The 144,179-nt window shown below is 40.6% G+C and overlaps 6 protein-coding genes and 1 long non-coding RNA gene across 14 annotated transcripts; 4 read left to right on the top strand and 3 right to left on the bottom strand.

Annotated features, from left to right (window-relative positions):
• Positions 1-7,436: 7,436 nt before the first annotated feature.
• Positions 7,437-21,061, bottom strand: tbx18 (T-box transcription factor 18). 3 transcript variants are annotated; one of them, XM_044169869.1, is made up of 9 exons: positions 20,949-21,061; positions 16,467-16,713; positions 14,927-15,089; positions 14,334-14,435; positions 12,873-13,044; positions 12,288-12,455; positions 11,037-11,101; positions 9,585-9,679; positions 7,437-9,010 (listed from the first exon to the last, which is right to left on the bottom strand). In XM_044169869.1, exons 2-9 carry the CDS (start codon positions 16,699-16,701, stop codon positions 8,469-8,471), a joined length of 1,542 nt encoding a protein of 513 aa, XP_044025804.1. In that variant the 5' UTR covers positions 16,702-16,713; positions 20,949-21,061; the 3' UTR covers positions 7,437-8,468. The 3 variants fall into 3 exon arrangements, with proteins under 3 accessions (XP_044025804.1, XP_044025805.1, XP_044025803.1); XM_044169870.1 differs by having other exon boundaries at positions 14,927-15,086; positions 16,467-16,947; positions 20,949-21,029; XM_044169868.1 differs by having other exon boundaries at positions 16,467-16,947; positions 20,949-21,022.
• Positions 21,062-24,169: 3,108 nt separating this feature from the next.
• On the top strand, positions 24,170-27,047 carry LOC122863396. The gene is made up of 3 exons (XR_006375001.1): positions 24,170-24,226; positions 26,764-26,844; positions 27,026-27,047. It is a non-coding gene; the product is annotated as an uncharacterized LOC122863396 (long non-coding RNA).
• Positions 27,048-51,529: 24,482 nt separating this feature from the next.
• On the top strand, positions 51,530-64,226 carry LOC122863523 (hormonally up-regulated neu tumor-associated kinase). Its single transcript, XM_044170095.1, has 11 exons — positions 51,530-52,238; positions 54,075-54,197; positions 54,436-54,605; positions 57,560-57,615; positions 57,773-57,911; positions 58,136-58,263; positions 60,427-60,562; positions 61,331-61,508; positions 61,712-61,795; positions 62,214-62,511; positions 62,608-64,226. The coding sequence occupies exons 1-11, from the start codon at positions 51,978-51,980 to the stop codon at positions 63,384-63,386; spliced, it is 2,352 nt and encodes a 783-aa protein (XP_044026030.1). The 5' UTR covers positions 51,530-51,977; the 3' UTR covers positions 63,387-64,226.
• Positions 64,227-73,183: 8,957 nt separating this feature from the next.
• On the bottom strand, positions 73,184-88,189 carry selenoi (selenoprotein I). Its single transcript, XM_044168389.1, has 10 exons — positions 87,954-88,189; positions 85,209-85,277; positions 84,509-84,617; positions 83,741-83,815; positions 79,226-79,488; positions 77,730-77,838; positions 77,601-77,649; positions 77,330-77,510; positions 77,004-77,183; positions 73,184-76,705 (listed from the first exon to the last, which is right to left on the bottom strand). The coding sequence occupies exons 1-10, from the start codon at positions 88,008-88,010 to the stop codon at positions 76,598-76,600; spliced, it is 1,200 nt and encodes a 399-aa protein (XP_044024324.1). The 5' UTR covers positions 88,011-88,189; the 3' UTR covers positions 73,184-76,597.
• A 185-nt stretch (positions 88,190-88,374) lies between these two features.
• On the top strand, positions 88,375-90,037 carry ost4 (oligosaccharyltransferase complex subunit 4 (non-catalytic)). 2 transcript variants are annotated; one of them, XR_006374840.1, is made up of 3 exons: positions 88,375-88,528; positions 89,359-89,496; positions 89,908-90,037. XR_006374840.1 is itself a non-coding variant. In XM_044168390.1 (2 exons), exon 1 carries the CDS (start codon positions 89,360-89,362, stop codon positions 89,471-89,473), a length of 114 nt encoding a protein of 37 aa, XP_044024325.1. In that variant the 5' UTR covers position 89,359; the 3' UTR covers positions 89,474-89,496; positions 89,908-90,037. The 2 variants fall into 2 exon arrangements, 1 of the variants encoding a protein (XP_044024325.1); XM_044168390.1 differs by lacking the exon at positions 88,375-88,528.
• A 75-nt stretch (positions 90,038-90,112) lies between these two features.
• agbl5 (AGBL carboxypeptidase 5) lies at positions 90,113-103,933 on the bottom strand. Of its 5 annotated transcripts, none has more exons than XM_044168382.1 (17): positions 103,776-103,933; positions 102,010-102,288; positions 101,705-101,876; positions 101,429-101,595; positions 101,065-101,242; positions 100,758-100,936; positions 99,549-100,080; positions 99,226-99,395; positions 98,841-98,976; positions 98,350-98,567; positions 98,037-98,239; positions 97,248-97,427; positions 93,664-93,794; positions 93,466-93,518; positions 92,995-93,188; positions 91,822-91,937; positions 90,113-91,716 (listed from the first exon to the last, which is right to left on the bottom strand). In XM_044168382.1, the coding sequence occupies exons 2-17, from the start codon at positions 102,222-102,224 to the stop codon at positions 91,639-91,641; spliced, it is 2,922 nt and encodes a 973-aa protein (XP_044024317.1). In that variant the 5' UTR covers positions 102,225-102,288; positions 103,776-103,933; the 3' UTR covers positions 90,113-91,638. The 5 variants fall into 5 exon arrangements, 4 of the variants coding, with proteins under 4 accessions (XP_044024317.1, XP_044024318.1, XP_044024321.1 ...); XM_044168383.1 differs by lacking the exon at positions 103,776-103,933 and adding an exon at positions 102,439-102,453; XR_006374839.1 differs by having other exon boundaries at positions 91,576-91,716; positions 93,044-93,188.
• A 4,464-nt stretch (positions 103,934-108,397) lies between these two features.
• Positions 108,398-121,325, top strand: LOC122862752 (poly(A) polymerase type 3-like). The gene is made up of 19 exons (XM_044168388.1): positions 108,398-108,836; positions 109,175-109,345; positions 109,651-109,717; positions 109,828-109,909; positions 110,221-110,330; positions 110,416-110,469; positions 110,581-110,692; positions 110,873-110,962; positions 112,152-112,290; positions 112,939-113,011; positions 113,140-113,260; positions 113,573-113,657; positions 115,279-115,332; positions 115,557-115,676; positions 115,932-116,032; positions 116,125-116,393; positions 117,014-117,301; positions 117,412-117,503; positions 120,838-121,325. Exons 1-19 carry the CDS (start codon positions 108,829-108,831, stop codon positions 120,848-120,850), a joined length of 2,049 nt encoding a protein of 682 aa, XP_044024323.1. The 5' UTR covers positions 108,398-108,828; the 3' UTR covers positions 120,851-121,325.
• Positions 121,326-144,179: the final 22,854 nt, after the last annotated feature.

Raw genomic sequence — 144,179 nt, 5'->3', positions numbered from 1 at the left:
TCCCATGAAATTGAACTCATTGGAACTGCTGGTTTCTTACTTTTCCCTGAAATGTCATCTTTCCAACTTTTTAGCTGTAATCTCCATTGTCCAAAAAGGTCTGTGCTGTTCAGCTCTCCTTGTCCTGCTATTGTTACAGCCATGTCTGGACTAGCAGTGGCCACTGGACTCGCCTCATTCTGTCAAGCTGGTGATGCTTATCCTGCAAAGGACCAACCCCATCACCAGACAACAATGTCCATATTGGACGATTCTGCAAAACCCTGGATAATGTTCATTGACAATGGTTTTACGTCCAGCTACAATTACACCACAATTCAGTACATTTGTTTTTTTCTTTCTACAAACCCGATTCCAAAAAAGTTGGGACACTGTACAAATTGTGAATAAAAAAGGAATGCAATAATTTACAAATCTCATAAACTCATATTTTATTCACAATAGAATATAGATAACGTATCAAATGTTGAAAGTGAGACATTTTGAAATGTCATGCCAAATATTGGCTCATTTTGGATTTCATGAGAGCTACACATTCCACAAAAGTTGGGACAGGTAGCAATAAGAGGCCGGAAAAGTTAAATGTACATATAAGGAACAGCTGGAGGACCGATTTGCAACTTATTAGGTCAAATGGCAACATGATTGGGTATAAAAAGAGCCTCTCAGAGTGGCAGTGTCTCTCAGAAGTCAAGATGGGCAGAGGATCACCAATTCCCCTAATGCTGCGGCGAAACATAGTGGAGCAATATCAGAAAGGAGTTTCTCAGAGAAAAATTGCAAAGAGTTTGAAGTTATCATCATCCACAGTGCATAATATCATCCAAAGATTCAGAGAATCTGGAACAATCTCTGTGCGTAAGGGTCAAGGCCGGAAAACCATACTGGATGCCCGTGATCTTCGGGTCCTTAGACGGCACTGCATCACATACAGGAATGCTACTGTAATGTAAATCACAACATGGGCTCAGGAATACTTCCAGAAAACATTGTCGGTGAACACAATCCACCGTGCCATTCGCCGTTGCCGGCTAAAACTCTATAGGTCAAAAAAGAAGCCATATCTAAACATGATCCAGAAGCGCAGGCGTTTTCTCTGGGCCAAGGCTCATTTAAAATGGGCTGTGGCAAAGTGGAAAACTGTTCTGTGGTCTTTTTGGAAGTTCTTTTTGGAAAACTGGGACGCCATGTCATCCGGACTAAGGAGGACAAGGACAACCCAAGTTGTTAGCAGCGCTCAGTTCAGAAGCCTGCATCTCTGATGGTATGGAGTTGCATGAGTGCGTGTGGAATGGGCAGCTTACACATCTGGAAAGGCACCATCAATGCTGAAAGGTATATCCAAGTTCTAGAACAACATATGCTCCCATCCAGACGTCGTCTCTTTCAGGGAAGACCTTGCATTTTCCAACATGACAATGCCAGGCCACATACTGCATCAATTACAACATCATGGCTGCGTAGAAGAAGGATCCGGGTACTTAAATTGCCAGCCTGCAGTCCAGATCTTTCACCCTTAGAAAACATTTGGCACATCATAAAGAGGAAGATGCGACAAAGAAGACCTAAGACAGTTGGGCAACTAGAAGCATGTATTAGACAAGAATGGGACAAGATTCCTATTCCTAAACTTGAGCAACTTGTCTCCTCAGTCCTCAGACGTTTGCAGACTGTTATAAAAAGAAGAGGGGATGCCACACAGTAGTAAACATGGCCTTGTCCCAACTTTTTTGAGATGTGTTGATGCCATGAAATTTAAAATCAACTTATTTTTCCCTTAAAATTATACATTTTCTCAGTTTAAACATTTGATGTGTCATTTATGTTGTATTCTGAATAAAATATTGAAATTTGAAACTTCCACATCATTGCATTCTGTTTTTATTCACAATTTGTACAGTGTCCCAACTTTTTTGGAATCGGGTTTGTACAATAACTGTGTGTGGCAACTATGGTATGGTTAAGGTTAGGGAAAGATTGTGGTTATGGCAAATAAACTATTGTTTAGGTATGTTAGGGTGAGGCAACTAAAACACTTGGTTTAAGTTAAGGAAAGGTTGTGGTGACAGGTAATAAAAAGATTAACAGGTCTGTAACCGGACACAAAGTCTGGTCTGAGCCCATCCACCACCTCCACACCCTTACTTTCTGCTCTGCTACATATAGGGCACACTACTTCCTGTATTGGCTCTGAATGTTGTCATTGTATGTAAATCGTGACATGCAGAATCATCCAGTATGAATGCAAATCCAAGGTATTTTGGGCTGAGGGCCTGGTGGGGAAATAGAGTTTAAGAGCAGCTAAAAACAGACATATCAAATAAATAAAGATATTACATTGTTTTGTCTAAAAAAGTACTACCCCTGTCTAGAGAAGTTGATTGAACTGCATAACATACAAGCCAGGGCTGTCACTATGATTTTGATTTAGGTTCACTTACGTCTAGAAAAGAACCTGGAAGTTTTGGTTTCACTTTGGCCCTCTATATGAAAATGCTTCCCAGTAAACCCACCATGGGTGCCGTCACAGTGCCTTGAAGGAGTTATTCCATTATTCAGGGTCTATTTAGCAGCTTTTAATGACATAATCATTCAGTTTAATGTCACACTGGCTCAGTTTCACACTTTATAGAATTGTTTAGTGTTAACATACTATTTGTGCATTCTAGTTTGGGTGTTTTCCCTCTTTTCTTTGGGGCCACTGTTCAGCAGGTGCTTAGGTCAAGTTCCCAAAAAGTCCTCAGCCCTTAAAACTGTCCGCCTAAGGCAGCTGTGAATAACTGTCCTGCATTTGGTTATGTGTCGGCCAGAGGGCTCTTAAGGGACACAGCCACAGAGCCTGTCCTTTCATTTTGGCTCGACATTGTCAGTGTCTCACATAAGCACGTGGCGTTATATACTAACTATGAAGTGTACATGTGTATTCACAAGTGTGTTTCTGTGTGTCTGCATATCACTGCAGAACTGGAGAGAGAGTCGTTGGAGGTGCTCATGTCCTTTTTGTTGACATGGAAAGATTACAGGAAAATATTGTGTCATAATTATTTCTCCCACCCCCCTCATAGATCAGAGTTCATGGGGTGTCTAATAGTGGGGGTACTGAGAAACATGCCCTGTGGAGCTGAACATAAATCAGGGGGGAGATTTGATGACAAAGATTTAACGGCTGTAAAGGACACCCTGAGCCTCAGATTCTTGCAACTGTCATCAAATACCCACTAGGCCATTAACAGGTCACGCAGGCCCTGCTGAGCTGAGCCTGCAACATCATCAGCACAGCCACCCTCCTCTTGTCACCAGCTGAAGCCCCCCCAGAGCACAGGTGCCCTTCCTGAAACAGCAGCAGGGGCACAAGAGCCTCTTTGCTCCAATATTCAGTTCTGCCCTCTCTCCTCCATAAATCTTTGGCTCCTTAAATTGAGAAACTCTGCTATGTGCAAGCTTGACATGACCCCTGAAATGAATCCTGAATTCTCATTGGACATCTTTCACTGAAATCCAACTGACTCAAGTGTTGACACATATTTTAAGATCGTTACAAAATTCCTGTTTGGGAAACCTTTGAGAGTCCTTGAGGCTTTTCCTCTATTTCAAGATAAGTTTGTCTAAACCGCCATTTGTAATTCTAATATGCTGCTCATCAGACACAAACAGGCCTCTTTTTTTTTGCCTCTGACAGTTGCGAGTTTCTGTGCCAAACCTTATTCTGTGCTCCAGGGAACTTTCCTGTCACTGCCCAACATGACCTCACCTGTGGACTCCCCAGTTCATATGCTTGGTCACGTACTGCAGGCCGCAACTCCCCTCTGAGCACGCTCAACCACGTGGTCACGTCGTCGGCCTGTATGTTAATGCACACTTCAATCACACAGGACGCTAAAACCACATAACTGGCCTCTATGCTAATGCTAACTTCTGTGTTGAGTGCTCAGGGTAGCCAATATCCTGAGGGAAGAAAGGCAGAGGAAAGATATGGTAAATAGGTTTATTCCACTTTTGCCAATGCTCCATCATACTGCAAGCAGGCATATTTTAGCAATGCAAGCAGGCAAAACACTCTCATTCACGCTTCACTTTTATAGTGTATGTCTATATTAGTATGCCTGAGCTGGCATGAATGCATGCCCATACATGCAAACACACTCTAAAATGAAGACTGATGTCTCTCAGCTTTGATTTGATGCCTCAGAGCTTTGGGGATATTCAGTGTCATGATGAGATGCTTTGGCAGCACTGCAAAGTGTGTATTTATGTGCGGCTAATGTTAACAGTAAATCAAAGTAGCCTACTTTAGGTAATAATAGATATTACAAGTAAAGATGATACATTAAACAGAGTGATTTGTATAACTGTGAAATTTGTTGTGATGACACATTAAAATACCAGATGAAAAAGGCTTTCGGGGTTACAAGCTAAATCCAGCTTCCTTCTCTAAAACAATCTACGTCTACCGACAACATTTAGTTCCACTACAGGAAGAAGTCTGATGTTCATTTAGTGCAGACTTCAACATTGGAGGCCCACTCAGTGCTGACCTTTTCAGTACCATGATGATACCAAGATATTTCTCTAAACCAACTGTTTTAGTTGCCTACCTTTAGTATGCAATAAACCATACTGTGGCTGCCATGTCAGTGATGTTTCTCTAACCCTAACCCAATGATTTTAGTTCCCCAATAACAAGTAACCATACCTTGATAATACTTTAGTTGACACAAGGGGATATTGCAATATATCCCTTTCCTACATGCAGGAAAATAAAAATAAAAACATGAATGGTAAACATTTTGCACATATTTTAATTATAAATGTTTTGGCTCCTATATTGATTAAAAATAATATTTTATCTCAGTGCCATTACATTGCCCACAAAATGGGCGGCTGTGGCTTAGAGGGAGAGCAGGTTGTTCACTAATCGGAAGATTGGCGGTCCGAAGTTCCAAGTGACCTTGGGCAAGATGTTGAACCCCAAATCGCTCCTGAGGGCTGTGCCTTTGGTGTGTGAGTGTGTGTGAATGAGTTTTTAGACTGATGAGCAGTTGGCACCTGCCATCAGTGTGTGAATGGGCTGAATGTGATATGAACATAACAATGACATCTATGCAGCAATGCCAGTCTGGATGAGACATATGAAGATCATCTTGTCCCTTTGCCTTTGTTGTATTTCAGGCATATTTTATTTCTGAATCAAGTTTGGATGTCTTCCTTGTGAGGATTTCACCCCCAAAAAAGTCCTGAGCTACTGATAAATGGACATGCTTGCTTCAACTTCACACAAATTTTGAACACACACACACACACACACACACACACACACACACACACACACACACACACACACACACATACATACATACTGCTCCTGCTCTCTGCCTCCCCGTCCTTCTTTCCTCCTCTGTCCTCCCCTCCTGTCCTCCTCCTCCAGTCGGATTGCGTGACAGATCTGTCACGTCGGCACCTGGTCGTACACAAGTGTTAATGTCCCCACCTCGGCCGAGAATCACTAGACCACTGACACCATCCAGAAGTATGTCTGTGTGAATATATGAGTGTGTGTGCTCAAGACGTTCTGTAGCTTTAAACTGATTTTATCTATCCTCCCCAAATCAGAATTCCTAGAGTAAGGACTTTACAGGGTGAAGGAGATTTAGCTAGCATTGTGTATAAATGCGCAAATTTCTCTCTGTGTTTGCCATGTGTGCTTCTGTGTGTGTGGTACGGATGCACCGGGCAGGGGTCCCGTCCCCTGTCACTCAGAAACAACAAGCCAATCATTCCTGGGTTCTAAAATAAGCTCTCCTCCCCCCCTTCCGTCCTCTCCCCACTCCTCTCCCCCCTCACATGTGCTCCTCTCGTCAGCACCTCTCACCTTCAGAGTGACAGGAGACAACTGAGGGGGGGACAGACGGACAGCAGGAGAGAGTCAGCAACTTTTGGGATGAATAGTTGGGAAAGGTGAAAAATCAAGTTGAGTAAATCAGTTAAGAACTGCAAAACTAAATCAGCTGATCGACTTTTCACATAATCATACCTGGAGGGGAACTTTAAGAACAAGTGCCACAGTTGTGACCTATCAGACGATTTTAATTTCAGATTCCCCACTTAAGCATCTCAGAAACCCAAAGTATATGGGGTCACACTTGAGATCATGAGAGCTACCTGCAGTATCAGGATCTAGTCTACAGTAACCAGTATTATTTGATTGTTTTGAGCTCATTTGTATTGAGATAATAGGATTTGTAAACTCACACATACAGTAAATGCCCGTATGCTGGGTTCCCAGTGCAGTGCAAGTTCAAAATGGCCAACTTGAGAGTTCAGTCTGTGCAGACAAAGAGAGTGTTTTCAGGAGAATTCATTCTCGAACATATCCGCAATTCCAGCTGTAGTTTTCAATTGTCTTTTTACTGCACAGCCATGATACAAAGATAAAATACAGTATAGTTTTGGGTAGCTGCTAAAGTTAATGTTGTCTTCTGTTTCAAATGATTCTTTTTGTGTTCTTACTGACAAAGGCTCTTTAGTTCTAGCCATTACAAGAGATGTATGGAAGCAAATTAGTCATTATTATTTTGAGCTTGTGAAATAATGTTCACAAATAATTTCACAGCCTGCGGTTGTATATTACCTTTTTTGTGCATGTGAAAAAAAATGTGCATGCACGTATCTGAATGTGTGACTTTGTAAAAAAGTTTTGCTATTAAAAGTGTGGAGCACTCATCTTGTTCTCTTTTCAAAATGTATTTTGGGTACAAGGTACAGAAGAAATATGTCTCTGTGTTTTCCCTTGGTTTCTTGGAGTCTTTAGTTGGTGTGCTTGTTCAGGTGTTAAAATGGGTTAAAATTACAAAACTTCAGTGACAGCAAACAGCTTTCTGAAAAATCTTGGCTTATGCTTTCAGCAGAGTAGTATGACTTGGGGGGTGGGGGGTGGAATTCTCAAGGATCTACATGAACTTTCAGACTGTGAGGTCACACACTGGCTGACAAGTCAACCACCTGTTGCCACACACACACAAATGTGTACACACACATATCCGCACCCTAACACCCACATCCACATTCACTGCACATCCTTCCTCATGTGACTAGTCAATTCAGCAGAGTTGTAGGTATTAGTTTGCATAGCCATTACACAATAAAGATGATGTGTTATTTGCTTGTGCGTGCGTGCGTGTGTGTGTGTGTGTGCGCCTGAGAATTGTTCTTTCTCCCTGTGTCCTTTGGTATTTTTCATTTGTCTGGCATCCAAAGTCTGCTGACTTGACTGCTTTATCACACACAGACATACACGCATACACAATACCACTAGCATACAGTGAGAATACATAAGCATACAGTCCTCCATTCTTTGTTTTCACAAGGAAATATTATATTGTAAGCATTGTAATTGTTTTAGTTTAAGAAAATGTGGAAAGAAAACCCTCAGACAAATGTACGCTCACAATTACCTTAATAAACAATACAAAATCAGTTAAATTAGTAAGATATTGATTACATATTAACATTGTGACATGAATAGATATATTTTATTTGGCTCAAAAAGGTCACAGAACATGTTAATGTCCTTGGCCAAAGGGCGTGCTGATATAGCGCGTGTTTGCAAAGAAAAGCTTTTCGGTCAAGTTCAGGGTTGGCTGTTGCGTACCTAACCCTAAAGAGCAGAAGCAGGTGCATTGGGGTTTTTAAGTGCGAAGGGTCACACAGCCCTTTATATACACATCTCTCCTCCCTCCTGCCTTCCCTCGCTATATACAAAGTCATCATGTGCAGTTACGTCTGTGTCACACAAGGACAGATGTACTTCAGCCTGATGTCCAAACAGCTGCATCAAGTAAATGTGTGTCAAATCAGACGTAGAATATGTAGATCAGTCCGTCATCCATCATTCTCCCACAGCTTTAACCTTGTCAGTCCATAGCTGTCACTGGGATATCTCCCATGACCCTCATCATGGCCATGATGTCATCATGTAAATATGTGACAGGCTCCTGGTGTTGTGTGTAAAAGTTTAAAAAAAAAGTCTGAGTGGTGAAAAGGCCCTGCCTGTAGTGCATATTACTAGATGGACATTAGCTATATGCTTGTTATTCCAAAGACTTGATCGAGAACACCACCAGGCATGTAATGACAAACAATTTAATTGACAAAATGAATTTAGTCAATATATCCCATAAAAACAAGTTTAAAAGTGGTGTTCAGTAACTCCATCCAAAGTAGGAAAGATCAAGGAGGCAATGTAGAATGCTGTGTGAGTATAATAGTTACTGCTTCAGGGCCTCCTGCCAGGGGTTGAAGTGCTTGCTTTGAGTGCCTGGGCCAGCCCAGTTTCTGCCCAATCCATATACAGTTCCAGTACAGTCACTGGGTTTCATCGTTTGGACTCCTTATCCAAAGCCGCAGGAAGTTTCTCCCATTCCAGGGCGTCAGTTTGTGTTCATGACAACCCCAGATGTCCGGAGTCAAATTCAGCCCATGTGGGCAGTGACCTGTGAGGACCCACCTCCCGGTTGGCTTCCTGCCAGTCCTAAAGTCCGAGAGTCAAACAAGAAGCCCTGCTGTCCTCCACTGAGCACACCCAGACTGTCCGTTAGAGTCCCACTGGGAGAGGAGCCAAGGAAGGGACTCTGATGATTGGCAGTGACAGCGGCGGCCATTTTATCAGGGCTGGCAGCGAGGCGTGGTGAGGGAGGGAATGTGTAACCGTACAGGCTGTAGGGCGGTGTGTGAAGGCGAAGCCCAGTGTAACCCTGAGGGGTGGGGTTGGATAGATAGCCAAGCTGAGAAGCAGGGAGAGGCAGGGAACAGAATCCTTCGCTTTCATATGCCGATGGACCTCTGGGAGGGGGGAACGGCTCTGGGGGGTTGCTATAACGATGGAGAGGGTGTGTGGGTCGGCTGCAGGTGTAGTCAGGTGGGCTGAGAGGGCAAACCTGGAAAGGTGAGGAGCATGGGGATGTGGAGAGCAGGTGAGGTGATGCTCCAACCCCTCCATGAGCTCCAGGGATACCTACAGAAAGAGAGCCAGAAAAACAGAAAAATTAAACCTAAAGTTACTTAAATTATAGCATTGGTTGTTGGTTCAAATGCCTAAAACAACTGGCAATCTGATAAACTGGATTGGTATTAACTTTATTAGGCAAATCGTGTATTGGCCCTGACATGATTGATCCATGTTAAATACTGTTTTTTTGTCAATGCCATAATAAAATTTGGTGTTTACGCTATCAGTTACGTTCATAAAAGACTGTGACTTTGACAGGGGAGACTGCCTTTTGCATAACACTAACTACCAACAGTCATCGTTGGTTTCTTGTAACCATGACCACGATGTTTTCCTAACCTTTACCAAGTACTTTTGTGCCTAAACCTAACCATACCTTAACCCTAGTGGTGGCAGATCAGAAAACAGTAATATAAATCATTTTGTAATGGTTATATACATTTTGGAAGGCACTGACAAATGATGTCATCCTGTAAATAGGGGCATCAGATCATCAAAGACAAATGACTGACTTTGTCATTTAGGTTGGATGACTTGACTTATTCTCAGTATCCAGAAAACTTCTGTTAGTTAACTCTACCTTGCTTGGCCATGCCAGGGATGTCCTCAAATGTGAGTGTTCGTAGAGATGGACGCCAGAATGCATAAGATTCAACCAAAGCCTCCAGACCCATCCTGTAAAACGCACAGAAATGTACACATTAACACACATACATCAGCATCACTGATAAATCCTCACAAAATCACTCAGTGCAGAACGTCCTTGTCTTGCTCTGTCTTTAGTCATTTGTGCAGTTGCAGCTGCTCTCTCCCAGCATGCCTCACTGGGTTGTACATTACGCCAACCACCTGGCGGCCATCTTAGTCGACCGTGGGGCCTCTCTTGCTGTCTCCATGGAGACCGCAGGTAATGAGGGGCATAAACGCCAAGTTGTGATTGGCTGCTGCCAGCCGGGTGCTCAGAGGTAATTGCTTTCACACGGCTTTTACGGGCGAATCAGGACGCAGGAGCAGGAAGCCGCAGCAAGGATTTATGAGGTGGGACTCCCCTTCCCCCCAATCTGCGTCTCCCTCCTCCTCTAGGTGGGGCAGAGGGTTGCTGTGGCGGGGTAATGCGAGTGCTCTGTTACCCCTCGTTAGCGTGAGGATAAAAGTCCTCCCCCCCGCGGGGTTGTAGCCACGGTGATAATTTAGACAAGCTGCCCGGAGCGGTTCTGTGTGCTCCAAAGCAGCCTATCAGAGCAGAAGTTTATTTAGCAAACTGCTTAACGCTTCCTGTAATATTTAAGGGGAGGTTTTTTTTCGGCCTTCCTGAGTTTAACTTTTATAGGGTCAGCTGCCAGGGTTATCCAGTTTGCCGTTCTCTACCTTCCTCCCTCTCAAATTTTCTGTCTCACACGTTCCTTCACCTCCTCTTTCTCTTGTTCTCCCCCTTTCTCTCCCCTCCTGTCTAATGATTTCTGTGAGGCCTCAGGGGAGTGGCTGTTTGGAGGCTGTTGGCATTTTACTGCTATGTTGTTTTAATGCTGTGTTTATATATGTTTAGAAATGTGTTTATACAGATTTTTTTCAGGACACTCTTGACTTTTATTATTTTGCTGTTGATGTTTATGTTCCAGAGGCTGGCTGGAATCTGACGCTCCATTTAGGTTTGCAGCCAAGGTTAGATTTTTCCCTCTCAAAGCATGTGCCCGTAACTATACAATTGGGGGAATTAATGTGCCTTTAAAATTAGCACATTTAAATTAAAATGCATCACTGATTAATTTGGTGAAATCATATTAATATATGCCACGTTTGTTCAGTTTAGTCAATTTCTTTTCTGCCATTTAGGACAGATTTAATGAGAGGCTGTTGCACATTTTCCATTAGAAAAAAATAAATAAATACATAGCTTTGCTCCCCATAAAATCGGACTGAAATAGCCATTACAAAAACCACAACCAAGCCAGAATATAATGCAGTCATGCATCCCACATTACCCCTAATGCACTAGATAATGTGAAAATCTCTGTGGTTGAAATGAACTCACCGGTTTCTGCCAGAGTCTCTGAAACCTTTGGCAAATGGGTTTCTGTCAATTTTCAGCCTTGTAATCTGAAAAGTAAAATAAGACTCTAATTATTTCCAAAAATTGAGTTATTATGAAGTCCATGATAACATATACTGTATAATGGAAGATTTTTTCCAGCCAAAATAATTTTCTTTCTCTGTAATCTTTCAGTCAAATCTATAAATAAATATATTCATGTGCATAGTTAGCTGCCAATTATGCTGCTTGTATGTGCTGAATATATGTGGGAATGTATGTACTTGTGTGTCTCCTTGCAAATATATGGGAATTTGTGTATGTGTGCGTGTGTGCGCATGTTCGTTAATGTCTGCGGGGCTGCCATGGGGCTGCCCAGGCAGTGGGTGGTGTTTAAGGACCAGCTCTGTGACCCACATCCAAAGGGACTTTTATAGGCATCGCCACCATGTTCTAACTTCAGCCATCATGCGCTGTGGGCCAGCCAACCCCAGCTAACATCGTACTTCAAAGCTCACATTGACTGGTCCAGTGCAAAAATCCAGAAAAACCAGTAGCTTTCCTTCATTGAAGACACTGGCTTTGAAATTTGGTGGGCAAAATCCAGTAAATATGGGACACTAAAGCAATATAGAAATGTACAAGTACTTAAAAAAACAACTTCATGAGTAGCACCGTCATTTCTTAATTATCAGTCCAATAAACGTTTCCTTGGTAGAACTGGTTAAACACTCTGGGAAAACCGCAGTACCTTTCTCTCACTCTCTTTCTCTCTCTCTGTTTTTGCAAAACACACACACATGCACTCACACTCAAAGAGGAATCTGCCTTTAAAATGCAGACCAGACCGAGGTGCTAAACATAAAATTCTTATGATACAGAAATTAAAATTGTTTGTTATTTTACTTTTGTTTACATCTTATAATCCTGTTCTGACTGAAACTCATAGCTGAAGATATCATGCTCCAGCGTGACCTGCAAAAATTTGTTTTAAACCTTTATCAGTCATCGCTAGCTAGTGACTACAAACAGTACAAAACTACAAAACAAACAATAATATCTGGTGGCAACAGGGCAGTCAGTGTCGCACTTGTATGCTGGAAACATCAGAATCAGAAATACTTTATTGACCCCTGAGGGGAAACTCTTTCGTTACAGTGAGTTTCTTGGCCACATTGGCTATTTCAGCATGTTTGGTTCATCCAGTGGTGTTAGTTTTAAGAGGAAATGTGGTTATATGGAGGTCAGCTGTACCTGTTGATTCTGATATGCTGTGACGGTGGTGAACACAGTCTCAGGGAAGGAGAAGGTGCGGGTGCCTTCCCCGGCAGGGATGGCTCTCACTGGGGATAACTCCTCTCCACACTCCTTACGGATTACATGGACCCGCGGCTGGTACTTGTGCATGGAGTGCAGAATGATCTGAACAGGGAGGGAAACATTATTCTTTCAGGCTTAAATTACATAACAGAAATGGCATGTTATAATGAACATGTACACATGTGAACACAGATATGCATAAATGCACCTGCACACACAAAGAAACACACACAAATATCTGCAATATGTCATATCAGAGGCAACAATATCAGAATTGTGTTTTTTTTATATTGTAGTTGTATTTGTAATTATCACAAAATGCAGCAGAACAACTCAGTTGCAGGCTTTTTGATTGTCTTGTAAAATTTGACTTTCTAATAAGGTTGACAACAATTTAATTTAGAAAAAAAATCTAAAATCAAGTAGTCCTATTGGCTATAACGGAGATAAAATACCGTTAAAGAGGCCACAATGAGGAATAGAAATATTTTTACAGACAGTCTTTGTTGTGGCACTTACATGTCCCTGGTCATCCAGTTCGTTGTTGGTCAGTTTAAGTTTGTCGAAGCTGACCACCTGACGCATCCACGTCTCTCCTGAGGCTGGGGAGTCCGGGTGGATGTACACTCTGGGCGGCACTGGGGAGTCCGCATTCCCCGCTACCATCCACTTGGAGCTGTGGTACACGTACCTTCACAATTCACATACAAACAAATAAACACGATGTCCTGAGTTATCATTTTTTTCGTCCTGCAATGCACCCCATTTCACATAGGTCTACACAACGGCGTGAAATGGCCAGAACGTCAGGAATAATCACAAGTGAATATCATTCACGGGAATCGAAAATAATTCCATCAAAATTGTAATTAGCATTCAACTCAGAATTGTAATCTGATTGGCCTGCTTTCAAATGACTGCAGATTACCTTAGCACATTGGAGCTACTTACATCCTAAAGCAAAGTATTGTATTGTTGTATGTATTAAAGATGTTTTTTAATCAACTACAACGGATCAAACACATTTTTCTTGTGTGATTTTATATGAAGATGTTAAACAAAGCGCCTGCCAAGTCAAATGTCCGCTTTTATTTTAAAGCAGGCCTAAAGCTATTTTTTTTTTACTATTTTAAATATATACAATTAAATATGTCATATCTTAAAACGACGTAAATGCATATCGTAGGCTATAGGTCTAATGGCCTTCAGCGAGAAACACAACAACTAATTAGTTCCTCATCTGGCTGAAGGTGTGTTCATCACCTGCTGTTAAGCGTTTGGTTAAAAACCTCCAGACTCTCCTTCCTCCACGGCGCACTGTCGCCTGCAGCTCTTAACTGTGTGTGCATGTGCCCAACATTTCACTGTACTATATGCATAACTATATGTTAATATATGAATAACATGTCCTCTAGGATGTCACTCATCACTCTACCACGCCGCCAAAAATTTGTTCACATATAAACGGGTTCTGAAAGTTTGAAATGATAGACCTACAGTGTAGCGTGGAAAGACTTGGCTGCATTGACGCCGTTGCAATAACACGCTGTTTTCTTCTAGATTATAACGACATTTGTTGGTTTGACCTTCCAGGGTGGAGAGGTTAGGCATCCAAAAGGCCTTTCCAAAAGGGACGGCAAAACCGCCATGACAAAACACCGGTGCCAAGTGCCATTTGTGGAGACAGAACTGGGGCTGCACAATTGAAGAATCTTGTGTTGTCCCAGGAACAGTGTGTATGGAGTCTAAATTAAGACTACATGCTAACGAAAATGACTGTAATATTCCCGTTTCCCGTGAGGTATAGACCACTGATATAATCGTACAGCTTCGGTATTCCTATCACGAATATTTATTTTTTTACTTTTGTCAAATGTCATTTTAAATTCGAATACAGGGATCACAAGGTTTCATAGCCTCTTTCAGCCTGCCATTGGCACGTAGGCTATTGCGGAGTGTGAGTGTGCGTGTGTGTCTTACCTATATCGTTTGTTGTCCACGGGGATTATATCCATGGCAATGTAATACTGCTGATGAGGGTCCAAGCCCGTAATCTTGACGCGCATAGCGGGGAACATCCGCCTGACAGGAAAACCGAATAAATTGGAGATTTCAGCTCAACTACAGGCTACATGAATTTACAACACACAGTCATTATTACTTAATAATAATAATGATAATAATAATAATAATAATAATAATAATAATAATAATAATAATAATGATAATATCTTAATAAAAATAATAACACAACAGAAAAGGCTATTTAGGCTTGGTTAGGGATTATTTTATTAGCTATCAATTCTGCATTACTTCTATAGCTAATTATCTAGTTCAAAACCTTGTTTTTGTAGCTGATTTATCGTTATCATGACTCTTATCTCGTTATTTAATCTTTTATATATAATATTTTAAGCATGTTTCTATGTAGACATATCTTCCTTTTACCCAACATAGATTGTTGTATAAAGTAGGCTACAATCCTTTCTTCAGCAAACTGTGAGCACGTCATTCCCCCCAACCCCCACCCGTGGAGCATTAGTCTATCGATTCCCATATGAACTCTGTCTTACCGTCCAGCCTTGGTAATGATCATTTCCGTGCCAATCTCGTGGAACCGTTTCCACAGGTCTGATCCCTGCAGGTCCACGCGGGTCTCCTCTCCGGTGCCGGTTACCGGCGCCGTGCACAGAGCTGCGGGCTGCGGGCTCTCCAGCAGCGCGTCCTCGCTCTCTGCTGCACCGGAAAGCGGCGATATTAACACGTTTTAATAGTAACACACCCATCCAAGCCAAGTATTATTCACTTACAAGCTGTTACTCCTCTAGACATTTTGTCTTGTGACTCATAGAAAAGACTAAATTCTGAATACAGTACATTTTAACAGCACTCACACATTACAGCAGGACGAACTCCCCATTACATGACTAGATATAATCACCAGGCTGTAACTGTATAAGGCACGTTTTGCATTTTACAAATAGCCTATATGAATATGACTTATTATTAAGTACATTATTGCAGTTGTCCCAGTGTAGTGACTATTGTAATGATGAAAAAAAAAAAACTTGCAGCAGCCCACGAAGAGGTCACAACTTTTACTACACACTGGAAGTTATTTTTATATCTATCATTTCAAGGAGGTAAATGATACTGGTACACTGAAAGCTCGGAATTTGTATGAATATTATGGTTATATATGTCTCTTTAAACTAAGGTCACTCTTTACTCATTACACTCATTACTGAATGAATCTACACCGTAGTATATTATGATACAGAAGAAAATGGCAAGTTTATACACTCATTACTGAACTCCAATTAGGAACTGTATAATGATTTTTATTATGTGGTACTTGAGTTTAAATCTGTTTCAATATTAAGGATATGTTTAGAGGACACCCTAATAGTAGTGTTTATGTGTCTCACCGCTGTTGTTATTTTTGCTATTCAACACAGGCCTCGCCAGGTGGTGGGAATTTATGGACATTAGATATGGGCCTAACAAGCCGAACTAACACAAAGACAAATCGTCAGCCAAGTGCATTTTAAACTTGTAGCAGATAGAAATCGTAATTTGTCAGGGCCAGTCGGTTTATGCTTTCTGCAGACCTCTTAGCATCCTTTCCATGGCAGCTTCCCTGCCTTTATACGCTGCTAATTGGCGTGTTTATGATTGCTACACAACTCATAAAGCGTCTCACATTAGTCACACTCACACCGCTCATATTTACTAGACCAGGACCATGATATGATATCACATTTCCACTGTGTGGCTCTGAACAAAGCCTATCATTGTTTTGCTTTATAATCTGCATCTTTAAAATAGCTAGTAGCCTAATAGGGCATTAAATGCGTTTGACCTATGGTTGATAGATCCAATAATTTGCTGCATACCAGTAAAAACCTCTGAAAACAATTACAGCCTACAAAAAGTAAATATTTGTAAGATTCTCACCTTTATTATAGCCTTGAATCGTATCATATGCTACTACTAATTTGGTAATGTTGCCATTTCAAAAGCCTATTTTATGCAGTAATTGTTATTTATTTTACTATGTTGTTGTTATTATTATTTTGTTGTAGGCTTTATTTACTAGTACTATTTACTCACGGGATCCGTCACTTGCACATTCTGCCTCGCTGCCCCGGTCGCTGGTGCACGCTCTGTCGGCTCGCGGTCCCGGGCTCCCGGTTAGATCAGAGGCATCAGTTCCGTCCTCGTAGCCGGGGGACACGACATCCTCTCCGGCCTTCCTGCGTCTCTTTTCGGCTCCGATCAACGCCTCTACCGAGAATGCATGCGCCTTGACACTCAGCGCGCACGGGGACCGCCGCTTCTCTGCCATTTCTCTCGGTCTCTGGACAGAGGAAGGAGACGGCGTCACGAGCTTGCACGGAGCAAGAGAAGTTCAAAACACAGACGGTCCCAAAAAAAGGGAATCCACGATGACAGTCCAATGCTTTCGGTGCGACGGTTTGTCCGTCCTCGAGCCGGACAGCAGAGGAAACAGAGGGAGCCGGGACGAGCTGTGATCACGTCTCCGTTATCCGTGAGAGCCGTGCGGACTTTTGGAGAGTGTCAACAACCGGAGCTTAGAGGAGAGCCGGAGAAGGGGACATGTCAATCACAACACAGAGCAACCAATCACGAGTAATCACAGCCCCCGGAACCTTTCCCTGGTCCCGCCCGCTGTGGGGGCCGCTCGTGCCGCCTTATGTGGTAAAAAGAAAGCTGGTGATTGAATCATGTCTTCAGAAGAAGGAGCGCAAGGAGCGTCTCTCTGGGGCATTGCGCGCATTTTCACACACCGTCCCGACATGCTTTGCATATCTGGCCATTAGAACCTCTTGCACGGTGGCCACTTGTGGAAATAAGCATTTCTTACAGCATACGTGTTCCTCATAGAAAATGTCTGAAAAAGTGTTTGTGCATGTGATAATCATTACTATATAGGCCTATTTGGTTAGGCTGCCGGTACCCTATGATCACTGGTACACATAGAAAGAAAATATATGTTCAAAATTAATATTTTTTTCTTTTTGTGCCCTTCAAAGGACATCTTTAAAAAAAAATCTGAATTCAGAACTAGGTCTGAATGTGTGTGAGAGTCCTATCGGTTCTCAAAACGTTGTCTCCCATTTCATTAAGCATTCAGACTGTTTCAAACAGCAGAAACAACAACAAAAGCTCTGCATCATGACAACATAACAAGCTATATTTAATAAAATTAATTAACAATATTATGCAGCTTGACATACGTGTAGGACTTCAATGCCAAACAAATACCAGTCCTTGTTTTACTGCAACAACACAAATGTTCTATACTGATAAAGTACCATAGCCTGAGAAGCTGTAAATGCACTAAAATAAAACTGTAGTCACAGCATAACCTATAGTTGTTTATCACAACCACTTGTAGGCTAATGCAATGTTTAAATATAACCTAACTAATAATGGCTTAGTCTATATATAAATATTAGTATAAATAGGCCTACATCTATAGATTTATTTTTAAAGATGTCAATTTAATGATAATTCATTATCATTATAGGCTTACAGTGCTTGTTGTATTTTGGTTTGAAAATGTAAGTAATAACATATTCCAGCTTGAGTCAATAAATAAAGTAAATAGACTAGGCCATAGTCATGATTACGTTATGATACAGGATGTTACAGGATCATATAAGTGATTTCATATACAAGCAGCTGAAGTGAGTCGAGAGATGAGTTGGCCATGCACGTTTGGAAATAATCTTTCACACTTTCAAGGCTGCGTAAATGAGCATGTGGTCACGCGGGGAATGCGTGTTGGTGTGGAGACTATAACATACGGAGGGGGAGAACCTGGCTATAAATAAACAAGGCAGTGAGGCCGTGTGTGTGTGTGTGTGTGTGCGCGCGCGCATGTGGGTTTCTCAAACTGACAGTGGATTTCTCGATGTCCCTGTTAAGAACCAATATACACATTCCAATGAGCACACAACTAATCGCAAAACAGTTTAATATGGACCATTTCGCATATTATTGGGCCAACCGATGCCTTAAGTAACCTGCTAATTTGTTACTTAGCAACCCCTTTTTAGCTACTTATCAACAAAGTCTTGACGGGATAATTGCATTTGATTATGTGAAATGCCATTAGTGGCATCAGGATTGAATTATTTTTTACGTTTCCTATTTGCTTCAGTGATATTTCCACCGCTAAAATCACTGCAAAGCTCAAGGCCTCTTGTGGCTTGGTGGTTAAATAAACAACACGTTGTTATCGTAATCATCATGTAAATGATTGGACGTCAATCCATGCCCATATCCATGTGGGTTATCAGATCAAAAGCCTTGTGTTTCACTTCCCGTGGGCATTGAAAAATGTCACATTTCTTAATAACTCCGTGAGAATTAAATAGGCTATGCTCTGTTTGAAATAGAGTTTAGTTTCGATTCAACATACGCCTAACAACCGTACGACTTATCGTTGCATTTGCATAAATAGCCTCTAAACTTTTACAACTAAAATGTTTGCTCTCACACGTGTATAGCCTGTACAGACAATCCAAAACATAGATAATCAAAAGACAGATTTAGTAATAAAACCACATTAATGATGTATCTTAATTAAATTTGAGCTAATTCTGTTTTACAATCAGCCTATATACCAAAGACATAACATTATTTAAATAATAGGCCTGTTTTAGCTAAATAGCTTGCATTTATTTTTAGAAAGGTTCAAGCAGAATACATAACTGGTGTTACAGGCCTACTGAATAGGCTATTAAAATTTCAAAACTGGCAATTTATTGACCGTCGTTAAATAAAATTAAGAATATTCTTCATGTTCCAATTTTTATCATGGGGAAAAAAACAAAACAAAACAGACAAAAGCCCACAAGAAGTATTATATAATAAATGCTACCATCTTGGAAATAATAATAATAATAATAATGATAACAACAAAAACAACAACAAAAATAATAATAATAATAGTTCTACTTAGGACTACAGGCCTATTTCACAATGTATGCTATTACTGATATTTGATGAGATACAATAATTATATTATATTTCATAAACATGAAGCTCTCGTGCCTTTAACAGTTTGATTAAATGGTTCGTTCACCAGAGTAGGCTACCTGGACTCTGGGTCGCATAACTGTTTCATTATAATAATAAGAAACCGTTGGCTTCAATCAGTCCTCACAGAAAAATATTTTCGTTGCAACGATGTCTAGTGCAGCTTTATATGCACATGGGGTTTTATAGTAAAATCATATTGTTTTTGTAAATAATTATTTTTGTTTTTAATTCTTTATTTTTTTCGTTAGCAGGTGCACTGATCATTGCATCCTAGAGACTACTGTGCCATCTGCCGTTGGTGTACGATTCTATAATACTTTATAATATTATAATAATTTCAGACGTATTATAAAGTAACAGCACAACCGTCTAGGAATATCGCTGCAGAACATAGTGAGAAATAAAATACCACTGACTCACTAAAACTTCTAACACTTGTATTGTTCACCAGAGGTATCACTGCACATAAAGCAATTGTCGACACCCTATCGGTGGTCTAGAAACAAAGTATGTCCTGTAGGCCAAGATGACCGAAAAGCGTTTTGAGGTAATGGCATTGTTGAATAAGTTTATCTGGGCCTCTAAAAATATATGGGCTAATTTTATTTCTTTGTTGCCAGGCGACGATTTGCAGTCTTCCTCTGTAGATGCACTGGCTCTAAAAATAGTGGGAAGCTCTCTGTCGCCGACCCTTTATGTTGTATTCTACAAGGATTTACCAGTCTGGCAGCTCAATACATCCTTTGTATCAGTAACTGGAAAAACAAATATTGAGCCTTAAATGTGTTTTATTTCTTTCTTTCTATGTGTATTTATTTCTTTCAGGCTGTGTGAGTAAGACCTTCTATAGTCCTGCTGCGTCAGTTCTGTTCAGTGTCTCAATTTGTCAGCGCCTGAACTTGACTGGATAAACTATTTGAAAAACGTTGAACGCGCGTGAAGTAAGCTAAGCATTAGCCTGCAGTCTTTATCCGTGTATGGAAAATTTAAGCTAGGCTGTTTTTGTTAAACAAGTGTAAATCACCACGGCAGGCTCCCCCTCCATTCATGAAACTGAGCGTGTGCTGCTACTCCACTGTAATTGGCTCGTGCTGTTGCTTTGATTTATTACTACGTAGTTTTAAACCACCATTTTGAGGGATACTGAACAATTAAGTATGGACAATTAACGAATTTAATTAAATTAATTAAAACGAATTTACTTATTCACAGATAGCATTCGAGTTGAATAATAGGCGTAATAATATTTATTGAGTCCAATGATAATATACTAGCCTACATTTTGTCAAGCTATAGGTTGTTCTCGCGACACAATTATAAACGGTGACTGGCATTTGCTAGCGAATTAGTCTAAATTATTCGATCACCTGCAGGTGCCTAGTGCTAGTGGCTTCGGGCGTAATTCAGCCGAGCCCGGCCCATTTATTCAAGTGTCGTTTTAAAAATAAATGTTGTCACCCTGAAGACGTAACCCACTGCGCTCTGAATAGGCTGTTTATTAAAAACCTTTGACATAATTACCTGTGAGCTTTGAAGGGATGCGGGTAGGGTGGAAGTGCTGGAGCAGGGGAGTCTGGGTAATACATTGTTAACAGTTTTTTTAGCGCGTGCTAATGGGCACGTGGATCACTGCCAGGGCTTTTATGGCGGAAGTGGCATGAGCAGCGGGGAAGGTGCGTGGGTTCTCTCGCTCTGTGTGTTTGTGTGTGTGTGTGTGTGTGTGTGTGTGAGTGTGTATGAGAGAGAGAGAGAGAAAGAGACCTTCATTCAGTACAGCGATAATATAGTGCTTTTAAAAGATTTCAGGAGTGATACCTTTCCACAGATTTTGTAATGTGTCATTTTGAACTTTCCTGAGGACAGGGTGGTTTAGTGCTTCAACTGACCTGGGAAGAGGGCAAAGTCAAACAGCAGACAGAGATAGTGATATATACATAAAGAGAGAAATGCAGCATCCAGCCATCAGCCATCTGCCTCCCTCCAGACTCCAGGGTCCCCCGCCACCCTTGCTGCCCGTCCTGGGGGGGCCGAATCCCAGACAAGAACTGCTGGATCCTCTGTATGGCTCCACTGGGAAAGTCATAACTTGAACTCCATGCTATCTGCATTTGTGCCAACACTGCAAAGCAAACGGCCGGGGCCCCTGCGAGCATATCCTGCTTATGCTGGCCCAGAGTCACTCGTCATCCAAGTGAAGTGACCCCTGCTCTCTTTCATAAAGTTAACCTTCCATTGAAAACGTGGTATTTACTGACTCGCTTGATAGAAATTGATGGATGTATGACATTTATTGAATTTTTTTACGAGCCGGTTCTGGTCGTGACGCCGTTTATTCAGGCCTCTGTGCGCCTCGGATGTTATTCAAGTTGAACTCCTGCTCTGGCGGCAATAGCTTGTCTCATACACACAAGCACAAGCACAAGCACACACACAGACAGACAGACAGAAAGAGAGACACAGATGACTCATGCTCTGTGCAACTCTGAGTTACAGCCTGAAACTGCTGGACTGGCGTTGGATTCATCCTCTTATTCACAGATCAAAAATGCTTTGCTGAGCTAAGCCAGGTCTGTCACTACACAGCCTATCACATCGTTATTTTGACGAGATCAAACTTAAAATACATTTAGGACGATTCTTTCACTGTCCATAAATAAGTTTTTTCAATGCCAAAAGTATGGGTTTTACAAAATATCCTGTAAGTCAAAACTGGAACAATGGTGAGAAGTAAAGGAAAGGAGAAATTGCAATTGGTCTGTATGCAGTCCATATGTGATATATTTTATTCCATCAGATTTTAAGTCATTTTCACCTAAATATGCTGGTCATTAAGCATTTAAAATCACACTTGTGTGCTAATGTGATCTTTAATGCAGCAGCCATAGTAAAGCTACAGAGACAAATTTTCTGAGACACAAACTGACGGTTTGAAAACATTTCAGTTATTTCAAAAGACAGTAAACAGGCACATACAGTCAATCCCACATTGAGCATTGTTTTGTCATTTTTGGAGAAACATTAAATGTTTGAGAGATGTTAAAGAGAATGAAACATTATTGTTCCTCTCACCAATTAAGAAATGTAATGATTCTGGTATTTATTGTCATTTTTAACTGTTGTGAATACTGTTTTCCATTTGGAGAGGGAGAGTTATGGGTTGAGAAGGGAGGACTGGGGTTCTTTAACTTCACAGGCAGTGAACAGGCCTTCAGACTGTACTGCGGGCATGGTGTTGTTAGTGACACAGTGTGTTTGACGGGTTTTCTGAATGGCATGTCCAGTATGAGGAGAAAAGGTCTGTGTGCGTTTGAGCGTTAATGCGTTAATCATAATAGGAAGTTAAACTTTGGTGAGATGCAGCTAAGTTTTGGTATTCAGTCCTAACCTTCACAGGTCCTGACTGTCCATTTAATGACCTGCTGCACTGGCGTGGTCTGCGTTTGTATTCAAGCTAACTGTTAAGAAGCAGCGATAGTATTCACCAAAACATTGCACAATGACTGGAACTGTGTTTAATGTCTGGAAACACTAGCATATTGAACACCCTCTGCAGCACTACGCTAGACTTCAACTGGATCTTTTTCTCTTTTTAGAAAGCATTTGCCTCCACAGTGGAAATTAAATGATCTGGGTCTGAGGGCAGGCTTATCATGGGATCCAACTGACAAGCTTATTTGTTGGCTCATCATCAAGGTTCCACATTTTACATTTTCTGGTACTCAAAGACACTGTATTGTGGAGATTGACTGTAGAGTTTTTAAGATAGGTGAGATGTGATTTTTTTCAGGGCAGGGTAAAGAGGTAGCCAGAGGTGGCTTGGGTGTTATTATCAATAGAGATTAGTTTGGTATTCTGGTTTAAAAAAATGTGTGTGCCTCTGGGTGTTCACAGGAATGAGTATCTCAATAAAAAGGTAAAGGTGCTTCTGTGGGTGATTCAAGCAACGTTTCATGGATTTCTGGCAAACTAAAGAAAGTAGCACTTGCTGCCAAAGTGGGGTAGGAGGCCAAAATGACTACCCAGCTGTACTGGGTAGGTTTTTTTAGGTGCCTGAAAACTAAACTACACTATCCAGGGATGCTATGGTTTCAAAAATGTGGATACCACTGTTGTATAGTTAAAAGTGGGAGGTTAATGATGCAAGGAGTCCCTCATGATAATCTGTAGAATGGCTATGTAGCTTCGCTGAATGTAATTGACTTTGAATTTAAATCAGGTCAACAGAGGTCAGCGGCTCTGCAGAATTGGCTCCAGTCATATTTACCCAGTCAGCAGGAGACACAGTTATTTCTCTGGCTGATCTAAGGTCTGTTAATTACAAGGCTGAGTCATAATTTGTGGAAGTAAACTATAAATTTGTTGGCATTGAACACTCTGTAAAACAGGTCCATTGTGTCTGCCTGGTCCAAAATACTTTCTGCTCTCATTGCTGCCAAGGTAACCTGCTTATTTCATCACCTCATCGCCTTCTCCTGGATGATTTATACATGTGGGGGGATTGGTGGCAGGGTGGCCTACTGGTTGAAGCCGTGGCAGGTTTGACTCCAGCCCTGTATCCTTGAGCAAGGTGCCAAACCCTTAACTGCCCGATCATTTTAAGATGATTTTTGGATGAGAGTGGGCTGAAATGTAATGTGTTTTATGCTGTTACACAGCAACAAAACAACTCATCTCATTACCTCACTGCCTCTTTTTTTCTCCCCTTCAAAGACAGAGAGAGAGGAGGGCAGTCAGGATGGGGAGAGAGAACAAGCGAGCAGGTGCTGTTTTTATGGCTTTCTCCATCTAGCGAAGAAGAGGTGAAAACATTTTCTCCTCTCATAACCCATGAAACCACATGAAGATTCGATCTGAATGGTGTGTGTGTGCATGAGGTCATTACTGTAGAAGGAAGAATTGTGTATGCAGAGGATTTGATTACTCCCTATTGTTCGCTGCCAGGGAATTTTTGAATTCATAGGTGTGTGTGTGTGTCTGAGTGTGCATATGTGGGTAGTCTATCATTGTGTGTAATCACCACTATAGTTTCCTGTGATTAGGCTGCATAATGAGCTGCTAAAAAGCACACAGATTAGAACTATGGTTAATTAAGCTCAAAGTACTCCAGACTTTTTCTTTGGATATTCCTCTCTCATTTGCCCACGCATACACGCAAACACACACATGCAAACACACACACACACACACACACACACACACACTAACGAGTGCAAAGCTCATCACGGAAACGTCGCAATTTGAAAATAACAACAATCATAAAAAACCATACAAACATCTGCAGCTCGTAACTGATGTCTCAGGCCAACCCCAGCACACGTGCCTCTTAAAACTGGAGAACAACGGTTATTTTCATCTCTTAGAAGTTGGAGTTTTATTTCTTTTCTCTTTCTCTGGCTCAACTGGAACCGTTTAGGCGTTTTTTTAATCAAAGAACGAAGTCGTTAAAATTGAGAATTGGCGGTGAAGGCGTCCGGTAAGCCTGCCTCTTCTCCCTGCATGCATTCAACGTCCAGCCCAGCGCTAACTAGCATTTAGCGCAGTTTAAGGAATGCTGTTTTATTACTGTATTTAAGAAATGTCTGTGTTAAAGCATGCACAAAACATGCATAAATATATATATATATATATATATATATATATATATATATATATATATATATATATGAAATTTTATTACCTTGTTACAAAAAATGCTTCAGTGTTTTGGTGTTTTCTCGCCAGTGCCAATTACTATTTTTAAGCCTTTCAGTAGATCTAATTGGTCGCAATGACACATTTTAATTGTGGAGAGAAAGAACAAACTCTGAATGAGACTCAGGACATCAAAGCTTTTAGGAAGCATTACGCACACTGATTCACAATAACACACACACACACACACACACACACACACACACACACACAGGCATGCACAACATGAAACACCACAGGCCATTTGTCAGTGGTCGGTTGTGAGTTAGTAACTGTTCATTATTTTCATGAGTTATCTGTGTTTCTGTTGAACAGGCACACTCAGCACTGTTATACACATTGTGTGCACATTTATACACAAATGCAAAGACACCCTAACATGACTGAAGTTAATGTAGTAGTAGTAGTTATGTTGTTAATGTAGTAGTAATTGAGTTTCACGATGACTGTAAAGGTTTTAACAGGGGCCATATTTATCAAATGTCTGAGAGTTACACTTAAAAATGCATTCAAGAGCTGACTTAGGAGTAAAATACTTGTTTGCTATGTATGAGCAATTACACTAATTTATCAAGCAGCTCTCTTCTTACTGTGAGTAACCTTTAAGAGGAGCTCCCAAGTGATCATATGATTAATCACATGTATGCTCAGAGCAGGAGTAGCCAATCAGACACAAGGATTTACCCTGCCTGATTGATCATTCTGGAAAAAACATTTTACTCAGTGTCCTTGTTATGCAAAAAGAGATTTTTTATTTTTAAAAAGTACATTTTATTTTTCAAGAAATCCTTAATATTTCCACTAGCAATTAACATTTGAAATGACCAACAATCTATAATTAGTAATATATAAATATGGATTCATACATACAGATAAAATAAAGAGAAATTGCTTGAAATGGAAACAAAAACAGACTTGGAAAATCAGAGAAAACAAAATAAGAGGAATTTACCACCACATAGACATGGGGAGACAATGTACAGTAGATGCATGGAAAGTTATTGCAGACAACATTAATACCAGCTTTATTCTTGTTGTTTGCATCCCTGAAAAATACACAAAAAAGAAAAAGTGGTGTAACATCCTATCAAATGCAAATAGTAAACTAAAACTCCCCTATTCTGAGTTATACAGAATGCTTCAGCTAATGTCTTATTCATCATGAGCAATGATATTTTTTACAATCACTCCAAAACATGTCTCAGACGGTGTGTGCTTACTTCTATACTGAAGACATCTAGAATCTACTCTTAACCAGCTTCGGAGACCTCTGGTATTCTCTTAATGTCTTATGTAAGAGCGTTTTTAAGTCGTAAAACATTTTGATAGATAGCTTTTGTTTTTAAGTTTGTGAGTAGAAGTAAAAGTGAAGTGATTTTTTATTTCTTTGATCTCACTTTCATCAGAATTCCACTTTTAGCACTAGGTTTTGTACATACACACATTTGCATTCACATTTGTGCACATGTGCATGTCTGCATGTAAACGCAAACGTCTGTGCATGTGTGTATATATATATATGTATGTGCACATCTCTTTATTTGTAGCCATATAGCTGCAGTGATACAGCCTCAGGGCAAAATGTGTTTTTGATATAGAGTCTCTTCCTCTCCCGGCATGCCTCTAATACTCTCCCTCTTCCCAGGATAACAGGGTCACAGCATGGAGACCTCAACGACTCCACACCTGGAATAACACCACCCAGAATATCCGTTCCGCTCCGCTTGTAAGCTGTGTGTGTGTGTGTGTGTGTGTGCGCAAATGTGTAAGGGAGATAGGAAAAAGAAGAGAGAGGCTTTATGAATGACATGGAGAAGGAGGTCGTGTGGTGCAGTCAAGTCATCAGTCTCGCTAATTTCTTTTTCTCTTTCTCTTTCACTCTGTCTCTCTCTTTGACACATACTCAGGCACAAACTGAGCACGCTGGTGTTTTTTGTGATGGCCTGTTTTGCAGCGGAGGAAATATGAAACACCCTAAGGCATTTGTCAGCGGTCAGTTGCATGTTCTTGCTCTTTACTTGTGTGTGTGTTCACCAGGCACATTTTAAACTCACACACCCGCGTGCGTCACTCCCCCCCTCCCCAACACACTGCTGAGGTCTGATTAATAAAAGATGAGTTTAGAGGGAAGTATGACTGTTTTGATTCCCCCCACCCCCACCCCTCTCCACGGCCAAAAAAAAAAAAAAAGAAAGAAGAAAAGATAGGATGAAAGACGGGGAGAAAATGAAAGTGGAGCGAGAGAGGGCAGGGTCCACTCTGATCACCCCAGGACCACACTGTGAATGGGCCGTTCACCCGGAGAGAGAAGGAAGGATGGAGAAAGAGAGGGATGAAGTGAGGACACACATAGAGAGAAAGAGAGAAAACGCAAGAGAAAGAAAGAGAATTCATATATCCATCACTGTTTGATGCCTGTGGTGTGCCTCGGTAACTATAGCCCTCTTTCTTTAGCTTGCTCTTTCCCTCCCTCTTCCAGACTCCCCCCTCTTTCCCTCTCCCCCATCACTCCCTCATTTTTTAAATCCCTCTATTTGCCCTCTTCCTGCTGATCTGTGCCAACCACCATGAAACCACCGCCACATTAGAGCCTTTAACGGGCACTGCCTGGCATCCTTCTCTGTCCAAACATATTATAGCCTAGTCGCACACGCACATGTAAGTGTGTGTATATGCGTTTTATACAGTTTCTGAATTCAGAACTATAGGGTTTCACCATATATTAAGGGCTGGGGGATATTTTTCATCCCTGCAAAACTGCCACGTGTCATTGTGGCTCCAAATAAACTCCAAAGATGTTGACTGCTTCTAACAGATTGTGGATGGAGAAGGCGGCAAGTAAATGGTTCACATATACAGACAGAAAAATTATATTAAAGCCGAAGAATTTACTAGGAATATGGTTTGGACTGATGTTTATAGAGTGGAATATTATTATAACATTCCTACTCCATTCTGTAGTAGTACAGTATTATAGAAAAGAGCAGAGAATAAGACAGAGCTTTTGGCTTTTGTGCCTTTTTTTCAATCTGCCCATCCATCCTTTCATTATTTACCGATCTATCCCTCCATCAATCCTCTCAATGCACATATGGGCCAATACTCTGCTTATTGGCCCATTTGTGCATTCATCATTGATATATCTTAGAAAACTAGGAGTTGTTAACTTTATTTTACCCGCACACCAGCTGAGACACTGGCAGGCCTTCACTCAAACCCTCTAATTAGTCCAGAACACTACACATTTTGACACATTTGTTGGTGTGTTTGTGAGTGTAACTGTACTCACCATCAGCTGGCCAAGTCTTTCAGTCTTTCATCTTTCACATGAACTGACCATCTGAGCATTATCTCACCCACACAACAAACACAACCCACACACCACACATGCCCGTGTGAAGATTTTATGATTTGTTAATGAGGCAGGGAGGATGTTGCTCACACCCTGCAGAGGACGATGCAGCTGGATGGCACCGGCCACACCTGCTGACATCACGCCGCCACACCAAGGTGATGCTTGTTTGTTTGTCTGTTGTCTAGTTGCGTGGAGATGAGATAACGTTTTTGGAAGATGATTTTTAACATGTGGAAGCAGAGTGGCTAGTTAATAGTGAGATAGTCCTTCAGTCTTTCAGAACCCTTCCTTATATCCTCTTCCTCCCCAGCTCAAGGAGCACTGATCTGTACCTGATGCTGACCTTTGACCTCCCTGTGGAGAGGGGCAAACAAAATGAGACCTTCTGTGCAGTGATCAATAAAGAAAAATTTTTAGGTCAGAAACAAACAAACAAACAAACAACCCCCAAAATAAACCAGTCAAACATATCAGGTGCACGGGAGTAAGGCTCAGAATCAATTAGAATAATGCATCAATGAGACTTGCCTGGATAGTTGGTTTCCCAAAGCTTAAAGTTGCACTAATCAATATTTTTATGTAAACAATGGATCAAAAGACTGTGTTTGATATGAAAGATATTGCTTGTAAAGATGCACACAAACATAACCTACATGTGCAGTTCAACTGCACATGTAGTTTTAGGGTCTTTCAGCTATTAGCTGATTGCTTTTGTTTTTCAGCCAGCAAACTGCGTTCTCATCCACCGCATTTCCAGCCACAGCATGCTGATGGTTTTAAAGTGATCATATTACGCTTTTTGGCTTTTTCCCTTTTCTTAATTGTGTTATATATCTTTTTTGTGCATGTAATAGGTTTGCAAAATGAAAAAGCCCAAAGTCCACCCCAAAGGGAGTTACCCTCTCCCACAGAAAGCATTGCTCTTGAACTGCCTGAAAACAGCTCGATTGTAGTCCAGCCTTTACTTCCATAGTGTATCTACGTCACTATGTGACACGTCATAATGCACGAATTGAACAGTTTCCACAAGTACACCTATATATGAAATTAAAAAAAACATTAGATACCTTCCAGGCAGTCAATGGGCATCAAGTTTTTACTGTGATGTAGAGACAATGCTCAGATAAAATATTACGTATGAAAGATAAATTAGTTACAAATTAAAAACTTACCACTCTGAAACGTGTTTCTCCAGTCTAGTTTGGGTTCAGACTCGGTTGAACCGAAGCCATAGTTACCAGCTGAAGCGGCTTTGTTTTGGATCACACTACCTTGCTGTGCATGTGCAACTCTCAACAAAGATCGAATAGAAGTGAGATGCCTCACTTGGTAGCTAAAATTGCGTATTCAAGAAAAAGGGTGAAATAAGGTGCTGTAGCAATGTGCAGTATGAGAAAAAATATGGTGTTTTTTGAAAATTAAACCATGTAAACCTATTCTGGTACAACCCCAAAATTATAAATCTGAAAATGAGCATGACATGACCACTTTAAGCAAATATGTCTGATCTAATCTAATCTGATAAACCCACTTTTATGCTATATGCCCAGCACCAGCAAGCAGACAAGGTTAGCAACTAGCCAGTGAAAATAGTGGAGCATTTAGCAGCTAAACAGCCAGATATTTCCTTTAGGAGTTGATGGACACCAAAAATTAGCTAAACAGAGAGTGAAGTATTGGACATAAATTTGTCAGGGGGTGAGAAACACAACTTTAAACATATCCATATCTGCTGGATGTGTAGATAAGTGACTATTAGCTAACATGTTTCTTATAACAACTTTATATGGTCAATGCTGTGTTTATAACTTGTTCTGCTGCCCCCAAGTGGCCACAAACACAAAAAATGAATATAGCTTTAAGTTATGCCATACCATGATTCAAACAGCACAAAAAATACTCCAGAGATTAAAAATTTAGTCTATGAAGGTAGGTAATCCAAGAAGTTAGTTGTCACATTTTCCAAAGTTTCATGATTGAAAGAAGTGCTTTTTTTTTGCTTTTTTTTTGCTACCTTCCTACACTGTGTTTATTCCAATGATAAAATGACTCACTCACTCAATTCACTCACAGTACACGTGAGTAAACCTACATGAACAACATCAGCGTGATGCAGCGAGTTAGCTTAATGCAAAAACCAGAGATGGAAGAGTATGCTTTGACTGTACATCAACTGTTTTTCTTCTATCCACAAGTATACTACAAATACAGGGTAACACTATTTACAAATTGCAATATATGAAAAATAGTAAGAATTTATATACTCCCCAATTAATTAAGCATTTTTGCAGTAAATTCCACAATACATTCCAAATATATCTGAATTGTACTGTACAGTATGTCATTATATTAAATCATGTTAGATGCACAATAATTCCAGCCCATGACAGATGGATCTTAATAATGTTGGATGCATAATAGTTCCGGTCTATCTTGCTGTTCGGTGCTGTCTGTATATTATTCACAAATACATTTTTCTTGTACCTTACTTAAGTGATGAAGCTCAGCTGTATTCATTCTCAGCCACATTGATCAAAATGAGGTGTATAAGCTGTGTTTGATAGAATAAGGAGGCTAAGCAGTGCCTGTGTGACAAGTACACATACATATACTGTATAGACATACACACTGCATCTTTTACAAATGAATCATTACACAAAGCCACACCATAAAGCCTCAGAATCAGACGTTCTTTAGCTAAATCTGTCCTGACTGTGTGGTGCCATGAAAACCCAGTTTCAGAGGTTCCTAGCACCGAGCCAAGAAAAAGTCCTTTGGTTGGACATACACAGATTAGCAGCAGACATTACTGTCAGGGAGTATCAGTGTCCATGTCCTTTGACTCTATGGCTATGTAAACAACATTTATAGGTTTATTAGAAACACCCCTGTGTTACTGGGGGTCGTAGGAACAGTTAATGGTGTATGTGACAGTTTGTTTCCCTTTCATAATGGGCTCTGAGCAGAGTAGGTAATTACAACAGGCAGTGCACAGGAGTGAATGTTTACCAGCCTGGGCAAAAGTACAATATGAGTGTTGGAGCCTCAAAGTATAGGGGTTATTAGTGACAAATACGCCAAGCATAATTGCCAACACGCTAATGATATTCTAGCCGTACTCTTTATACTGTCTTTCTCTCTGTCTTTTCATGTCTGTCCTTCCCTACCTACATTTGTCTGTTTCACTTTTGTCTTCTCTCCCACTATCTCTTCCCCTCTGTTTAGTCTGTATTTCAAACTGTGTGGACAGAGGTGCAGTGAGGAAACAGATACTGTAATTATTTCATAAATCAAGAGTGTGGAGGACTGTTGAGGAGTCCTGTAAATACTGCGGAGGAGTAGGCATGCTTTTTGTGGTTGTTCACATGTGTTTGGGTCACAAACGAATGCGCCACACAAGCCTGTTTGACTAGACCAGTGCACAGATAGACAGACAGATAGGTAGGGCTGATATTTGCTTTTTTTGTGTTGATGCAATAAATTATATTGAACTTTCTTTTGAGGCTGGGGCCATAGTCAGACCTATGAGTTACAGCTTGGATTCTTAACTGTAGTTTACAACCTTAAATAGGTCATGCTTCTTTTCTGCTGAATTTTAATGTGTTTTCATCAGCCTTGGCCCAGCAGCACGAAACACAATTTTTTTAATATGGGTCCTGATTTGAAAATGTTTTGGAAACCTTGACTTTATGAAGCACTCAGCTCCAAAACTTAGTAACAGAGACCAGTCAGGATGTTTTCCCCTGTGGGTCAGTCTGCAACACAACTGAGCTGGTGATGAGTGAGAATAACAAATCTTTTTTGTTTTGCTGGAATATCTATAACTCATATTAAATGATATCATGAGAAACAAGTTGTAATTATTTGGTAATTTTGAAGGCAATAATGACTTGGAGAATCTCTGATGGTCACCTATCAATTTCCAAAGAAAAACGCATACGCCCCTTGAAACAAAAGCTGTAGTAATTACAGCTTGCCTACATAGTTTTTTAATGAAGATAAAATACAGGCAAATAACAACTTTTCTACCAGCCCAGTATTCCCAGGATTTCGATAGGAAAATTCACAGCACACAATTTCCATTCAATGTCATCGTTCAGTGCCAATACAGGAAGTGAGTACCCTTTATATAGCAAAGCAAAGACTGGAGTTTGTGTCCCATCACAACCCAGCAGTTAATGTTAACTTTTTGTAACCATAACCACAATCTCTCCCTAATTTTGCCTATACTGCAGAGAGAAAAAACTTTTAAAGGAATAGTTCAACATTTTGAGGGAAACGCTTATTTGCTTTCTTGCCGAGAGTTAGATCACGTCTGTAAATACAGTATGAACATACAGTCAGCAGCCGTTTAGCTTAGCTTAGCACAAAGACTTGAAACATGTGACTATTTTTTGGCTGGGCCAAGCCCCCGGGAACGGAGCTGGGCTTGGAAGCGATTTTGGTGTAGTGGCTGCACGGTGTAATGCAACTTCTGTGTTCATCATGCAACCCACACTGGCCCAAAAAAACATTTTTCCCATACACAATGGGGCACCATCTTTGAACGCAGTATCCACTTCTTTTTAATATATTCATGGGTTGCGCACAGTAACTTCCTGGAGTCTTCGCTGGTTGCCTGGCAACCTCACGGTGATGACAAGACTCCTGGTAGGTAGATTTCTTTTTTGTTACCTTTGGACAGAGCCAGGCTACCTGTTTCCTCCTGCTTCCAGTCTTTGTGCTAAGCCAAGCAAACTGGCTACTTGCAGTAGCTTCATATTTAATGTACAGACATGAAAGTGGTATTGATCTGACTATTGGCAAGAAAGCAAATAAGTATATTCCCCAAAATGTCGAACAGTTCCTTAAAAATGTTGGCACTGGACATTGAAATGTGTTCTCGTTCAAAGTAATCCAAGTTTTTGCAGAATTGTCCAACATCAATGTTCTGTCTGGCAATAGGGTTGCATGTTTCTGCCCATCATTGAAACTGGAAAATATTGAAAATAAAAATAATGAAAGTATATTTATTAAAACTGCAGATATTACCAGAAGCAGACAAAGGGAACTTGATGAAGACTCTGCTCTATAATGGGTGGACTTTGGCATTTGACTGGACCTATTTGCAAAACTTCACACATTTACTTAACATTTATGGGACGGTAGTTTTAGAAGAAGAAGCAGGATGCAAAGAAGCTAAATCCTCCTAAATACTATGAGGCGGTGAGAGAACCAAATCAAATTAGCAATCAAAACACAGTGAAAGGGGCTGAAATGGGAAAGAGAGCAACAACTCTGTGGACACAGCAAATTTACTCCTAATATACTGTGACAAGGACCCATTTTTAGTGCCGTGGTTTTGGTTTTGAGTGTGTAGACAGTCCAGGAAAAGAGATCATTGTCCTGTGATGAAAGATGGAGCCTGTGTGTGAGATGGCCACTGTTAACCTTGGTCACATGTTTCTCCATGAGTTCAAAATTTCATATGAAGGTTTTCAGCAGCTTCTTTCTTCCTCTGTCCTTTTCTTTCTTGATATCAGGGGATTTCTCAACAAGCTCCGTGGAGTTTTCTTTAAGCAGAGTTTCCGTTGTTAAACAGTCTGTTCAGAATCAGCCCTGCCTCGCAGCATTGCACTCCTCTTGCCTTCCGCCTAGTTTTCTTTCACTCCCCTTTTTGTCTTTTTTTTGTCAACAGCCCACTTAAAGAGCAGAGTAATAAAGCACAAGAATTTTAATCAGGGCTTTTAAACTGTTCTCTCTTATTTGCTCTCCAAGGAAGGTTTTTACGCCCCCCTCCATCTTTCCTCCTATCCTCCCCTCCATCCCTCTTTTCTCCTGCCCTCGGCCCTGTACCTCCCTTTGCTTGTTGAATGCGCTCATGCATGATAGTCTGAATTTGATAGACGTTCAGAGGGCATCAGCAAGAGAGCTGTTAGCATGTGCATGTATGTGAATGATGGATAGAGTGTGTGTGGTCTCCCTGATTGGGTTTCATATGTGTTTTTCATCTCTTTTTTTTAACATATTGTGTTTCTACACATATATATCAATCTAGCTCTCAGATCTTGCTCGCTTTCATCTCTAGCTCTCATTTTATTCTCATCTACGGCAAGGAATGTGTTAGTTTTATGTGAAGTCAGCACATATGCCAACAGGCCTGTGATGTGGATGCCAAGTATGACGACTCCATTCAGGCTAACTGTCAGACGTTAGCTCTAGATGGATTTGAACGAGTAATTGGAGGGAAGTAAATAGCTGCACAGAGAAAGAGTGTGAAAGGGAGACAGAGACTGAAGAGTGAAGCAGAGTTTGAGTGTCTGAGCCTGTCATTGCCTAATAAAAGCTTGCTTGGTTATCCTGGGAAAGGGGGATGGAAGGAGAGACAGGGAAGGGAGGGGCTGAGTGCGGGGTGTGTACTTTTGGCAGAGGGATTTTTAATGAAGGGAGATCTCTGCAGGTAACTTCCTTTCCTCCCTCCTCCCCACTCTCCCCCATCTTCCCCCAGTGTGTGTGTGTTGGTGGGGGTGAGGGGGGGCATCTGGTTGGACTAAACAGCAGATTAGCACATTAGCACTGGAAGACGCCACGGGAAAGATCCAAGCTAACATATGACATTGGCGCACATGGCGTACAAGTCATTAAAGGCAGACATAAAAGTTGCACTAAATTAAAGGCAAACTCCATCCGCCTTCATTAACAGATGGTAAAAGTTTGACTCATGATTACAGCTTTTATACTTGGTACACGCAGCACACATCTAAAAAGGTTGACTTTGTTCTGAAGTAGCATGAGCTTAGCCTGCTCTAATGACTTTTTTTGGAGTTTTGAGATATCCACCAGTGAGACTTCTGCCGCCATCCCAAAACAATCAAGGTGTATTGGATTTGGTTTGGGGTGTGCAATGAAAGATTATGTTGAAAATTGATCCCACACCAGGGAAATTCGCTTGTTACAGCAGCTCAAAATTCAACACATTAAAATGTTGATAGATAAAAAATACACATAAAATAAAAATAAAATAGAAATACAGAATATAAAGTAAGAGCTATAAAGACTATATACACCTGTCATTTATACAGATATATATGATGGATAATTGCCCAGAATACTTGCACAGACATTGTAATACACACATGGTTGGTGTGTAGCATTATACTATCTATCAATATATATATATATACACATGTTGCCTTGAGAGATGGATGAATTGCACAAAGATTTGATTGCACAGGATACACACACACTACCGTTCAGAAATTTGGAGTCCTCTGCCACAAAAGCTTGATTTGGTACAGTCAGATGGCTGAGAGGAATACTTTTAGGTTGTAGAAAGTCCACTTTACAAATAGATGTCATTTTTTATGAATGGTTTGCCAAAAAAGTAATGTTTTGTACATGGAGAACAAAACGCTGTGCCATTGCCGCACATGGTTTTACATTGGAGATAATTGAAAGCCTGTGCGTCTCATACGGACACTAAAGGGTACCTTGTGCGTATGTATGAGATGCCAAGGGCCATGACAAAACGTCAGTATTTGATGACCTGGGAATAAGAACGGGTTGGTGTAGCATGAAGGGGCTACAAACTCATTTTGTACAACCTTGTGTTATAAAATGATAAATAAATTACCTCATGCGTTGTATCAGACAGGAATGTAGATATTGGACTATTCAGCAAAACCCTGGATTATGTAAATCTCGGAAGACACAAAAGTCTTCTCGGGTGAGTGACCTTGAGTAACAAAAGAGTTTCCCCTCGGGGATCAATAAAGTATTTCTGATTCTGATCTGATGTAAATTTTTTAAAACGATTGTGAACTGAATGTTGGCATTGCATGTAGGCTGAATAGTGAGGTTCAAAACAGTCTAAAGCACACATACAGTAATTTATATATATACTGGCTCAAATTTCTAGCAACTGGCTCAAACCCTTTCTAACAACCCCAAAGAAGTAAAAAAAAGTCTATCAGTGCACACGGCCCACTGAAAATGACTTGACTTGGTCTACCGGCCCTGGCTGGGAGTTGAGGACGCCATCATCTTCCTGCTGAACCGCATCTACACCCACCTGGACAAGCCGGCAAGCATGGTGAGGATCATGTTTTTTGACTTCTCCAGTGCCTTTAGCACCATCTGGCCAGCCCAGCTGGGTGAGAAGATGGCAGCGATGCAGGTGGATGCTCGTGTCCTGGATTGTTGACTACCTGACTGGCAGACCACAGCATGTGCGTCTGCAGCACTGTGTGTCGGACAGTGTGGTCAGCAACTCCGGGGCCCCTCAGGGGACTGTCCTCTCTCCCTTCCTCTTCAGAGCAAGAAGAACACTCAAACCCTCTATAGGAAGGCCCAGAGCAGCCTCTATTTCCTGAGGAGGCTGAGGTCCTTCAACATCTGCCGGACAATGCTGAAGATGTTTTATGAGTCTGTGGTGGCCAGTGCTATCCCGTATGCTGTCGCATGCTGGGGCAGCAGGTTGAGGGTAGCGGAAGCGAACAGGCTCAACAAACTGATCCGTAAGACCAGTGACATTGCAGGGGTAGAGCTGGACTTTGTGTCGGTGGTGTCAGAGAGGAGGATGCTGCATGCCATCTTGGACAGTGTCTCCCACCCACTCCATGACGCGCTGGTCAAACAAAGGAATACCTTCAGCGGAAGACTCGTCCTCCCAAAATGCACCTCAGAGCGCCACAGGAAGTCATTCCTGCCTGTGGCCATCAAACTCTGTAAACTCCTCCGTCTAAGTGTCAGTCTGTATGACCCTAAGTCACTAAACTGGACATTGGATCATTGACATCACTGTAATACTTGAAATAATTGTGCGATATTCTCTGTTTAATACTCCAGTGCAATATACTCTGTTTTTAGTTTAATTTATTGATATTTATTCATACTTCTATTACTGCTGTGCAATATCCACTGTCTCATAATAATCTTAATAAGATACACTTAACTTGACAGTACATGCACTATTACTTATTACTTATATTATTACATTGTATTATTATACCGTACATTCTTATCATCAACCGGTAAATCCACTTTGTACTTTACACTTATTTTAATTTTATACTTATATCCATTTTGTACTTAATTTATCTTGCCTGTAATATAGTGTATTATATTTGATTTGCTTAGAACTTCTATTCCTGTGTGCACTGACGTGATAGTGAGCCGCTGTAACAAAAGAGTTTCTCCTCGGGGATCAATAAAGTATTTCTGATTCTGATCTGATGTAAATTTTTTAAAACGATTGTGAACTGAATGTTGGCATTGCATGTAGGCTACATAGTGAGGTTCAAAATAGTCTAAAACGCACATACAGTAATTCACATACATATACTGGCGAAAACTTCTGGCAACTGGCTCAAACCCTTTCTAACAACCCCACAGAAGTAAAAACAGTCTATCAGTGCACACCGCCCACTGAAGATGACTTGACTGGGCCTAAGCCACAGGTCACAGCTAATGGGTGACCAGCCTTTCTTTTATCGTATGTTTTTTTGTCCAGTTCTTCACAACCTGCCTCCTACTGTCATGATTGTGCCTTAAATGTACCAAGAGTTTAGCAAGTTAACTAAACAGAACAAATTATGTCAAGCTAAAGACGGTTCCCCAGAGAGCCAGGGGAAGACACAAAAGTCTTGAGTGACCTTGAGTAGCTCTGCTGGTTGTGTGTCTTCGTTCTACTGTTGAAAGGGTATTATTTGTTTCTTTGTTAAGGTCTTTAAGAAGTACTAAACTTGATTTTATGCAGCAGCCCTGTCTTCACCCTCACTCTTCTTTTTCTCCCCTTTTCTGACTTTCTTCCTGTGTCTTAATTAGCCTGCATAATGAGCTGCTAAATAGCACAGAGATTAGAGTTGGTTAAACTAAAAGTAATTGAGACTTTCTCTATTTCCACCTCCCTCTCTGTTTAAGAGGTGGAGAATGATTGAAGCATGTCACAGGTATCCAGGTTAGATTTTTTTGTCCTCATTTTTTATGATTCCAGGGAACCGAGCTGTGAGAAACTACAAAGTTGCCAGGCATGACTGAAAGGGGTGCTGTGTGCACATTCATGTGTGTGTTGTAATAAAGTGTATCCCGTTGCGAGGTGTGGAATTAGGAGCTGCTAAAACAGCTCAAAGATTGCAGCTGTGTGAACACATCATCATCCATGCTCCTGGTGATAGGCAGGATCGGAAAAAGTAGTCCCGCCCTCCAAATACCTGCTACTACGGACAGTAGTACATGTCAGACACAGTTAAAGCTGCTCTAATCAAAAAGTGGATATTAAAAGTGGGTCAAATGATAATATAATGCAAAAGGAGTCACTCATAGTGATGAACCTACAGAAAATATTCACACGTCTCTGCAGTTCCCCTCAGCTCTATGGAGCACTTTAGTGTCTTTCAGCTCATTGTTTTGGTTTTATGGCAACTTTAATCTTTTGGTTCACTCTCACCGCTCTCATCAGCATCATTTCCAGACACAGCAGGCCATATCAACTTTAGAAAGTGATAATATGTCAGTGTTTGTTGTGTTTACAGCTTGTTGTACTGCCCCCAAGTGGCCAACAAAAAACAATTTATTGCCGGTTTAACTCCTTTTGGGAAGACAGATTTGCCTCAAACTAAGTTGGATCAATATTCATGAAAACATGTTCTTTACCTTGACCTGTGGATCAGAAACTGGCTCATAACCTTATTTGCAATTCAACCAAGACTGTAACTATGGTCACTATAATTAATTGGCTGGAGTCAATCTGATTTAGCAGAGAGGAAAACAAAATGAATCATGCTAGCATCTCACATGCTACACAGCTGTGTGAAGGTGAAACAATCCTCACACAGAAACACACACGCTACTCTTGCGCTCACAAATATAGACTTGTCTTTGTTAAATCAGAGTACACAAGCATAGTTGTACACCAGTTTAACAACCTCATTTTGCCTGGCCAACGAGGTGTGCTATTAACAACATAACACATGCTTATTGAAAACGCACTCTCTCTCTCTCTCACACACACACACACACACACACACACACACACATGCACTCGAGTGATGCTGTCTAGTTAACACAGACACAGTCAAACTCTGCTACACTTAAACACACACAAACACAAACTAATTTTGCCTGGCCATTTTAACACACACTAATGAAAGGGAACAGACTTTATTAGCTCTCTTTAATGGCCAACACCCCAAATACCTAATCACATTCACACAGACACACACACACACACACACACACACACACACACACAGAAACACATGGGCATTTTCCTAAGCAAGTCAAAACAAAGATATAGACATGTAAACTGAGATTTGAAGCTGGGAGCAGCGTGAATAATTGCCCATAATTCCATTTCCTGTTGGTTGAGGTAAAGGAACTCAGTGCCATCCAAGCATCCATCTGGTTTCCGTTTGAATCCCAGGACCCCTCACTGTTCCGCCAGCACCAGCAGCACTACTATTACTACCATTACAGCCCACTAATGTTCCATTATGATGTATGAGCAGCTTTTTTAGACCATGGAAATCAATTTAAAAGTAAAGCAAAAGGAAAAGAAACATCCTGCATCCTTAATCCCGGGCTGGCAAACAAGAGCGCGCTGTGTGCAGTTTATTGATGACAATAAGCTTGCTCCAGCTTTAATACATTTATTAATAAGTGGATTTAACTAATCTCTGTTTCTTCTATTTTAATTGTATTGCGATATTTGCTTAGCGGTATTCATTTCTTTGTCTGATGCAACTGCACAATTTCCCTTCAGGAATTGTTTTAGTTCCATCAAATCATGTTTTAGCTTATCTCATCCTCAGGCAGAGTCAGAGGTGCTCGTAGCCAGCTGTCAGCTGGGACAGCAGAGGGCCTGGAGGGAGGGAGGGATGGAGAGGGAGTTAGGGAAGCAGAAAAAGTACTGATCGAATTCAAGCCCTCACAGAATAAAGGTGATTTGAACAGATGACTCAAATGACCAAAATGCATGTGTGCAGATGATGCAAAATTTAATAATACATTTGATAACCTGGCACATGCCATTAAGCATGTTGCCAGAAATGTAGTAGTTATGTTTCTTTGGATTATCGTGTTAGTAAAGTAGTACAGTCTTGTTTAAATGAACTTGATATGTTTCAATAATTCTCTGACTTTTGAAAGTTATTCATGCTTTCATCTCTTTCAGAATTGGTTACTTTCTGTTTACCTTCCAGCTCACATCTTAATGAAAACAAACTAGAGAGATCACAAAACCCCTATTTCATCCTCTTTGCATTGGCTTCCAGTTGATTTTAGAATTGATTTGAATATTTTACTCATTACTTTTAAAGCACTCAACTTCATATCCTGCAACAAAACCTTCCATGCAGTTCCTTGGTCTAAACTTAAAACTAAAGGTGCTGTCCCCAAACTCTGGAACAGTCTTCCTGTTGAAATTTGTTTTGCTACCTCAGTGATATCCTTTCATATCTCTAACTTGCATTTCTGCATTAAGCAGCCTTTCTGTGCCCTGACTTTTTAAAAACTCTTTTGATTTGGGTCATCTTTATGCATCCAACCTCTTCTTTGTATTTATTATTATATTATTATAAGGCATTTAAATAAAAATATTTAGTTTTAATAAAGTTTTCTTTAGATCACAGCACATTTTAAAATGTATGTCCAGTTCTACTGTGCCTCCATTTTGTTGCTTTATTGTTGCTAAATGCTCTCCTGGTACCAGTTTACTAGCGTCTTAAAAAAGCATCATGTAGAAACAGAGAAGAAGAAGAAGAAGGGCACAGCGTTCTGCTTTACAATGCTTTGAAAGACAGTTTGGGTAATTTTCTGCACATTATTCACACCCTTTAAACAAAGACTCCTCACTCATGACACATCACGATTTTGGAAAACAAATTATGGGCCGAGCTTTTATGGACACAATGCGATAAAACAAAGTATGTGTGTGTGTATGTGTGTGTGTGGAGCGCACAGGGTTTGTGAGTATGGGAATGGAGTTAACATTGCTAAGTGGTCACGGCATCACGGCGGGTAGAGCTGGCAGCGCCTTTACTGTCCAAATTAAAACAGCAGAAATCACCACAACAATTGAGAACAGATTTTCACCAAGGTGCCTTAATGACATTGTCAACCCTAAAAACACACACAAACACATGCTCACACACACGTACCAAAATGCAACACATATTCACAAACGCTAATGATCTACTAGCTTAAAGCTTCAGGGCCATCTCATCAGTGAACAGTTTGTAATTCATAACATATTCACTTACGCACGCGTGTGTGTGTGTATATGTATGTATATATGTGCGTGTGTGTCTAGTAGGCATCAGAAAACACACACCCGCTGTTCCAGTCTGTTTCCTCCCCATAAAAAGCAACACTTAGCACTTCATTCTCAAGCAGTTCTGACAACATTATACAGGTTAGTTTAAGAGAAGAGAGGAAAAAAACAAAGCCAGTGAAAGGGAATGGGGAGGAAAAATGAGGGAGGAAAAAAAAAAAAACGGAAGCCTGGTCACTCAGCTGGGAATATTCAGAGAATTGTTTTTAACGAGTTAAATAAATTCCCCCACAAATGAGGTGAGGGAAAGAGAGAGGTGGAGAGAGCTAGGGAGTGAGAGAGAAAGAGGGAGGTGAAATTGAAGTGAGTGTTTGGCGTGGTGTTGGGAATATTTTACAAGCTGCATTAATGGCTGTTCTTAAAACACAGCTATTAAGAAACGGCCATAATGTTGTATATCATGGGTGATTATGTTCACACACACAGGCTTACACAGCTAAACACTCTCATTACACACTCACACAGACATGCACAAGCCAAAGCAATTAAATGTTTGCTGGTCCAACACCTTTTGTGTAAATAGCAGCTTCCTCCTGCCCAAACAAACTGCACCTCTTCTTCTCCAGCACAAACAATGTGGCCATTCACACTGTCCTGCTGCAGCTGATTGTGGAACCATTTCTGGCTTAGAAAATATTACATTCTCGTGCAGTAGCTGATGACATAAGCCATCCTAGTTGTGTTGGTCCTGTTGTGGCTGAATGTCGGCACATGTGGCTGTGTTCTGGCACCAAAAGACCAAATGTGAGCTAGGTGTGGCCCTTACAGTATGTGGCTGCCAGAATCGGCTAGGTTTTGAGACTGTGGACTGCCAGTTTGGGCTGAGAATTGCTTTGGGCCAGTGTCAGCACCTGGAATTGGAGCACGGTGCTTATATCCTTTAACTACAGATTTAGGCCATTTTTGGCCAACACAATTTGGTAGTCTGGGAATTTATGAGTACATTTTAATTCTGTAATTAATAAAAATGTTAGATAATTTAAAACAGTACTTCACACACAGTATGTTATTTGCTTTCCTTACGAGAATTAGATCGCCTTCAGAACGACAGTAGCCCTATGTGAAAAACTACTTTGTAAAGTATTTCTACTGTTTACCTTACGATCATCGCGATGAAAGATAAAATAGTTGCCGTTGTGAAATCCTGTCTGTGAGTATACGTAAACAGTTGTGCAGTGTTTTGGCATCTGATAAGCCTTTAAATGCATTTATGTGTTTCTCAAACTGGACTTCCTGGATTGTATTTCATTGTCTCACTGGTACCTTAATACCATGTTCCCACCAACGCCTTTTTTAAAGACTGTTTCGGTTTGAATCCCTGCTTACATGTGAAGATGGATACCACCAATCTGCCTTCCAACACCTCTAAAGCTCACTAATTAACATGATGTATCTGAACAACAGTTCATCTGTCCGCCTAGCACTTAGCCAGGTTGCCTGGCATCCTAACTGTGACAACAAGACTCCTGGAAGTCACTGCTCCTGGCTGTTGTTGGCCAAGAACTTGTTACAGCACTTACCTCGACCGAATACCGCAAATTTTAGTTTTTACATTTCTGTTTGTTCACAGATTAAACAACCGAGATACAATATGTTAATTGTGAGCTTTAGAGGTGCAGGCTCTGCTTCTGCCCCTCCTTCCAGTCTTTATGCTAAGCTAGGCTAACCACTTCCTGGCCCCGACGCTGTACTTAACATACAGTCATGGGAGTGGTGAGGATATTCCCATCTAACTTAGCAAATAATATATTTCCCAAATTAAATATTTAACTGTTCCTTTAAATAAGCATCCATTTATCAGCTGGTTAAAAAAAACAAGATTATTATTTGCTCATATCTATGTTGGATTAATCCCTGCTCTCTGTGGAAAGTTGTTAAGTTTTTACTTAAAATACGCAAATACCAGCCGTCAGTCGTGTGGCTGTTTGAATATGCAGTTATAAAAGGATGGAATGAAAACAAAACAATAACAAAAACAAATAGTTATGTGTGTATGTGTTTTCCATCTCCTTGGAGATTCATTGTTTCATTATGCTTTTAAGACTACTTCATTCCACATCCTACTTAAATTGGGCCTTTATAGTACATTTACTGTCTGCCCATTAAATATGCTATAGTATACTGTACCAACAGAACACTGGCCTTAGCAGAATCTGCAACACCGGTGCGTAATTTCCTCCTGCAGTTACTTCTCAAAAAACTTTATTTAACCAGCAAAAGGATCAGTGGGAAAGGATCTGATTGTATTTCTAAGTTATAGTCCATGAATCATGCATATATGAGAACAGAAGGGTTGGAAATATTAAGACATCAGACAGTATGGAGCTGAATATTTTCTTTGTTATTCTAGGCGCCAGGGCTTGCTCCTGGAGGAAGTGGCGGGCATTGTGGTCAGTAGCTGAGTACAGTATATGGAATAGACCTAGTGTGTGTGTGTGTGTGTGTGTGTGTGTGTGTCCTGAGTGGTGATCGGAGGTGTGGCCATCAGTCTGTCAGGCTTCTTTCCCTGTGTCGTCTTGCTCCTCCTCTCCTTCCTTCACTTTCTGCAGCGCTGCAGTCTGAAAAAGTCCAATTAAAGTAATAAACCACACATCCCATCCAGCCCCAAAACACACACACACTCACACACAGTTCCCCAGCAAACACAAACATGTAACACACACACACATTTGTGCACACAGGTAAAAAACACACACACACACACCCACAGTTCCTGCCCCCCCATCTTTCCCCCCGGTTATTAAACAGAAATGTGCTGCAGATTTCTGAGGCTCTGTGTGCGACACATCTGGCCTGGGCCTTCAGGAAACGACTGGTTCACTTCACTCTTGTCATCACCTTCCAACACGTTTCTTTCACATTTCAATTTGGGAGCGGCGCAGCAGGCAACTCCAGCACACACACACACACACACAAACGCACATCTGCACGTACACGCGCACAGACACACGCGTGTGCACAGCCACACATTGACGCACATCTGCACACATGCACTCAGGCACACACGGTCCACATTAGCGACAGTGGGAGTGCACTTTTGGGTGTTACAACACTCTGTTTTCAACCTCTCAGCTCAAAGGGGTGGGCTCTTTTTCATCCCTTTCTTTCTGTATTGTTTTCTCTCTCTTTTTTTCTCTCTCTCTCTCTCTCTCTGTCCGTCTCTCTCTCTCGTCAGTGCTTTGTTGACAGTAGAAAACCTCTAAACCACCCGTGACACAAACTCCCATTTCAGGCTTGGTCAGGATTGTGTGGGATTAGCAGAGTGTGATGGACTGAAGCTCTGGGAAAGACATTTTATATGGACATGTATTGTGTGTGTGTGTGTGTGTTTGATCTACAATACTCTGCACACAGTGAACTTTCAGGCAGCACAAAAGGACTTTACAGCTACTGAAACTTCAAACAAAAAGTCAACTCTTTGTCAAGAACTCAACACCACCAACAGCCCAAGTTAGATAAGATGGACAATTTTAGTTTTTGCGTTTAGGTTAGCTATCTGTGTATCGTTGTGGGAATATGGAGATTTTAACTGAGTTTTTTGGAGTCTAGTGACACTCTTAGGCAGGTGGGGGGTGGGGGTTTAGATTAATGACTTCAGTATTTCTAAAATCGTAGCTACGGCCCCAATTGCAATGTTCAGTCTCAGTGCTACTGCTGTTTCAAAACTATCCGTTTGGATCTACTTTTCTAGATCTATGCTATCTCAACAAGTTTCAACAACACAGCTCTTCTGCATTTGAAACGTTGGAAAAGTGATGCTGCAGATGAGTTTATCTTTTACTGCAGCACTTAAATATCTCCACACTGTGTCTAGACTTGAGTGAAGAATTCAAGACCTTAAATCAAAGCATGCTACTGGTGTTATTGATATTTTTTTTTGCCCTTTCTTTATTTCAGTTTTTCTTGGCACATGATGTTTTCACAAAACACACTTCCCCTAACTGTTTAGAGAGGTAATTCAGCACCCTTTCTGCTTAAATTCAGTGCTGAAGCAACCTGATCTCATTGAAATGTTTCTGTGGGCAGAAGTGGTTTGGTCTGTATTCTGCTTGATGATGATGTGGAGGACACGCAGCTTAAAGTCTTAGCGTGCAGTGTGTTGTTTGTCTGTTTAGAAACCATGTAGAACCGTTTCCAATCAGCATCACTGAAGCAGAGACCGCAGAACATGAGAGGTTTAAACCACAGCAACGTGCAGGCGCTGACTGATGACATGCTAAGCATGCTATGCTGCGCTGACTGATGATGACACGGTGAAGTGGTGGCGGGTGTCACTGACAGATGATGACACGTCAAGGAGGCTGCGGCCATGGATGAAGTCATCAGGGATTGACAGCCAGCTACCCCCCTTCCAAATGACAAAACTACATGAGTGATAATGCAGGAGCAGACAGTGACATCATCACAATAAGGTCCAATCCTGGAAAGAAAAATCAGCAACATGCTTTTTTAATATCAGTTAATTAAAAGCATATGAACTGAGCACTAGCACCTTTTCCCTCCACTCTGACCTTTGGCAGTAGTCTTTGTCATTATCAGTTGTTTTCCCCACTTCCTAATTCTCCTGCAGGTCCATCCATGTATCCTCCCATGCCGTTACACAACATCAGTCTGTGCTATTTCCTCCACTGCAGGAGTTATGTTGGGATGAAGTGACTCACTTTCCCTCAAGCTGCATCGTTGACTTCAGTTAATTATTCCCCACATTTCCCCAAATCCCTTTTGACAACAACAACCCTTACACAACGAGTGTTAACGTGTTACACATTTGTTTCACTCAGCTGTGGGTTACGTATGCAGGTGGTGAGAGTGAGGCCTTGTAAAGCAAGAAAGCAAGACTTGAGAGTCTGCAAAGCGGTGGTGTTCTGGTCTATTGTGTATAAGTGTATGAGCTGATCTTTCTGCCTCATCTACTAATTGTTTCTGACTAATTGTGTGATTTCCTTGAAGTTGAACAGTGTTGAAAGAAGCCTTTATGATGTGGGACTGACACCAATCATTTAATTCACGATTTTGCTGTATAACTGGAGAGATGTGTGTTCTTCACAGAAAGAAGAAGAGAGAGCAAAGAAGGGAGAAATAGACAGACAATGACCTCTTTTCTATTCATCTGCTGATACATTCTTTCCTTTAGTCGAGATGTTGGATTTAAGTGCAGTGTCCTTGCATCAGTCTGCTATGTCCACTGGAGGGCAGACAGGGACAGCAGCTCTGATAAGCTCACAGAGGTGGACACCAGAGAGAACAACCCTGATACTAATGTTTGTCTGGGCTGGACAATGTCGTGTTGTTATGTACAGTATTATGCAGGATTTCAACTAGGTTTTCATGTTGTACAATATCTACTGTGTGGCCCCCTTCTCTTCTTATAACATGAGGAGGAATGTATTTGACAAATGAACACATTCTAATGTGCCAGATTATACACATATAATTTTAACTGTACATGTATGCATATATTAGTTCATGGTTTGCATAATGCCCAGAATCTTTCATTCTTGTCAATGACTGTCTTAAAGGCAGTATGTGGGAATTTCAGTCAGGCTATTTTTCTTTTAATGCATTCAAGGACAATGCCTCTTTACTATATATATAATAATATATATATAGTAAAGAGGCATTGCCCATATATATATATACAGTATATATTCAGGCAGTCCCATTAAAGTTGTGGTTCCCAACCCCCTGGACCACAGACTGCTACAGGGCCATGGAATATTTGCTGCTGAGCCCCAAGAAAACTATATGATTTGGCAAAAAAAGCAGAATGATAATTATTTATTATAGCTTATTTTTTTGCAGTAATTACCTCGAGTTTGCTGCATTTGTCCTCATTACTCACTGTCACGTCCCCTACTATATTATGTTGATTTTTAACTGAAGTAGGTCATCAGTACTATTGAGGTATCTAGTCTGCTATCACCACCTTTTAACATTCAGCAGCACAGTACAGTGAAATCTATGTGAGGCTACCGAGAGGTCTGTAACCACAATGAAACACAGAACAAATCCGGTCTGTGACGACATTGTCGATATAGAAATGGTTCACGGTGTGAAACCTGTATGTGAGATGCATTTTTTTGAAAATCTGTATTTGCAACAACAAAGCTCAAATGTCTACATTAAAACATCTGAAGGAGAAAGAAAGATTTTAAGAGAGTCAGTGCTGCTCATCCACTGAGACCGCCGAGAGTTCTAACTCTCATTAAACACTCTAACAGGCTACAAAGTACGACTGTGAAGTACATCATGCTGTGGCACCAAAAAGATCTTATTTTAACATTTAGCTTCTTCTTGCTCTTTTAAACGCAATAGGGTAGATGGAGAAATGAAAGAAACAGAGTAGAAGACAGAGAGAGTGAGAGAGATGGTGAGAGGGTGGGGGTCGACTGCGTCTGTTCTAGTGTGGTTTGGGGGAGTTATTTGGTGTTAAAATATGCCTTAATGGTTGCTGGGGATCCATTTATTACAGGCAGGAAGCAGAAGGGGGTTTCTCTTCTCATTTAATGTGACCGCCGAGTACGTCGCCAAGTCCTACAGGCAAGCCAGCATTCCTCTGCGGCAACGCAACACACACACACACACACACACACACACACACTCGACTATGTATACACGCATAATTATATTGTAAGGCATGTAAATGAAGCTTATGTATGCACGTGTGTAGAGGCAAAGCCTTGTAATCTGAAAAGCATACACACATCGCGGTGCTTATAGAAACAGCTTACAAATATGTGTGTATGCACAAAGCACACACACACACACACACACACACACACAAATAGACTGTGGTCTCTGGCAGTGAGAATGACCTTTTCTGAACCATGGAAACACACACATTAACACACACACACACAAACACACACAGAGAAAAGCCTCTGTAAAACATTTAAGAATGGCAGTGCCAAGGTTATATAAAAAGCCTCTTGAGGTCTTATTAATTCACATTTGTTTTTCAGTTGTGAAGCTCGGTTTCTCTCCTTCTCATTCATCCTATCTCGCTATATCTAGTTCCTGTTCCTCATCCGTCACTTTCTCAGGGACACGGAGACAGCACACCACTTCTTCTCTCTGTCACACTTTCCTCCTGTCTTTCTTTTGTCCTCTGTCTCAGTCCAGAGCCAGATACAGCTTGACACCCTTCCCTGGCATTAGGGAGGGTGTGTTAACACCTCCTCCCACACACACACCAGGGCCTTAAGACCCGTTTATGAAGTGTAGGGCTCCTGGCATATGAGCGCACATACGCACATGAAGAAGAAGAGAGAGATTAAGATGTAAGATTTGATTATTTAGGGAAATTAATGATTTTCTTGAAGGAGTTTGGTTTCATGTTTTCACAGCATTTGGGATTCAGCTGATGTGAAACCAGTGGTTTGTGGTGGACTGCTTCTGTGTTTTTTGCAGCTTATTTCAGAATGTTCTGGGAAAACTGTTGACACCACTGTACTGTATAGGTGTGGGGGGGGGTTGTGTCTCTTTTCATTATGGCTTAGACAGTTTGGACCTGAGTTGGTCAATGTTGCTGACTGTATCTCATAAAGAGTTTTTAAAACATTGGCACAGTCACCTAAAGGGAGAGAAGTGGTCAACAAAGTGTTTTGATTGTGATTACACTGAGTTGAACGGTGCCTGAGTGCGCACAAAAGGGAAGAAAACTGTCATGGCTGCAGTAACTGTGTGCATGCTCTGAATGCCAAATCAAATTATACAGTATCAATATGTTTAAAACAAAATAAGGTAACTCTAGAAGCTTCACTTGGCTACTACAGTTAAAGGTTGTGTAAGTGTGTGTGTGTGTGTGTGTGTGTGTGTGTGTGTGTGTGTGTGTGTGTGTGTGTGTGTGTGTGTGTGTGTGTGTGTGTGTTTGAGAGTGTGTGAGTATATTGGATTACATGGCGGATATAAGGCTCTCTCCCTCCTTTCATCAGCTGAGTGAGGAAGAATCGAGCAGCAACACACTGCAATCTGACCCTGACGGACACACACGCACTTTAATACACATAGTAGCAGAAAAGCAGACACACTTCAATGCTGGCCGTCACTCATCCGCACAAAACCTCACTGCTGCTTTCCATTGATCACCACTGTCATGACACATGCCTCTGTGGCTCTGATCCCTCTTTCCAGTATTATATCATATTGTCGATATCACTTGAAAACCCTAAAACTACAAAAGTTTGGTTTTTCCTTGATTGTTCGATTCCCTCTTTGCTGCATATCATCCCCTCTTCTCTCTCTCTCTCTACATATGTATACAGTATATATATATATATATATATATATATATATATATATATATATATCCCCACCTTTCCTGTCATTCTCTGCAGCTATTGGAATAAAGGTTCAAATGCCCCAAAAAATGATCTTTAAGAAATAACGGGTGTTACCATGTAAACTCACCATTCAAGTAAAATCATGGAAACCATAACAGGCTTTGAAGCAGATTTCATTGAATTAAGCCAGCAGATATCTGCCCTGTTAAGATGGGTTGTTAAGAAAGACACTGAATCCCCACCAGCTGCAGGGGTGCCAATCTGTTGTTGACCCTGACCTCTGACCTCTGACCTCTCCGGGCCAAAACAAAAGATAATTACCTTGCAGAGGTCAATAACAAAGGTAGTAGTTGTAAAGGTAGAATTAGGGAAACTGTTTGAACTATGAACTTGACTGCTCACTTGGTAAGTAAAAAATACAAAATGGAAGGGTTTTCTGTTTTTAAGGTAATGTTTATTTGTTGAAGATTATAAATGTATATCATCTCTGACCTATCCGTAGGCTAAGTAAGTATCAGCGAAGGTTAAATTTATCATGCTGGCCTATCTTTGGTGCTAGCCAGGGTAAAGTTGATGGAGACAGGGGAGGTACGATGTAATACTCTTTGCTGGTGTAACACTCTTCCCCCCGACTAACTACTACCAGTCGACTAGGAAAATCTTTGGTCGGGGGCAGTCCTATAAATTAGTGAGCTTTAGAGGTGCTGGTAGGTGGATTTTGTTACATTTGGACAGAGCTATGCTAGCTGTTTCCCCTTGTTTCCAGTCTTCATGCTAATCTTAAACTAACTGTCTGCTCGTTGTAACTTCATATTTACTTTCCAGACATTACAATGGTATCAATTTTCTCAGAGTCTCAACGTTTCAGCAAGAAAAACAAATTAAAGCTTTAAAGTTATTCCCAAAATGTAGAGCTATTCCTTTAAATCTATCATTGCATCAAAGTAAGATGGTGTTTGCCTATAATCTCATTACAGGCCTGCGACAGCCACATATCAGATTTCTTTTCTTTTTTTCCAGAACATTTGATTTATTGATTGCTGTCCATACAAAACTCAATGTGTAAAAATGACAAGGTGTGGTTTTAGAGGGATTTTGTTACATTTGGACAGAGCCAGGCTAGCTGTCTCCCCCTGTTCCCAGTCTTTGTGATAAGCTGTACTAAACCGGCTGCTGGCTGTAGCTTCATAGAGTATTTAGCATACAGATACAAGAGTGGTATAAATCTTCTCATCTAAATCTCAGCAAGAAAACAAATATACAACATATACATGATGTCTTTCAAAGTGTTCCAGTGTACACTTATCCCTGATCTGTTCCCACAGTGAGAAAATGACCTGACTGTGTCAGTGAGAAACTGAAATGGACAGAATTAGAAAATAAAATTACAAAGGGAACCCAAGGAAGTAAAGTAAAAGAGTTTGAATGGTTACTATGTAACTGTGAGTATCTGTGTGTACCTTAGTGTGTGCAAAGGGGGGGTAATTACGGTGTAGAATGTCCTCCTCATCACTGGAGCTGATCTAAGAACACAACAGTTAATCATCCACTAACCGGCAGAGAGGGACAGAGTGAGAGAAGGAGAGAGAAGCCAGTGTTGAGTGCTGCACTGTTGGATAGAAAGAGAGACACTTGTAAGGCACCTGTATTTGTAAAAAGGTAAAACAAAAAAGAAAAGAGAAGTCTTCCATCAGAGAGTCTGGAATAAAGGGCATACTTACCTGAGAGTGGAAAGATAACAAATCTACAGCCGAGGACACACACCTGCTCCCGAAGAAGGATTTTTAGCAGCATTCTCCCTTCCTCTACATCTGTGTGTGTTAGTTATGTGTGTTCTATGTGGACTGTCCAGTTTTTGGATTTGATTGTGTGTGTGTAAGAGGCGGCCACATGGGGCTCGGGCCCTGTCTGGGATGCCAGCTGCAGCAGTGAAGCCTTCTCTGGAGGACATGGTGGCGGAGGGAGGGGGCGAAGGAGAGCACGGCGTGTCCCAGTGGGAAGCATCGGGGCTGGGCCGGGAGCGGCTGCCTCTGCCCTCTCTGAAGGTCCCCAGGGAGCTGCTGCGGAGCTTCCCCCACTCTAAACGGGTGGGATCCTATCTGGTGGGGAAAATGATCAACAAGGGATCGTTTGCCAAAGTGATGGAGGGGCTACACATCGGCACAGGGGAAAAGGTTGGTGCTTTCTCCCCTGATTTGAGAATAAGAGTGAGGAGACATGACGCCTCAGACTGGAGGGGTGCACATTGGCAAAGAAAAAGATCACACACATACAAAATTATGATTACATGGTTACAACTTGTGCACTTGTAACTGATAATTATACTCACTTGGGGTTGAAGAAGGCAGTGGCCTATTATTATTCTTGTTACGTGTACAAAAAAATATTTTTTTTTATTTCATAACCATGGCTCTTAAAGGGATTTTACAGGAACAAAACTTTTCCTCACCAGATTTAAAGAGGTCTGAAGTGGATCTGTTTCTGCTCAGTATATCTGGAATTCTATTTTTTTTTAAAGCAAATTCATGTAGCACAAGTGCAGGAAAATCTAATGCCATGTAAACACGATTACAAAGTTGCAGTTATGATTTATGATCTGATTTATGTTACATATATCACGCAAATAAAACTAGTACATGTTCAGACAAAATGTATATAGTGTTGCCCTGAACATGTCCTGGTTTTAAAAAAACATCTATATCAATATTCTTCCAAGTAGGCTAAAAGACAACCATGCTTATGTTTGTAAGTATTCTATATTTTGCGTATTTTTGTTGTTGTGGCTCTAAATTGGGACTATATGGATGTGCACTTATTGTGCAGTGGAGTCACGGCATATGTGTGTGTGTGTGTGTGTGTAAATGTATGTGTAATTTCTGTCATCGGTCACTGATCCCCTGACCCTGGCTCATATGTACCTGACCTGGTTGCCATAGTAATGACCAAACTCATCCCTGGGGTTGTTTGCTTCTCTTAACCCGTGTTACCCTCCACAGGTACAAGACCTGTGGAGGTGAAGTCTGCAACTGTGCAAACACACACTGTTGTAGACCTTAGGATCTTTTTAAAGTTGGATTTTAATTTGGAATGAAATGACAGAACACCACATATTCATTATACACTTTTTTTTTTTACAAACAGTATAAATGGCATATAACATGAAAATAAACTGAGCCCTCTAGATCTTACCAATAATTTTCATTCACACCCAGGTGTTTACCTGATTAGTTATCTGAGACAAACTACAGTCAACTAAACAATCATTTTCAATAAATGTCACCTTTAGGAATTTTATTTCCTGTGCAGGCTGTGTTTTCCCCCCATCTCATTATCTTGAGGGGAAATCTGTTGAAAGAACACAAATAGTTGCCAAAGTTATCCACCAAAGACATAAAACTCTCACTACTGAGTGCAATTAAGCATGATAACAGCTGACTTCCTTATTATTTAACAGTGCAGAGAGATTTAGAAATTCTTTTTTTTCAGTTACCCAGGAAGGGTTTGCTGAATGTTATTATAATCTTATTTTTCTCCCCAGTTCCTCATCTGTGCTTGCTAACTTAACAGTAAAAATGAAGGGTTTACTATGGAGTGATATTGGTTAAAGTTACGTTCAGAGGCTTAATCGGGGCTCATGGCTGAATTGCCATTAGTTGAAATGTCTGAGTGAGTGGAGACAGAATGTAGGTGGAGACAGTGAATGAGTAATACTCTCTACTTCCTTAACAACTGCTGTTTAAGGGCCCTTGAGCAACCACAACTACTGGAACATCTAGCAGTAGTAGAACTGTGGTTATATCTCCCAGAGTTAATGTTTGGTTCTGTTCTTGTTCACATGTGAACAAGTAGATTACCACATTTGGAAGCAGACTTTTAATAAAAAGGAGAAAAGGCTTCTCATTCGACTTTCGCTTGATAAATTAAGGTTGTAAAAAAACATGTGTGCATGTGTGCACGCTTACGTTTGCGTGTGTGTGTGTGTGTGTGTGTGTGTGTGTGTGTGTGTTTAGGTGGCCATTAAGGTGATCGACAAGAAGAAAGCACGGCAGGACTCATACGTCCTGAAGAATATGAAGCGAGAACCTCGAATTCATCAGATGGTCCGACATCCTCACATCGTCGTCCTGTTGGAGGTAGAAAAATACACATAAAAAAAAACACACATATTCATAATCACACACTCACATAAAAACCACCAGAACTGCATATACAGCCCAAATAAAGTAATGATGGAGTCTTAAAACATTACACCTGCTCGAATTTGGGCCCATTAACAATGGTTTATGTTAATTGTAGACTGTAGTTAAAAGGTTATCATACAGCTGCTGCTGTTGAATAAGCCTGTCCAAGTGATAACTGTGTGTGTGTCAGACTCTGGAGACGGAGAACAGCTACTACATGGCCATGGAGCTCTGTACTGGGGGAGACCTGATGGACAGGATCTGCGAGAGGAAGAGGCTGGAGGAGAGGGAGGTGCGGCGCTACACTCGCCAGATCCTCTCTGCAGTGGAACACCTGCACAAACACGGCATCGTACACAGGTGAGACTACACCCACACAATGTGCAGTACTTCTACAGGTATCAGAGACATCTGCCTCATACTGAGGTAGTTACTCTTTGCACAGTCTCAGGAGTCTTCTAACTCTGCTGATTTTCTTTATTTAGTCTCCTCTGTGATTGATATGTGTGGAATTCTTATTATTGTATGCAATTGTATACAGAGTCCACACTTTCCACTCCACTCTTTTGAACAAACGCACCTCTCAAAATAATTCAGAAATAATTGATACAGATATAGATATATGGCATCCTACCCATGTTCAGCTTGAACAGAGTACGGTACCAAACCTTCAATAACCTGCTATATGTTGGAGCATGAAAATAACAGAATTTTAATATTTTGTTGGTTTATCATCCAGACGGTGGACTAGTTGTGTTGAAATTATTAATCAGTTAATCAACTAGTTGATCAAGTAATAGATATTAATTCAGATTTCTATGTTTTTTCATTACATATCACTGTTATTAGATCTTTTGTATTTTTCAGTGTTGGTTGGACTAAATTAGCTATTTGAAGACAACACTTTGTGCTCTGGTGCATGGTGATGCACATGGACACATTGTCATTCTTTTCTACACTAAATGAATAACTGCACAGTTGAAAAATGGTAACTAGTAAAAATAAGTAGATTAACTGATAATGATAATAATTAGTAGTTATAGTCCTGAAAAACTGAAGCAAAAGCCTACAGAAATTTAGATCAGTCTCCACCAGTGAGCATGGATTTAAAAGAGTAGTGAAACATTTTGTGAAAAAGCTATTCGCTGTTGATTCCTGGAGTCTCTGCTGGTTGCCTGGCAACCTCACAGAGATGATGTTCCAGGAAGTTGCTCCACCTGTCAAAGAAATAATCCCAATAAAAACACAAATTGCAGTTTTTACACTTTTCGTTCGGATCAAAGAAACAACACATAACCTTCAGTTATTGAGCTTTAGAGGTGCTGGTAGGTGGATTTTGTTAACTTTGGACAGAGCCAGCCTAGCTGCTTCCCCCAGTTTTGAGTCTTTATGTTAAGATATATGATAAGCTAACCATCGGCTGGCTACATATTTACCGTACAGACATGAGAGTGGTATCAATCTTCTCATCTAAGTCTCGGCAAGAAAGCTAATGTGTTTCCCAAAATATTGAACTATTCCTTTAATTATTTGCAGGTCACCAGACTTTTAAATTGAACCTGGGCTAAAATTGAAGATTAAAGTTTTTAGACATCTAGGCTACATATAATCATTGTTCCAACATCATGTAAATGGCTATATTTCAATATACTGTTGAAACAATGGTAACCTAGATATCGTATTAAAAAAAATCACCTTTCTAACAAATCTAGCACAGTTTTGACCTAAACATCTTTTGGAATCCAAATTACCAAAACAAGAGCATGTGATGTAGAAAGTGATTCTTACCTTCAGCTGCTTGGCCCAATTAGAGAGTTGGCAAAATCATCAAGTAAAAATAAGAAAGGCGCACAAATGTTATTGTTTCAAAATGTCACTGTCCAGTATGATGAGAGAGCCAAACCTACCTGCAAACAGTAGCAGTTTGTTGCATAGTGGATGTTAAGGTCAGACCTAGATTCACACACACACTTGTGAGCGCGCACGCACACACACACAGACTAGTTTGCAGGGCATTAACAGCCTACAGAGAAGGAAACGCTTCAAGAAAGGCAATATATGGCACAGTCCAGTGTGGGAGTTGATAGTGTTATTTTAGTGGCATTTTAGTATGTGTAGGTGTTAGAGAGCACACACACACACACACACACACTTACACTACAACCACACACAATATGCACAGCACTGGGCTTTGGTTTAAAACCTTGGCTCCTCTGAAGGTGGGAATGTGATTACCAGGCAATGACCTCATCATCCTGCGCCGGCGCCATGATTCACACATCATCACAACATCATGGACTTCCTCTCTAATGAAGTCCCTCAACGACGTCGCTCTCAACCCTTCAATAGCACCTCTCTCTGTCACACACACACACATTTACTTGCACTCTCCCCCACATTCCCACACAGAGATGATTAAACTGGAAATAAATGGTAAATTTGCACTTAAATGCACCTCATGCCACCCACATCCAGTAGGTTCACCGCATACATTTTCTCCTTTATGACAATGTCTGCTGTCGCTCTTTCTTTCTCTTTTTCCTTCTTTCTTCCTCTATTTGTCTTTGAACTTTACTCGGGTTGTGTGAGAAGTGTTCTCTGGATTTTCGGGACCCAGAGTGTCTGTTGGTTAGATGAAGGCAGATGAAAGGAACATGGCTGATTCCCAGGCTATAGTTTATAGGGGGATCTCTCTCTTCTAACCGCAGATTTTCATTTAGCTCTGTAGTTTTAGGGCAGGCGGCGTGGTTAGTGGTGAGGCTGGGGTACTTTCAGGGGAGTCAGGAAACTTTTCCAGGTGAACACAGAGATATTACTTTGGTGGAGAGGAGCGAGAAAGTCAAGAAGAGCTTCACTTTGGCCTGAAAATGTCAGTTTTGCTTGATCATGATGGGTGCAGGTTTTTAGGAGTCCAAAACAAACTAATCCCCTAAACTACCACTAAATGTTCATCCAGAAAAATTGCAAATAAAACTATTTTTCACCAGTGTTTTTAAAGCTTGAGCTCAACCCAAACCCAAATTTAGCTTTGGTTTTCCTTTGCTTCTGTGGGTCCAGTCTGGTCCAATCTCATCTGGTTGTCCATAAATACACAGAAAAAGCTTAGAAAGGCCAAAAACACATTGTAAGAGTTCTTAAATTGAACAACCACCATAGTGTTTGTCAAAGTGTAGTATTCCAAAACACTCATCTGTAAGGAAAAAAATCACTTCAGAAATTCCTGTAGGATTAAGGACGGAGCTCATGAAAATACTAAAGTGAACCACATTCTTCCTTTCTGATCTAACAGCCCTCTCTCTTCTTTTCTTCTGTAGAGATTTAAAGATTGAAAACTTCCTGCTGGACGAACATAACAACATAAAGATTGTGGGTATGTGGACATTCCTGCTTTCTCCAATGACATCTGACTGACACCGTACAGAGTACTGATGCAAAATGTTGGACAGATCAGCGAGGCAGAACCTGTGTTAGCTATCTAGTGCATCTGTACATGTGCTCCACTGTTAAAATGATGATGTTTCACACAGACTTTGGCCTGAGTAACACTCTGAAGGCTGAATCTTTGTCTCTGGAGCTCCTCAACACCCAGTGTGGAAGTCCGGCCTACGCGGCCCCTGAGCTGCTCGCTCACAGGAAGTACGGACCCAAAGTTGACGTCTGGTCTGTGTAAGTGAAGTCTCAGTGTGTCTGTTGAGGAGGCCTGCTGTTCCATCATAGCTTAGTGTGCATTTTTGAAAAGGCAGTTTTTCTGTGGTGGTATTTGCTGTTTGAAACAAATGACAGAATGCATTTCTGTCTATGCATCTTTTAAATGTTTACGTTTCTTGACATTTTGCTTGTGTGTGTGTGTGTGTGTGTGTGTGTGTGTGTGTGTGTGTGTGTGTGTGCAGAGGTGTGAGTATGTTTGCCATGCTGACAGGGACTCTTCCCTTCACTGTTGAGCCTTTCAACATCAAACAGCTGCACCAGAAAATGGTCAGTGGAGAGATCAGCAGCCTCCCCAGTGACGTCAGCAAAGGTAACTCCACATTTCTCCTGTCTCTCTGAGCGTCTTCTTCACTGAAAAAAGCCTGATTTTTGTTTGCACTCAGTTAAAGGAGGTAACTGTGTGCTCTTAGTCTACTGTAGATGGAAATTCAGAATACTTGCGAGAAATGACATGAAACAAAATAAAACCACAGAAAAATAATTTGTAATATGGTAGAATGCGGTTTATGTTAAATTAGCAAAAACATTTTTGTGAACCAAAAAACAAGTCTAACCTGGAAAAGATGTTCTTCACACTGATTGGATTTCCATTTGGAAAAGCCTCCCTTAGTTTCACAGTCAGCACTTGAGTAGGATCTAAACTGGATGTGATATCCTAAATATGGATTAATGTTAATCGTGAGAAATATTTGTTCAGTTTTTGTAAATTACTCTTTGCAAGCACAAACTGGGATTCAGTTTTCTTTCTACAGACCACAGGCCTGTCATGACACAGAGAACTGAAGGAAAAAATGTTTCACTTATTTCTTACTTCTTCCACTTGTTCTGTACCAAGTATAGAACAAGCCTTAGTGTCTCTGTTTCTCTCTGCTTTATTTTGGTGTCTCTCTCACACATAGTCACTCCATTACACTTGGTAATGGAGTGGCTATGGCGCCATGTCACCACAAACAAACATAGCTCCTGTTACTGTGGGCAAAACCAGTACGGCTCTGAAGCTCTGAAGCTGTGACAAGATCAGATTAGTGGCTGTATCGCTGCCACAGACGGGCATCTGAGACATCGACATTAACTTTCAGACTTTATCCTGCCTCTGAATGGGGTTGTTTTTTTCACCAGTCAGACTGGCCCATTTGAAATTCTGTTAGCTCATTAATTTGTTTTCTTTTGATTTTTTTTCCATTTTTTTATTGTCTTTCTTTTGTTTGTTTTGGTGATGTCATGTATTTTCCTATTATTTTAAATAGATTATTTTTCTCTTCTTTGTATGATTTTTTAATGCTATCTTCAACACTGTTTTTAGTCTTTTATCACTGCAAACAAACTGAGTGTCTTCAGAAACTGTTATTCCACAGGCTAATAGCTTAAAATCAACAAATGGTGCATTTGATTCTATCAGTTACAAACAAACTGAGTTGACCCTGACTTAGACAAGCTGCTTTGGCTCTGTCATTGAAAGCGAGGCAACTGATAGTAGCAAAGTGAATGGAGCAGTCTTGGCTTATATAGCTGTGAATGCGGCAGATATCCTGTTTGAATCCATGTGCTCCTCCTGACCATGGAGCTTATCAGGAATCCCCATCTGGAGTCAAACAACCAACCCCGCTTGGCTGTCACAGGACAGCTCTATGTCAAAGGCTGAAATCCTGCCTCTCTTTATGCCATTGTCTGTGATAAAGTTTTAGTAAAGTCACAATGAGTGACATCAGTCTAGGAGTCTGGAGTAGTTGTGCAACATTGGCTCTTTTAGTTTGGTCCAATTTGGCCAGGCAAAAATAGTACAAACTTAGGTGTACATCATGGATGCATGGTTGGTGGTCTGATCTTAAAGTCCACCAAGCTGCATGCCAAAGTGCACTTTTATATGGGGGTGAACTTTTATATAAATCACCCATTTAAATAAAATTATGGTGTAAAGTTATACATAATTAAGGGTGTGGCCACTTAGAGTGACAGGTGGGTGCCGTCAACCACGCTTCATTCAGCCGCCTCAGCTCCACCGATGCTTCACCTCTTTGTCCATTTTTGGATTAGCCAGGAGTTAAGCGAGTCAGGCACTGCCAAGATGGAGATGGCTGGAGCCACCACTCTGAGCTTCACAGTGGCTCTTCTGGAAACCTGTGTGACGTCACGGAGACTACGTCCATGTTTTATACAGCTTTTTTGCTGAAAACAGCTGCCTGCTGCAGACAAAAACGACGCCATAACAGTGGTGAGAGTGAACCAAAAACAGTAAAGTTGCTGGCCAGAAAACCAAAACAATGAGCTGAAAGATGCTGAAAAACTCTCTGTAGCGCTGAGGGAAACTACAGAGTCAGTTGATAATTCTCTGTGGGTTTGTCCCTATGAGCAATCACACAATTACAATCACATTTTTTACCGGGCAGTGAGAATTTACACCAAACCAAATGCAGAAATCACTGAATTTAAAATTCTGTAAATTTAAAAAAACAACGTTACACTGCTCCTTCAGGTGCGGCGGCGTTTGTGTTGTCTCTCCTGGAGCCAGACCCAGCTAAGAGACCCAGTGTCAGAGCTGCGATGGAGGAGAGATGGATCAACGAGGGATATACCAAGAAACCACTACGCTCACTCTCTCATAAAAACAGGTAGAGATCTACTGTGTGACTACATTTACACACATCGCCTACAAACACACCCTAAAACAAGTGAAACATATTTTCCTCGTATGCAGCTGTAATAAAGTGACATACTTTTAATAATATATTTTGCAGAATTTTCCAATTTTGTATACTGTAAAAAGTTCTATCTATCAAAAAGTCCTAAATACAGTATATATAAACATAAGACAAATAGGTAATGTATGCCCATTGTATTCTTGAAAAGACATCTGTTGCAAAACCATGTAATTCCCTTCTATATTTTCACATTTACTTTTTAATATGTGGCACTATATTTGTAACCTAAGTATATATGTTTGTACCATGAGAGCAAAGTGAGACACAAAGAGGGAAAGTTCTGCAGTAAACATTACAATGTGGGCAAAAGAACCAAGAAGGAAATCACTGTGAGTTTTCTAACAAAATGAAAATTTTTGTGGTCAGTAGGGTAACAGCTTTGGATATTATAGCATGACTAAAAGGCTTTTATCACTTTACGCAGTGTGGAAATGCAATCATGTATGGCTCCTTCTGGCAATAATGCATTTTCTGAAATCCACATGAATGAAGTAAGAACTGTTCCAGCTCTGTTCTGCTCACAGTTGAAAATCATCAAACCAAAATCCTTCACTTACTGGTCATTCCTTACCAACAAATCCTTAATGACCCCAAACATTTCTTTCAGCTTCACTTTTCACACTTTATCTTTGCAACTGTTTTCCCATCCCTCTCGCTCTCTCTCTCGTTATTTCCCAGGCTGTGTCCAGAGGATCTCAACTCGTCTGTGCTGGCATACATGACAGAGACGCTGGGCTACTCCCTCTCTGAAATCATACACACACTCACCACCAACCGACCCTCCGCCATCATGGCCTCCTATCACCTGCTGCTCAACAAGCTGAGCAGGAGCCAAAAAGGAGCCAAGACCAGCAAGGTTCACACCTCATTTTCACACACACACACACACACACACACACACACACACACACACACACAGGCGTGCACCTACTGAAATACTAGTAAGCACAGCTTTTCTGATGCCAGTGGGTCAGTATCAGGGTACCTTAAAAACATAATAAATATAACCATTCTCATGTTCTGCTGTGAAGTTTTAACAACTAAAAAATTATTTGGCAGAAGCTAGAGAGCAATGACTGGAGTCTTCCGAGGAAGAATACATGGAGAGAGAGGAATAACACTGAATCAAAGACTCAGCAACAGGTAATTTTTTCAATAATAGTAGTTAATAGTATTAATAGTATTATTTTAAAGGATAAGACTGTTGTTATTCTATATTTATTTTATTGTCAATAAATTCCATAAGAGACTAAAACCAACAATGATTTAGTCTGTCTGGCCCTATGAAGACATAAATATTTAAAGTGGTCATATTATGCTCCTTTTCTGGGTCATTTTTTTGAGGGGTTGTACCAAAACTGTCTGAACACTGGATCCTCTGCTGTTTTATGGCAGGGTTTGTTTTGTGCATTTGAATCTTTGCAGCTACTGCATATAAACATAGATAGATGGAAGAATGGAAGTTCAGACAGTCCATAGTCTTTGCACCCCCTTTCTACCCCTTTGTGCCAGTAGAAAATATTCTTGGGCCTCCTGAGAACTAATCACTGCTTGTTTTTAGAATGAACCGACCAATCAAAAAAGCATGAAGCAGTCCAGCAGGCCTCTGAGAGCCCAACAGACAACTGAGTGTCAGAGCAACAGGAAGCGGCCTGAGGACCTGCACAGAAAGGACCACCGAGAGGACGCGGAGAACCGTCCACCCTCTCCATCTCTACCCCAGCTTCGTCACTCTGCTTCTCCCTCAATACCCCCTCGCCCTCCCTCCCCCTTCCCCGCCCCTCTGTGTGCAGAGGATGGGGCCACTGATGAGGATATCGCCATCACCTTGGACACCAGAGAGACGCTGTTTCCTGAAGGTAAGGATTTATAGCATATACAGAAACAGAAGCTGCACACATCCTCAGTACAGTGTGTGACATACTATACTGCATCTGAATGTTTGTGTGTTCCAGTGTCTGTGTTCGGAGACAGGGAACTCGTCCATCTTTCTCCTCCTAAAAGCTCTCAACTCTGTGACTCCGCCCCTTGCCAAGTCCCCTTACCCTCTGAGCCAATCAGAGACAGCAGCACATCAAGACCGATCCAACACACACACCTGCTCAGGACAACTCAATCAGACGGGGTGGCAGACCCTGGGTCAGACTGCTTCCATGACAACCGCCACCATGACGACCGCTCTCATCACCTGAGCATCAACGAGCGTCTGGAGAAGCTGCAGACATTTTATTCCTCAGAGAAGAACGGCATCTCTCCCAGGATGCTCCTGGAGGCCGACACACAACCCACACACTCCTCAGACAGAGACCACCTGGTTACCATGGAGACGACACAGACGTCACCCTCTGCCCCACTGCCTCGCCTGCGCAATGTGGGGCTAAAAGACGGACGAGGCAGGAAGATGACATGGGTAGGGTTGACCCGACCCGGGCCCCCAGGACTGCTGGTGAACGGGTCTAAACCTCCTGCCTTCCCCTCACAGAGACAACATACTTTGGTCATTAAGAGCCTCAGGCAGGAGAGAGGCAAGAGAAGAGATCTGTCGTCGGCAGCAGCAGGGGGAGGAGAAGAGAGAGGGACGGCAGGAGGTGGGATAAATGGAGCAAAGAGGAACTCAGTTCAGTTACGTTCATCTCTCCAGCGTCGGGTGGCGGACCTGAATCTGCCGCTGCTTCCTGCAGCCCTGCAGGGGAAGACAGATAGGAAGAACCAGCTACACAGCATGGACTACTGATACATAGCTGGGAAGACACCATAGAGAGACAGTGATAGTTGCCAGAACAAGGTGCAATGGGAAGAGAAGATATAGGGCTAGAGGTTAGTGACACATTTGGAAACCAGATTAGCAATTAAGAAATACTGGCATGTATTGAAATAGGGGCAACACTAAGGTGGATGTAAGAGAAGAGGGATAATGGGTGGAAGGTATGAAATACTGACTACCGATAGGGCAGCAGTTGAGAACTGCGCATTGACGTTTTGAGGAACAGTTGTAAATGGCACCTACAAAAAAGATGCTAAAGCTGTTATTCTCTACTACGACTCCTTCCCAAACAAGCAACATACAGTATGCTTCATTTATATGCTGCAGTGCCAAAAATTCTAACTCTGACTAAGCTCATCAGTCTTAATTCGGCCTTCGGTAACTAGGCTTTGGTCTATCTACTTTTCTTCTGGACTTTCAACATGTTAATCTCCACCCATCACAATGTGAAGTGCAGAATGCACACAGACTTATGGTTCTATTTGTATTCACTGTTCTTAAATACATTTTTGTACTAACATTGAAAGTCAAAGTAAAAGTTTTAAATCTACCTTAACTTCTTGTTATGTGTCTTCGTGGCTAAGTTATTGCTCAATTAACAATATATGCTTTGACATGTTTACTTGAGTTGTCTCTCAACATATCATGCTCAGCCGTGATATCTCCACTTTAGCCAAATATGGATTTTCTGCCTACAGAAAAGTGACCAATGGCGCTAAAGGAAACTCAGGGCTTAAGGCCTTCCCTGTAAAGTATAAGGTTAATTTCACATATCATGAAATCTGTTGAAATAAAATAATACATTATTTATATTTCATTTATTTGTTTATAAGGACAACACACATTAATCAACATATAAATGTGCCAGTGTGAGCCTGTTGGCTAATTTTCAACTGCGGTCATTTAGTAATATGTTCTTCAGCCAATGGCATAACCAAATAACACGTTATGAATGGACCTTCCTACGTAACTGATTAGACTTACTGCCATGTACTGGAATGAGAAATAATCATTTTACCCCTGATGCATCAGATAGTCTCAAGATTATTTCACCTTGTTAGCGAGCAAATGTGTCACCTGCTAAAGGGGCTTGTGTTCATGTAAAAACATTTTATTTAAGCTCTAGCTCACATATTGAGAAGAAACTAACGTTAGCCTTGGCATCTTTTCTTGGCTGATGGCTAGCTAAAAATGCATCTGTACTTCAGAACTTCAGAACACAAATACAGGACAACTATGATGTATGAGTATGAGGCACCACAAAAAACAGTAACTAATATGCACATGTGATGTAAAAGTATAATAATATTGACTACATTTAATCTGGAATTATTAATTAAGAAAGTGGTCCACATGTAGATCATTAGATAGTGCTATCTAGCAGTCTGTTCTCAAGCCATAATCTTTGACTCAGAGTTATTAGGAACTGGAAAACCGTCTCTGGTTTGTTCCTTACTAGATTGATAACTACTCAGGATTTTGTTAGTGCTGCCACAACTATTTGTTTGGCAAACTGAAGAGCTGACTCTTCTCAAGTTACAGTTTGTAGTGTTTTGCGGTATGGACGAGGATCAAAATGGCTAGGTCAAATCATGGCAGTAACCTAAACTTGGAAACAATTTTGACACTTTTTAATAACTTTTTTACATTGATGAACCAACTTTTAACACAGGTTTGAAGCTCTATCTTTTACGTGACCATATCGTTATGTATTTTGCTTTTCACTGCACAAAGCCAATTCTTCACTAGACCACTGTGAGGGTGTCAGATGTGCTTGCTAAATGATTTGTCAAACTACTGCAAAGCTAATTTATACCTAAAAATTCAAGCTTAAACAATCTTTCCCCCAAATCTCTGACAAGTGTCTTCTCCTTCATACGCCCTCTGTCTCTGGACTCTTCTTTCCTCATGTCACTGTCTCTGGATCATTAATATTCAAGCGTGCTGCAAAGAGGTGGAGGAATCTGGTTGCTGCTTCATGGCGTTCATCATGGCTGCTAAATAATTGAGGGGCTGTTTACTGATACTCTGTGTGTGTTTGTGTGTGTGTGTGTGTGTGTGTGTGTGTGTGTGTGTTGGGGTATGGCGCATGTTCTGCGTGTGCCCAATGAGGACAGATTGAACCCACTGAGGTGGATACATCCCCCACTCCAGTTACATCTCTAGCTACTTAACAGTGATATGAACCAGTAAGCTCTGATACTGTATCAGACAAACAGACACATTCACACTGCACAATGGCAATACACTAAACAAGAATGGCTGGTTAACAGTCAACTTGCCAAGTTCAGTAAGCCTAAAGACGTACAAGGGCAGTTGTTTTTCCAAAGATTTAATGTTTTTCCAAAGATTTAATCCAGAAACCAATTCAGGTCATTTCAGTGCCATCCTGTGGCATAAGCTATTTAAATACATATTAGCACTCATGCAGGGGACCCACCAAAAAAAATGTAAAAAGTTTGTTTTGGATGCTGGAGATGTATCCTTGTCGAAACAAGCGTCCACTACCCTCCAGCCATTGAGAACTGAGCTTGGTCGGACTGAATCTGAATGGTGCATGTGCGTAAGAATTAGACAAACAAGGTATGGAAAATCGATTAATAACGCTTATTACATGGCTTTGTTGAATACTCGATTCTGATTGGTCAGTTACGGCATTCTACAGTCTGTTATTTCTACAGTCAGAGCAGACCACTGCTATGAATAACAGACCGTTGCTATGGACGCAGTTCTGACAGTAGACTCTCGAGTCCAATCATATCAATCCGCAGAAAAAAGTCCTGTGGCAAGAAATGTTTTTAAATCCTTTTAAAATCAATAATTTGGTATCAAATTATTGATTTCTTTAGTGAGTATCTGTGTAATAAGTGGGATAATGTAGAGCATTATCCCTTACATGTTGCACATCTGGATGTATCCATGGCTACTGGAACATTGCGTTTACATGCATGCTACAGTGAACATTGTCCCGTCAGAAGAGCACGTGCCTGTAACCGCAACATCAAACGGCGACTTAAAACATGTTTCCATGTGATCACAACCGGTTATCAATGACACATTCACTCTTGTGCTCTTTCACTCGGTGTCCTGACCAGTGAGAGAGACCACGAAATCAAAGCGAAGAGCAAAGTGAAAGTCAACCCATAGCTTACGAGTCAGTACATCGGTCTTGCAATAGCATACAGCAGTACTTGGAACCTGTTCTTTAATGAAGAGGACTGGGCAGAAGTATACCTGCCCATCAGGGTTAGAGCAAGCACAGGTTGAAATATCTACAAATCTACGTGGCTGTGAATGTGTGCTATGTGTGTTTATGTGTTATCGAGACAAAGAGAGAAGAGTTCATATATGAAAACTATATGCTGGTTTTAGCAGGTTGTCGAGGCCTTGTTTACTTCTGCAGTGGTGCGGATGCACAGAATCCTACTGTAAAGCCCATTCAGTTTCCTGTAGAGTTCATCTGTCTCTGGCTTCATCGAGGAACTGCTGTAACAAAAGAGTTTCCCCTCGGGGATCAGAAAAGAATTTCTGATTCTGATTCTGAAGCAATTCACAAAGTCTTATGGGAAATTTACTGGGTACTGGGTTGACTTTATTTCTGACTATCCAAGGATGTAGCTATAATAATGCTTTATCTTGAATATTAAAGAATAATAAAATTGCTCTCAGCTCTTTTGATGGTGAAAACTGAAGCATTTTCTCTCCATTTTCTAGGCCTCTACAAGTCATGTGTTAATTCAGTGAGAAAGCGACACCTGCACACTGACTCGGATAAAAACGTATCAGGTCAAAAACTAAGAATGATCCATCTGAGATCAACATGTTGTCTATTTAAATACATTTGTGGCTCTGATGCCATTCACTTACGCTATCTTCCTGTAACTCTACACCTACATGTGATGTGTGAAGGCCTATAATTGCACTTGTCAGGCCATTCCATTTGCATAGAATTGGAAGCTTGATATTTTTAGGACCAAAATGTTTTCATTTCTTCCCCTGGTCAGGTCAACTGACAATCAAACTTGTCAATAACTGTGTTATTCCAAAGCAGTGGCAGCAACCTTAGTGAATTCTAAACCTTCAGCGCCAGTGTTTACCTTAGCACACCTCTCCACCTACTTTCTCCTCTCCCGTCCTGAGACGCATTCTCACCTCTGACCTTCGGCTATCCTCCCGCTCTCTGTTGCTAATACGGCAGAATGCAGGTTAAGTTGCATTAAAGTTTCAGCCACTGTCATGCCCCGTTAGGTAAGACGCTATAGAGACGGCCAGTTGCGGTCACTGGGAGTAAGTCATGCATGTGTGTGTTTAATTGGGTTTGTTGGCATTATTGAAGACACAAAACATGCCTGGACATGTCTCCTTGTCTACTAGCAACTGTTTCTTCTGATGTTTGTTATTTTGGGTGGAGCTAGTTACTTGATAGAGAAGCCTCAGAACAGACAGACTTATATGCTGTTTGAAGATTTAAACAGGTCCTAAATCATCTGTCTTTCTTATTTCACCTTGACAGAGGCATGAGGTTGTAAATCCACATGATCTTCAGTCCAGTCGAGTACGGATGTGCACTCGCTGTACACCACTCGAGGTTGTAAGTGCCTAGTAACAAGGTATGTTCACACAGAAAGAGAAGCGAATTTTTAACTGTACACACGTTAGCTGTAAGTTGGCAAGCAATGGATGCACGGCCGCATGTCTGTGGGGGTGTGCCTGTGTTGTGTTCGGCTCAGACTCCAACTTAACTCAGAGCTCACCAAAAACTCCAGTTCTTTCTCTTATTTCCCTCCAGTCTCTCCTTTTTCCTCTAGTCTCCGTACGTTTATGAAACAGATTCATAAAGCCCATGTATACATGAATTTTTCTCTCAAGGTCAAACATTTTGTGTGTTCACATCAATTCACATCACCCCAGCAAATTTGTGTATAATCGTGTCTTTACTGACTTTGTATGCACTTGCGCCACCTCAATAATTCGCTTTGTGTTCTGCTGTGCTTTGAGCTACATGTTAAAATTAGGATGCTAACATGGTCGTAATGACAATGCTAACATACTGATGCTAAGCTGGTTCACCATCTTAGTTTAGCATGTTAGTTAGTTTTGCAAGTATTTAGTATTAAACCAAAGTACTGGACAAATTGAAACTTTGACTTGATGATGGTGTTAGATGAAAAGTTAAGGGGTCACCAAATTTATTACAATTAATCCTGAGGGAGACATGTATGTCTGTACAAAATTTCATGGCAATCTATTCAATAGCCTTTGAGATATTTCAGTCTGGACCAAAGTAGTGGACTTTGCCATCCCTAGAGCCACGCCGCTATCATAACAATAGAGATGTGGATGGAGTGGCAGCAAAGAAAGGCACTGAAAACTGACATACCCAGATTCCAGTCTGAAAGCTGAAACCTTCATTGGATGTGTGTGTGTGTGTGTGTGTGTGTGTGTGTGTGTGTGTGTGTGTGTGTGTGTGTGCACATTGTGGATGCATGACCATCCATGCCATCATTTGATGTATTGCATCTTAATCCCCGTGTTAATGACTGGTGAGAGATGTGTGCTTTGTGTTTGCTTTCTCGTAGAACAAATGCAGGATTAAGAGCCAAAGAGACAAAAGAACGAATGCACCTCTGCCCCCAACATCAACTTCTTTCCACATACAATGCATAGGAAAACCATGTTGTTATCGTATGATAAACCAGAACTCAGTTTCCTGAAAAAAATGCAAATGATTTTTGCCATGAAATGTAATTTGTTTGGCGTAATATCATCATTTTACACAAAGTTTCATTTGCTAATAATGATACTGATATGGAAAATGCATACTGGTGGTCACCTGGAGGCCATAGGGGTTACAGGTGCAGTGGTTATCGAATGAAACGGATGGTGTTATTCCATTAGCACTTCAATAGTCTTGGGTGTCCCTGAGAATAATTGCCGTGCCGATCACAGTGTTTGTGTGCGTGCGTGTGTGTGTGTGTGTGTCAGTCTGAGCCTGTGCTCCAGAGTGTCTGGTTTCTAATGATGGTCATCCATAATTGAGTGTCACCTTGCAGGGGGAGCGGTCCAGGGTGGCGCGGTGGTTAACTAGGCTCCGGCTGCCCGCCATGACAGTGCGTGTACATGAGTCACGGGGGTCAGCGTCGCACAAAACGTCCAGGGCCGCAGAGCAGCAACCCGAGCCGAACGCTGTTTAATTGATGCCACCTCTGATTAACTGTCAGTTCAGGATCAACACCAGCTGATTCACTAAAATACGCCCTGACCAGAGGGACACTGTGTCACTTTAACCTCAACACATGGGAGCTCAACCTTCACAGCAGGTTCAAAAAGAAGTTATCAGAAAGCGGGGGCGTTTATCTCGAGAGTGAAAGCTAGTTTTTCTATCAAGCTCCTCAAATTTTTCAAATATAAATTTTACTTTAAAGGGTCATTAGTGAATGAATTTGAGGAAAAGGTTCTTACAACTGAGTTTACCACTGAGATTGTCTCGTTTAGATCTTGCAAATGGCGTTGATGGCATAAGTCTCCTTTTTGATTGCGATTGTCTTGTGTAGAAAAATGAGACAATCCCATTGGTAGTCGCATGCATTGCTGTCCTTCACAGCTCCACTGGGGGGCGCCAAAGTCTAGCTTTGATTCTTTGACTGACGTTAGCCCAACGTTGCCTGTTGAAAGGGTTTTGGGTATCACTTTGTCATAAGCTGGCCTTTATAAAGGTATAAGTAAAGTCATTTACTAATACTTTATAGATCAGTTTTAAGCTTTTAATAACAACAACTTTTAAGTTGCCAACTTGTGAAAAATCTCTCATGCTGATGAATCATTGACATTTAAGTCATTAGTAAATGCTCATGGGTTTCTCATATAGTTTCTCATTTATAAGTGGTAATAAGTCATTTAATAAGGGTAATAACATACATGCTGCAGATACATGTTAAAAAATTCAATATTAAAGATGTTAAATACGTTTCTCACTTTTTGATAAGCCAACAGCTAAACTTAGTAAGTCCTCTGAAATTATTAATGTTAATAAGTCACTGATGAAAGGTTTTTAGACTTTGCTTAGCTGAATCTGTGTCCTCTTTTAAATCACCTCTCAAATCACACGTTTATCGTACAGCTATCCCTGACTTCATTTAGGCTCCCTCTTGTGCAATATGTTTTATTCCATAGTTTTTAGTTTCTTGTCTTGTTTTTGTCTTTCCTTTTCTTGTATTTCATTGTACTATTGTTGTTCTGTTTTGCTTCATGTCGTAAGGTAATTTGCTATTTAGTTATTTGCTTTTGTGTTCCAAAGCACTTAGTCATTTTGTTTTTGAATAGTGCATGATACTGCTATTTCTTTTCTGTTGTAAAGTATTCAACAAGTCTGCAAGTGTAAATATTGATAAATTATTAAAAACAGGATGAATACCCGCTTGATCTAAAAAGCATCAGTAACTGATTAAATAACCATTAAAAAAGTCATTAGATACAACTTATAAATCCTATATAAAGGTTGACGTATTAGAAAGTTGTTTCAGCGTTTTAAAGGAATACTGCACTAATGTGTTGAGTATCAGTTTGTGGCTTGCTCCTTTGCAGAGGAGCTAAACTTTGACGAGAATATGACTGTTTGGAGCACACTGAACATGCGGATCAACAACAGGAAAGTAGATCTGCTGCAGGATTTGTTTGAGTGGTAGATAGATAGATAGATAGATAGATAGATAGATAGATAGATAGATAGATAGATAGATAGATAGATAGATAGATAGATAGATAGATAGATAGATAGATAGATAGATAGATAGATAGATAAACTATAAAAAACTATAAAACTGGCTTTTGGAGTCTTTGGCAACTGTTCAGAATCAAAGCTGACGACAGCTTTGGTCGTCAGTGAGCGGAAAGCTATTCATATGAAGATAAAAACGTTAAACTCAAACAAATAAAATATCTCTAATGTCTGTACAATATAAAACTTGTTTGGCAATTCAGTATATGCATGTAAGTACAGGGAAATCTTAAAGTAAGGTTTCTTTAATGTGGGAAGAACAGTGGAATGACAGAAAACAAAGTGCTAAAAATGCTTAAAAAAAACCCACAATTCTCATCTACATTTATTTTAATATGTTGCATGGTGATCTTAAGTCAAAGAAAACATTTCAAACCCCGCTGCATTCGGCTGCTCCCAGACAATGAGCTGGATCACGAATTTAATGGACGAGCAAACCTCTGGCTTGCTCACAGCACATTGTTTGGATGAATCATTGCTCGATGAGAGTCATATTTCTGGATGAAAAAGATCCCGTCAAGATAAGCGACTGTCGTGATTGGCTGCCAACTGTTTTGACAGGCAGAACTCAACACCTACACTTTCACAATAGAGGGGCTGATCCAAGACAGACATGCTGGGCCTCCACGTTGAAACAGCATTGACTCAATGATATAGGCCTACAAGCCATTATAAAAGGCAAACTTGCCCTATACTTTCTTCCTTTGATGTTCTCTGGCAGTTACTCTTAAAGATTACTTGAGGATTTCTGATTTCTCTCTGTTTGAAAGTTTTCATTCGCTCTGAGTAAACACTCCCTCCTAGTGCAAAGATGATAAAAACAAACACACGCACAAGCTTTTGCTGCCAGACAAACTTGGAGGCGAGGAGACAATCAATTACTAATGAAGTCTTTAACAGAAAGCATAGCCACGTGAGTCAGAGGTGTTAAGTTCAGCACACATGTTCGCACTTGTGAAAAAGAACATAAAAATGCCAAGTATTGTTTTACCTGTTGTTTTAGAGGTGAAATGTGTGCAGAAACTTTCATCATTCCCAACCACTGCAACCATCATACATACATGTAGGCTACAACGCACTGTTCTGCAGCTCCATCTGCTGAAGGCACCATGTAGTGCAGGTTGTTTTGCTATTACAGTTATTCTCCATTTACCAAACAATGAACATAGCACCAATGTCGTCAGTAATGTACATGTTATCTTAGGAAAAATCTCAAAACAGTAACACCCCAGTGATGTGTGTGTGTCTCGTGCAGCAAAACCACAAGTCTGAAATCAATCATATTGATTCGTAGTATTCTGATGTGTCATCTGTACTATTATACAGTACAATTTACCCAGCAAGTAAGCAATATCGGGCCAGCAGCAGATTTCACCTGACTGCACAGCTGGTGTGATGGAAGCAAAGAAGTTGAAGGTTACTTTTTTTCCCCATAAAACTACATTGTTTTGTGAAACATAACAATTTTAACTTGACCAGAAGTCAGCTCCAGAGATAAACTGAACTGAAGGGGCCTTCAGATGGCTGAAGCTTAAGTACACAGTAAGTACTCGTATGATGCAGACTAAAACACACAGCATTTTTTAATTTTCGGTAGTTGGTTAACTAATAAAACAGTTGCTTAATTGTCTATGAAGGAGCCATTAGGGGAAGACTTCAGACTGAAGGCAATGACTGAGGAGAATCTACAGGAACTTCCTAGGAGGGTCAACTGAGAGCATTGAGGATTTTTGTAAGAAATGTGTGTAAGCAATAGAGAAAAACTAGATAAAAGTGAAATCTCATTGGTACCTACCACCTAATTAAAGAACAGTATCTGGAAACCAGGACCAGAGGCCTGGAAGAAATGTAATTACCTGACATGTAGATGCTTTACCAGTCAAAGTACTGAGTACATATGGCTCAAAGCTGGTCTCTGCTGGTCCCTAGTGGCTATTAAAGGAACTTTAGCTCATAAAAAGTTCAAGTTTTTGGCTATGACACAGTAAAGTGGTTAAAGAAAATTCACTTTTATTTGTTTCTGGACAGTCCTTTCTTTCACTGGTTAAATACAACATCACAAATAGCCACACTGAAGCCCTGGAGTGTTTGCCAGGGCAGCATTACACAAAAACTTAGTCACAATTTGAAAAGCTTAGTTCATTGATCCAGGGGGGATTAAGATTGTTTTCCTAAAAAGTGGCGAGTGAAGCTGAGGAGCACACTGTAAAATATGCCCAGAAAATTAGCTCAGAAAATTTAAAGTGTTATCCTAAATAAACCGATGAATTCACCTGTCGGCTGGGTGAGAATGTCACTCGTTTTATGGTTTGTTTGTTTCGTTGAATGGCACCCATTTTCTCACCCAGCTAACATTTTTTCTATGAATATGGTGTGAAATCCCTTGTTGCATTTAGCATTGTGTGCAGTGTTTGCGGCCTGGGGTGGAGGTCTTCACACCCAGAGCCGTCCCCTCTCCAAACCACCCCAGAGAAAAGACCTGATCCAATCAGCCAGTAGAGCAGCAGAGATGAGAAATGTTCAAAAAACTGTTGTCAGATCTAGGAAGTGCTACCTAGATAGTTTTGTAGCTTTGCAGGGTTTAGAGCTGACGATAAGAACACTGCTGATTGGCACCATCCCCTGGTCCTACAAGTTACCTTCCCCATGTTCTGAGAAATCAGCCATTTGTAGTTTAAAAAATAAAATAAAAATGAAGAAATCATATATGTATTTACACAGATATCCACACAGAGTATACACCCATACATTAACAAACTTGTACACATGGATCTGCACATATCCAGACAGTGCATGTACCCACCAGAAAAAAACAGTTCACCGTTACAGCGGCAAAATCTCAGTCACAGTTGTTCTCACATCACTACAATCTTCGGTCTCCAAATCCACAGATGCGGAGCTTCATTAAGAACGTCTCAAATCACATTTCAACTATTAGAATGTGCTTACGACTGCATACGAGCTTTCCCCAGTTTCAGTGCAGAGGTACCGCAAACCAACATGGGCTACTTTACTGGGTATTATGGCAGTAGAGTTGGATCTTACATTGTTTCTCCAAGTCACGATAGTACGACAAGGACACTACAAGGCTGTGGTCTAAATGTTCAGTGTTGCTCAATAACAGTTTATGTACAAAACATCTGGACAAGTGGTAAAAATGATCCACAAAGATCCAAGCGTATTTCTATAGTTTTCATCCCCAGTGTAATCTAATGTATCCTATGTATCTTTTAATCATAAAGTATCATCACAATTGTATTGCAGCAATCTACTGTATATGAGATGATAAATATTGTGACTTCACATTCTGACTTCACGTTCAGTCAGCTAACTGACAAGCACAACTCCCAATTGAATTTGCCGTTCACAAGGCGAGTACAAGGCTTTCCCAACAATTGGCGTTCTGGTTCATTTGAACAATTTTTCTTCAGAAACACTGAGACCCAGACATTGGGCCGATGGTTTAGCTGACTGGATCCATCTGTTGCACCTGTCTTTTGACAGGTAAAAGTGAGGCATGACATGTAAACCAGAGCCCCACCTGACTTTGTGGGCTAAAATTTTCTAGTTTGGTTTAGAACTACAGTTTAAAAATAATGGTGAAGAAGAATACAGCCTCGAGGAACACTTCATCCCTCTTGCTCCACGTTGCTCGTGTAAGTTTCAATCAGGCCAAGCTTGAATTGTGAAACTCTTGACCTGGGACTTCTCTTTCCTTTGTCAACAGATACTGGAGATTGGAAACAGGGGAAAGTCCTTGCAGATAGACAAGACTAGTCACTTTTCAATAGCAAGGCCAAAAGGAATCCCAAAGGGTTCGGTTACACACAAAATAACTTATTTCCTCCAAACTACAACCACAGTGACAAACTGTCTATGTTGTAACATGAAGAAAATGACAGATTTTTGCAATGAGAGGTGACAAAGATGATAAGTAAATCTTAATTGGCCTGGCAGTGAAAACCAGTTTGATGAAAAACCAAGTCCAGCCTGCAGCCACTACTTAATTTTCATCTTCACCATAGAAACATTGTTTGAATCCCACAGAGGAACAGTGTTAAACAGACTGAAAAACAAAACAAAACAATACACAAGTTATCTGACAAGCAGTATAAAAGGTGTGATAATGTGTGTGTGTGAGCAGGAGAGTGTGACGCCAGGCGATGTCGTGGCGTTTGCGGTGTCCTGTGCGACGGCTTGTTCCCTCAGAGTGAGTCCGTTCCATTAACGGTTTTTGAACGCACTCTTCATTCAAGCGCTGGGCAACTGAACCACAAACCACTGCCATGGCAACAGACAGACAAAAATACCAAATATGTGTATATCAAAAAAAATAAATAAAAAAATAAAACGGAACGAATCAGCATGAAGACACGACACCTCAGAAGGTAGGGAGAGCCGGGAGGCCAGTGCTCAGACAGAGGTCAAAGTGGAAGATTAGTGGAGTTCAAAGGTCAGAGGTCACCCTGGTCAATTCTTGTCCTGGTTAGTCAAAATCCAGCTCTGTTTACTCATGACAACCATCACCACAGAGCAGAATATGGAATTAATTAGAGGAAAATCTATACAATGTTTTACAGGAGTAGTCATAATTTTTTTAAAGTTTCATTTCAGTTAGAAAATAAAATGCCCCAAACCCCTTTACACATACAGTATATATATATATATATATATATATATATATATATATATATATATATATATATATATATATATATATATATATATATATATATATAGTTATTAACATACTTCACTGGGATTTCCAACTGAAAATCATTCGATGATAAAAAGGTGACCGAACCTTTAAACTCTAGACACAGCTGTGGATGTATGAGCCACATGTGGCCAGAATTTAGTGGTTTGGTCTGTTTGAAACAACACTACTTGAGGCATTCCTGTTAATATAATAAAACTTAAATGGCGTTTCCCCAAGGCATATCATACATTCATAATACTATGTGAGTGCAACTGTGTGTGTGGCTGTGTTTGTATTTGAAATACCGATATAAATTATCTGCACGAAAGCAGGATAATGTATGTACATATGTGTGTGTGTGTGTGTGTGTGTGTGTGTGTGTGTGTCTGTGTTCGCATGGCTCCTGTCCTCATGACTGAAGCACATTTCCTTAGGAAACAATTGCACCTCATTGGCTCAACTAAGTTAGCCAATCACCAATGACGGAAGCCAGAGCCCCTGGGCCCGCCCCATTGCCGAGACCAGTTTGGTTGGTTGGTTAGGAACATGTGTGCGTGTGTTGTGTGTGTGCGTGCATGTGTTTGGGGACAGTGGAAAAAACGGCCACAGTCCATTCCACTTGCAGTGTCCTCATGGATGGAGGGGAGGGGATGCGGTTTCCGTTGTGATGAGAGTGAAGTGTCGATAAGCGAGGAGGGGAGGAGCCTAAACCTCTGCTTCTTTCAAGCTGATTCGTTCCTCCTCCTGTCAGTCACTGTTGGGCTTCTTCAGGGAGAAGGCGAGGATGTTGAAGTGGCCGCTGAGCTGTTGTACCTAGCGATGGAAAAAAAACAACAATATTTTGTACACCTCATTCAAATTCATGAGTGGATTGTTAATTACTGAGCTTTAGAGATGCAGGTAGGTGGATTTTGGAACCTTCTGACAGAGTAGCCGTTTGCCCTTATTTCAAGTCTTTATGCTAAGCTAAGCTAACTGGCTGTTAGCTGTAGCTACATATTTACTGTACATTTTCATTTCTTTATTTCAACAGAGGTACTCTCTTGTGTGTGTGTGTGTGTGTGTGTGTGTGTGTGTGTGTGTGTGTGTGTGTGTGTGTGTGCGCTCTTACCACTGATACACCGTAGTGTATGTGCGCAAGTATAACAGCTGCTGTCCACAGATGCAGCAGCAGGGTCTCGTTGGTGACCACCCCGGTCACCGCTAACAACACCACCAGCGTCATGGGCAGCAACAGCCAGCTCAGCGCCTGACAACGCGTGTTACTCATCTGACATACAATCAGCTTACACTGGAAGATAAATACAGACATTCACACGGGAATAAGCGCACATTATCACCTGAATACAGATATTTATGTATTGTGTGGTTGTCGAAAGCACAAATAAAAAGAAGTGACGGTTTGTGTAGGTGTGTGAAAAATCAGCAGAGGCTCACCGTGATATTAGCGAAGGCTGTCCCCACCATGAGGTAGAAGATCCTGGGCTGCAGCTCGAGGATACTGGATGGAGAGTAGACCACCCAAATGGTGGACAAGACAAAGAGGAGGACGGGGGAAAGGAAGGGCAGGAAGGCTTCGTACAAGCTGCTATGCTTCAGAGTATTACTGCGGTGAGCTCTGCAAAACCACAGAGAGTGAAGAGTTCAGAGCACTGTGTGAAATAATAATGCTACGATATAATAAAACGCCAGTGAAAAGTTGACTTACTTCAGGACATTGTAGAGGCTCATGGGTAAGGTCACAGTGAAGGAACAGGCTGGGAAACGAAAGACATTCATTATTGTAGCTGCTTCAGCTAGTGAATGATTGTATGCAGAGTTACCAATCACAGCTCACCAATGATCATAAAGGTGAAAAGGTCTCTGTAGAGGAAGTGCCACAGAATTGGCTGGTACCATGTTTCCACGCCGACCACAGCAGTGACCAAGTAAACAAGAGAGATGGTCTGGAAGGAGACGAGACGCAAGGCATCAAGTCATTAGAAGGCTGGTGTGTCAAGGTGATTGTCCAATCATAGCTTAGCAACCGTAACTAGGCACAGCAAGTCTGTCAGGCTGTAGTAAGAGCGATACTCCCTATAAAAAAAGAGTTTGGATGTAGGTTTCTTTTTTCACCCCACCTTCTCCAAAACCAAAAATATGAGCACAAAAGTGTAAGAAATTGATTTAACAGTGTGTTTGTCTGCTCCTGTAAGCTGCAAAAAATAGCATGTCCAACTAACTAACTTACCTACAGTAGTAACCAAGCGTTATATACATTATTCTATGGGGTTACAGATTACGTTCAAAAAGCCCCCATTCACAACTAGCACATCCACCATCCGGTCCTGGATGCTACTATATCAGTGTAGGCTAACGTTAGTGGCTCTGTCCTGCTCTTTATTGGATTTGACAAAGTTTATATTCCAGCAACCTCAGCCAAACTCCTTATCCAAGACAGAGTTCCGATCGCTAGATACATTGGTTAGTCCTCATCCTAAGAGCCCTTTCTCCTTTCTGTAATGTTAAAAGAGAAAGATACTGCATAAATCTAATGTGTCTTGCTTGTCCAAGTGTGTAAGCTAAGCAGCTAAACAGAGTAGTGTTGGAATGAAATAAATACCTTTTTTATAAAGCAAAAATTGTATTTGAAAAACATTAAATTACATTTTTGCATATTATGCTTATAATACTAGAGCTAACTAGCTCTACACTGCGATACAAGAAGAAGCTTCCTCATTTCCATGTCTTCTTCATGGATCTTCAAGTGGTGAGGGATGCCAACTGGCTTGCCACTTTAGCCTCAGTCTCTCACCACGACATCATGTATGTAGCCATCAAGTGCATAATTAAGGTCCCTTTTACAGGGTTCTCATTTTAAAACCTGTCAGCTGCAAACATTACAAGGTCAGCGTTTTCAACCAACTCGTGAAGCTAACGTTAGCTAGCAAGCAACAGCTGATAAACCTGCTAGCAACAACTGTCATTTCAGCCAACAAAATCTACAGCGGTTGGTTAGAAATAAGAAGCCTGGTTTTATGTAGCTGTGTCTGGATTCAAAAACACATTGTTTTAAAAAATGACTAGGAATTTCGATGGTAAATCGAACAGTTTCATTGTAAACTGCATATGTGCCAAGCCAGAACAGAAAGCTTGACTGGCGTAACAACAGTAACTAATCAGAATCAGAAATACTTTATTGATCCTCGAGGGGAAACTCTTTTGTTACAGCAGCTCACCTTTACGTCAGTGCACATAAGGAGGTAGGGCTTAGCAAATGGTCAATTAGCTAGCTGTGTATTTCATCTTATTTCACATCTAGATCCATGTTTGTACGTTTGTATGTGTCCTTACCACTTGGCTGATGTCGTATCCCCAGGGCAGAAACAAGATGCCAGTGTTATATTTCTCCCAGTGAGACAGAATGAATGAAAACAGCACCACCCACAGGATGTAATACAGTGTGGCCACGGCCACGCCGCTTTCCCCACGTCCAAATATGGAGTAGACGGTGGCGACAAAGAAGATGCAGGCCCAACTGTCCAGGCCATGGTCAAACAGCTCCCCTAGTGGTGTGGAGGAGTTGGTACGACGAGCCTGTTTACCATCAACACCATCTACACAACAAAAAAGACACTGATCATTACATACAATAGATGTTTATGTGAACATTTATATAGGAACCCATAAACATACAAAGTGCTAAAGATTATCTTTTTTTTTTACGTCTCAGCTAAAGCCGCTGCCCTTACTCACATAACTGTACAAAGTCTTTGAAAACAGATACATTCGTGCTTTCCACCACTGAATTCACTGTCACAGCAACTGATCTGGACTACACTCATTTCATCCACACATGGAAGTATTCTGCAAACGCATCCTCATAAGAAACGCCATTTGGAAATTTGTTTTATTTCAGTGGTTCACAAAATGGTCAGCAAGCATTTAAACTGACTTTAGTCTAGTTCACAGAGCACAATCTACACATGAACAAACACACGACAGAGAGGGAATTTGAAAATAAGTCTGTAGTTATTTGACTGACTAGCAGCCTGAGGAAAATTTGACTTCGGCACTCTAAGTGAGCAAGCTATAGGCAAGTATAAAAGATTAAATTCAGTTCGCCCCTCTGGCACTTCTTTTATAAATCATATGAGCTTTGAAGGCTTAGTTAACATTTGTGAAGCAATGCTACAAACTGCAATGTCACATGGAAACAAAAACTCAAAGTCATGAGAGGCATTATTGAGGGGCTCTTGGTCTGGAAAACTTTGAAAACATATCCAAACATTCATCATGCTTGTGATTACACCTTGCTGTGTAAATACTGCTCTGTTAAAGGTGGGGTATGCGATTCTGGAGAAATCCAATACCATGACAAATACCATGATATAGAGCGAACGACGACACAGCAAGTAATGTAACTAATGTTAGCTAGGTTGCTGGTTAGCTTAGCTAGGTTGTGGGTTAGCAAACTGTCCCTACAGTTTCTGCTGCGAAGCGAACAGCCAGAGAGGAGGAGTTTCCCAGAGCCACCAAACCAGCTCCAGACTTTGGATTTCTCTACAGATGTTACCAACAACTCTAACTCATCTGCCTTGAAGTGCCCGCCGTTGTTTTTGCTCTATTTTTTGTATGTTTCAATGAGAGAAAACAACCGTTACAAAGTTGTTTAGCTCGATGAGGTGAGAAAAGTAGCGTTGGTTGCTAGGTAACAGACATAAAAGTTGATAAGTGATGTTGGATTTCCTAACCTGAGACAAGATAGGATGAAGTAAGGTAAGATATGATTCCTAAAGTTTGTTAGGATTCGCTTCTGTAATACCAAACTGGGAAAAATCCTGTTTGACTCTTCCTATCTTAACTTAAGACTAAGTTAGACTAAGGAAGTATCTGTAATACTGCCCCAGAGCACAACAATTTCCACTTCACATACAATTAAAACTGCTATAATTGACCACTTTGGGGCAGTGGAACAAGCTAAAAACACAACATTGTTATGATGAACGTGTCAGCAAATAGTTGACTTTTTACACATCCAGCAGACATGGAGCAACATGTCAATTTGGTTACTAACCACCTGGGATCTATTCCAGAAAGCAGGTTCATCAAACTCTGAGCCTATCCCTGAACTCTGAGATGGGTAACTCCCAAGTTTTCGGTTCCAGAACAGCTGATCTGAGTTAGTTCAATCACCTTTGAGTATGTTCACTCTGAGTTAAGGGCGTGGATGAGGACTATAAAAAGCATAATCAATGGAGCTCCGATACTACGATTCACTATGGCAACAGGTAAATAAAAGGCAGAGCCTCCATTTTAATCAAGTGGACGTAGAGATTAATGCACGTATATGTGGACTGTGCACATTTATCTTAAAAAAATAAAGCGCATGAGTCAAAGTGGGGAAAAGCATCAAAAGTTTAAGACAAAGTTTTATTCAGTGTTGTCCATTAATTCATCATTTACCAGACTTACATTTCCTTAATGGATGATGAAGTGGACGTATCTGACTGTGTATTAGACCATAGCCCACATTACATTTTAAATATATTTGTTCTGCTTTAATCTGACAAAACGCAGGGACCAGCAACTGAAGATGAAAAATGTAGTTGAAGATTTCAAAATATATAGATCAAAGACATAGACACATGATTGTAAGCTCACGATCTGATCCAGTAATAATGTCTTTAGTGGTTTGCACTTGAACAGATGTCGAGGTTAGACTACAGTAGATTTTAAACTGTAGACATCTATTTGGATCAACACAGCACTGAGCTTTATTTCAGCTACTTCAACACATGTAGTAAATCTAAACACAGTCACTGAAATGCTGTTAAAACATATTCAGACTATAAGCAGCCTATTTAAAAAATTCACTTTCAAACTACATTCTGCAGCTGCATCCCAATCTTGCTCACTCAGAAATATTAACATATAATCTTCAATATTATAGGAATGATGTGCCATCAGTGCGACCAATCACAGAGTGACAGAGATGATTATTTTTTGAGCCTATGTGTCTAAAGCTTCATACCGTTTTTTTACAATTTAAATTGAGATTACACATTATGCGCAATAAACATTTTAGTGGAACAAACTGACAGCTGTCTTGTGTGCAAAGTCACAGGGTTATAAAAACAGAAAGACATGCAGAGGTTTTATTCTGGGCGGAGGGTGACTTGATGCTGTGTAAAATTTGAATGTGAGGGCAAAAACCGCTGTTCAAAGAAATAACTGACAGCGCATGAAAGCGGTAACTTTAGATAGTCCTGAGTAACAAACTAATATCCAACCAGGATTATGATTTTGACATACAGTAAACGTCCGCTAACTAATGCGCTTTGATAAGCGCTTTGACGTGGACTGAATCAATGAGGCAATGAAACAGCGTGTCTGGCTCTGTAAGAGGGAGGAGACAGAGAAACTCAGGGTTTGTTGAAGAAAACCTGCCAGCGAGCAGGCTAGGTTCACAGAGTCAGTTACTGCGGTAACTGACCCAGAGTTTAAGTTACCTCTCTTTCTGGAATGGAAAACCCAGAGTTTCATCATTCTAATCTCGGGGGTTAACAAAGTCAGAGTTTTCACTAAACCTGCTTTCTGGAATAGACCCCTGATGAACTTAAGTGCAATATTCACTCTTCTTTAGCTCTGTTTTGCTCTCCACCAACTCCTGAGAAAAATATCTGCCTCGAGCAACCCCTTCCACATTACTAACATTCATGACCAAAATGACCAAAATCCGTCCCCGTTGTTAACCTGCTCCAAACATGCTCTGTGCTTTGTCTCGTAGTGGCGCTTCACACTGCTGCTTTTAATAATCGCCACGGTCTCAGAACTTATGAGACTTACTGGTTTTGAACTGGAAGACTGAACATGTAACAGTCTGTCCATTCTTGATTAAAAGCTCTGTTTCGGCTGTCTACTTTTCTCTTTTTAGAGCACGCCACGCGAAATTATTTCTTCCGACTCGTCTCGTCTCTACTCTCCCTGCGTGTGAACCTCACACGACTCGCGGGCTGCTAAACCACTGCTAGAAAAGCTGCGCCGGTTAAAATGGAAACGCTCTGCCAAATTTGAATAATTCTCAACAATTCATCAATATTCTCTACAGCAGACGGGGGGGGGGAGAAAGTGCGGCAGCAGCATGACAGAGGCCGGGTCAGAAATGAACAGAGCTTGGACCAAAAGTGCCCTTGAATGCTCATAAACTTTTTTTTTTTTTTTTTGCTGTTCTCACTTGTTATTTTTTCAAATAAAACAAATATTTGTGAATTAGAATTTTTTTGTTTTGAATTGAGACAAGTATTATGATTACTACACCCAAACCCACTACATCTGAAAACACATACTGTATGTCTTGTGTCTTTTTAAAACTCATTCATAATTATGTTCTTCTACATATCGGTGTATTTTTATTCACATGGAAAGTGTCCACTCATACCTTCATTTCAGTTTCTTCACTACTAAATTGCCTAGCAAACCAGTATATTCAAAAGATAATCCTGCTGATGGATTATGTAGCAATCCTGTTGATATTGGAATCTGTTTTTACCTGAGGCAAGAACTACAGAATTGTATATACCGCATAAACACTGCTATCACATTTCAACACACAACACACAGTACCTTGTTTATCTAAGGAAAATATGATGAAACAAATTGAAATACATCCAAACCTCCAGGATATCAGGCGCATTGTATTTTGGCAGAAGACATATGATTTTTACTAGTACATCCCGCCCCATACTGGTTATGAATAGAGTCCCAGAGTCACTGTACAGAATACATTCCATTAGGAAGAATTTCCCCTGAGCCTCTCAAAAAGTCTGCGAAAAACAACACACAGGGGCTGCAGGGGTTAGGACTCACCGAGTGTATAGGCCAAGAAGTTGAAGAGCCCCGCAGCAACCCAGACCCAACTAGGCACGTGTCCATGCCCTACAGCTGAGACACAAATAATGTAAATATGAAGCACACCACGCAGACACAGAGAAAAACTGACAAGCATTAATTAGCCGAATGAATGTTCACTTTACTAAAATTACCTCAGGGGTTGGTTGAAACATATCTAATCTAAAACGGAAGGGAACGCACAAACAACTCTATGGAATAAGAACTGCTAAAGAGCATATTTTTAGGTGAACCATTAATATGTGTTATTAATTTTGTTTAGCTATTCTTATAAGGATTGACTCCTGACAGCAAATATTCTTGTGGAGGACATTTTGACCAGTCTTTGTAGTGACTCTAGATGTTAGAGTAAGAGTCATGTCTGCCAGTGTATGCATTCTATTTGTGTATGTGTGCAAAAAGTAAGTAGTTATGGGACCACAGACATGATGGAACACAGTATCTTTACAGAAATGTGCATCAGTCTTTGTTTATATTCTAGAGATGTTGTTGTACATGTTAACAGTAGTAGCTCAGTGTGTGTGTGTATGTGTGTGTGTGGGGGGGGTGTAACGAGTTAGTAATTACCCTGAGCCACCATAGGTCATGAGTGATGGACTTTGCCTTTCATAAACAAACTCACCAACATACACGCCTCTGGTTTTCTCTCCATTTTCTAGACAGATCCCTCATGCACTAGACAAACACAAACAACTAGGTGGAAAAGAAGTAGTGCAGAGGACCTACCGGACGCAGTGAAGTCAAAGTCGAAGAAGGCCAACATAAGGAAATTCAACACAAGGAACATAAAGCCTGTAAATGTAATGAGGTTTGGAGCTAACCATGTTGGTAGAAACTGTTGAGAAAGAGATGGACAGAGACAAAAATATAGCAAATAACAGTTAATCAACATGCCACTTGTCTTGTCATCAAAATGTTGACACTGATTAAATAACTAGACAGTAATTATTGTTGTCACACTTTATGGACAGTTACATAACTGTTAGGCAGAGACGATTGTAGGGACGGGGACGTGAATTATGTAAAATGAACATCAGTTTTCAGTCAAGCAGAGATTAATGTACAAAATAAAGGCTTGATATACTAGATACGTAGATAAATGTGTCAGTTCCTTAACATACTGTTTACAAGGAACCCAGACTCGAATCTAAGAAATGAACAGTCTGTGCATTTTATCAAGTACGTGACTGCATTCAAAACAACACAGTATCTCCAAAGAACAAAACAAACTATTGCAATCAGAGACTGATGTGTTCTGACACAGGAAAAGGAGGAGATGGTGGTGGGTGAGGCTGTACTGTTACTGTTTCACAGCAGATGGATGGAAACCTCATTAATGATGTGTGCACACGCGCGCGCGCGCGCGCGCGCACACACACACACACACACACACACACACACACACCCCTGAACAGGTCTTTCTCACCTTCACCACAAAGTTCCAGAAAGGGTGCATGACGTAGACAGACAGGGGATTTGAGTCCACTGCACTGTACTGCAAAGAGACACAATTTAATCAGTCAGAATGTAATTATCAAACACAAACTGTTCATCTAATTTAGTTGTGCTTTTCAGATTTGATTAATTTCATCTCACTGCAAATGAACTAAGGCTTGTAAAAAAAGGCACATATGGCCCCACAAGTAACTTGTTTACTGGGTAATTTTAGTAGCCCGTCATCATGCAGATCAAAACAAACCTGATTCTAGTCTCTGTTACTTTATCCAGGCATGACGAACATGCGTGCATGCTACAGCGTAATGTACCTTCTCCGGTGTTCATACAATTTAAAAAGTGTATAGGTAGGGCTGCTTTGTGTGTGTTTTGTTATGCGAGGCTTTCCAATTAGGAGTAAATGCCACCTCTCTGATGTCAATCTTCTTTCTGTAGTTGATTTTGATTTTTCGATTTAGATCTCATTCTCACTCCTAGTTCCCTTGGAAGAGGACGGGGATCTGCATTTTCAGGTGACTACAAGAGCTTTACTTATTGATTTTCAACTGCACTGTTCTCACAAGAGCAGTACACTCTCTGGAGTTCAATTTAACCAATACAAACATGTGTTTACTATAAATATACTTAACCAGTTAATACTACAACAGCCAACCAAGGACACAGATTAACGCTACTACACAGCACTCTTTCTCATACGTACACAAGCTTGCCCTGGGTCTGCAAAATTAATCATCGAATACATTATCATGATTTCGATTTATAAAATAATCAATAATAATCGCTGATTACAGGCATACTGACAATACTCAAACCCTGGATAAAGTCATGATGTTGTGTAATGTCAACAGAATGTGTTCCTCAAATCAACAAGAACAACCAATGTGATTAATCATCACCACATATGCAAAAACAGACACTGTAACCATAATTCACACCCTCATCTTGTACAAACATGACTGTATAACACAGACACAAGTTACTTTCACAGCAAGGGAGGCGGCCATCTCTGTCTCCCTTTAGTGTGACTAAGGATGTGAGCGGCAGAAAGACGAATGACAGAAAAACAGAGCGAGGCCATCAGTGGAATAATCTTTCTCTCTCATGTGCTTTCCACTTGCACGTTTGTGTCCGTGCAGCTTTCAAGAACACAAACACTGTGTCAAAGAGGGCCACGGTCCTTTGATTCACTCCCATTTGTCATCCTCCGCTCTCCTCCAGCCACTGATGCTCGAGGCACTGCAGCTAACACTTTTAATTATTAGAAAAAGGTCTCTCTTAGCTCAGGGGAGCAGTTTCACACAGTAATCAAAGGAGGAGGTATTAGAGAGAGCCTGAATGATCTATGTTTGTGTCATATGAGGACAAAGAACATGACAAGGAAAATACAAAACTAAAGAAATCTAATTGTCTAAGAATTGTTGCTAAACATACAGATTTAAATGAATGAGGTTTTTGACGGCATAAAAATGCTATTGTAGCTCTTATTTACAACTAAACTAACAATACACAGTCTTAACACATGCGCAAAGCTTTAGATCAGAACTGCTTATATCGCTTGTGTTGCTAATACATATACAGTGCCCAAGTCAAATTAAATCCCCTATCAAACCGAACTGTCTTGTGCTGTTAGATCCTTGAATGACTGCCACTCCTGTTTTCTACAGTCCTCTATAGCCAGTGACAAGACAACAGACTCCTTGTATCTGTATTGCCACATTGATGCTCATCTTTATGGGAATTAACTGAACACTAAAAGGTTTGTGTGGCATGCAGAAGGGGGATACAGTTTTAAACAATCAATTTTATGGCCACTGGAATTCTTAGGAAAGTGATTTCACTTGTCAGTAGTCGTGTCTTGTCGGTGTTTTCCACCAGTGTAACGTTACTGGTTGAAGTTGGGTGGTTTCCCTTTACTTATGCATTACAGCAGCTAAATTTTTCTCTCTCTTCTGTGTTTGCAACATTAGTAAACGTTACAAAAATGGCCTGCTACACTAAAAGGAGAAAGACGGGCATGTCTGAAATGTGTGAAAACGCAAAGTAAAGCCTTATTTCATAGTCAAGCACTGCCGTAGTGAAAGAGTCACTAGCTAACCGTTAGCACATTTGCGCCAATGTCAAGTACGACGTGGTAAACAATGAGATTTCCGGCCATCACTTTCAAAGTAATAAAGTACTATTCGCGAACATTATGTCCAAACATTCACACATCTTTGGAATATTTAAATATTATTTGTTTTGTTTTATTCACCAGATTTATAATAGCGTGTATAATCTTTATACTATGGGGGCATAAAGTCAACCTTGTCGTTGGAGATAAATGTGTCATTGAGCAAGACATTGAATAAATACTTCCCATCTCCAAGGGTGCCTTTTAACGTTAGCTGCTGACCCCAAACTTGAACGCTACCCAATCAGTGGTTAGTGAGGATAACTCCATTGCAGGATACAATATACCAATAAAATGAACCTGAACAGATAATACTGCAGTTTACTAACCACATAAAAGACGATCTATATTGGACCACGCTTTTATTTTCTAAGGGACATTTGACCAGTATCTGGTATGATATTAGCTAGCTAACTCTGGCTACCTTCACACACTTTTTTGCCATGGAAGCACCCTGCAGATCGTGACACCTAGCTGTTTTAACAAACACAATTTCGACTCAATGGTTAGCCGCTAACAGGCTATTACAATCTAACATAACGATACCTTGTATTTGTCGAAGCCCGCTAGCTGCTCCTGAGTGACATATTCGTAAAGAGCCATGGTGGTACCGTCTGGCTCCACAATGAGATAAATGTATAGCTCTTCCTTCGGAAATGCAAATCCCCAACGTTAGCTGCCGATTCGAAATATCATCTAGCTTGGCCGCTGTCGTTCACGCCGGGTGAGGTGATGTGATGTGGTCGAAACATTTGGGCCACTCCTACGGAGTGCAAACACCCAGTTGACTGTAGCTCACTACCGCCGCCTCTGGTCTGGATGATTGCAAATAAAAGAAAGGGAAAAACATCATGAAATTCTGTCAAATGGTCCATAATGACATGATTTTAATTAGTTATGGTGTCACTTGAAAAAAATTAATACGGATAATGGTTGTTGAGTTGTTGCATCTAGGTTTTATTTTTGTTAATTGATCACTGAGGTCTGCCCTATTAAAACTATGTATAAACGTGACGTGGCTTTCCCCCTCCAGCCGGAAGAGATAGATAGAATGCTTGTTTGCTGCTGAGAGCCTGAAGTACTGCCGGAACCGAGAGTAAAACCCCAATTTAAGGGATAATGTAAGTGATACCATTAGTAAAATCACATTGCAAAAGGTTTAATTTCGTAATTTTCTTGAAGCTTCATATGTAGCGTTCATTATATTGGTCAGTTAGCCAGGTGGTTCTACTAGTTCGCTAGCTAGCTAGCTAGCGAACTAGTAGAACCACGTAGTTAACGGATGCACGGATTTATGGTCCAGTCTCAAAATTTACCATGATTTGGCAGACATGATTTAAAACCATGTCATCAGTGATGCTTGTTACAATTACGATGATTTTCTGATTCATATACACAATATCCATATGCAGAATCCAGCAAACGTCGATATACTAGTTGGCTAAGTGTCGGCGTTATGTGGTCAGAAAGTCACTTTTTGTATCGGCGTGTCATGAGTTAATGTATAGCGATTAGATATGTGATTATGTTTTCAAATATACAGGACTATGTCCGCTGTTTTAGATACTGTACCCATGCTTTTCCAGGCAGCTATTTGCTGCCCTTTTTCCAATACAATAAAAATCAATAAATGACTTGAAGAAATTTAACATGACCATGTTTACTATTATTGTGAATATTAGATAGTCATGTGTATCACTTAATCTCACTTAAATTAATGTTAACAAGTGAAGGTCATAAAGTGCATTCAGATATCCAAAAAGGTGAGTTATACATTAGGAGATGGATAGAGGTGATGCAAAGTAAACATGACTTTATAGTAAACTGACTAAAGCGTGCAAACACACTGGTGTGATCCTTAGCTGCTTTTGACTAAAGGCCTAACATACTTTTTATTTTAAGACTGAGCAGCTTTCTTACACTTGCACTAATGTCTCTTTATCCTTTGCAGCATGGTGACAGACGTGCAGCTGGCTATATTTGCCAACATGCTTGGCGTGTCATTGTTCCTGCTGGTTGTGTTGTATCACTATGTTGCTGTCAATAACCCCAAAAAGCAGGAGTAGGGTCCGCCAATATGATTGGAGAGGTGAGAGCAATCTATGTTTGCCTAAGTTGGCTCAGCACTTTAATATCTCTTGTGGTTGCCACTGTCAATCATGTTCCACTGTGACCTCGAACAAGTCAAGTTTTCAACTCAATGGTTAAATGTATGGTATACTAATGAGTGAAAGCAGCAAATGTAGTGTTTTGGTTGTGTAAAATGCACAGAATTAAAGCTCATCATGGCACATGGAGAAGATGTTCCAATTTAGTACATGGTTGATGACTTGATCACTGAGCATCAGTAAAAATGTGGAGGAACCATACTTAAATGGTTGTTAGTGACTTCTCATAGCCTTGTTTGATAGTTGAGGCACATTCAGCTCCAAAGAGGACTTTTCTTTCCAAGGTTTTAACTCCTCTGAACCACCTTAAAGTCTTCTTCTTCTCCCCACAGGTGAGATGGGACTCGATGCCACCACAATGGAAACAACATTCCCTCTTGTAGTCCTCTTTCCAAGAGATGAATTTCTTTGTACGATTGCACAGTAGTGTTTTTTTTCCTAATAAAAATGTGTGAAATCTCATTTGCATTAATGTTTTTCTCTGTGCACACTAGATACATTCTCATTGAGTTATTATATTGCAAAATGTAACAAAGGTGGGACTTTGTTAATTTATTCATACTTCAAGTTTGTTTCAAGTTCCAACACAGTATTATACCACTTAATTTCACCATTTAATTATTTTGGTAAAAGTCAGTATTTGTCACTGGGTTTAAAATATGCATATTTCACTTACACAAATATTTATATAATATGAATATGTGACAGGGAAAGTGTATATTCAATAGTGTGTATACAAGAATTTACCCACCCATTGGACCTTATGTTATTAAATCACTGTGGGTATAACTAGACTCTTTACAAATCAAAGTAAAATCATTTTTTAGATGCACCTTTGGCAACAATTGCAGCCATTAGTCTGTTTTGGGTCTGTATTAACTTTGGACTCTGACTTGTTTTTAAACCACTCGTAACTGGCTTCATGTATATGTGGAAAATGGATTTCCACAAGCCTGCTGCAGAGAAGCATCCCCACAGCATGATGCTGCCACTGCCAGGCTTCATGGGATTTAGTGTCCTCTCTCACTAGGGTCCTTCTCACAAGGACACTTGTACTTTTTGAGGGTAGTCTGCTGTAGGCAGATATACAGCTGTGCCATGTTTGTTTTCTTCCAGGTGTTCAGAGCCTTGGAGTTTTTTTGTTACATTACTCTGGCACTTTTCAGTAACCTTGTCTTATTGTCCTTTCTAAGTAGTAGCTGAACCTTCCAGGTACAAGTATTTATCTCAAAATCACTTGCCACACAAGGCTCACACACAGGTGACTTCTATTAAATATGAGAATTCTAAAAACTCCTGCATCAGTAATTTAGGTGTGTTCTAATAAAGTGGTTGAATACTTGAGCAGTTAATTATTGTTTCATATTTGCACTTAGAACATTACTATTTTATAATTTGACATTTCATTTTCTTTGCTGTTGATCAAAGTCAAAAAATCCTACTTACATCTGTGTAAAACAAACCATGAAAAAGTCCAACAGCGTATGAATATTTTCTATAGGCACTATACGCAAACCACAACGAACTTCTGGAATAATTACATTAAAAACACTTTTCACACACATTTGTCTCTAAACTCACCATGGAAATTAGGTTATAAAGGTGCTGCCGTGCTTGTCAGTCTGAATTTGCTGCAGTGGTACAAGTAGCAAGTGACTGAAAATACTTATCAGTGCGTAACTGTTAGTCAGAGTGCATTTAACATCTGTTTAGGGGAGGTGACAGCAGAAGGAAAGGACTACAATTACAAAAACTGATATGTGAGGTACAATGATGGCAGCTGAAATGTTACAGGATATTTCAAGTCTATGGATTCTTGATCAGTTGGAAAGTTTGTACCCCTCCCCTTCCTCAGCCACTGGTTTCATTGAGCTAGGCACTTAACCCCCACCTGCTCCATCTCTATGTTGAACCGCATTAATTGAAAACACCATGCATGCTGTAGAAAATCTGAATAAATAATGTTAAAAATGTTGTATTGCACATTAAGATACCCCAAATAATCCTCCTGTGAAGACACTGTCCCCTCCTGTTTCCTTGTTTGAAATGGTTTCGTGCAGTTCCTAAGCTTCTCCACACAGGGTCACTGTCTCACACATGTTCACAGTCTCAGGCAGAGGCATCACTGGAGTTTCCTCAACCTTCAAAGACAACATCATGCAGCCTGGTCAAGTTTTAGTCATTTGATTCATTAATGTTCAGCATTTGTTTCTCTCTCAATGTACAGTAATGCTATCTGTTTTCACCTGTTGCAGAGTGTCATCCTTCTCTGGTGCAGTTTCTATAATAGTATTTCCTTTGTAGTGGAAACTCCTGTCTGTGCTCTTCTTCGTTAGTGATTTACCCTCTTTCCCCGATACACCTGTAGAGTGAAATAAAGGTGATGTTAACTGTGTGTATGTGCAGTTTACATACTGGAAAGAGGGAACTCAAAAAGCAATGTCATGCAGCACATTTCTTCTGTAATGCTGTGACATTTGTATGGGAATAAAGACTGAAGCCAATTCAAGTGGTTAAAGTATGGAAATGAGCAGCAGTTCAGAAATTGCATGATGAAATGTCACAGCCAGGTGATCTTGTAGATTTAGTCGCCCAATCTTTCGCTGTCTCGCTAAAAAAGTTGCTGTGTCATGCCATGTGCAGCTCCCTGTTATCACAATAATTGTTGTAGTAGCTCCATCCTCTAAACAAGACTAAGAGTCTATAGCCATGCTAGCAGTTCTGTGAGGCTGTACTTAAACGCAGTGGTTCTTTGAGCTAAATGCTAACGTCAGCATCCTAACATGCTGATGTTTAGAAGGTATAATGTTTACCATGTTAACCATCTTAGTTTAACGTGTTAGCATGCTAACATTTGCCAATTAGCACTAAACACAAAGCACAGTTGAGGCTGATGGGAATGTCATTAGTTTTGTAGGGATTTGGTCATAAACCAAAGTACTGGACAAACTGCAATTTTGTCCTGAAGGTGGCGCTAGATGAAACGTTTAGGGATCACCAAAGTGATTAGAGGTCATCCTGAGGGGGGCATGAATGTCTGTACCAAATTTCATGGCAATTCATTCAATAGTTGTGGAGATATTTCACTCAAAACCAAAACTGTCCACCTCATGTTGGCGCTAGAGGAAATAGTGGATAACTAAAGTCAGCAGGACACAACACCTGTGGACCTTGAATATCTGTGCAAAATTTTGTGGCAATCCATAAAGTGGATGTAGAAATATTTCACTGGATAAGTTCAAATATTTACTTGCTACGGGCACTAGATGAAAAGTGAGGATCACCAAAGTCAGATGGATTCATCCTCTGGGCACCATGAATGTCAAAATTTCATGGCAATCTAACCAATAGTTGTTGAGATGTTTCAGTCTGGTCCAAAGCGGTGTACCGACCGACACGTGTATGTACTCTATACATGCCTGACAGTGACAGGTGTCGATGGAGGCCAGGTCTAAGCAGCTTCCAAACCTTCATGGTGGCTGACTTGTCCTTATCTCCAGATGAGACTGGGTTAATGCTGGTAGGGGATGTTTTACTGTCATGTCTAGGAGGGGTTTCAGTTGACCCCACCCTCCGGACGGGGATGCGGCTCGTATGAGGTTGCAGCTCACACCTGGACAAGCAAGAGAGAGGTTAATATTTTTCACCGCTCATCAATAAATCACAGCAGGGATAATGCTTAAGTCCATAATATACAATGTTCCAGTGGAGACAATGCAGATGTGCAACCTCTTTATCATAATTTCCTTCATTAATGTGCGCTGTTTTCCACATGGATTTTATTCCATTTGTGATTTCCAACCCTCTTATTTGTCTTCTTCTTTGGCTTAAAAATGTTCCCTGTGAGATTTAAAAACTGCTCCAAGATATTTAGACAAGATTGGACTCACTTGCTAAATTTGATGGAGGAAATGATGTGTTCAGGCCCCAAGTCTTTAGCAGTCTGTGACAGATGGAGACATTATAATGAGACTTCATAAACCAAGTGTAAGTTGTATATAGGATATCTTGTGTAAAAAAACAAAAACAAAACTGACAATGTAAGAAATGAGGAGACTCTGTGAGTGAGCCAGCAAGGTTCAGCTAACCTCTGTGGGGTGATGAGTGATTGTAAGACTTCGGCACCCTCTCCCCACACGCCCAGGACGCATGGGGAAAGGCATTCTGGACCAACTGGCTGAACTGGGACCACCAGCCTGAAAGTCTGGGCAGCTGAGGCCTGTTAACCAGATGAAGGGACATAAATACAAAAAACTGAGAGGGGGAAGGAGAAACAGTGGGTGGCAGATGAGTAACACAGCGTTCAAAGATGGACACCTGTTCATGGTAAAAAAAAAACAACTATACATTAAAAACAATTTAGAAATAGATTTTGGCTGATTGTTAATAAATGAGTGATCATAGGAAGACATCTGGCCTGTAGAGGAGTTGTACTTATGTATCTACAGCAGAACCTTCCCTTTATCTGGCATACAGTACATCAGTGGTTTGACTGACAGTCTCATCCAATCTAATAGGGGAGAGGTTTGACATTCAAGCAGTTTTGACCCATTTGTGACCAACTACATTCTACATGGAAGCTGAAAAATAAAGATTACATACACACACACACAAACAGAGGCAATAGAGAGTAGAGGACCCACACATAGTAGTTGCTTCACAAATAGATAGTTTTTATTCCAGAGGTTAAACAGAGAGGCGGTAAAAGACAGCAGCACATTCAAGAAGGTGATATTCGTGAAGATGTTACATAGACAAACACTGAACCTGGTATAGAAGATTAGCACCACATTGAAGGAAACGGCACAATTCTCATAAGGAGTATAAAGCAGAAAGACCTACTGAGAATGTGACATACAGTGTGTTTCCACCTTAAGCCTTTTTTTGTCATTCTGGGTGAAGATATATATATATATATATATATATATATATATATATATATATATAAGCTTTAGGACTGAAACAACTGGGAAACAGGACACCAAATTTCACAGTGAGAAAGCAGAATAAAACTACAGTACACTCTCCCTATTTTTCAGGGCACTAATCTAAAGTGAAAGCTCATAATACATCCTTCCAACTGTGTTGAATGCAGTGAGCAGAGGCTATGTGAAAATCATCATCTTAGTGATATTAAAAGGAGCATTAAGTAAGACTTTTATGTCCCCAGAGCATAAAATGACCATCAAAATTTGCAGAGATTTGACAGTTTCATTCCTAGTAACTTAATAATTTGTTCTCTAAGAGCTGAGCTTTCTCTCTGGAAACATTTCCATCTATGTAAGAGAGGATGGTGCTGCAGGAGAATTACTGGCATCAGTTTTTGTTTGATATCTGCTCTAATTAGCCAGCTTTTTGTTTTGTGGAAAGGTCAACAGAAGTTCTAAATATGCCCCTTTAACTTCATGTCCAATCATTATCTGCAGTTATATATATATTTTGTTTAACCACACAGTGTTTTAGGCCTGTATACGCAAAAAGCCACTCAATTATGAATAAATTGTTCCTATTTTTCCCTCTTCATTGCAACTTGCGAGGGAAAGTTTCTCCACATCGACGCCAAAGCAGGTGAGGAGGCAGGATGGAAGACCTACCAGTTAATAATCCAAGAGTTCTGGTAAAAAAGAAAGAGCAGAGCCTCCAAAACCTACTGCTTACAACAGACACCAGAGCAAGGCACACCATTACTACAATGTCGCACAGCACTAGAACAGACGATAGCTACAGCGAGTCAAGGCCAGGTATTCTGAAAGCTGTTTCGATCCCATCAATGAATGATCTGGTTTATCTGCTGCTCATAAAACCTCTCCAGGTCTCATACACCCTACCTCTGCATCTTCAGTGCATCTAAAATGGCTGGTCCTAAAACACAGACCATCATCAAGTACTTGGATGACAGCACACAAAACATACAGATATACAGACAAAATACTATAATTCCACAACTGATCTATGAGGCCTACATACAGACCAAGACAACGAGACATTTCTCACCTCTGCTAACCACAAAATATATTAACTTTGACAACCTACTAATTTACACTAGGAAACACACAAATGTGCTTGAATAAATAATGATCAATGTTTTCTTCACCAGTTTGATGAAACATGTAATAAAATTAAAAAACTCTACACTTTATTTACACTAAAATTAATATTCTAATCGTATTAGAAAATTATTAACACTTGCCAACTTTGACAAACTGCTCGAACACGGAACCAACCAAAGCGTTTTTAGCGCTGATATTGCTTGTTGGCAAACAGCTCCATAAAGCAACCCTTTTTATCACCATCCATGAGGATTTAAATCAGTGATGGTCCCCATGAGGTTTCTGGCAGTAGGCTTTACTGTTAACATCATAATGTTAAGACCAAGATTGGACTGACAATGGAATGATACAGGTTTCATAACTATTAAAGAAATGAATAAGACATACATAAAAATTAAACCACATTCCTTTTAAACGGGATTTTCAGTAACTAGAAATGAAATGTAGCCTACAGAATGCTCAGTCCTACTCTGAACTGACTCCAAATGGGACTATAAGTGGACGGAGTTGCGGCTTGCACGGTTTCACATATTAACATTACAGAGCAAAATACAGACACATTGAAAAAAGAAATAAAAAAGATCATTAAGTGCTTTTAAAGATTTGACAGAAACAGAAGCCACACTATGGTCAGTCTAATTCTGCAAACCCAATTTCTCAAAAACAGAATAAAACCAATAAATACTTCAAAAATGAAAGTGCAACATGGCAACAATTAAAGTATCTCATTCATACAGTAGCTGATCATGAACAGCTCCCGTTAAAACTTACGAGTAACTGTGTGAAAAGAAGAAAATCTTAAAATTGACAGCCCTGGCTAAATATCTAATCACCTAAATATCAGCACAGTAACATGGTAATTCTTAGCTTGTTACTTGTATACAGACTGAAAAAGAGACTTACTCAATATAATGTAATCCATTAGTATAATATTTCCAATATTAATGTAGACTGCAAATATCTACTATATATTCTGCAAGTCCTAGGTGACAGTAGATGTAGCCAAGCAACTGTCTGTCTTTGCTAAACACATTTGCACACTAACCGGTCTGCTATGCCAGAGGACAGTGTGATAAGCCATGCTTGACTCAAGGTCGGTAATAAAACAAAACCAATTTTTTAACATATTTCAGTCATGATTGAGATTTGAGGAACACTTGGCACTCTCATGTGTATTATTCATCCTAAGGTGCTAAACTGTAGATACATTACACAGATATGTGCAGTAGGAAAATGTAGAAGAGCTAGCACCAGTGATGTTTCAGACACACACACACACACACCAGATCAAATAGTGATTTGCACTTGTTTTGACCTACGTGGAGTGCCAGACAGATGCAGGATTCTGTAAAGACAATCTCTTGATATGACTTAAAACACCGCTTGTCTGGTATTCCAATTTTAAGAGCTTACACTCATTCCATCCACCCACACACACCTATGCCCGATCTCTCACAGGTTAGGTTAAATTCAGTCCTGGGTGGGCCCAGCTGGAGTGTTGGTGGCCGGCGGTAGGCCCTGAAGGAGCAGGGGGCTCAGTTTGGAGAGCAGACCGGGGCGGGGCAGAGCCTGCAGAGAGGGGAGCAAGGTGGAGAGGCTGGGGGACTGGAGGGAGTACAGACCTGTCATACAGACGGAGGCCGGGAGGGGACAGGAGCCTGCCGCACACACTGAGGAAGATGAGGAGGAGGAGGAGGAGGAAGGGGGTGAGAGCGGGGGGCGGGAGGGTGTGTGGCTGTTGCTAGGAGACCGTAGGATGGAGCGGTGGTGGGGGGGGCGTCTCTTCTCTTGAGGCTTAGGGTCTACAGAGAGGGAGACACACACACACACACACACGCACCAGCTCAGAGACATGCGGGGATTGTGTGCACACACAGACATGACGCCCATTGACGAGATGTAAGTCAGAATCAGTATGTTTCAAGATTTTTACTACCCAAATAGTCAATTTGGTCTTGGGGCCTTGGAACAGAGCTCATGTGCTTTCATCCTCAGAGTCAAGGTAAAACTAATCTTCAGAGGTGGCAAAATGCAAGCGCAGACAGCAGCAGCAGGTGGGGTCATGCTAAGGTCATGCAGGGGTCATGCTGACGTTCCAGGCCACAGACATCCGGGACATAAATCCATTCATTCATGTCTCTAAAATCAAGCTCATACCAAACCTGGGACCAATTTTACGTCACCGTCACAATAAACCTGAAGCTAATTGTCACACAGACACTGACACGTCAACCACGCATTAGCCTTTCGTAACAACTCCAGCAGCAGAAAGAGAGGATGGTAGCAAGAAAGAGAGTGACTAGACGACAGAATATGTGATATTTAGAGAGAAGAGCGGAGGTACACCCAGGGACAGGTGATAGAAAATGCCAGCCAGCAAACACATGCAGATGGTTGAGAGATCAACTTACCCCTGACTGGCCCGAGTGTCTTGTTGCCTCCACGTCCGCTGGTGTGCGTGCTGTTGTGCTGTGTGTGAGTTCGGGGTGGGGGGCAGCCAAAAGTAAAGCTCGGGGAGCTGTGCATATTCGGGGAGGGTGTCTGGCTGCTGCTACTGTGGCTGTTGCAGCGAACACGACTGAGGGTGTTCTCCGACGCTGAGCCAGACAGACAGCTGCACGGAATAACAACACAGAAAGCCGTGACCCAAATGTTACACGTGACTAGGAAACTAAGGGAACTGAAGTCTTTTTGGGTTTAGTAAAGAGATGCGCGTAAACTCACTTGTTGAAGCTCTTTGGCGGCGACGCCTTGCTGCCATTGTGGTGTATTCTTAGTGGAGGATGAGCGTGGGGGTTTGTGTTCGGGCCTTTGGTGTTGCGGACGTGCTTGAGGATCCAAGCTCTAAGGTTCATCAGGCAGCTGTGCTCAGACAGCACCAGCCGTGGCCAGGGGTTACACTCTGCCATATCCAGGGCTGAGATAGCTACGGCACGCCCCACCTGACGCACAACATCAACTGGTTTACTTCAGTAGTGCCTTATCTTTTAAGGTAAATTTGGTGTTAAAAACATTAACACTGCAAAAAACACACGTGCAACAAACACTAGCATGGAAATGTCAGCTGATGACAGGGAGTCAATAGCTTGGGATGCAATGTGTTGAAAAGTGTCCATTCACGTGCCCCAAAAACCTGCAATCCTTAAACAGAGAACCACATTCCTCTGAGAGGGAGAGAGTGAATACTTGTACAGAAACCACTCTTGTTTTCCTACCTGTTCAAATATTTCTGGAGTGTATTTTGGAGGGAATGATGGAGGTGGAGGTGGGGTTGCCCGTCCGTTGTCATGGCAAGCAGGTGGGATGGTGTTCATGGTTTTTCCTGTGTTGTAGTTGCACTCCAAAGTGTAGCTGGTGGGGACCCAATAACAGAAACGTGTTGAAAATGTACATTTACAGCTTGGATTCAAAGAATATATGAGATGATATCAGATTATTTACAAGTAATGATTGAGAAAGAAATTCAGAATTCACAAAATCATTAAAGCACAACTTAATGTTGCTACAGCAGTTGTTTCTTTGCACGATTTTTCCATTTAAACTGTGTTTTGACAAAGTTAAACATGAGTGAAAGCACCATGAAAGACACATCAATCTGACCTGTGAAGCAGCCCTATGGCCTTGTGAATGGCCACCCGCCCGCTGCCCTCCTTAGACTGGCCATCTCTCTTGTCTCGCGCATACATGTTTTTCTCAGAGAAGTTACAGCCCAGGAAGTCAAAGTGGGCAGAGTTCACAGCAATCAGCCTTGGATACAGCATGTTCTCTACCTGCAGAGAGAGCAAGCAGAGTGCACCGGAGCTTAGACGTATGTAACAAAAAGTATTAGTACCCACAAACCCTGAACAACGATAACCGAATGTCATTTGGCATTTTCCAAAAAATACAGCAAAGGGAGGGTGAATAAATGTAATCATTTTCACCTGCTGGCTCTCGTCAGGTAGGTTATTTCCGTACATGAAGCATCCCCGCTTAGAGGCGTGGCCATGTAAGTCCACATAATATGCCACGCCCCCTTCCTGGGGTGGAATTGATTCCTGTTCCTCCACCTGTGGTACTGTTACCTCTACAGTAACAGGAGCTGCAGTCTCTGAGGAGCTCGATGAGCTGTTCTGGTTCCCCTTCCCCACCTCTGTGGTGACCCAGACGTTTTCCTCCGTCACCATGGGAACCTCTGGCTGCGCGGGATTTGCGTCCTTCTCTGCATTTCGTTGGTTCAAGCTGACTTCAAGGGCCGTGAAGGGAGGAGATTGATGCTGATTGGCGGGTTTGATGTAAAGGGGAGGGGTCTGTGCGTGTGTGAGGCTGTTACAGTGAGTGCTGGACTGTGTATTATGCAGGCGGTTGTGTGTGTGGTGGTAGAGCAACAGTGTTTTGGCTGCATAGATGGAAGGGTGCAGTTCAGGGCTGGGGTTCAGGTACTGTCTGTTCAAGTTCACACCCCTGGAATCAGTCCTGCAAAAAAACACAAACAAACACTGCCTTTTAACATTGTTGACAAAACACAGCAGAAGCGTTTCCACACATTTCTCCACTGTAATAGGGCTTGGAAATCAATGTAACATTATGTTGCATTTAGTATAATTTAAGGGCTATTTTCCCATTACATTACATTGTTTTTTTTTTCAGTAAAGAGAAGATAGTGCAGATGCACATCATTACATATTTTTGACAAAGTGGTGTCACTGTTTAGTGACACCCCTAATACATCATTGTCTGTGACGCAGGTTAAAACTCTAATCTGCTGAAAGGGTCAACATCCGGCCTGGCTCTTCGAACCTCTGCCTGGCCAGCAGCGTGTTTACATGCACTTAAGTGACAACTACAGTTGGCTTTCTGCAGTAACCTGGTTTCCTAAATGTCATGTATACGAGAAAACCTGTTTCCATAATAGCAGTAGGGGCTTAGAGAAACCTGATATCTCCAGCTAGGTTTCTCCTTGAAAAAGCTTATTTCTTGGCCATTTATACAGGTAACCGGGTTTCTAATCAGCTTTTTACATGTAAGCATGTGCATAACATAGAATTCAGACAGAAGAAATCTGATTATTACAGCTAACAGATTACTACAGTGCATGTAAAGGCAATCTGTAATTGCTGTTGTGAGGATGTGATTACATGTGCAATTCTTACCTGTAGTGCCCACGAACAACCCCATCTGGGTTGAGCATAGGAATGAGCTTGAACACAAACATGTTTCGAAGTGCATGGGCACGAGGGTCATCTTTTCTTAGGATAAAGTTGAGGAAACCGTTAAACACAAATGATGAGGGAGTCTCCCCGGGGTGCACTCGACTGCTGAGAAAAAACACCTGCAAACACACGCATATACACAAGGGCCAAGGGTCACCTTCACTGCTTTGACATTATTCAATGATTCTACATCAGCCTACTACTAAAGAGAATACTGATAGTGTGTTTACGTATGATTGAGTGATACCCTTTTGCCAGAGAAGCAGTGTGGTCTTGGAGTCTTGGTGTCGGGAAACAGCTCAGGCAGACGGGGTTCTCTCTCCTCTTGCATCCCATTGCAGTTGGTCACAGTGAGCAGGTCCACCCTATTGCCATCTAGGGAGTCGCACAGCAACTCCCTATGGTAATACACACTGTCCGGTGCACTGACAGTGAGAGCAGTGGAGGATGGAGATTAGTGGGAGAGAAAGTCAGACATTTTACACATTAGAGGGGAAAGGGAAAAAAAAACAAACAGCCAACAATTAAAGTAATTTCACCAACAAAATAGTTTCAAACAACATATATTGTGTGTGTGTTTGAGGCGTCTGTGTGTGTGTGTTGTATTTTACCTGCTCGGACTGAGTTGAGCAGCATTGGGGTAGCTCTGGTCCAACTGCTGCAGCATCTCCTGGCACTCACTGTAAGAGAACGGGTAGCAGAAGGAGAAGTAGGTGGTCGCCCCTCGCACCTCCAGCAGGCGGTGAGTGAATGAGAGGATGAACTGGTTATCTACAATCTTGAAAGCGACAGAAGAAAGAAGAGACATATTATTAGAAAGATAATAATAGCTGTCAGGAAGCCACAACGTCTCCCTGGCAGCCTCCGAGTATGTGTATACTAAGTACCTCAGAAGTGGGTCTGTCCCTGATCCTTTCCCACCGGTTCTTGCCAGGTAAAGTGCGCACCAGAGGAGCCATGCCCTGGCTGTAGAGCTTCCTCTGGTTGTTCATGTTCATCACATTGATCTTCAGTATCTTTCCAGGTGCTGCACCCCGCACACTGAAGTAAAACCATGATCTGAAACACAAAAACATGATTTGGGATGCTAATGTAGTGTAACTCAGTGTACAGGCTGTGTGCAGAAGCTTTGCTCATGCCTTTTTGCTGTCCTCTTATGTGAATAACAAAATACTTTTTCAAGTTTTGTTACCTGTTTCCATTCTCGTGTTCCGTGCCGGCGCAGTCTGGCTGCGTCCACACATTGAACTCATAGTCAGGGGTAAGGTTTGACCCCGAGGGGGCACTCCCACTGGGAGCTATATCGGAAGCAGGGCTGGAGCTGCCCTTCTCCACCTTCTCCACACGTGCCAGGTTCCCTGAGTCAAACTTGGAGCTGAACACAATATTACCAAAGCGAGCCTCCATGGTTCTGAACTCTGGTTTCTCACTTTTCTCGCCTCAGGTTCTCCGTCAAGTGCCAGTCAGAGGTCTGAAAAGCAGACAAACACAATTACATTTACACTGAGAAAAAAATATAAAGGAACAAAAAAGGTGTGCTTCTGGTGGAACATCAAGTGAAATAAACTAAAATAGGAATGATATGTGGATCCAACAAACCCAAACAGCTCCTCAGTCTTACATGGTGCAGCCTTGTATTGCACATTGGCATAGCTACAGTTTTCTGGGCTACTTGAAAAGACATTTCACAGCTAACCAAAGAAACCTCTCAACTGGTTCTGGGTCCGTGGCTGGAGTTGCAACTCATACAGTTCTAAGCAAGCTGATGTGCTTGTAAACAGAAAAAAAAGATATTCCCACCTCAGCAATGACCTCAGTGCCTTCTATGTACTCTGACCTGACCAAACAACAAATTCCATGTTTGCTTAACTGCTCTCCAAAATGGCGTCATCATTCATTTAGTCACTGTTATTTTTTGACACCCAAACAGCATACACGTTAATGGATGGCACAAAGAGGATACTGCACGACTGATCATATAGTAAATATCTTAAAAGGGACTGTGACTAGTAAAAACTCATGTCATGTCTACTCTAGTTCTAAATAGCCATAATGCCAGTTCTAAATACTTCAAATTGCCTTTAGTGGTAATAACTTAATTTTGGTCATACCATCTTTGTTTTAGATATCCAAAAAAGATAGTTTTGGTATCTCTTAACAACAGTTAGGAAATTAAATGTATCTTTAATTGAAATTATGATTTACTTATAACAATCTTATAACAATGAAGGTATCTGGATTGCAGATATCTTTTCTCCATATATAAACTAAGGGCAAAACAAGTAACTTCAGACTTACTAGTCAAGATGTTATTACAGATATCTTTTACGTGACAATGCAAACGTACTGATGTGCTTAGAGACAAGTCAACACATAACAGCGACAACCTGAGGCCGTTAAAGAAAATACAACCGTGGCCAAACTATACACAATATTTCTTACAGTTACAACCCAGTTTTAGCTAGTTTCCTATATGCGCTGTACCACCTGCGCAGATAAATTGTTGCACGGTTGCTTGCTTCTAAATTTATGGCAACTTGACAAACTGCACCTCTGTCCTGTGAGATAAAATAATGGCTGCTCTTTGATTTCGGTAACAGAGCAAAAACAACAACAGCTGACCGAGAGATCTAGCACAGAGTAAGGGGGTGAAGTAACGGCTGCAAACGTCACAGTCGGTTCACAAGATGCTTTCGTTTAACACTATTTAAATCAGCAAATGTTAGCTAATATTACTACTGTGCTAGCCTTACTGATTAATGTCATACCGTTCATGTTACACACAGCTAATAACACTAGCATACGTTTCTAAGCTACTGAGGCTAACTTAGCTAACGTTAGCGCACTAGCAGTCGTTGCTCGAAACGACAGCTTTTTAGCTAGCGGTTTCTTTGTCTTTACGTTGTCAATACAGCTGAACCAATGTTTTTACACGAGACAATGAATTTTCAATCTTACTGGGCTAATATTTTCGATCGATGTCCATGTTTGTTTTCATCGTCCTTCTCAACCCTCAATTCATTGCTCTGGATGCTGCGTTCAGGTCTCTCTGTAGAAATGAAGCTGCCTGGAAATGTCGTTGTCACTAATCGTTAACAGCAACAAGTAGTAGGACGTTTGTTGGTATTTGGACTCTTTATGGTGGCCCTGCAGTGCAAAATACACCCATCTTTCAGAAAACAAATGAACAAGAGCAAAAATACAACAAACTGTAAAAAAAAAAATAATAATAAAATAAAGCAAACAAACAGACAACTCAACAACAATGTGCACAATGTACATTTTGTAGCTTGAGGCCTACTTTTTTCTGATCCGGGAATCAGGACATTTCCACAGCTGTCACTCCATCATTTACAGCATTTGATAGAGTTTGACAATAAACCTACCTGGAAAGTCAAATCTGTGAAGCATTACTGCACATTGCTTCCTGCAGACGTTGGTAAAAAGACTTCGGTAAAGAAACAGACTTCAAGACATTATTTACTCCAAAATCTATGAAAACCAATTTGTGATAGTGCTACATAATACAGTATGTGTTGTACATCCTCATCTTACAAAGATTTTGAGGTTGAATTGAGATTATCGCAGCAATAATAACTAGTGTCAGTATAACTTGTGCTTCAACCTTTCATAGAAATTCCTATTTGATTTATATAATAGCATACATTTTCAGAATCAGAAATACTTTATTGATCCCCGTAGGGAAACTCTTTGTTACAGTAGCTTGCCTTTACATCAGTGCACACAGGAGAAAGTACTAGAAAACGATATGATACACTATAAAACACTATAAACAGGTCAGAAAATAAATAAGTATCATGTCGGTATAAGTATAAGATAAACTAAGTGTTGAGTACCAAGTGGGTTTACTGGTTCTGATGGTTTAATGGAAACTACTCTCAAAATCATATACCACAGATGTCCAAAGTTAATCATATTAATCAATTAGAGGTGTATTCACTGTTTGTGACAGTGCAAGGGTAACCGCCTCTGGTCACCAGCTCACCAGTCAACCCGAATCTATAACAGATGTAGATGTCTGTAATTCTTCTAGGGGCACAGTTGCAAAAAAAAACAAACAGACAAACTGGTGCATGTTTCATCTGTTTATTTCAAAACCACCAAAGGATGCACAGTACATTAAGAAAAAACAGTGGTACTTGCCATATTCTCTACTTTCTCTTGTAATCTGGGAGTAACATCATACATCCTATCAGTGAATAGGAATGAGGAAAATACTGCAGTTGGCACCTACCTGTTCTGGTTCGTGAAATGGTGCACCTGTTTTCTTTCTTTCTTTTGGCAGTTTGTATTTTGAAATGGCATGTTAAATCTATTGGATTGATTGGTTTTGTGAAATATCAATAGGGCTGTCACCTTGTCACATAGTATTTTTTTCTTTCACAATGAGCACATGTCTGAACTTCTGTGTTCACCACAAAGAAAATGGTAAAATGCTATGGAAGCCACTCTTGGCTTCCGTACTATCCGTAAGGGCTTAATTATCTCATAGCGGCTTAATTATCTCGAGAAAACAAAAGGTTCTTCTCTTGAGATAACAAGAAAAGAACCTTTCCAAGTCCAATTTCAAAGCAGTTGCTTAAAAATGTCAAATTGTTTGGATATTGGACTTACAAAGATGTTTTTTTGTTGTTGATGATGATGTTGTTTTTTGCCCTGTATCTTGTTTCTGGTTTCATTTTTATTTACATACAGTATAACCTCAGTTGACTGAACAATTGGCTCACCTGCCCACATTACTGACAAGACATATAAAACCACACTTTTTCTTTGGTCTGGTGCTAGTGTATTAGTTACTGCAGAGTTGGTATGAAATAACCTTTTCAGTTTGTCAGATAAACCATAACCCTCTCTCTGGTCTTTAAAATGAACCGAGGCGGATGTGACACCTACACTAAAAGATAATTACACACATTTAGTTGACACTTACTTTTGTTTGCTTATATGATCATACATAGTGGGAGATGTAAACTTAGAAATAAATAAATTGATCAGAGCAGTAGACATCTCTACATTCTATGGCCTTATACATCACTCAAACCTGCAATGACTGATTTATTTTTGGCCACTTGGGGGCAGTGGAAACAAGCTGTAAACATAACACTGACACTGTATCACGTTTTAAGTTGGTATGGGGAACTTGTTAGCAAACTGTTACATGTTTACACATCCAGCAGACCCAGAGCAACATTAGCATTTATTTGAAGTCATTACTCTTGTCACCTGGCAAATGTAAGTCCAATATTCACTCTCCTTTTAGCTCTGATTTGCTCTTTACCATCTCCTGAGAAAAACACCTGGCTCTTTAGCTGCTGAATGCTCCACTGGGTTTCCTTGCAAGTCACTGACTTTGTCTGTCTGATTGGTGCTGGGCAGGAATAGCATACAGTGGGTTTTTAGAGCTTTTCACTGAAAACAGCTGCACGCTGCGGCCAAAAATGACACTAATGGGAGGAGTGAGACTGAACCAAAACAGTTAAGTTGTGGGCTGCAAAACCAAAACAATGAGCTGAAAGATGCTAAAACACTCTGTAGAGTTGAGGGAACCTGCAGAGTCAGGTAATAGTTTTCTGTATGTTCGTCACTACAAGCGACCCCTTTCACATTGCACTTGGTCATTTGACTAACTGTTCATATAAAAATATTGATCAGAGCAGCTTTAACATCCACCCAACACATCTGATCCAGAGGAAGGCCACATAACGATGTTGTCATTCAGTGTCTTTATTTTCTCTAAAAATCCACTTCTGTATTTAGCACCGAGAAAATGGTGAAATAGTCTGGAATGATCTTTTTATCCTGTTGCCTCAAGTTTACAAGTGAGGTATCTCATTATCTCAGAATAACACATTAGTTTTATTATGATAATGGCTTAATGGACTGGGATGGGATGACTGGATTGTAATTTGGCTAGAGAAAAAAGGAAAAACTCTACTCTTTGCAGACGGTGTAGTCCCTCATTCGTCCAGGAGTGTTCTATCGTAGAAAAGGTAGGTCGTAGTCATTTGGACACTGTTTTCAGAATCAAGATGTTTCGGCTCCCATCCAGAAGTCATTCTCAATTGTGAAAAAATGGGAAGGGAACTAGAAATTTAAGCTACTCTGTGTTACATAAGCCCTGCCCTCAGGAAGGAATCTACCTTGAGTATCTGTTAATAGCTAGTTTCACCTGAAACTGACCTAATGGTTTCCAAGATGGCCCAGTAATCAGTAATCAGGCCTATTGTTTTCAGGCTGCATCTACTTCATCACTGTTAAGTACCTGATTAGCATGTGATTGGCGTGACCAAGGTCTTAATTGTCTAATGTAAAGTCTATCACAGTGTATTAACACCTTGGTCACGCCAATACTCCAGTGCAATATACTCTGTTTTCAGTTTAATTTATTGATATTTATTCATACTTCTATTAATGCTGTGCAATATCCACCGTCTCATAATAATCTTAATAAACTACACTTAACTTGACAGTACATGCACTATTACTTATTACTTATATTATTACATTGTATTATTATACCGTACATTCTTATCATCAACCGGTAAATCCACTTTGTACTTTACACTTATTTTAATTTTATACTTATATCCACTTTGTACTTAATTTATCTTACCTGTATTATAGTGTATTATATTTTGTTTTGCTTAGAACTTCTATTCCTGTGTGCACTGAGGTGATTGAGCAGCTGTAACAAAAGAGTTTCCCCTCGGGGATCAATAAAGTATTTCTGATTCTGATTTTGTGTTCCTGTTATTTCCTAGATTGACTTAGTCTTTGCCCGGGTGGCACTGAAGAGCATTCCTGAGAATCTGGACCTTCTCAACGACAACTTATTGAAGAACATAGATAAACGCTGTGTCAGGAGTCTCAATGGTAAACATCAGATTAAAGACCACAACCGCTCGGAAATCCTGCAGTATTAGTATCTGACAGCTGTACTCGTCAGGAATGTTTTCGTGATGTCTGACAGCGTACCATTTTGTGTATCTGTGGTTTGCCCTTTTTACTGTGTCTGCTTCTATATTCATCTTTTTCTTATTCTGTTTTTCGTAGGCTACAGAGTTACAGAGGAGATCCAGAGGAGATCCTCAGCCTTGTGCCAAACATTCATAACTTCAGGCTCGCTTTGAGAGCCATCAAGCTGTGGGCCAAACATGAGTTGAACACACACAACTAGTTAAGCTTGCTAGTCAGTCAAGAGATCAGAACAAGCGGACGATTATTTTGAACCTGTCCCCTTACACGATAATTGCACATTTCCACAAACAATGCCTGACTGCCCTGCGTTGGCCTTCATTCAAAACAGGATTACATGTCGTTGACTGCATCTGAAACCATTCCCTATTTGCTATCTAGCGCATTGTATTTACTTCCTGCCCAAAGATGAAAATGATGATGATTGCCATATACAAAATACACTCACATGCACACCACCTTCTAAAATATGGACATTTCCAACCAGTTTGTTTGTAATTGTTTATCATTTTGATATTTCAGTTGTTTGATATTTCTTGTGTGGTTCATTTGTGTGCTGCTGCTGTGACATGGGAATGGGGAGACATAAAGTATCTATCTATTTATCCAAAATATTTTACTGTAAGTGTAGTCCAAAAACAAATGGACACATTTTTATTAATATCTTTTAAAAAGAGCACACGCAGAGTCGAAATAATTTATATTTTAGAGAGAAACGTTTCACTGGGTAACATCTATGCATTTTCTTAGAAGAAACGGTGCCCATGAAAATCGAACGCAGCGCGAAAACCCGCACAATTGAGGCTCACGCGTCATTCCGTTCTGCTCACGTGTCATCGTTCTCTGATTCGATTGGACAAATGAAGCCACTGTGACGGGCGTTCGTTCCAAAATCCAGTGTACATCTTGCAACCTAGGGTGTGTGAACTACACTAATTTCGCTGTGTTTTACTGAGAGAAAAGAAGATATTCCTGACTCGATAAAAAACAAAATAGGTGCTTAAGCGTAGCTACAATGTCTGGGTAAGTACTTGTGTCTTGTTTTTTCCTACTTTTTCAAAGATTAAGGTGAGGTAAAACAGGTAAATCATCAGTACAGGCAATTCCCAGTCCTCCTTGAATTTGCTGTAACTTAACTTGTGATTTTGTTAATGTTTTGGACTGGTATTGATATGTACCTTATGATGGAGGTTATGTAATTAGTTGACACAGTTTATTTCAGATTTCTTAGCACAATAGGAGGCTCAAGTCAACTTATATTTACACCTTTCCCTTCCTACCAAGGTTTCTTGACATAGCTGTGCATGTTTATGCGTTTTGTGTCATGACTAGTGCACTAACATGCAAATGTCCCTTTTCAGTCCAATTAAGAGCCAAGCTCCACCATTCCCAGACATCCCCAAGTGGTATGGGGTCACTGGTCCTATCAGCGAGGATCTGCCCGAAGAGGCTGACTTGATCCAGACCAGAAAACTGATTGACACTCTGAAGTCATATGGTGTATTTGAGAATGACTTGGAGCTGCATCACAGGTATGAAACACATTTTTCAGTTTCATTATTTTCATGTTGTAATAAATACAGCTTGGAGAGGTAGAACTGAAAAAAACCCTTAGATTTTAAGTGTGTTTTTGTGACTCAGTGTCTTGGATGTTATGCCACTGTTGAGACCTCTTACCTGGGTTGGTTATTACTGCAAAAAGAGAAACCAGTTAAACAACAACATCTTCAGTGAATGAAGTTAATGGAAGTGCTAGACCACGAGTGGAGGGGACCAAAGCATGCTTTGCGTCAGAGAAATGACAATATTTGAAAATGCTCTTATGTTTTATTTGCAGAGAGAAGGTTGTCAAACGACTGGAGTCACTCTATAAGGAGTGGCTCAAAGAAATCTGTGAAATAATGGTAAGACATCTTTATCTACATTGTTGTTTCAAAAACAACACCAAATATGAGACTGAAAACATGTTATTGCATAGATAATGCATTTTTATAATTACTCTTTTTGATTTTAGAACTTACCTGAAACGATAACAGAGAACGTCGGAGGCAAGATCTTCCCATTTGGCTCCTATCATCTGGGAGTTCACTCAAAAGGTAATTAACAGTTTCTTTCCTCAACCGTCAGGACTGTGGCAGCTGGTATTTCACAGTGGCCCATGATTTTAACTAATGTGCTTCATAATATGTGATCAGACTTTGTTCATTCACAGTAGGATAGTATATGTGAAGTTGCTTTGTGATAAATTTCACAAGTGACACTTTTTATTCAAGGGACACACAGCGTAGGTTCTTTCAGTGGTGGGTTACCTCCTCCGAAAGAACATGGTGAAGCTAATGGTTCAGAGCATTGTCACACATTTAAATATAGGCTTTTCTTTTCATATGGATCTGTGCTGTTTTGACAGGTGCTGATATTGATGCCCTCTGTGTCGGACCCGGATTTCTTGAGAGAAAAGACTTCTTCACCTCCTTCTTCGAGAAGCTGAAGGCTCAGGAGGAGGTCAAAGACATACGGGTTAGCCATATAAGTGATTCATTGCGTGCAAGTGAAAGGACATTTTTCTCCCTATTTCAAGTGACTGACAATATTGTGTCTTTAGGCCATTAAAGAGGCGTTTGTGCCTGTCATCAAACTGACCTTTGATGGGATTGAGGTAATTTGGCTAGAGAAAAAAGGAAAAACTCTACTCTTTGCAGTATGCCTAAATTAAAGTTTTGTTTGCATGTGTCTAAATCATGGCTTTTGTGTTCCTGTTATTTCCTAGATTGACTTAGTCTTTGCCCGGGTGGCACTGAAGAGCATTCCTGAGAATCTGGACCTTCTCAACGACAACTTATTGAAGAACATAGATAAACGCTGTGTCAGGAGTCTCAATGGTAAACATCAGATTAAAGACCACAACCGCTCGGAAATCCTGCAGTATTAGTATCTGACAGCTGTACTCGTCAGGAATGTTTTCGTGATGTCTGACAGCGTACCATTTTGTGTATCTGTGGTTTGCCCTTTTTACTGTGTCTGCTTCTATATTCATCTTTTTCTTATTCTGTTTTTCGTAGGCTACAGAGTTACAGAGGAGATCCTCAGGCTTGTGCCAAACATTCATAACTTCAGGCTCGCTTTGAGAGCCATCAAGCTGTGGGCCAAACGTGAGTTGAACACACACAACTAGTTAAGCTTGCTAGTCAGTCAAGAGAACAGAACAAGCGGACGATTATTTTGAACCTGTCCCCTTACACGATAATTGCACATTTCCACAAACAATGCCTGACTGCCCTGTGTTGGCCTTCATACAAAACAGGATTACATGTCGTTGACTGCATCTGAAACCATTCCCTATTTGCTATCTAGCGCATTGTATTTACTTCCTGAAATTTTATGTGAGTTCCCCAATGTTAAGTGTAAAATGTATGCACTATATTGTGCCCTCAAAAACTCACACAGTGTAATAAAACATTAGCGTCCATAGCATGTATGCTACTTTTTGCTAAAAATCACACAACACAGTACTTTTAATAGATGTAAATTACAGTTAAATGAACACCACAACTGTCAGCCGTGCAAAATGATAACTTTTTATCTCAATTTAGTATTTACTAAGGAGTTAAGTATTGAGTGTTTATTATGTAGGGAATAGTAAAAGAGTGTACACGAGAGTGATTTTGGACACAGCCATTGTTCCTTTTTCTTTACCATGGCTCATGTGTTTCACTGTCTGGTGTTGCCATGGATATTTGGTTTGTCTTGTCTACATTTGCTACCAGGCAACCACAGCCCAATGGCTGTTTTTGCAGAAATAAACACTGTACAGGTTTACTTAGCTGTATAGCTGGCGACTGTCTCTCAAAGGTGTCTAAAAAGACACTTGTTCAGGTGTCTATGTAGAGTCATCTCATACAATGTTATGGCAGAATGTAACTTACTGTATCTAAGTTAAAATTAAACTGATCACTCATCCAAGGAGCTAAGGACATCTCTTGGGTGTCTTGTAGGTCTCCTGTATGAGAGGCGTATATCTTTGTAATCCTGATTTGTAAGACAGACCCATGTCTAATATGCTTTACCACATATTTTTTATTCCTTTTCCCCTAACTTGTCAATTTGATCATTTTTGAGCAAAAATTTAAATTGTAGTAATAGCAGGAGGAAGCAGTAGCAATGTGAAATAAAACAGAGGTAACCAATATTATATACACATACATATTATATATATTATATTACATAGACATATAACACTTGGCAGTGGGCTAAAGAAGATTAGAGCAGGACATTCTTAACATTTGGTAACATTGTGTGCTGGAGTCTTAATCTTTTTCTCATCCTCTTATTTCTCTTCAGGGCGTAACATTTACTCCAACATTATGGGCTTCTTGGGCGGTGTATCATGGGCCATACTGGTAGCCAGAATTTGTCAGGCATACCCAAATGCTACAGTGTCCACCCTGGTGACCAAATTCTTCAAGGTCTTCTCAATGTGGTGAGTTATCCCAGCATTTCTGGTGTCCATCAAATTGGGTTTACTAAAAGTCACTGAGATGCACTGTAGTCAAAGTCACCTTACTTTACCATGAGTGGGTCTAGTTAATGCCTTGCTTCCATTAAAAACAGACTGCCCATTTGAGCTTGCCCTCTATGGACAGACTACATATTTAACAAACAGTATGCACTTACTCCAATAACCAATTTCTCCATCTCTATGTGTTGTTATTGTGGAGAAACATTAACTTTTGTGTGATTGGTTAGAAAAAAAGTAGTGACGTGCACTTGGTCTGAAAAGGCCACCACTTTGCCAAATAAACTATCTTGGTAGGGCTTTTTAAATAGTGGCTGCATTCTTGAAGCCTTTCCCTAACCATTGGATTGGCAGTTGTAAAATATGAGGTGGCATTTAGGGAAAAAACCCAATTTGTGAGCACACACTTTGATTGCAGTTTGTTTAAAATTTACCAAAACAGCAGTGGCAACACAAAATGCAGGTATTATATTAGATTTTGATGGGCAAAGTTGATATCAGTACTGAGATGTTTTTATTATTTTCCACTCTGAAAATGTAAATGCATGTGAATTCTTTGTAAAAGTTGCAGATGAGGATCAGTTGATCTGAAAAACTTGTGTTTTGTGTCAGGGTGTGGCCAATCCCAATTCTCTTGAAGAGAGTAGAGGACCGCTACTTCAACCTTCCTGTTTGGGATCCCAGGGTAAGGCCTCAGCAGAATTTGTATTAGGATTTTAGGCTATAAACATAGAATCATGTCTGTCTATTAATTGTCAAATTTGCTCAAAAGCACAGGTATGCTGAAAATGCTGTGTTATTCTGCATATTCAGGTTAATCCAAGTGACCGCTGCCACCTAATGCCGATCATCACCCCAGCATATCCGCAGCAGAACACCACATTTAACGTGTCTCCCTCCACCTTAACCATCATAATGGAGGAGATCCAACGGGGTATGTAGTCACTCAGCTGACATCCACCAAATGCTCACAGTGCACTGCCTGCATCGTGGGCCAATTAACGTTACCATAACAAAGTTGATTTAACACAATCTCAGAACTTTCCTGTTTGCTCTAATGCATAATCAGCCGGTCAGGAATAGGCATTCCAGCGCCAATTACTGTCATTTTGGATGAAGTTGCGCACGATTTAGCCATACCATGTCAAACTCATAACTTCAAGAATACCACAAGGATTCTATTCTGTAAACAAAGTTGGGATTTTGTTTTACTCTCTTTAACAAGCTTTCCCTTCCTCATTCACAGGCCGTGACATCACTGAAGAAATACAGCAGAAAAAAGCAGACTGGTCCAAACTATTTGAAACACCGAACATTTTTGAAAAGTACAAGTATGTATTAAGCTGGCCAAAGACGAAAATGAGGATTGCCATATACAAAATACACTCACATACACACCACTTTCTAAAATATGGACATTTCCACCCAGTCTTTTTTGTAATTGCTTATCATTTTGATATTTTGAACATATACCTGTTTTCCTGACAAAACTGTAAAACTTTCTTCTTCTGCTTTAATGCCTTAAGCTTTTTCTTAATATTAAATTATGCCTCCAAAGAAGGCAGAGCTTTATATTTGATGGGTTTTTTTTCCCCTAATGAAGATATGCATGTACTTGGTTGTTAAAAAAATGTAAACCCTGTGAAAATTCTCCCTATTTTATCAAAAACAAATGATTTAGTTAACATTTTGTACAATTTATGTACTATATTGTATGTCTTACTCTGAATGATTTAGACTTGAATTCATTTGTTTTTACCCATTGTGCTTTATAGTGGATGAATTGGTATTTAAGTTTTTTGTGATTTATGCTTAAAGTGGGCTACTTCAGGAAAACTCTTTGCATAATGTATCTGATATGGTTTTGTTGTGTAAACTGACCATGTTTTGTACCCACGTGAATTCTTGAATACCTACTGTGTAATGAATGTGCAAAACCCATTTTTGCTATTTGCTGTTATTATCATTGCTGTTATTATTTTTTTTTTATTGACTTCAGTTTGTACTTGTTTTTGATTGTTGAATGCCAGTTTTTTATTGAAGGTGCAGACCGGGTTTTGTTATTTGCCATTATTAACTGAAAATGTAGACAGACGTTTTTTTCAAGATATTTAAGAAGTGGATCATCTGTTTGTCTGTGTGTGGATTTACACATTTTTTTTGGTTTAACCTTTAAACCTCCAATAAGCAGTATTAGACTTAAATTTGTACCTACATTTCATAGTTGAATGCTGATTGTTTTATGGATGCGCAGACCAGGTTTTTCCGTTTGCTGTTATTTATTCAAAATATGGACTGAAGCTTGTTCATGTGATTTAAGAAGTTGATTGTTTGAGATTTGCTGTCTGACTTGTTCATGGACAAGTCTGGAGTTTCTGTTATTTCCATTGCTTTTATTGTATTGTCCTGTTTGAATAAATCTGCAGTGTGTTCTGATCTCTCTTTTTTATTGGACAATTTGGACTGAAACTCTTCATTATATTCTTTTTCTTGGATTACACAATTATTTAGAGATTGGAAGTCAGAACAGGCAGTATCCTTGATATGGCTAATGATGTAGTTGCGAGCTTGAGGAAGAAGTGCTTGATATACAGTAGTGAGCAGTTGTGTGATTTTTAAAATTGTGTTGTTGAGATTTAACATTAAATACACAAATGCAGATTCATTACAGGGGCCATTTGCATGTTAAAACAGTCAGCACAGGTTTTGAAATAGTTGGATTTGTTATGTTTAAAGTTTATAATGATACAATGAAGACTAATATCCATCTTTGTTTAGTGATGTTACACATTGTGCTGTAGCTTGGCCTGCTTTAAATATTGATCAGAAATTCCTTCAACTATGATTATTGGTAAAACAGGAAATATGATTAATGTAGTGAGAGTCCAGCCTGCGTACGAAAGTGCAATGCCGTGACGTCTATTGCCATTGTTCTGTCTCTTATGTTTCAAGGCATTACATTCTGCTGCAAGCAACTTCAGCTACGGAGAAGCAGCAGCTTGAATGGTGAGTACACAGAGCAAAGAAAATGAGAAGCCAAGTTTAAGTAGAACTGGAACGAATGTAGACATTTTTGTAGACTTATAGCTACAATCTTATATCTTTGCGTGAGAATGCTTCTTATTCACGCCTGTGATTCTCTTTGAGGGAGAAAACAGTTTTAATATTTTATTTCCAGTTACTGTAGTGCTTTCCTCTTTCTGAAAATGGTGTTTTTTTCATTCCGTCAGGGTTGGCCTGGTGGAGTCTAAAATCAGACTTCTCGTGGGAACTCTGGAGAGAAATGTGCACATTTCCCTGGCCCATGTTAATCTGCAGTCCTTCCCTGGATCCAGGAGGGCCAATGACAAGTAGGGACACGTGATTTTATGGTTATGTTTTAATTATGGCAGGGAGTTCTCTTGAGCATTAGCCCTTAAGCGATTAATGTTAATTTTTAATACGTTACCTTTTTCTATTAACAGTATTTGTTCTTATTCTATATATTTACTCTCAGTTTGCAAGTATTGCAAAGACCATATTGCAAAACGTATTAAAGACTGGCTTGTTATTTTGGTAGTTAGATGTGTTTTACTTCATTGCCCTGTATTTGCTTTCTGTTTCAGAGGGGGAATGAGCACAATATGGCTGATTGGACTTAATATGGAGGAATCCAAAAACATGAAAATAGACCTGACCTCTGACCTCCTATCCTTCACTGACACTAGTATGATTTTTTTTTTTCATTTTTAAATTCAGTAGAATTGGAGCAATGTTGTGTGACATTATAAATCATACTTTTATTTTATGCTGTTGCAGTCTACACCCTGGCAGAGAGCTGTAAAATATATGAAGTGGGGATGACCTTATCAGCCACGCATGTGAAGAGGGAAAACCTTAGCTGGCAGATGCCTAATGGCGAACGGAAGAGGGTTTTCAGTCCAGAAACAAAGCCAACAGTGAGCCGCCCAATCTCTGCCACAGTACCACCTTGCCACACACCACCTGTCAGCTCAGGCCAACTGGCCACAAAGAGAAAAGGCTGGCCTCACTCTGAGATGCCAGCCAAGAAAATCAGAGCTGACATGGTATGCCAAACCATTCCATGCTTTCTTGCTGAGTTACATGAGAAGACTGATACCACACTTGTGTTTGTATGACGCTACAGCCAGCAGCCGGTTAGCTTAGCTTATTCTATCTCGTTATATCTCATTTGCTTATTCTGTATAAAAACGAAAGTGTAAAAATGACAAGTTGTGGTTTTATGGTTGGTTTTGTGCTGGACTATTTCTTGGCCGGGCGCATTCACTTCCTGGAGTCTCCACTGGATGCCTGGCAACCTCACAATGACGACAAGACTTAAGGAAGTTACTGTTCCCGACCAAGAAATAGTCCCCGTAAAACCCCAACAAGACATTTTTACACTTCCATTTTTGTATGCATTAAACATTTTTGAACGGATTTTGGAAAGAGCCTGGGCTAGCTGTTTCCCTGTTTCCAGTCTTTGTGCTAAGCTAAGCTAACCGGCTGCTGGTGGTAGCTTCACCTTTATCGTACAGACATGAGAGTGGTATCAATCTTCTCATCTAACTCATCTAATAAGTGTATTTCCCAAAATGATTCCTTTTAACATGCCTAGTACTTATGGTAAGATGTAAATCAAAACTAATTGCACCAAAACAAAAAACATTTCCCTTGTCCTCTACAGGAATCAGTGTCTGTGACAAACGGCTCATCTGTTAAAGCGACCACGCTCAGTAATCCCGCTTCACCCATGACTCCACAGGCCACAAAGAGACATCGTTCTCCCCAATCAGAAACTTCACTAAAGAAGTTCAAAGTTAATGAGGAACCAACTCCAGGGACAAAAGACACCTGCTCCTCTACAGGTGCCTCGTTCAGTAAGCGTCCGTCTCCCAGTGCAAGCTCACCAAGCACCAAGAGACCTGGCACTTCTGAGCCAGAAAGGCCGACCAAGAAATTCAAATCTGACCTGGTATGCTAAACTATCATCAAAGGTGTTCTGTTCAGTTGACATACACTTAAACTGATCCAAAGATATTCATACTCTGTGACTTACCTCACTGTCTGTTACTTCCCTCTCAGAGTTGGCCCACTATCGAGCTATCCGACTTACCTCCCGGCCCCACCAAGACTGCTGTTGTTGTGAAACGCGCCATCAAATTCCATCTTATCAGGTACAGCACAGAATTAAGAAACTTCTCCTTAGTTCCCTCTAGCTGCACACACTTTTCTCTTTCCTACCTTGTCATGTCCCCCCCCCCATATGACAGACATCCTCACATTTAGTATTCATGTTGACATTCATGGAAGGCCCATTGTACAGCAATAGCTTGATAGGACTCGATGAATATCTTTTCACCACAAGAGGGCAATGAAGCCTTTCTGCTGGCCTCTTCCTCAACTGTAGCAAGGGAATAGGTACACAGGCACACTGTTCAAAGACTAGTCATTTGGTGACAGCAAAACCTGATGCAGATTAGAGTTAAGGGAGCATCTTTGCCATTAGTAATCTTTTTATAAATGGTTGAGTCTTCACGGAAAGATTTTGAATGCTTGCATTTTTCAACTTAATGTGTTGATTTGCAGACCAGATAATAGTAGTGAGGTGCTGATTAATAATTTTGTGACGTATTTGTGAGGATGATCTATCATGTTGTGCTTTAAAAAGGTACTTTTGTTGTTTGATCATATTCCTGGAAGTGCTGTACCCAGAAGATAATGGTTTTGTCAGTTGACCTGTGTGAGCTCTTCGCAGAGTGATGCTTTTAAGTAATCTTCTGTCTTTGATTAATTGTAATTAATGACAGGGAGAAACAAACATCACTCATTACTGAATGGTAATTGTTTTTAGGCCTTTTTGGATGAAGAGGATAATAGCAAGTATACTTAAGATTTGAGTACCACAAAAAACACACTCAATCTAACACTATTAAATACACATGCTGCAGTGCAGATGGCAAGATTGAACTCGTGCATTAAAGTGCATAGAGCCTAGCGTTATATCATACTGTCCTCAAGAACATATGTAAATAGCATCCTCAGAAGAAAATATAATAGAATGCTACTTTGCCTTATATAGTAGTTACATATTTTCACATGGTTCTAACTAGATTTCCACCCTCGTCGTTGGCTTTGGGATTTTTTTCTTCTCCAAATGTAACATTTCTGACATGCAGTAATCCCGCGATGCAAATTCGTGGACAGGACTCAGCAATTAATTACATTAAATGGGCACAAGACTTCTTTAATGCACCTGAGCCATCATGAGTTTTCTCATCAACTGATAATGTGAAATGGTTTCTGAGTGCTGGAGGGAGAACAGGAATTAGATAGATGGGTTGACCAGTTCTTGACCTTTGAAGTATGCATCTATTGGACAGTAACTTGTACAACTGTCTTGTACAAGCTTTTAAAAAAAGAGCTTAAAAGGTACATTTTCTGTGAAAAATAAGACATGATCTTGATGGATTTTGGAACATTGATTATATGACTTGTAATCATTCATGTAACATTTTAAACTGAAGGACTACGGAAAAGGGTTGAGATGGGGTTTAGCAACATACCACAAGCTAGCTTCTCTTCTCTTCATTGTTTTTTGTTGGAATACATTATTTATCATAAATTGAGGCGGATTTGTGCCAGACGAGACACCCAGATACTCGGCCATAGGGAGCAGACTCATAACATGGCCTAGTTAAAGGTTTTCTGTTGTTTGCATCCCAATCCGGTCAAAATTTCCCAAGATGTAGCTTGTAAGAGCGTGTATGTTGTTGCTTAGGAACAGTTTTTCCTATGCCGCCAGTAGGTGGTCTCTTTATGAATATCATTACATGTCCCCATTCAGGGGAGGCAAGACATCTTTATCCCTTGCAGACCGTGTTTATCGCTGTTTTCACTTCTAAATTTGGTAGGGATGTTTATGGTCACTGTGGTTTTAGACCTTTATATATTTACTTATGTAAAGTAATTTCTGACATAAAGGAGAAGCTGAACAGGGGGACAGTCTGTGATTTGAAACTTTTATATAGTTATCCAATGGGCTAAATGTTCATATCAAAAGCAAGCCTATTTTCTTACAGAGCAGTAACGGCGTACTTACATTTCTCTCTAATTAATCATGGACAACATTAGGACATCATCCAGAGGTGTATCCACAGGAGGTCCAGTCCAGGGTATGGGGCTCCCCTATAGTTGTTGCCCCTCTTTCTCCTGCCGTGTGCACTCTGTGTGGGGCAGAGGCTCAGGGCATGGCCCCCTGTCTTCCTGCTGGGCCTCCATCTGCTGTGGAGGTGGTTAGGTCCCCAGATTGATGGCAAGACAATGAGTTTATGACATGTGTCGCCATGAGTGACAGAGGGTCTCATCCCAACTGGGCCTCTTGACGACCACAGATCTCACATTTGTAGTCGGCACTATGCCAAGGCTAATGTGAGGAGTGATCCTCCTGCTGTGGAATGGGACCTGTAGTTTACAGCTGGCTGGTAATTCAGGACAAGGAGCAAATCTCTCCGGCTTCTGTCTTAAGATTCTTTGGTGGCACGTTGGCAAGCCTTGTGTTATGTGGCTAAATCTGAACGAACAATAACCTATGGTAAAAGCATGTGCACTCATCCATAGAAACTAGCCTTCAATGCTAACTTCTGATTTGTACATGAGTGTTGATACTTGCTTTGCTGTCAGCGAGCCTATTACTCCTCCTCTTCGTGGAGACTTTATGAAGCCTTCTAAACTGGTCTCTGAAGTTCCCCAGTTGACCCAGCAGTACTCCTTTCACACGCCTGTCAACACACTGTTTCTTTCCACTTTGGTGGGTCCAAGTTAAAAAGAAATTGCTTCCTTCATCTCCCACTCCTCTCCTCCTTGTCCAAAACAGGATGATAAAAGCTAGAGTTTCACATCTGAGAAACTGCAACAATGCTACTGTACCTTCAAAGGGGAAGATGCCACATTGTGAGATGACAGGGTGTTGATATGAAAGTGTTGTCTCCTTCCCGGGTGAGATCAGAGGAGGCCCGGTAGATTTGTACCGGTATGCTGCTCTGAGTGATCTGACCAGCGTGGTGGAGGAGAGGTGTCATGGCGGACAGACTTCCTGAGATGTGTGTCTGCGTCAGTTTTTCCTCGAAGGAATTTGGTATATTTTGTTTTTGTCTGCATTTGACTTTGCTCATTGTCAGATGGTGCTATAAATGACTTTTTAATTCCTGGAAATGGTAACATTTTTGAAGAAAATATGGAAAAGCCAGTTTCAACAATGAACACTAGTTATCATGGTTATAATAAAATACTGGGCACACCACAGACAATATCAACAATGAAGATTTGGTATTTAGTACAAAAATGCCACAATGTATTCCTTCATTCCTCCTTAATACTGTATAGACAGTGTGGTAGCTGATCACTTTCTACATACCATTTTTATGGTACCCTGTTGAGGGAAGGGGTGCTACATGCTACTCCATGAACTTATAAGGCTTACAACCCTGTCCCTTCATGTATCTCTTACAGCAGGCGTAAGTGATCGAGTGCCAATGATTGGTTGACGAGCCTGAAGATTACATCATCACTTTCTCGCTCCTGACCAAGAGGACAAAACTCCAACCTCCATCACCAGCCATTGCTTTGTTTCTTTTTCTCATTTTATTGCCTGCTTATGGTGCAAGGGAAGGGGGGTAAGATGCTTCTCCATGAACTTGTAAGTCTTAAAACCCTGATCCTTCGTGTATCTTTTGCAGCAGGCGTAGTTGATTGAGTGGCACTGATTGGTTGACGAGCCTGAAGTTTACGTCATCACTTTCTCGCTCCTGACCAAGAAGGAAAACTCCATCCTACATCACCAACTATTGTTTTGTGTTTATTTTTCTTTTTTTGGCTTTCTTATTGTGTGTTTGTGTTGTATTGTATTGTACTGAAACTGATTTTTAAATAATAACTGTAAATGCACTTTAAAACTTGCATTGTGCATCTTTCGTAAATAAAATTGCGAACACTGTGAATGCTGGTCAGGGGTTGATTTAAGGAGGGATGGCAGGAGATGTCATCTTCTCTGATGGAAAACTTGAAATTCATCCCCCTTTTAGATAAAACTTTAAAAATATGATACTTCATCCTGCAGGCTTTGAATGAGGGTTGCAAGATTTACAGGGTTACCATCACTGGGTAATGTCAGTGTAATTCAGTTGTTATGATGTGATTCAACAACACCATTATACTTTCAATGCCACGACAATATTGCTTGTGATATTCAATTAATAACCTAAAAAGACGTCATGACAGCAAAAAAGCAACAAAACACTATAAAAAGACAGCTGATCAAGGTAAACAAATGCTTTTTCTCATGCTAATTTTGCATGGAAACTTGATTAGTCCCTTGCCTGCAGCCTCCCTGGACTTCTGTGAGTCTCATTCTTGCAAATAAGAAGTACCTACTGTATTGTACTACAAGGCAGCAAGGTGGTCCCTAAATATTGATTTTGCCTAGCCTGCAAAGTATTCAGGACGATGTAAGAAAATTGGCTGACCTGGATGTCAATCTGTCAATATTGACCAATGTGATAGAGTGAAGAAGAGTGAAGGAGAACAAATGGAAAAGCACAAGACTGTTTGAGAGTAACAGAACAGTAGTTAATGAGCATGAAATGAAAATATTAGTTTAGTGATTCTAACAGTTAAATGTAGGGTATATGTTAAATGTAACCTGATTCAGTAAAAGAGTGTCACTGGCATGGAAGAACTTCTTATGAGAATTAAAAATCTTCATATTTTTCAGTATTGAAGGAGAGTGTTTCTAGGTGCAAAATTAGAAAAAAAAGCCAGAAAACTAGATTCTTTGAGAAATATAAATTGTAATGTTAAAATGTTTAAAGATTACTTATTCATTTATAAGTAACATCTTTCATATCCCTCTCCTAACATAACAGTTGGTGTTGTAAATGTTCTCTAAGTACCTATAAGACTTTAAATGGAGTTCTGTTAATGATCAAAGAAGTGACTTAGTTTTGATTGACAGGTGTAAATCACTGTCACTTGTTATTTTCTATCTGGAGAAAATCAGCTAATCTGTACTGTGATTGTAAACATGCAGTAACCACCGCGTTAAAAACAAAGCTAGCCAAGTTAGCAGTAGCCACAAATTAATCAGCATCTGGAGTTGAAGTCAGGTGCTCAAGTGTGTAAGCTGAAAAAGTTAAGCTCAGAGCAAAGCACTGAACCCAGTGAAATGCTCCCAATTTCAAATCAACCTAAAGGATGTAACTGAGGCCTACGGACACCATAAGCACAACATGGAGGAGCACCTGTTCCTGGATGGCACCCTGCCACTGCTCTGCGTCTGCCTGCTGTGGAGGCTAGCTACCCACTGATGAGGAATTACAAAGTCATTAAGGAACACAAATAGCAGGATGGCACAGTTGCAACCAACTCCAGACTGAATTTGTGTCTTCATTTATGGACTCATGAGAAAAAAATAACTTTTTTTTTTTTTGCTTATTATTAATTATATTTACATTTCAAATTCAGATGATCTCTTTAGGTAAGGCTTTTCTTTCATTAAATCTCACCTTTGAGATCATTCTCTTCAATGCAAATAATGATATAAAAAGTTACAATTAAATGTAGTAGTTGTTTTGTTTGTTCATTGAAAGGTCAGATTGAATTCATGTTGGTTACAATAGATGCCAATACTAAAAATTGTCATTGGTTTGAAAGACCACCAGTGCAGATAGCTGATTGAAAACAGTTTCATCTTAATGCACACAACGGATGGTTTCTCCACTACATACCTCCAGGATCTCACATGAAAGGCACCCAGGGCCTGAGGACAAGGCAGAAGCAACAGAGAGGCAGCAAAATCTTGGCAGCAGGGTCTTAAATACTCTTTAAACTAATTGAGACACAGACTGAAGGAGTGAATCAGTGAATGGTGCGGGGCTGCGTTCTCATAATGCTGTCAAATAAGAAGAGTCTACAGCCATGCTAGCTGACCTGTGAGGCTGTACTAAGGCACAGCGTCAGACATACTTACAATGCTAACATGCTGATATTTAGCAGGTATAATCTGTACCCTGTTCACCTTCTTAGTTTAGCGTATTAGCATGCTAACTTTGCTCATTAGCACTAAACACAAAGAATGAAAGTATAACTTTTTTGTATTTCCCTCTTTGCACAGAGATGCATTCATTTAGAGTAACCATGTTTTTATTGTGAACAACATACACTTCTCCTCCTCTACCAATACCAACCGTTTTCTTTTTAAAGATCCATCACATCCTGGTCACAACCTGTTCCAACTTCTCCCCTCTGGTAGGCGTTACAGAGCACTGTATGTCAAAACAACCAGTCACAAGAACAGTTTCTACCCACAGACCATCACTCTGATGAACACTTAACACCAGTCACATAGTGTCAGGAACAATCCCTGTGCACTAACCCTGTGACACAAACATCAACTGTACCTGTAAATTGATCTTGTTGTTTATGTAAATATTATCACTTTTTAAATCTAAGCATGCTGTACATTCTGTACATACTGTCATATCCACCATCATATCAACCATCATCCATCAACCTGTTACATTAATCATATTAATTTCAGTACCATTTGCACTCTGCACCATTGCATTAATTGTCTTACTGTTTACAAATGTTACTGTTGTTGTTTTTTGTATTTAAAAAAAAATATATATATATGCACATAGTAGCTTAATGTTTGTTTACCTTGTTGTCCTTGTTTTTAGCCATATTTGTGTCCATTTCTGTTTATGTACATTGAAAGCAATGAAAAACTGGGGTAAAATTCCTTATATTTGTACACATACCTGGCCAATAAAGCTGATTCTGATTCTGATAACGTTTTTTTCTTTTAGCATAGGCCCTTTCCACAAGACATTTTGACTTGTCATAGAGGGGTACAGGCCACTGTCCAGGGTGTACCCTGCCTAAGGCCCAAAGTCACTGGGATAGGCTCCAGTCACCTGCGACCCCTAACGGGACCAAGCGGTAGAAAATGGATGGATGGATGGATAGAGGGGTACATAGGCGCCTGAGCGATGGCACAAGTGGAGCAAATGCATCCCCATTATTCAACTGGGGGAAGCAAAATTATGGTTTTGCTAACCCATTTTTTGTCTTTTTAAAAATAAACTTATAATCATACAGTCACCTTTTATTTTACCACTACATCCCCTCATCCCCAATTACTGTTAATATCTCAGGCTAATTTGCTGCCCCGCTCTCTCCCTCACCCCACACAACAGCAGACTAACCTAGAATAGTGTTTCCCAAACCTCTATTAGAGCACGCTCTCCCTGTCCAGCATGCTTTCCACAACTGGCTCAAATGGGATTTTATGAGCCATGCAGTTACATTCAACAAAGTGAGGAACACACAATCTCATAATGTGTAATTATTATTCATCTAACTGTAAGATTGAGTAGGGCCTATACAAAATTATGATTGTTTTATGTTTTGGAAATGGTTCTCTCTCCAATCCCTCCCTCTCCTATCCTCTTTCCAAGTTTGCTCCCCCATTTTAAAACGTAAATAGGCGCCCATGGATTGGTAAACAGGTGTAACCTTATAGAATAATGAATAGTTCATTGTTCTTTAATGGTTACACCTGTGTTTACCCATTTATTACAAGTAAAAATGTCTGCAGTGATAAGTGATAAGTGTTGTTTGTTTTCAGATCACCATGGAAATAAGATTCAGACTAGGGCTGGCACGATATCAGATTTTCACTACACGATTATCATGGCCAAAGGAATTCATGATAACAACATTATCGTGACATCTATAGAAACATTTGTTAAAAGTTAGCTAGCTTAAAGCTAGCTAGTTACTGTGTCTTCTTCTTTTTTAGGTTTTATGGCAGGTGGCAACCAGTGTTAAGGTGCACCACCTACTATGACAAAGCTTGAAGAAATGGAAATAATTTAAGAGGTGCTGGATTATTTACATTATTAATTATTTATTAATATTATCATATGTGTATTATTAACATGATATCAATATTTCATTTTTAAATATCACGATTATCGTCAATACCAGTATATTGTGACACCCCTAATTCAGACATTCAAAAAGCAGTGCAATTAGTAGGTAAACTTTTCCTCTGTTACATAGGCTACCCAGAGAACAGGATTGCGTTGCAACCGTCCCCCTTGATACTTTCGTCCCGGCCCTCCCCTACAGCCGAGGCTGATAGCAGTGACATTTGTTTTGCAGGTATTTAGTCATAAACCAAAGTATTGGACAAATTTTGACCTGGTAATAGCGTTAAAAAAAAGTAATTGATTAAAAAACGACTGCACTCCATTTAGGTGAGCTGAGCTAGTTGCAGGGTCCTGGTGTTGTGCATACTGGCTCACTGGCATGGCTTACTGGGGCACTTGATGGAACTGAGCCATTGTTAATGAAATTTGTTTCACCTGTGCTTTTCCCGCTATGACAAGTCATGACATTGCCGTCCCTAGAGCCACGCCGCTAGCATGGCTAAAAAAATAATGCTTTCAGTTGTTTAATATGAGCTAGATATTGATATGACATGCCTCACTTTGGTCATGTGCAAAATATATACTGTTTCCCTGGTGCCATCTGTCTGGCGCTCACTGGTCACATTTTCCCTGTACAAGTGCTTGTGGTACCTAATTAAAGGCTTCAAATTAAGTTGCAAATGAAGTTTTTCAGTTGTCTCTAAAGATTCACCTGAAGGGCAACGAGGCTTGGGGCTTCCAGTGACAGGTTAGGAACAAGCGACTCTAATGTTTATAAAAGTTTTGCCTGGAGTTGGATGGACCTGTCTATGGTGTGGTGAATGGGCCAATAGCTGTAGATTGTTGCTGGGAATGGAGAAAAAAAAGGGCCAAACAGGAACTGGGTAAGGTGTTTTATAAGATTTGGAGATGGGAATTTGTTTTGACTGGGAAAAGGTAGCTGTTGCCAGTCATAGTCTCTGTCAATCAATCAATCATCAATCACACTTTATTTATATAGCACCTTTCAAAAAAAAAAAAATCAAATGCAATTCAAAGTGCTTCACAAGGGATTGACAAAATTTAGGATGTAAAAAATGGATTTAGAGGTTAATGCACACGAAAACAATCAAAAACAAGCAGTTAAATGAATAAGACAACAATAAAAGATGTATAGTCAAAATAATAAAAGTAAAAATTGGAACTGGTAAAATGTGGTACAGTTACAGACAGTTTCCCATTGGCCCTGCACTTAAAGGGCTTTATGAGACTTTGAACTGTGTTATCCAAGTGATTTTGGACAGTCAACATCAACAAACACAGACAACTGCCTGCCTAAAATGGAACAGCATCAAGTAAATTGGTAATTTCATGACACTTCTAGGAGGTGGTCCACCGACACTGAATTAGTGACTGACTCCATGGGCTCGTAGAATGTTTGAGATTTTACATCCAAATGAGTTTTATTTGACTGTCTGCCTTACAGCTGTGAATCATAAAGTGTCTACATATCCCAGTAAAATCACCACGGAGGCTGTCACAGTGGCCTTGCTGTTTAATTATTCACGCCTATGGAGCAGCTCCAGGACTGGTTTCAGTTTGACATTATAACCGTAGTCTTGTCTCTCTGCTGTTCAGCTTAAGGAGAGACTTGTTTATATTTAGAAATTAAACCTGAGCTGGACTATATCACTGAAATACCAGTATTTATATTTCAGATACTCTTCCAGTGGAGCATCTCACAGTGGGAAGACTAACCAAGACGGTTTTGGTGAGTTTTATTTTGTTTCTGTCGAGTTTGAATGAAGTGTGTTTTATGATGAATTAACTTAAATGAGCTGTAAGTGGCATTCACTGCCGCTAAATGTCACACTAGAGTGCCAGCATCTCAGACCAAAACAGACCAAAACTATGGCATACCAGACTCCATTGAGAAAAACAGTAATTTTACTTTGCAGATCATTGTAAAACACACTTCATTCAAACTAGACAGAAACAAAATATAACTCACCAAAACTGTATTTTTCAGTTTGATAAGGAAAATAGGTGTAAGAATATTTTTTGGCATTTTGTGAGTTTGTTTTGTTTATTTATTAGACTGAAAAAGCTAAGAGAGCTTGTGTAACAGCGAACTCGCCGCTAGCACACATCTCCCAGCTGGAACTACCTGAGCTATTCTATTGGACTATCGCCTCTCTCGACACAAGTGGTATTCCCGACAATCGGAGGAGAAATCTGGTCAGGGCCAATGTTCGGCCCACATTATCTGGTAATGTGAGGGGTTTACAGATCCAGTCTTAAGCCTACCAAACTGCTCGCAGACTCATCGGGCCGCGCTGATAATTTCAAACATGCTTGATATTTAGGAGTTAATATCTGGATGATCATGTACTGTATGTACTTTCTGAGCGGGACCACAATAGCCAATGAGAGAGACAAGTCTACAAGGAGACGGTGAAGCTGACGGTGTTGCCAAGCAACAGTAAACATTCTAGTCCTTGAGGCTAACGTTAGCTAGCATATTAGCTACTGGTGACATATATTAAAACTGACTCCATTTTCTCTGAAGACTTGACAACCGTGTTGACTGCATCTCCCCAACCGTTTCCTTACCCAGACTCGTGCTCCTGCTTTTGTTTCTTCTCACTGCAAATCATTAACATTACCAAAGCAAGTTGTTGCTCCACCTCCGTCTCCATTTTTTGTTTACATCTGCTTCCCCATGAGATCACGTGAGATCACGAGAGGTGGTGTATTGGTCCTTCTGGCACGATAATCTTAATAATATCCTATAGTGTGTGACACGCCATTATTTTCAATTCTTGTACTGTGAGCGTGTTTGAGATTAGAGAGAGGAACATCTGTTAAGTTTCTCCTTATGTGCGTGATGCAACCTGATTTAACAGTCGGTTAGGATTTTAAAACTCCTCTGGTGTGAGCCCAGCTTTAGGATAGTTTGGAATTGAGAATTGCTACCACCAGTCAAGTCTGCATATACAGATTAAAACTAGGGCTTTAGACCTCACTGTTTGCCCAAGACAAGTCCCAGTAGATCAGTGGTGGCATCTGTGATTCATATGGACCGCATGTCCAGTAACATCAGCAGACTGTGTCTGATCACTACATGATGAATGTCTGTTTCACTGAGGCCCTCAAATGCATCAAGTACATTAAAGCCCAATTCGGGCCGCACTGCTTGAGAGGTCAAGGCATATTGGAATCTGACAGATATCATGAACACGGCTATAACTCCTATCTTTTACACTTAAATTCTGGAGCCATAATGCATTGTACTTTGAGTGTTACCCCAAGGCTCACTAGCCGTCTGAGTCATTGACACACCAGTGACTCCGACTGCACAGTCAATTACCCATCTACCTTTCATGGGCCAGGAGTAGAAGACAGGGAATGAGTTTATCCATGCATTCAACCTACACCAGCCATGCCTCCACCAGAGGTGAAACCCATATGCAGACGGGAGAGACAAGAGGATATTGGGTTAGTTTTTTTTTTTCTACGTGGAGAATAAAGGTTAATAACAGTCCTTTCCTGTGTCATATTTGACATGACCAGTCATCGCAGTAATTACAATCATTACACTCCAAAGGATGTCTAGTTATCCCTCTTAAACACAGGCCGCACAAAGGAAATCAATTATTCAATCAGAGCTCTCCCATTCATCCCTGCCTGAGTTCACTTAATTTTGGGCCTGGGTGAATCTGCCGCAAATAAACCCCACGACCGGAGAAGAAAAGACGAACAGGCCCCTAATTTGTACCCTTTCAGGCGGTCAATCACTTTTCAAAGGAATGCAAGCTTATTCTGACAATCAGGCCGACGTGAATGGGAATGGGTTTCATCTGCTACTTTACATAAGTTATCTGGTGATAAAGAGGGCAGAAGAAGGGGGGGCTTTCTGTCGACAAGTGTAGCCTGTGGCCCCCTCCGCTGTTACTCTCAGCCCCCTCTCTCCTTTCTCTCATCCCCCTTTCACCTCATCTCTCACCCATCCTCTGCTCCTCATCTTGCCTGTGCCCACTAGGATTGGCAGCATGTAATTTAAGAGCATGGGCACAAAGACCAAATGCCAAGCCAATAATGGAAGCTGGATGTGTTCTGATTTAAATGGGCTTCTGTGCACAGGGCCCAGGGCCTGTAATTAAGATCACTGGGACAAAGGAGAGGAGACAGTCTCACAATGCAGTCGGGACCTGGTTGAAGAAGAGGGAGAGAAAATATCAGCTCCTTGCACCCAAAAATGGAAAGAAGTTTTGTTTTATTTTTTTTAAATGGACACTTCGGTAGTTACAAGAGAGAAGAAAGTTAAAGTGACAAACACATGGCTACAAGTACTGTCTATTTGTTGTTACTTCCCTGTGATGATCTGATGAATTAACTTGTGCTAGTGGTGTCCATTCATTTAAATTACAATGTGGACGCGTAGTTGAAATTAGTCTCGGCTAACTTTCAAGGATCCACCACAGTACATGCATCTCTTTGATTGCTTATGAAGTATGACACGTTGCAAAGAGCACCTTAACTTCAGAGAGAATTACTATTACAGTACCAAGCACTGACTCCATCAGCATTCCTGTAGGGGTATTTGATCAATCTGAATGATGAAAAGACTACGAGAGGCCTTCATATCCGGATGGAGGGCTGGAAGTCTTGTCCTCCATATCCATACAACCTCCATCACTCTCTCCTGAGCGTTTTTTGTTCCCGAGGACACACTCTAGCTCCTAGTGCTCTGGGTGGTTGTGTGTTCAGACCTTTTTCCGTTTAATTAGATTTGTTAAAACAATTTTTGGAGTGCTTTATTCGGTAAAAGCTCTCAGGGGTTAATATCCGCAGAACACTTCTGTTCAGCTTCTTTTCACCAATGGAGCATAAATTATTTAAATTATTCAGAATTGTGCGACCTTTTATCTCACCCCCTTTGAAGGCAGCAAATTAAAAATGCAAATGGGCTAACTAATTAATATGCAAATGCATTCATTCCCAGTTAACAATTAGCAATTAAACCTGCAGTGTCTAGAAAGAGCACTGACAAAATTAGCAACTTATTTTTTCATTTGAAAAATAGTCAGTCCGAAAAAAATTGATTGACAAAATGACTTTTACTGACAACCACCTGCCTCGATATAAACAAAATTAATAGGATGTCATGTAGAAGACACAGAAATCTGAGTAGAGTCATGTCACAAACAACAGAAATGTATGTCATTTTGTCATGGTTTGATTGCAAAACTTGTATATTTCATAACTCAATCAAAGCTTAATTGAAACATGAAAGTCTGCATGGGATTCTCTATGTGTGTGAGGGATTCCTTTAAGGGCAGAAAAGACACAACACACAGGCAGCCAAAAAGTAAGGCAGACAGAAATACAGAGGAGGACTGAGTTAACACATGGCATAACACAAATTAATAGCAGGTCTTTGTTTTTATAGCTACGGTCAGATATCCAGAACGGAAAAAGACCAGCAGGAAACCATAAAACACCAAGAGCTGTCAAACTGTTTCCTATTTCCTTCAACACGCTCAAATGCAATCTTACACTTAACGCTATCTCCTATATTACACCTTATGATACCTAATGTTACAAACTCGACATCAATCATGCATGCCAAGCCCTGACTGTCTCTCCAGTGACTGAATTTAACCACATCCAGATCCTTTGATGTGATAGTGGGAAGGTGTGGGGGCCGGGAGGCGTGAACTACACCTCCTTGTAAAGGTTATCTGTGATACACAGACCCGGGGGCACCTGCCTCATGCAGAGTTCATGCACGTCGACGCTATTCAGCCGAGAACATACAAAGTGATGTATGTGTGGAGATCACTGTCAGCTGTGGAGCTATGACAATAGAGGTCAGTCAGTCAGTCAATCAGGGAAACAAGAAGCGAGGGGGAAAGAGAACACGAAGGATTTGTCTTTTTTTTGTTACATCATTTTTATTAACATCCCCAGCTCATATACTGATAATCACTGTCAGTGTTCAACTTGATCTCTTGTCAGCCTGCAACTTCTGCCAGAGGGCTCAGCCACACGCTCACCACCTTTCGACAAACGCTCAGTGATTGCTGTACCTTTAAACATGATTCTTGTGTTTCATTAACTTGCATTAAGTGCTCACGTCCCCTGACGCTTTGATGTTATATTGCCAAAGAAGGTTCATATTTTATTTATCTCAGTTTAATATTGTTTTTGAATATTTGTGGTGCCTTTAGGCCTGACTTGCAGTCATGTTATGCTCTTTAATTTCTCTTTGGAATTGATTTTCGATTGCTAGGAGTGACGTTTGATTAAAAACATTTTCTTGCATAAAAATGTAAATGAACATGAAGTTATTCTGTTTGCTACAATATCTTTAGATTACACTCACATTTTTATTTAATGCACTCCTTAATTGAATCGTTTCTTGTTTACATTGCACAGTCTGAGAAAGATTGTGCGGCGTTTAAGAACATCTCACCTTACTGACCATTTATGCCGATGACACCCTGCAGCTCTAATTTATTTGCTGGTTTTCATATACATACTGGTAATATACTAGCAACTGCATAATTACTGCACTCGACACAAAACACTCCACATGCATCTCTTTATCCGTTCACTCTTGGAATAAATAGAACTAAAACACAAGAAATGCAGCAAAGAGCCTCTTTCAAGTAAATAGGCTGGGGGTGGGGTAGATAATTAATTCTGAGATTAATGTACTGTAGCAGTGGTGTGTTATTAAAACGCTATTTTTAAATTACAGCTCAGAAAGCACCCCCTTGGGATTAAGAGTGTTAGCCACTGATCTCTGCTTAAGTTATGGATGGAAAGGAAGGGGGGCCCAGGTCCCATCTTATGGCTCATGCTGTGGGCTGACACCGAGAATCTTTTTGGTGTTTGCCTACCTCAGTTACTCACTGAAAAGCCTTTAGTCCCTTTATCAGTGGAGTTAGAACTTGTGCTTTTCAATAAGTATTTAGTGTGTGGCAAGTGGCATTTGATTAATGGATCTTGCTGTGTCTATTTTAAAACACTTGTTTGCAGAAGAAGGGAATGTTGGGAGGTTGTTGCAAGATTTTGTCGGAATATGCCACTTAAGACGCACACAACTCAGAGCAGGACCTGTACAGATTAAAGGATGAGACCAGTTTAGAACAACTTGGGTCTTATTTTTACCATAATTTCTATCAGTTATGATTACATTATACATGCCAAAGTAATTGCTGAGTTCCAGGTCATAACACAACATTATCATTCACTTGGAGTCATGTTTCTGGCCACCTGACAAACATGAGTCACATTTTCAGTATCCCTCTAGCTCTGTTGTTGTTGTTGTTGTTGCGGGCTGTAAAACCAAAACAATGAGCTGAAAGATGCTAAAACGCTCTGTAGAACTGAGGCGAACTGCAGAGTCGGGTGATAATTCTCTGTGGGTTCGTCACTACAAGTGACAACTCTCACATAGCACATAGTCATTTCATCCATTGATAAAAATATTGAATAATGCAGCTTTAAAACCTCTGTGGTCTTCTGAGTTTGTGTGTTCCTTGCCCCATCTAACATCTTTTTAGTGATGTTGCCATGTTCTTAGAATGTTAATATTATCATTGGAATGAAGGCCAAAACTATGAAAATAAGACCCAAGTTGTACAAAACTGAAATTATAATTTTTATTATTATTATTATTATTATTATTATTATTATTACCCAAAAGAGCTATGAATGCTAAAAAATGCTTGCAGTTAGAATCATGCTTCTCTTATGTGGTTACCATTGGGTGATAAAGGGCTAACTGCACTTTAATTTCTATCAAATATGTAAAAAAAAAAAAAAAAAAAAGGCTGTGCAATAAGGGCCATCTGCATGAGATGACCACAACATGACAGAGACAGTATTGGTCTCTGGATTTGTGTTTTTGTCAGACCCCATGTTTGTGTGTGTGGGCATGTGTTATGTTCTGTTTTTAACATTGGCAGTGAGTGCTTTGCACCTGTGGCTGCTGGCAGACCATCCGGTGTGTTGCAGCTCCGGAGGGACCTTGAAGCCCGTCGCAGTGGGAGAGAGGAGTCTGTCCTGCTAACCGTAATTAGCACAGGCCTGTTGATTCACTGATAATGAGAGGGAGTTCATTAGCGCCACGCTAATTGCTGCCTACTTCACCACCACCGCCACCATCGCCGCCATGCCAGCCCCCCAAATCCCCCTGCATTCCAAAAAAGTTTGCTCGTCTATCACATTAGAGATTAAAAAAAAAGCACAAAAATCAGTAACTTTTCAGGAGATTGAAGTGGAAGCAGATGGAAGATTGTGGTTGGATTAGTCTTGACTTATTTTAGTGTGTGAGAGATGGAGATGGAGATAGACACAGAGGAAAGGGAGAGAATTGTTTTGGTTGTGAAATTTAACTGTGATGAGCTGCAGGAGCTTTCTGCAGAGAGGCAGATGCATGTAGCTAGGACAGTTCTGTCCAAGGACATGATGTAGGTTCAAAAGCTAATTGCCAGAACAAGCAAACAAGAAGAAACACAGCGTGCTTGCTGATTCAGCTTAAAGGCAACCTCACCTGCACCTGCATTATATAACCACTGTGTCACAGGCATATTTATACTTTAGTCCAATCTTGCAAATAGTTTTACTCACAAACTGCAACTATCACAGCCAAATATTACATATATTTACTAAGAAGAATACAGCAAAAAATCATGAAACCCATGTACAAAGTAAAACAAAGACAATTGCCACAATAGAAAATGAATGAGTGTGGTTACAACCAACACCAATATAATTCAGGTGCATAAATCAAGTTAAGTGTCCCTGATACAATAACCTAATTTTTAATATAAATTACTGTGCTACATTTCATAGCATAGCATATTAAAATGTTGAGGGGATGTTATCAGAAAAAACTTTGTTGAAGTCAAACTGGAATTTAAAGTCATTGTTTAACTACTGTACAGTCCTTTTGAAATGAAAACTGTAATGCACATACACACAAACACACACACACACACACACACACACACACACACACACACACACACACACACACACACACACTCAGCACTTGCCACCTAAGGCCATTGTTCTCCTGTCTGTGTTTGCAGATCTGTGCTAATTGCTCCTCCTCAAAGCTGAATGATGTGTCATTAAATGATGTTGGTCCACATGAATGTTCCCTGAGTTAAATTTACATATGTGAGATCAGATAACTCCCTGTGTCTATATACTTATGTTTCGGTATAAAAATCTATCTCGGAGTCCAGTATTTTTCTTTAGAAAGCCTTTAAATAAGTATCTTTAAATGTATATGTAGCCATTTTAAAATCAAATAAATTGTATTATCTTGTTATCATTACTGTCAACAATAACACTATGTGGAGACAGCTTTGTTTTTTTTGTCTCTGTTCATTTGGTTCACCATCTGCATCTGATATTGATAGATGCTCTTTATGCGTAGCCCCAGGTGAGCTGGAAAACATCTGTTTTGTGCCATAAAACAATTTCCTTTTATGCAATAAAGTCATAAAGCAGATTTCCCACAAATGCTGTTAGCACACAATGTAAAATATACTGTAAAGGCCAGTAGATGTTGCCAGTCTTGCTAATTGTCTGATATGTTTAAAGGTGCAATGTGTAAAAATTTAAGAGATGTAAGCAGGGCTCCAGGGTGTGAGCGCACATGTGACCAAAAATCTGTCAAGTGCGACTAAACATTTTCATTTGTCGCACTGGTGCGCCTGAAATTTAGCAGGTCTGATTTAAAAAAATATTAAAATGATTTTTTAACAAACACCAACTGGGTGTGCAGTGGTGATGCGCAGATCGGCTCTCAGCCCATACATAAATCATTCACCCGTCATCCACCCAAATGAATTATTTTCTTCGATTTAGAGACCCGCATGGACATTTCTCTCCACCTCTACCTCTATCGAGCAGCGCAAGCTTTCCAGGTGATTTCTTTATTTCGTGTGTTTGTATGTATGTATGTGTTTTCTTTAACAACTGACTTTAATGATTAGAGAGGTCAGTCATTTTAAACGTTTCCATGTGCATAGTAATGTCACAGCAAATATCGTGGGACATTCAAGCAGCAAAACTAAAACCTGTTGGCTAGTTATAAACTTGACAGGACAGAGGAAACTCTCCAGAGGAAACAGAATTAAACTTGTAGCTTCTGAAAAAAAGGCTACATCTCTGATGGAGCTCAGGATTTATCAGGAGGATGGCTGCTTTACTCCATACTATTTTACTATGAACCTGGACTGTGTGTGTGACCTTTTGGATGTGTAGAAGAACACATTAATTAACATTAGATCCTGACCGATCCTGAGATTTAAATTATCAATGAAGTAACATTGCTGTGGCTTGTGCGTAAATGCGCACAGTGTCTCTCCTAATGGGGAGAGGCTTCACCTTATTTCACCCACCCGCAACCCATCTGCTATTAATCAGAATGTTAATTTTTATGACCTGGCCTGCCCAGTCCGTGGATTATCTGCAGGCCGTGCGGATATAACTGCGATCCGCGCATCACTACTGGGAACAGTGCTTTTTCTGTCGGACCATCGACGTTCCAAATTGAAACGTTAAAAAAGCACAATGTGTCCAAGAAACACGTCCTGTGTCATGACAGGAGCCTGGCCAGAAGAGCAACCCCCCTCTCCGCAGTGTTTCAGCGCCAGGCAGCAGCAAACTGAAGCAGTGAGGAGTCAGAAATGTTAATAAAATGTAACACTGCTCATAATATATAGCCAAAGAAGAGCTACCTTTTACTAAATTCAAAAAGTTAGGCGCACCAGTGCCACTAATGTAAAAAGTTAGTCTGGAGCCCTGCTTAAGAGTTTAAAACATTCAAAATTAAAATTACCAACAGAAACAACAGTTTTGACATTATATCAAAGACGTTTACGTATTGTGTTGCAGAGATGTCTACTGAAGTTAGCATGCTAACCAGCTAGCCCCGGCCCGTCTTGTCTCATAATACCACTTAGCAGTGTTGCCAACTCTTTTCCAATGAAATTAACTAGCACTAGCCAAATGACGTCATAAGCTCATTTGCATGTTGATGATGTCATCATGCATTCGTTTGCATAAAGCTCAGTACAGTGAGAGAGAGATCATCTTAATTTACATACATATAGCAGACGATCCGCAGCATGCATGGGAATGAATTACAATATAATATGTTTGAATATATTTCTCGCCTTTTCCCTGATGGTCTGAATAAGTTGCAAAATTTGTCACTAGTCGCTTTTTAGAAATGAAGTCACTAAGAGGGTCTGAAAAGTCTCTAAATCTAGAGACAATTTGCCAAGTTTGCAACACTGCCACTTAGTACCTCAAGAGATGATAGTCTGATAGTTGGCTGTCCCCCAGTAGTTTCAGCTGGGAGCAAGTTTGCTACGTTACACAAGCTCTCTTAGCTTTTTTAGTCTAATTTAGTCTCAAACATTTCAAAATGCACCTGCATTGTTTTGTTACTCAGTCAAATAAAAGGCTATTTTCCCAGTCATATATTTCATCATTGAAGTTTTCTTAACAGTAATGTTAAATAATTGTCTCGTCGTGAACTCAATGTTGTGTATCGTCTCGTCTCGTGAGCTGAGTGTATTGTCACACCCCTACTGCACAGATAACTGAGCTAACTAGCTAATGGCAGTTAGCAGCAGTTATGACCTGATATTCTGCCCCCTATTTTTTTGAGTATGAATTCCACAAGTGGAGAGTAGTCTCAATTCTTACACATTGCACCTTTAACACTGCACTAATTAACATACTATCTATAATAATGGATAAAATGACTATATGTAATGTGAAATGTGTCACAGTGACAAACCCACTGAGAACTATTATCCGAATCTGCAGCTTCCCTCAGCTCTACGAAGCATTTTAGCATCTTTCAGCTCATTGTTTTGGTTTTACGGCCCAGAACTTTACTGTTTTGGTTCATTCTCAATTTTCTCATCAATCTTGTTTCCAGCAGGAGCAGCTATTTTCAGCAAAAAAAGATGAACAGAAACCGTCTACATCTCTCGAGTCCAGCACCAAACGGCAGACAGACAAAGTTGGCATCTAGCTGTTGAACATATCGGCTTTTAGTAGCTAAAGAGGCAGATATTCCCTCAGGAGTTGGTGGAGACAAAAACAGAGCTAAAAGGAGAGGGAATATTGCACATGTTTTCAACACGTCAACCAGTTTAAACAGATCCGTTGTAATTTTAACATATCACTACCTGGATGCTTTGTAAAGAAAAGAAAGAAAGTTACATTCTCTCTGAAAACTTTCCTCCTAATTGTTGTGAAGCTTTAATCACTGATGCAGTCTGCAGCTTATGGTCCCCAGAGAGCACTTCATATTCAACCTGGGGAAATGGTGGAATGAATGGACGGATGGAGGGATGACTAACCAGTCCGAAAGTGCCATGGTAATATCCGTCAGTGTTGTGTATTTCTACATAACAAGTGTCCATCCACGAGGCAATCTCACCTCAAGAGAGTGATCTGTCTCTCCTTTCCCCTCGCTAAGAGGCTGAGGCTTTATCAGTAAGGCCATGATGAATTCTCAACAGACACCCACTCCGTATGGGCCCTGAGTGAGCATGCATTTAAATGAACCCTCTCTTCCTCTGCCTCGTACTACACAAGGATTTCTAAACTCTCTCTCTTGTCAAGCACTACATCAAACACAATAACAACAGCCATCCTAGCCTCCTTCATTCCCTCCCCTCCCTTTTCTACCTCTTTCTTTAAGTCATTTTCTTCTCTGACATTTTTCTTCTTGGTCCACATCACCAAAGACTCCTTTCATCTGCTTTTCATGATGGACTCATCTACATTTTTTAAAGCACCTTATGTCATATCCGAGTTTGTTGCTGCTCTCAATCAAACCACAAAGAGTCGTAAGCCATCATTCTTAACCACCTTGTCTCTCGTCTCTTTACTACTCTCCTGGTTTTGAACCAGAAGGTGAGAGGCAGCGTCCTGGTGATCAGAGCATCAAAGCTGCCAGTCAGCCCCCAGGCTGGTGCATCATTCTCCGTGTGAATTACAGCGCTATGAGACCCCCTTCCTCCATGACCACTGCTGTTTAAGGCACATCACGTGAGCCACTGGTCTAATAACCATGAAAACACCCTGCTCTTACCTGGTCTGCCCTTTCAAGTCCTCAGATTAAAGGGACATTGCCATTTTTAGGAGGAGGAGTTTTAGGAGGCCTTTCCTTGAAATGGCAGACTGATTGTAGAGACGCTAGCTGGATTTCATTGTTTGTTAGCAGTGTTGGCCAAGTTACTTGAAATATAATATAAACTACTCTTTACGTGTTACTTATTGTAAAAGTAATTACATTACTTTAATTAGAGACCATCTTGTGATGGGATCGGTGTGTATGCTGCAATGGAACACATGACATGAGAGAAGTGAGTGTGCCAGGGACGTCAAGTGGGTGGGCCAATGGCCCTTTCACTACTTCCGGCGCCCTTGCTCGGACCACACCCATCTTCAAACTCAACTCATCTTCATTTTGAAAGTAAAATGACTTTGGATGTGCCAGGAAGTGCACTTCTTGTTGCGGGGAATGCCTTTATCCTCTTTTGGTAGAAGCTAACCACCTGCCCTCACCTGCCCTCACCTGCACTACTTGTTACTCAAAAAAGTAATCATATTTCTGTAACAGGTTACCAACTAATGTGTGCCCAACACTGTGCGCTAGCAGCAGCGATTTTTAAGAAAAATTAGTTCAAAGTAACATTGTCACCTCAGCCAAACAAAATTTAACTTCACAGGCCTCTCGACTGACAGACAATGTGTTAAATGTAATTAATAAGATTCTTCTGGAGAACTGGCAGGTATTACAAAGAGATAACATATCATACATGACGTTTGGGGAAAACTAAGGTAAATGGTTGCTACTATGCACTCCTTCCATGTCCCTTGATTCAGCATATGAAAATGGGCATAGGTAGCTCCTACCTCCAGCCACTGGAAACAATAACTTCACACCACGTTTGGATTTTCCTCAGTTAAACCACTGAAGTCATTGTTTCACAGGAAATTGAGGAAAGTTCCATAAAACATGCAGTAATTATTCATAATCCCAACAATTTGAGTGCAGCAACCTCATTTGGCTCAGTAATTTCGGCTTTTCTGAAATTTTCTTGCATACATTTGCACATTGATGTGGCTTGTTGTATGCGGAGAGGGAGCGTTTTCCTGTGTGATGTCTCACACAGTGGTGCGGCCCAGTCGGGAGGCAAGGCCAGCTGAGACACAAAGATTGGTTTTGTTCTCCTTTCGCCGTGGAGCGCTTTAACACATTCAGCGTTATTGCCTCTTGTCAGTGGTGTTGTGATGGTAAACAAACGCCTTTGCGGTGCGTGTTTCTGTGTGTGTGCGGTCTCTTATATGTCTCTGTGTGCATTATGCACAAAAATAAATATACAAAACAAGCAAGCTTTTCATCATTAATGGTCTCACTCATTAATTGTTACATTGCACATACCTGCACAGTTACATTTTAGACATTCAATCAAGACTTCTAATACTGAATGTCCTTGAAATACAGGAAAAAAGCCCACCAAATCCCTGCATACTATACAACCATCTGCAACATCCATACATTTTATTTACCAAAAGCTCTAAACCAATCTCTTTGACTCTGTCACTCCACCCTCCCTCTTTTGCAACTTGGTCCACATCTTTCATGTTTTCAACGTTTTTTCCAACTAGTTGTTGTGCTGGCGGGGAGATATGGCCACCAGTGTCTGTGGCCGGCTCTGTGGTGTGCTGTGACTGTCTCCCTGAGATTTGCATAAATAAGCTCCCAGTCCCAGCATGCCCACGCTGTTGTCCAGGTGCAAGGACATTTGCATATAGAGCTGTGATAGGGCTCCCCTGGGTCCCCTCGGCAACTGCTGAGCGGGTAGGGGGCCGGCAGCACCACAAATTAGTTCTGAATTGGAACCTCACCGCTGCCCTCCATTTTATGTGTGTGGAGGCACGGAGCAAGGCAGAGAGTGACCAGAGAGAGAAAAGGAAGAGATAAAAAGGGAGTGAGAAAAAGATAGAGAAGGGGGAATGGGTAGCATATGGCAGAAGGCACAAACAACAGCAAGACAGAACGCTGGTTAGATATGAGTGCACATATGTTTGATCCATAACTTGGTTTGTTGCTGATAATTGACATCAGGGTGGATCAATCAATTGTTTATCTATATCATATAATGAATCCCATAATGGCTTTCAACAGCACTGATGATATATTACCACACACTGTGCTGGACATCAACCAAAGCAATATCAGCCACAATATTTCTTGACTTTCTCTGAAGGCCCCATCATGCTTTTCCATTACCATGGAGTCTCAGTGGCCTTTTGAATCAGCAGAATATGGTTTGGGAGGCAGGGAGCCAAGCCCAGTCCTGATTAGTCACATGCAGCTCCTCTGACAATACTCCCTCCATCTGAGCACCATCGAGCCGTCTCTCATTCAAGAGACGACTTCTGATGGGACACCAGCCAGAGGAGTCTTGTGGGATCAGCAAAGTATTCCTGTACAAGAATACGTGCAAAGAATCACTCACAAACACAAATATTATACAAATATCAATGTATCGAGCAATAATGGACTACATGCTTAATAACCCTTAAATAGATAAATATCTCAAAATCGTATATAGCTCAATATGATGAGTTTGGCACTACTACTATGATCCCTCTTAATATAGTTGTAGGTACTTTCTTCTTTCTCAGAAAAAGGTTTTAAGTATGATAAGATGAGAATTCCTGGGCAGTGCCAGGGGACAGGCAAAAACAACCTCATGCAGATTATGTTCACACTCTATTATTGCACCTGGTCATCTCTTATGAGGGAAAGAAATATCAACACAAAATCAGAGCATTGTATGATGTCTACCGTTGCGAAGACATTTTGACCTCAATTACCGCAGGATGTCTGTTTAAACAAGCGAGTGAAAACTCAAGGCCAAACAATGAGGTGCTACTCTTGTCAAAGATGCTCAGAGGTCAGTGAAAACCCTCATTAACTGTTTCTTTATTCTGGGCCATGAATGTTTTACATGTAAAACATTGCTGCAATGAGATGAAGATGACTCCTCTAATCTTACTGTAGCTAGGGTCACATACTGTACACAGCGAAATGCTACGCCATACAGAGAGTGCGCACTATGAATCACACACACAAAAAAGCAAAGCACAGAAAAAAAAAAAAAAAAGAGGCATGTTTGCTTGAGCCAAAGAAATTTGAAAACGTGACATCTACGCTGGGACAATTTTTTGTCTGTTACACAAATTGGCAGCTAAATAGTCAAATGACTAAATGAGTCAATTTAATTTGATACATACTTAGGTACACCTGGACAATCTAATGCAGTCCAATACAACAGCCCTGCTATAACATCTACCTTACAGTGGTCATAATCAGTTTTTGTTGACATTGTCGGAAATGTGTAAATTCAGTTATATGTTTATTATTGAGGTCATAGTTAAAGGTGCTGTTGTACAGGGCTACATTATATTGAGATTTGTTTCTTGTTTTTGTCCTTCCCATTTACATACATGAGGGGGGCAGAATATTAGAAACACCTCCCAACATTATGCAGTCCAGTACAACACCATCAATAACTATGACCTCAATACAGATGCACCTAATAAAGTGGCCACCAAGTGTATTTAAATATAGAGAATTTGACTTCTGAAAAGTCATCAAGTAAGGAAGCAAGCACGGTGGCAAGAAAACAAAACTACATTGATTTTGATTAAATATTTAAAATATCATTGAAGTTGAAGATGCTGCGTTTGTGTATGTAACATGACCGCGAGATCATCTGCTTTCATCTCTGTAATGAATTGAGTTTTGCTTAGGGAACTAGTATGTCACTCTGTTTAGAGTTTGTTGAAGCTTTTAACTCGGCGCTCATTGAGATTTTGCAAGTTATTTCACAGCAGCAGTAAATTTACACAGCAAATTCAGTGAAACCAATGGCAATAATGTAAACATTTGTTTAACGTCATGGCTGACCAAGCACGGCTAGTGTGTCTGTTCAGTGGGATACATACAGAGTCGCTGGCACCTAATTCAGATTCTGATGCTGATTAGCGGCTGAAAAATGTTGCATTTCTTGTGTGCAGCATACTATTAAGTCTGTGTGAGCTGTGCATAATTTAAAGTCCCTGAAAACGTATAATATACCTAACTGAATAAGCTGTAATCAAAGTTAAAGTTCAGGAAAAAATCTTATTTAATATTTATTAAAAGTTTAGCAGGCAAAAAGTCAAATAATCTGCTTCATCAGGACTGTATGGGTGTGGTTTGATTCACTTGACCATGCTGGCAACATCATCCAGCAACACTACAACTGTCATCAAGTTTTGATTCAAATATTGCTAAATCCTGATTGGTGCGCAGAAGTTTGTGACATCACCTTTTTCTGCGCCTCTCCCAATTAAAAAAGCAAGGACATAAACACAAATACAGAAATTTCTCGTGTGAAATTACCAAAACTGTTCTAACTTTGGCAGAAAATAATGTGTCCATGTAGCACACCATTGCTCATAGTAGGAAGCTAATTGAGAAACATTTCTTTATATTCAACGTTTCTCAACAAAACACGCTGTGTGTATTCTAACAGACACATTCAATGCATTCCCTGTCTTAAATTTGTAAAGACTTTAGCAGAACAACCACCAACGTTCGACCTGTATTACTGCTCTCTGCAGTTGGCAGAAATGTATCTCACGTCACCTCTGTGCTCAACAAAAACATGGGGACCTGCCCGTCACAACATTGCTCTACAGCGCCACTAGTGTTCACAGCCTCTCCAGCATATCTTTAACAGTTAATTGAGATACAGCTCAAAGTTTGAGGCAGTATTAAATAAAATATTATCACTGTAGGAATAAAATAAAGTTGTGATCACACATTCAGAATCAGAATCAGAATCAGAAATACTTTATTGATCCCCGAGGGGAAACTCTTTCGTCACAGCTGCTCACTATCACGTCAATGCACACTTGAGAATAGAAGGAATAGAAGTGCTGCACATTGTTTCCCCACATAAAAGAGCTTTGTTTACATTTGATATTGTCTCTTTATAGGATCAGCCAGGAGTTTTATATGTAATGTTTAACTGTGTGTGATCAGTCCCTTTACTGTGTATGATTGATACAGTATGTTTTGTCTTGTTAAAGTGTTCCACGGTGCCAAACAGGCTGAAAATTGCTGGGCTAAAGGACACCAAAGGCTCTGCTATTGAAGTCTCTCAGTGGCTGGCATGACCTCCACTCCAAGTCTATTCAGGGGCTTTTGTTTGGCTCTTTGTTTGGCTCCAGGCTCTAATGGCAATCAAAAGGGACATGGTGGTCGTTCTCAGTCCTCAGCACTAATGACATTGGCACCGAGGCATACAGACAGTGTTCATACAATCCGCCGGCCTCCCAATGCAGTCTCATCGCCGTACACCGAGCCTCTGCAGAGTCTCTTCGGAGAGCTCCCATTTAGCCATTCTCTGTGATTTCCCTCTCAGGAAACAACCAAATCATTTTCTCATAGACACGCTCATTAGCTGACAGCCCGTTCCCTGCCAGTTTCAACATTTGAATATTCCCGTGTGTACCTCGGCAAACATCGGAGGTTTTATCGTTTCCAACCAAAGCCAGAGCCAACATGCCAGCAACGCACTCCAAGGAAAAAGATCTAGATGCCAAAGCAATAAGCTGAGGTAGAAAAAAATAATGGCTCAAATGTTATGTTACTCAATGACATGATGAGAATACGTCAGAATATAATCAGACATTTGGTTAGAAGGAGCTGCATATTAGGTAAACGAATGAAAACACTGGATGTTAGGCTACCATGGC

This window comes from Siniperca chuatsi, linkage group LG16, assembly GCF_020085105.1.
Source record: "Siniperca chuatsi isolate FFG_IHB_CAS linkage group LG16, ASM2008510v1, whole genome shotgun sequence".
In the NCBI taxonomy this organism is placed as follows: Eukaryota; Metazoa; Chordata; class Actinopteri; order Centrarchiformes; family Sinipercidae; genus Siniperca; species Siniperca chuatsi.
This window is presented reverse-complemented; position numbering and strand designations above follow the sequence as displayed.

Excerpts from the sequence above, each read along its gene's own strand:
- tbx18 (XM_044169869.1), bottom strand. The coding sequence starts at position 16,701 with ATGGCAGAGAAGCGGCGGTCCCCGTGCGCGCTGAGTGTCAAGGCGCAT. Across the intron at positions 14,436-14,926 it reads ATCATTACCAAGGCTGGACG|GCGGATGTTCCCCGCTATGC; the intron begins GTAAGACAGAGT and ends TTTTCCTGTCAG. Across the intron at positions 11,102-12,287 it reads CAGCATATCAGAATCAACAG|ATTACAAGGCTGAAAATTGA; the intron begins GTACAGCTGACC and ends TTTACTTTTCAG.
- LOC122863523 (XM_044170095.1), top strand. The coding sequence starts at position 51,978 with ATGCCAGCTGCAGCAGTGAAGCCTTCTCTGGAGGACATGGTGGCGGAG. Across the intron at positions 54,606-57,559 it reads AAACACGGCATCGTACACAG|AGATTTAAAGATTGAAAACT; the intron begins GTGAGACTACAC and ends TTTCTTCTGTAG. Across the intron at positions 57,616-57,772 it reads TAACAACATAAAGATTGTGG|ACTTTGGCCTGAGTAACACT; the intron begins GTATGTGGACAT and ends TGTTTCACACAG.
- ost4 (XM_044168390.1), top strand. The coding sequence starts at position 89,360 with ATGGTGACAGACGTGCAGCTGGCTATATTTGCCAACATGCTTGGCGTG.
- agbl5 (XM_044168382.1), bottom strand. The coding sequence starts at position 102,224 with ATGGAGGCTCGCTTTGGTAATATTGTGTTCAGCTCCAAGTTTGACTCA. Across the intron at positions 99,396-99,548 it reads TACCTGACGAGAGCCAGCAG|GTAGAGAACATGCTGTATCC; the intron begins GTGAAAATGATT and ends CTCTCTCTGCAG. Across the intron at positions 97,428-98,036 it reads GACACTCGGGCCAGTCAGGG|ACCCTAAGCCTCAAGAGAAG; the intron begins GTAAGTTGATCT and ends CCCTCTCTGTAG.
- LOC122862752 (XM_044168388.1), top strand. Across the intron at positions 112,291-112,938 it reads TTCAAGGTCTTCTCAATGTG|GGTGTGGCCAATCCCAATTC; the intron begins GTGAGTTATCCC and ends GTTTTGTGTCAG. Across the intron at positions 116,394-117,013 it reads AGAAAATCAGAGCTGACATG|GAATCAGTGTCTGTGACAAA; the intron begins GTATGCCAAACC and ends TGTCCTCTACAG.